This window comes from Agelaius tricolor, unplaced genomic scaffold (assembly GCF_023055355.1).
Source record: "Agelaius tricolor isolate 1412-34295 unplaced genomic scaffold, bAgeTri1.0.p SCAF_3, whole genome shotgun sequence".
Lineage (NCBI taxonomy): Eukaryota > Metazoa > Chordata > Aves > Passeriformes > Icteridae > Agelaius > Agelaius tricolor.
Genome location: NW_027269263.1, coordinates 30097803 through 30241981, shown reverse-complemented (window position 1 = coordinate 30241981; position 144179 = coordinate 30097803). Strand labels below are relative to the sequence as shown.

Genomic DNA, 144179 nt, shown 5'->3' with positions numbered 1-144179 from the left:
AAGGTATTCATAGGCTAGTGGCAGGGGAAGAGAGAAAGGATTTATGTTTAAGTGCATGATAAATAACTTCCTGGTTTTATTGACTTGTTCTGAAAACTGGCCTTTAGAAAGATGGAAAAGATGAGAAAAGTGTAAAAAACTTAGTTTAAGGTCACCTTATCAAAATTAAAATAGGTCTACAGTATGCATACAAATGATTTGTACATATAACGATGTTTTGGCAGAAAATTAAGGGTTAAGACATCCAGGCTTAATAAAGATAGTCTTCTATTTAAAACAATATAAATAACCTTGCAGAATTATCAAGCAAAATATTTATACAGCATGATTTTAAGAGAAAAGGAGGATGCAAATGCATTATTCAGATTAGCAGATATACAATCAATCCGGCAAATCAGCAGGAGACCTAAGAAAAATTCTGTTCTATTTATAGCAAGGGCTCCAGAGCAGGCTCTGCTGTTTTATATGAAGCAGCAAAATTACAACTGCAGAACAAGCACTTTGTGGATCTATGGCACTTGGCAGGAGGTAGAAACTGGTCCAAGGCCAAAGAAATAATACCAAAGGTGCTGCTGTTGGGAAAAAAAGGGTAAAAGCAAAACGCACTAATTTACAAAAAGTGAGAAACCACGGGTAACCTCTGAAATGTAATTTTACCCAAAGCATAGAGAAGGAAGTTGTGATGGAAATGAAGTTAAAATGATAAAATGAGCCGGTATGGGACTGGTTTGTGGGTAAAGCAACAGAAAACCAAACAGACATGCAGCAAATTTTTCAGCAGCAAGTAAATAAAATCCTCATGGGCAAGTAGTCAGAGTATTTTCCATCAGCAGTGAATTGCTGATATTCTGTATAGAGATGAAGGATGCTAATCTATATAATTCTGGTTTCCAGGTGCTGTTTTGTCTGAAATAATGTGATAATAAAATGGGAGGCTGCTGGCTGAGCTGAAAGCAAGTCTGAAATTGTAGAGGTCACAGCCTACATGCGTACAGAAAAGGTTGTTCCTGATGCCACTAGACCTCACAGTTTAAGAGTGGGTCAGAAATAGCACAAAATAATTACATTAACATGGTACCATCTCAGCTTCCAATAATAAATGTTTCCAGTGCAGAAGAAACCATATAAACCTGTCCTCTATCCTTCCCAAATGGGGTTAAGAGATATTTAAAATTTATTTCTTTCTGGGAATCTAGAAATGCAGCTCAGATATGAGTTCTCATATTCTTGTTGCCACTGCCTCTTTCTGGTGGGTCCCAAATACAGAGGGCATAGGTTAAAACTGCAAAGGAAAAAGATGTTCTGTTAGGATATCCAATTCAGCATTGCAGAATGCTGAAGGTATCAGTGCATTAGGTGGTATTAGTCTGAGTGTTTAAGGGAGCAACTCTCCAACAACTGTTACTGCACTGAGGATTTCTGTGACACCCCAAAAATATTGCTGAGGAGATTTTTAGGTTAAAAAAAAGAAATCACTTTTGACCAGAAAGTTTATTTTGCAACTAGACACAGCTTCTTTTTATGGATTTCTTTCTCATTTACTGAAAAACAAGTAGAATTCTTAGGAATGTGGTTTTATTTTTAGGTTTCCTAAGATGCAAAAATAGAATTTCTAAATTCCAGTGAACTACACCCAGAAAGAGTTATTTTTTGTCTGTCAGCCCAGAAAAAATGTGGCTGATCATATGATGTCTACTCCCATCAGCCAGCTGAAATATGCACAGAATTTTGCAAACCTAGCTTTCTCAAGTTATTTCAAAGTATTTGGTTTTATTCTCTCCTTAGATAAGGAGTTTGTGTGGCTCTGGTGCTAGAGACAATCAGTACTATGGCTCCACTAGGAAATCCTAATCCTGACAAATCAGTGCCTATTACTTGTTTTGTTTTGGTTTTTTTGTGAAAGCCTAATCAGTCAAGTAAAAAATGTGGAGATAAATTTACATTGTACTAACATCAAAAAGGTAAATGACTTTCAAGTCTTATCATCAATATTAGTACAGAAAGTAGATCCCTGATTTTTTTCCCAAGAGTAGCCTTGGCTCCCCAGGTCACAGTTTAAAACTCTGGATCAGACAATGAGTTTTACTGGTTTTACCTAAACCTCAAAAGGGAAATAACACATGTTATGCCTTAGGTTTCAAGGAGGAGTGGAATGTCTCTATCATGTACATCCCTTTTAAAACTACACAGACCTTCATGGCAGAAAATTGAATTTTTTTCCCTTCTTTTTTTCCCTTTCTTTTTTTCTTTTTAAATGAATGAATGTTTTTATTTCTTGTGCATTTCCTGCAGTTGAACAGAAGGGAAGTAAGCTTCCTGACCTAAGAAACTTACTGCTCTTTTCTTCACACAAACATTTCTGGTGTGTAGCTGACATGTGTGCATGCTAGGCAATTCTGTCAGCTGAGCATACGCTATGCAGTTTAGACATAATATGAGTCTGGTCCAATTTGAAACACAATCTGCATGCAAGACATGGATTTCTGACAGGATTTGTAGCTCTGCTTCAAAAATACCCCTTAGGGTATGAGCTTCATTTGAAGATCTCTTTGAAGTATTGACTTAATAGAACTAAATACTTGTCTAAATATATGAATTTGCTTTAAAAGCTTGCTGAATTTATGCCTTTAATGAATAAAAGACTTGAACATCTGGGAAGAAGTTATAAATTGCAAGTGCATGGTGTGCAAGGAATGATCAAAAATACAGTGAAGAAAACATGAAGCTGTTTGCACACAGGTGCAATAAAAAACTTAGATGATCAATGAGAGGTGTAATTTTGTAAATCATTGATAGTAAATTCTGAACTTGATATGGCACTACATGAAGAACCACAGTTCCAGATTCAGAGTAAGCCATGTAGTCTGGTACCCTGGTGATCTTGTGACTTGTTTTATGTTGAGAGGGGTTTGTGTCTGTGCCATCCAATGAGACAGAACACAAAGCAGGCTCCACTGCTGTTGTCCATCCTAGGACAGCCTTTGTCATTCTTCTACACCTAACTCTGTGTGCCCATTTTTGCGTGTTCCTCCATGTACAGTACATGTCTGTCCTAGAGATTCTGCTGATTTGTTTTTAAGGTACACCTAGTTATTTCCAGCTTCCAGAAAAAAAATAGAGGAAAAAAAATTCAGCATTTTAACGATGATGGATGCATTTTTAAGTATCTCACACTAACTGCATAGTGTTTCCTGCTCTATCATATTTTTATGTATCTTAAGCTTTTATTGTGTTAAAACAATTTCACTACAGTCGCCTTCATAAGTTATTTTTAGTTTTTTCAGTTGTAGATTTTGGATGATCAACTGAAACTACTGCTTTGGCAATTCAGACTTTTGGCTGTTATCAGAATTCACATACCTGTGAAGAAAATGAATGGTCCAGTGCTGTGTATCTTGCCTTCTACCATAATGCCTGAACTGAGAACTGTTTTTATTTATGCAATTAATTATTTAACCTATTTGTGCAATTCTGGAAGAAATACTCTCTGCTGGCATGTTTTTCTGTCACACTTTAAAAGAACAAACTCATGTAATTTCTTCTCATAGATTTCATTTTAAATTTCACTTCTTCAAAGAATAGCTTCATTTAGAAAATCTGACTCTAGAAAATGGTTTTTGAATCAAGCACTGTCTATATGACATGTGTCTCTGCTTTTTATTACAGTGAAATCAAGAGCAAGACAGGCAGTTGTAAGAGAACAAATTCTCACTGACATGACTTTCTGTTAGTATAGACTTGTGCAGTTTGACCTTAACCATAATGGGAAACCTTTTCAAAGATAATTATTTCTGTTGGTAGACCTTAAACTTCAAGATGTTCCAGGGTGAATTGTAGTATGGAATGTCAAATCACTGAAATCCAAAAGCTGCATATCAAAGGTATTTTAGTGGCTTTTTAAAATCTATTGTCCTTTTTGACAACTATGCTAATTTTGAAAATCTGGTGAATGTGTAACCTTTCAGGCCAAAATCCCAGCTTCTTACCTTCAACCACTTGTTGTCTTTTTGCTGGTTAATGTGGTGCTGTGGAAAACAGTTATCACCCAAAGGAAAAACATCTCAGTAACTACTGAAGTAACTTTAATCACTCTTCTTTGATACTTAGTCCATAATGGCACTTTTGAGAGCTTTTATTATTTCATTAAAAAGATTAAATATTTTAGCGAGGAGTTCATCATCACAAATTCCCCACTGACTTACATTTACCTACAGATTTGCATGATATTAGTCTCTTTCTGCATGTATCATTTCTTTGTGGTGTGAGAAACATTTATAAGATGTTTAATTTCCATTACAACTTAATAGTTTATTTGATGTTAATCTACAAATTGATCTTGGAAACATTTTGTTATGCTCTTTCTTCTTTTCATTATCACTATAGAGAGGGATTTTTCTTCGTTTATTCTTCCTAGAAACTAGTATTTTTGTGAACCAAGTACTTAGAAATGGGAATTGATGCAGTATTTCACTATCATTACTTTCAGTATTTTCTTCAGATTTTTCCTGCTGTTATCCGTTTCATTTGCTTCCTAGTTACATGTTTTTCATTTTGGGTGTGGGGGATTTTGGTGGTTATTTTGTTTTGGTTTGGTTTGGTTTTGGTTTTGTTTGTTTGTTTGGTTGTTGTTTTTGTTGTTTTTCCTATAATTCCATGTATCTTCACCTAAACAGTGCAATTCCCTGATAATCTGCTGCTCTTATTGCAGCATCTGTGATGCTATTGTGTTGGAGAGATTGGTCAGTTTAATATTGATCTTTTATGTTGAAACCAACTTTCATGTATTCTTCAATTGGAGTCAAAATTATTACTGTACATTCCTACATATAAGTTTTTGCTATCAATCTTTTTTTGTTGATGTTTTATAATTGATCTTCAGTTGAACCACACACGATTTATGCTAATTCATATTTCAGGTCTTCTGTACTCTATGAAATGGGTATGCACATTCTTCAAAACTGAACATAAAAGGTCTATTTTTCCCAGGTAATCAAACATAAAATACCTGGTTTCCCAGGTATTTTGAGGATTTCCAAATTATTTGAGATATTTGTCTGTGGGAATACCATTCTGCTGGTTGTGCCCTGGTAAGGGACAGAAGTTAGTGCTTTTTCAGTGCTGTACTGTGAGAGAAAAGGCCACAGAAACTGTGCTTTCTAACCACATATCAAAGAGCAGGATACTGTTATCTGGGGTTCATAAGCAATTATGATTCTGATTGTAATAAAATTTTAGTTTACAAGTGTACACTATGGAAGTATTATTTGGAGTTTTTTGACTGCTGTTTGATTCACAGACTGTGGTTGTATCTGCAGTGCTGAGAGCAGCATGGGCTGAGACTCCTGTTTGCCCTGAATGAGGGAGATGTTGGACATTGTCTAGCCATAGTCTGAGGGATCAGCACTGGCTCTGTGAACTTGCTAAAGAACAGAGCAGAACTGCCTGTGGACAGCTGTGACATTTCAGTGGCTGGAGTAGAGTTATATTTCTATACCAGGCTACAGTTCACAATAAGCAACAGCCTCTACCTGTTGTAGGTCTCTTCTTTCTGAGTTCTAGTACTGTCTTTCAATCATTACTATATAATTTTATCATTTTAATTTCTGGTTTAGGGATTTTTAGGGATTCTTTAAATGATGATATTCCTTTATTACAAGAGCTTCAAAGTTGTATGCATTCAATATTTTTCTTTGTTGTATGTATTCTTTTATTTTTCCTTTTTTCTTAGCAGCTTGCTAACACCACAGAAATAATCTGCACAGACATTTCTCTTACCCCTTCCCTTCCTTTCTCCTAGCAGAAATTCAAACTCTGGTAGGGTCCCCAAGGCTTACTGTCATGAAGTAGTGCAAGATTGCAGAAATAGAAGGGTAAAAAAAAATTTATTATTTAATATTAGTTTTCTCTCCTCAAAAACCTCTTTCTAGCTAACAGTGTTATCAACATAAATGACCAAGAAGTTGCCAAGGCAACAGCTGGAATAGCCAAAGTCCTTAAATTAGAAAATAACTGAGAGTGTTTTCTAGCAATGCTATAGCAATTCATGATTCTCACATTTTCCTCTTGAAAGGGACCAAATTGTACCAATGCTACCAAAAATGTGATTATGATCAGGTAATTGACTGAATGAAGCACAGCAGAGGCAATGTACTTTCACAGTGAAATGTATGAGTATAAAGAAAGAAAGGCTACATATATTTTTTATTAAAAAAAAAAATCAATCTATCATGACTTTGTTTTTCCTAACTTAAATCACCTCTGAATAATTAGACAATTAAAAGTAAATCATTTCAGAGGGTATTCCTCACAAACAACACTATACATTTGGCGTTTCCAAAATATCATTTTCCTGGGAGCTTTGAAAACCATATCATTTTGAAAAAGCTGCTAGTGCATAAAAAATATGATGGTCATTTATTCAAGATACAATGCCTTTCCTGTTGCTTATATTACTGTTTCATTTAGGAGCTGTTGTCATAGGCTGGAGCTTTCCTGTGTTGGAAGGAACATCACCATGGAAGCAGGAGGAACCCAAGCTCCTACTCTCTTTTTTACTGTTTGTTTCAGCAATGTGCATTTCTATAGCACCTATTAAATCATAGATCTAGAACCCTATAAGATTTATTTTGAGCAGAAACTGAAGTTGAATGTTATAGTGTGTTTGAATGATAATTGTTTCCCCTGGATGCTCTGCCATGCCCAGCTCACACAAGGCTGCTTCCATTCATCCCTATCAAATTGCTAGGTTAACAGAACTTTTGAAAATTTAGATCATGTTGTTTAGAAATTCACTATTTTTAGATTATATGGGGTGCCAACTGTGCTACCAGCATGACCACCATTGGTAGATTAGTTTTGCAAATCTGGAAAACAATGCATTGCTGTGGAATATATATCCTTTCCCTGGCTGCACATGTGAATTTGAATTGATTCGTAGCCTAAAATTTTGATATTTCACTCCTGTAGATTACCCACCAGCAGTGAAACTATGGGATTGCTTCAAAGTGAAATTCTAAATAAACCAAAGGACAATAATGTCACATCCATCTGCTGCATGACAATTTCTTCCACAACAAAACTAATGTCAGAGTGAGTCTGTGGGACTTCTTCCTGAATTTGGTGATACATAAACTGCCCTGGATTAAAATCTTATTTTTCTGAAGTATATAATTAAATGAAGTATATGTGCAAAATACATGATAATGCAGTTAGTTATCAAGGGGTTATTTGTTTCCTCTTCCAGAAGGAGAAGAGACATAACTGCTTTTTCCCAAACAGAGCCCTCAGCATGTTGGTTACACTAATTTTCAGTGCTGATCTGTAAACAAAAGATTGTCACCTGGACTATGAAAGTTCCACTGTTTCAAAGTTTTTTCAAGTAGAATTGCCTCAAATTTAGCAAAATTAAAATATTTTAAATAAAGACATGAAAATTTCCTATAATTGTATTTTATTATTTAAATCTAATCCTTAAAATTGCTTGCTTTTGGAGTAAAGAGTTGCCTTTTTTTACTGACAGAATTAGTGTACCCAAACTTCTAACTGAGAATTTCTCCAAGGCAACCCTACCATATCTTGAATAAATAATATTTTGAGGTAATCCTGTTACTTAAAATTATCTAGCTCAAGCAAAGTTAGCAAAATAAAATACAGGCTATTTTTAGCATTCAGAACATACTGTATTATCATAGTTGTATAGAAAAGCAGAGATGAAAACAAAGACAAATATATTCACATAATTATCACAATTCACTATCTTTAATTGACTCTTGGTGGATACATTAAAAATATCTTTTTCCCCCTCATTCATCCTACTTTCCTTTTTCTTCCAAAAAGAATACCCAGGGTTTAATTTCTTTTCAGTACCTGCTTCCCCTTTTGCCTGATAACTGTAACTGTTAGAAACAATTTCCTCTTCCAATCTTTGAAGTCCAAATCCCTCACCTTTGCCTCTGGCACTGATTTGGACCAGAGAAGAATGTTTCACTGACCTGTATCAACCAGACAACTCAATCAGGCATGATGTAAGCATACCAATTGATAACTGCCTGCTCTTGATAGACCAGACCACAGTGAAGCACTTTGGGATAGTGGACCCTTAACCTTTAATGAACTCCAGCACCATTTCCATCACTTGAGAAGTTGGACCAAAACTTGAACAAAACAATTGCATTTAAATAAATACCATTTATTCTTAAGTTTTATATCGTAATATTTATATAAAAACAGCATATTAACTGTGCATTAAATTTTAATACTACAGAATTGTTCCCACTTTGTGACTCCTGGGGTGTCTTAATAAAATTTGTTTTCCCTGGGGGAGAAAAAAGGCTTTTAGCCAAAGGAATTGCTAAAATCAAATTGGTGTACTCTAAAAGATGCCAAAGTAGGCAGTTAAAATGATTAAAATGGATTAAAATGGCTTTTAATGGTGTTTTTTCCCTTCAAATAAATAAGCCAACTCTTTTTCCTAATCTGAGTAATCTCTGTTCATGAAGTGATTAAAACTGTTGACTAAGTCTTACCTCCTAATAGCAAGCATAGTAATTTTTGACCATGAAGATTTGGGGTGGGTTTAACACATATTTGGTATTGTTGGAGAATAGAAAACACCTTAAACTAAATGTTTGCTTGAAATGAAAGCAAACAGTGCTGTCCTGCCTCCAGTCCAACCTTTCATGGTTCTGTCTTTGCTTATCAAAGACATTCATTTTCCTTCCAATTGCTACTTGATGATGTAAATTATTTAAGTACCTGTTCAATCATTTCTATTCAGTACAACTGACTGATTTAAGTATTTATTCAGTTAAAACATAATTATCACAGCAGAGACAAAAAAATTGCTCTAAAAGAAATGAAATCATTGATGTGAGGACCTGCAGAGTTTGACAATATATGAATGATAATACAAAGGTGCATTTTCTGAAGAAGGACCCAAAAAGAAAGTTATATCTTTCAATCCTGTTTAGCCCCTCTGAATATGAGCATATTTTAACATCTCACATAGACAAGTAAGTAATTGATAAGAGCCAGCAGTTACAATTGATTTAAACTGGTAAAGGAATGTTACAGTTGAGATAGTTTATTGTTGTCCATAAAAGCTATGTTCTACTTGGATCATATTTCTGTAAAATAAGCCCATATTTTTCTGATGGGTGTGTCTGGTATGGTTTCAGCCTGCTGGGGACAGTTTGCAAAAATGAAAGCAAGAAGTTACCAACCTGATAGAGGAGACCTTGAATTTGGTGCTTTGTGTGATAGTTACAGTGGGAAGCCTTTAACATATTTGTCAAATTCCCACTTGTTTAAACCCTAGTAAGTGGTAGGGCATAAAGGAATGTTGGAAAAGTGGGTGGCTAGCTGCTCTGTAAGTTTTACCCGGTAAAAAATAAAAAACAATAAAACATTCAATTTTCTTTCACTGAAGGAAAAAAGAAGTAGTGTGCAATATGTAATGTATTAATGGATTAATAAACACTTCCTTAGTTGCCTTTACCTATAAATAGTTCCCAGGCACATTAATACATGAAAGTATGAATTTTTTTTTCAAAGTTTTTTCTAAGTGCAAAGTTAAGCAACAATTACCGAAGAAGAATTTGGAGATACACTGATTTAAAAATGAGCAAAGTTCACCAAAATACAGGTTATCATCATAGTTGTCAGAAGCTGAGGCTAACGTGATGACAATATGAAGTAGGAAGTGTACAAAGTAGTGTACCAACATCAGAAACTACAAACCAGTAACAAAGAATTGAATCAGGGCTGCCTTTAAGCATTAATTCTAAGGGTCAGATTAAACCATACCAGTGACAAGGCACCCATCACACTGACACTTCCTTGGGTGCAGAGAGGACTCTCCAGCACCCCTCCAGTAATAGCAGACTCACTGCACGCACAGTGGAGAGTCCTTGGTGTCTTGGCAAAATTCCGCTTGATGCCAGGAATTTCCAAGAGGCTGAGCTGATCCTGACCTACTCATATTTCTACTCATACTTCCCCTTGATTTCTCATCTTTAATGTCAGTTTTTCCATGGTGGATTATTATTGTTTTGAATGAAGTCAGTGATCAGAAGGAATTAATTAGGAAAGTTTTTTAGTCCAAGCAAAGAAGGAAGATGTGCCAATATCCTCATGTGTTGAAATTCATTATTCCCTAAAACTATTAGAACTTCCAAAAAACTCTTGTGACAAGTTTCCTGTGAAATTAAATTTCAGTAAAAAAATAGGAAAAATCTCAGCAGTTTATATATTTGTTTAGTTCTGACAGTGCATTGCAATTTTTATCTAAAAAAATCCTGATTTAATATTTTGAAGGGATGTAGGCTTTACTGCAAAAATTGTTGTTTCCCTGCTGTGAAATGTTATGGCAATTCATTCTGGTTTAGAAGAAGAAAAAGGTCATAAACTGCAATTTCTCTGCAACAAATTTGTTAAATGAAACTAATAGAAAATAAGTACAATTAGCTAAAAGCTTTAAATCAAATTCCAGACCTTGGCAGACATCCCATTACCCAAAAACAAGTGCTGAACTGAGAAGAATTCATTACAAAATCTGACAAGGACCTCAAACTGGTAGCTAAAACATGACCAATAATAATTTGGTATCAATCCCACAGTCACTCAAAGGAAAAAAAAAGTACTTATTACAAATCAATAAAATATAAGACCTTGCTTTTCTTTAGCTTTTATTCTTTACACTCTCATGCTGTAATGGCTCACTGCTTAAGCAATGTCACAGGAATGGAATGACAATTGTTTTTGATAATAATCCCTAATTTCTTTTGCAGCATCTCCGTGTATAAAGGGTGGTTACACATAACTTTTTATTTCATGTATTTTTGTCTGTGTACATATGAAGTATGTACATATGTGAAGTGGTTTTAATTTTAAAAACTCTTATGAAAAAGTCGATTATAGTGTTCTAGTCGTCTAATAAAAAAAAAGAAACTGACATTTTGAAAGATGCAAGAGCTAAAGATAGAGAAATTCCTTCAAGTCCCAGTGGAATAGGTTAATATGGCAGCTGGCATAGGCTGGGCTTGGTCAGTCAAGTTGGATATTGGAGCAGCCAAGTTATAAAACCAGAGGAGCCGCATGCAGGTGCATGGAGCCACAGATGCTTGGGGCATGCTGCAGGTGCCCATGGTGGCAACAGCCTGTGCATGAGCAGGGGCTGTGGCTTTGTGAGTTGGTGCAGAACTGGGCATCTGCTCTTCCAGCCCACCATGGATGGTCTCTGGTGTCATTCATGACAGAGGAAAAATGGAGAAGCCCAGCAGAGGTGCAGGGAAAAACACAGAAGGGAAGGGAAGCCAGCTACAAAAAGCAGATGAAGAGGAAAGTTCTTTTTAAAACTTGTAAGTTGATTTGGAGGCAGGGCTGATTTTGTAGTAATATGGAAACAAAGAACAAAAGCCTTGAATTTATTACAAAAGAGAGTTTTCAAAGTGACAGCTTGAGCTAAGTATAGTGTAGTGAGAATGGGGCAGGTCACCCTAGAGAGGGATTCAACAGGCATATATCCTGCTCAAAGAGTAACCAGCATGGGGTCCCTTGGCTAGGGGTGGACAGTGAGAATACAGCAAGTTTTGACAGAGTGTTAACAAGATTAGAAATGAAACAGAGGGAAAAGAACAGAGAAGCAGACTTTCCATAATAAGACAAATGTACTTGATCTGTGGGTAAATATATAGCACACAGGGTATGGATGTCCTTCCTCCCAGCCATATCATGGAACACAGGTGAGGTGGCTGGAGTGATAAAAGACAAATCAAGGAAAGATGTTGGAAAGGCAATAGGAGGTGTTTTTCAGGTTCAATTTCACGTTGGTCAAAGAAATGTCCATTTTTCAGATTTGAAAATGTGAGTGTTTTAGACATTATTTTACTAGCTTTTTTTAATGTTTAGTGGGTGGGCCATTGCTAGGCTAAAAAAAATGCAAGAAAGATAATATGCAGTGTTATCAGAAATAACACTGATCATACAGAAGGCTCAAATATTAAGATTAAATATTAAATATTAATGAGCAAAGCACCTCAGTGAGTTACAGAAGTCTCTTTAAATGGCTCTCAACCCTAGGACTCAGCTGTATATGATCCAGTGCCTAGGCTGCTACAACACATTATTTGTTCTCTCCTACTCAGGAAGCTCTTATGAAGGTAAAAGAAAGTATGTGAGCTAAACCATGAAAAACGAAAAACGGAAAACACACAGGGTATTAGAAAACGGAGAATATTTAGAAAGCAACAGGACAGAGGAGAGGTGAAGCTCAAGGAGCAACCAGAAATAAACCTTTCCTTCTTTCTGGCAGTAGTCTGGTGAGGAAAGGCTCTACTACTGCTTCAATGAAATGGGAGTGAATATATATAAATGCTTAGCCTAGTAGCTTGTTAGTCTTTGTTTCCCTAGTGTATGCAATAGCTGATAAATAATGGCTTTCTCTTAAATTTCATATAGCCAGCTTCTCTCTGTGCAAGGTAAAAATCCAATGAAAGTGACCCAGAGAGAAGGTTACATCTGAATTGGTGTTTGAGCTCAAACAATAAAAATTCAGTATGGGATCTGTATTACCAGTGACTCAACTAGGAGAGCAGCACTGACTGGGATCTGCTGAAAGAGATACAGAAGCAGGAAACACAACTGTAATGTGAGACTTTAATTACTCTCTGACAGACTAGACAAATGTCATACCCGGATGTGAAGCAGAGAAATTTTAGATAAGATCAGTGGCTCCGGGAAGAAATAGAGAGACAGCTGACTGGGGAGCCTGCAGTAGGAAATGGAACACTGGGCTGGGTTGTGAGTAATGCACAGGTTTGTTCCAAAGTGTTCCCAGCAAAGGACATCTCTGTGGCACTGCCATTGGGAAATGGCATTTGGAAATACACAAAATAATGATAATATTAAAGCCCAACAGTCAATTAAATTGGAATGAACATAAAACTCAGCATGTTTTGATAGGACCTGTTAGGGACTGTTTCCACTGTCATTGCCTTCTCCACCGAGAAGACCTCCATGGGGTGAAGCCAGACTTGTGAGCACACAGAGAGACTCAGCTAGTCTCCAGCCAGCAAAGGTCTTACCATGGGCTTTTCTGAAGGAGGGTCAGGTACATAATCAGGGTGTCCTGTGCTTCAGGGAGTGTATGGACTGCACAACTCGTTGATTCTGGAAAATATTTCCCCTGATAAAGTGCAGGAGAATGCATTTAACCCAATATGAAACTAGTCAGATAAGAGCAAAGGGAAAACCTGATTATCCTTTATGTTCAATGGAAGCTTGTTGTCTATAGAAAACAAAATGAAGGAAAAAACCACAAACAAACAAACAACAGCAACAACCACCAAATCAAAAACTGAAGAGAGTAATCTCTAAAAGCAAAATTTCAAAAGGTCAAGAGTGATTGTTCTCAAGCAGGTTTTCATCAGACAGTTCTGTGTTACAAAGGAGAGCCAATGTTTCATTTCCACTCTAAGGCAGGGCCTCTGGTTTCCTCTCCTTCATTCCTTGCCAGCCCCTGTTGGGCAGCCAGAGCACTGAGCAGCACCAGGCATGGCCCTGCTGAAGGCAGCTGGCTGAGCTCTGAGCATGGCTCAGAGCATGGCTCTCCCCTCCTAACCACGAGGGACAGCAGAAGGCCGAGATAAGAAGAAAGGATGAAGTAATGAAAGGTGTCTGGAGAGGTTTTAAAGAAGCACCTCAATGTCAGTTTGCTGTATTAATCCAAACATTTGTGAATGTAGTTCTAACACAATATGGGCTTAGGCATACTTTTTTTTTTTTTTGCTGGATGGATATTACTTACTACAGTTTAATTTTATATAACATCTTTCAGGTCTCTAAATAATTTCTAGTAATAAATAACAGGGGAAAAGCAAAAAAAAAAATATAAGTATAGAGAAGAAAGAATTTGGGTGGGTGAGTAGGCAGAGAAATGAAAGATACATTTTTCAACTGAAATTTGAAAATTGAGTTGATGAGGCAGAGATACAGAGAAATGCTTTCTGCAGTGTATTTGTATTACAGGAAGATATATAAAAAGATACATAAAAAGAGCAACGTGACAGCTATCATGCTTTCGAGGCAGTCAGCTGTCTGACTGTGCTCACATGGGAATCTGTACCCTTTGGAAGCTGAAAGAAAATCTATGTGAAGTTGCATAAAGTTTTGCAATGTAATCTGTCCTGCATCATCTCTGTTTGCTTTTCTTGTACTTGTGTTTCAAAATGACATCCATCATCACAAACCACAGATATTTCTAGTTAGATTTTAATTTTCTCTTGATTGCATAATTCCCTTTTTTTGGTTGACCACAAGCTGTTATGTCACACAGCCAAGTAGAAATTTTGTAGAGAAATCATGTCTGAATTGATGCTAAGGATTTGTAGTAATAACCAGATATTCAGTGCCATACTTTGGCAAAGATTATATGCTAATATTATCCATTTCCAATCACTTCATGCACAGCCACTCATTTATTCAGGAACTACTTGACAATTTTAAGCTCCTTTATGCTGTGTGTTTTACATCTGGGTAGCTGTCGCTGAATCTTCTATTCAGTTGCTGGAAAATGAGGCCAAGCCTTTCCCCAGATTTCTGCTCACTCCTAATTATTTGAAGGCCTATCAAGTACTGTTAAAAACACCTTGTCTTTAAAGCTTCAGTTTTGAGCACACTGTATTGAACAAGTCTCTGGTTTTTTACTGTGTAAGAAACCTGACATATTTCTGAGCTCTGATACAAAGTCAATAAATGGGGGCAAGGCAGGGTGCCAGGCTGGAGCTCTGTGTGGGCTGTTCTTGATCACAAACTGGTACAAAGCCCATCACTTCATGGCAGGGCAGTGCTACAGCTGCTTTTCTCTCCAATACACTGTGACAAGCTGGTTGCCAAGCAGGTGGCAGGTAAGGCAAGCAGCAATACCTCATGTGGAAGGAGGGAATTGGAGATAGGCTCTGTGCCTTGAATTTAGAAGATCTTGATGTAGAACATGTATATGAAGATGCCAGAGGAGCTGGTGTGGGAATCTCACATGCAGGAAATGAGACCAGGCAGACTTGCATTCAAATTTGTTCTGAATATTTCAGGACTCATCTGATTTTCAGGATTTCACTCCTAAGAGTCTTGAAATGTATTCCACTGTCAACTCCTCATTAATAACTTTCTATTAAGTCTTGTGTATTTAATTTCCTGATGGAAATCTTCTACATTCAGATGTGGATCTGCAGCTCACCCCAGACATGCACCTTTAATCCTTCTTCATGGTATTGATGTGCTGACTTAACTTTCTGTGCAAGTTAGCCAGCAGAATATTTACTCAGGTCCTGGGCTGGTTTTGCAATTCATGCTGATCTCTGTACTGTAGCAGCATTGCTGTTCCTGTACCTGGGCTTCCTAGTTTCTGTCTAGCATACATATACCTACCTCCCAAATTATATTCTTTTTTTGCAATTTACAGTGACACATCTTTCATGATCCTTCCTCTTTTTTTTTCTTTCCTAGTTTTCAAGGCAGTTTGCAAAGGATATCTGGTGTTGTCACTTCTACTTTATCTGTTAGGAAACTGAGGCCAGGAGCAAATGCCTGTAGTCATCTGGCAAGCCACTGGCTGAACCAGAAACAGCACCCAGAAATCTTGCTTGCACTCCCAACCCTGGTCTTCTGGTCCATGTTGCCTCCCACACAGATGAAGAACTACTCTTCCACAAAAATTAAAGGCTAAATAATCCATAACAGCTCTAAAGTTGTGTTCCAAATATTCACCTACCAATAAAATAAATGAATGACGTGCCCAAGTGGTGTGTAATATGTATAATTCACAGTTTTATTCCCTATTTCAGTATAGCAAAAACGATGACAACAAATCAAAAATAAGCAAATATTTTCCTTTATTGCAGAGAGGCTTAATAAAATCTGGAGCGTGAACACAATGTTTCATATGTAACTGATCATAAAATTCTGTAAACAGAATCTGTATTACAGAAGAAAATACAGCAGTTTGTCACAGAATGAAAAACACATATCCTGAAAAAAATGTATATACCTCCAAAATGATATACCTGAGCTACTCTTGCTATCAATGTTCACCTGTGATTCAAGAAAATAAAATTGTGTATTTGAAAAAAAGAAGCAGATCTGTCTTACAGGATTTTAGCTTAAGGTTCATTGTTTTTTCTACAAAATCTCACACAGCTCAAGGCATTGTAAGAAGTTGCTTTTTCAATACTATTTTTGGTACTTCTGATTTAAAAAATAAATCACAGAACTTTGACTACAGCTTCTATTTCATAAGATGCAAAATAGTATTTACTTGTCATCAAAACACTGCACTTGCATTGAAAGGAATCAACACTTTAAATCAGTATTATTTAGTTCTTTTTCAAAAGCATTTCTGTTGACTTTTAATGATTTATGTGAAAAATAAATATTCTGAAATTAATTTTTTTTATTCAATATATAGTACCAACCAGGATAGGCAGCATGCTATCCAGCTTAGCAGTAACAACTTTGGAGGGATCAACCACCAACACACAGGATCATTTCCCATGCAGGCCTGGTTTACACCTGATTTTGTGGGGCAAGAGATGAACAAAGTATTTCCTTCCCTTGAGGGAAGAAATATATATCTCTTGGAAGAAAAATATATCTCTTGCCAAAGAGCTTTCCCTGAGCAGTATACACATAAGTGTAGTGAGAAACAGTTCCCATGATGAGCTATTATGATGGATCAAAAGGAGCTGCACAGACAGTAAAATGGCAATTGAAGTTTTTTCAGTGGTGCCTCATGTATTTGCACTTCATAACAGAAACTACAAACATGAAGTGACGCACAGAAGTGCAGTGAAATGTCTAAAATATGCACTGACGTTTTAAGAATATGCCCACAGAATATTAAATAAAGGCCAAGTTCGTGCTGCTGCTGAGTAGAACTAACTTCTGTTCTGCTTTAGAAGCCATGAAGGTCCTGAAAGCACACACACCAGTGAAGGTCCTGAAGCACACACACCAATGAAATGATGATTCCTGCAGAGAAATATGGAACCTTTTAAAACATGCCAGAAGTTCAGTTTTGAGAAATGGTGTCTAATTTTTAATAGCAACCTTTCTTATCACTTATTAAACTGCATGTAGCAGTGCAGTGGAAATGCTGCTGGTGGATGAGTGTGGAAACTTCAAATTCCTTCATTGCTAAAGCTGAGATCTTCATCTACAATCCCACCTTTCTTTCCTGCTTTGACCATTCCTTGCCAGTTTCAGTGTCACTCATCTGAAATTGTAGCAGTAGGTCTGTACCAGTGTTTGATTGTCCTTGGTCCCTTCCATCTCTCCATTAGACAATCATCCCTTAGAGCACCTTCAGCTGCCATTTCTCCATGGCTGGATTTGCTCTTATGGTTGAAGTGAAGCTCTACTTCTCATTCTATTTATATATTTTTCTGAATTCACTTCTATTTTTGTAGATTCATGTCAGCCTAGAAACATTGTTTCCCACTTGACGATGACTATTTAGAGCAGTAACCAGAGAATTCTTGGGCAGGAATTTGCCAATACCAGTTAGTGCTATCCAAAACCTTCCCTTGCCACAGCTCAGCAGCTGGAATGGGACAGGGACCGCTCTCAGTTGGCCACAGGCAGTTTGCAAGCCATTCACTAGCATGGACCCTGTGCTAGTATGCAGCCACTGAGTCTAATACCTGTGTTGACAACAGAATAATCCCTCAAGAAATTATTTCCAGTTATACCTTCTGATTTTTTTAACTAATTTAATTTTTTGTCAGATTGCACAGCTTGATATTTCTTTCTATACAGCCTGTGTCATCTACAAGTGCAGAGAAATTAGCAACTTCAGAAGTACATTCCAGACCCCATCATCTTTACTTGCATCCTTTTTCTCTTGCATTTCTTACATTCATTGCTGCTTCATTTCATTCTTTCTCTGTTTTCCATGGATTTTTGTACTAGTCAATTTTTTATATCTCTTCCATCAGTCTTTTTTGCCTCTTGTCTCCCCTGGCGTGACCTCTCATCCCACACTGTAGATTTTTGGCCTGGATTCCTGGCTAGGAATATGTTTCATAGTAAAGACTCACTCTTCTCCCTGCTCTGAGATAATTAAGATCTTATTTGCCTTCTTCCACTCCTTGCTACTGCCTTCCATCAGCTTGATTGCAGAGTTTCCATTTCCTTTGGATGATTTCCCTTTGCTGTTTTATTAATTTTCTTTCTTTTTGCTGAAGTACTGCAGTAATAGAATCTCCTGTCTCAGTAAGTTACTTCTCACAACTATTGTTTCTTCCCTTTCTTCTCCTGTTATTCCACAGTTGCTGTGAACTGGGTCTGCAGATGCATGGATTTAGGCATTACAAGCTGGGCCCTGGATCAGCTGGAACAGTGACTTCCACTTTGGCTATTGAATCTCCTGCTGCACCCTATGCCAGCTGTGGCTGGTACCTCATTTGCCCACTCAAAAGCTGGCTGGTAACTGAGCTGCCCTGCTCAATTTCAGCTTCAAAAAAGACTGGATGCATATCTGTGGTTTCAAACCTGTAAGGATTTTCATATAAATAAAAACGTCAGAGAGGCCGGAAAGAACTATTGGATGATTTATGCAAATCTGGTTTGTGGTCAAGGCTTACAGACCTTCCAGAAATGCCACTAAAGAGTGAAAATAACATATTCTGGACTCCATAGTGCAGACTCTTCTCTTATTTAGCCTGTATTGAACCTAATGTTAATATTTGACTATGCTATAGAGAGACATCTGATATGGTTTTAAAAACAAAAGAAGGTAAGAAGTCATATCTCCTCCAGTATACTTTAAACCTTGTGTTGCTTATACTATATACAGGTATACAGATGACAAGTCTTTCTGTTGCAATATCACAATGTACGAGTTCACAGTACCCTATTTGTGAAGGCTTAATTCACAATGAACAATGACAAAGAGCTGGAGCAGTTGAAGTACAAAGAGATGCATATAGAGCTGGGTCTTTTCATCCTTGGCAAGAGAAGGGTAAAGGAGACCTCACTGCTGTCTTTTGTTGCTTGATGGTAGGGTGAAAAGCAGACAGAGTGAAATTCTTCTCAAAGATAGAATAGTGGTAAGATAAGAGGTAAAACATACAAGTTGCAACATGTGAAAGTCTTTGTTGATCAAATAAGTGTGTTTTGAACATCTGTCATATGTCTGAGCCAGATGTATTATAAACATACAGCCACTGAGGAATCCTGTAGAGTTTTTCTTCCACCAGTTATAAGATAGAATTCCATACAGACAGAAGGTCTCCATGTTTATATATCAGTGCATATATATATATATATGTATATACCAACATTTTCACTATAGAGACAAGACTCTTCCAGAAAGGTTTTGAGCTGGGAAAAAAAATTGCTTGCAAGCTCTCCATATTCCATGCATAGCTTGGAGTCATAGAATCATTAGCATTGGAAAAGACCTCTAAGATTACTGAGTCCAGCCATTAACACAGCACTGCCAGGTCCAAACTAAATCATGTCCATAGGCACCACAGTCATACCCAGAGGACAGGTTTCTTTTGAGGGTCACAAGTTGTCCATAATTCATCAAAAGTCATAAAATTACGTAAATTCACTAAAGATATCCTTCACTAGACATCAATCAAGAAAAATCAGTGAGAGATTTGTCCATCATTCAGAGCTGTGTCAATTGTTTTTCAGTTTCACTCATGAAAAGTGGATGAGAAGCCCCACATATGGTTCAAACCCCAGCAGCAAGGCCAAGGTGGAGCCCCATTTTGCCCTGGGTAGGAACACATCACAGATCTCACTGTCAAGACTGAGAAAGATGTATATCAGTTTTCATTTATGCCCTTAGCCCCTGACTGTTTTGTTTGTTGGCATGATCCCTTCCAAAATCAAGAGTCCAGGAGTTATTATAGGACAGCACTGAGAGGCCATCCAGTGTTGGACAGGTCTCTCAGGTGTAGTTTTGCGGCTCCTTTTGTAGGAACTTCTTAAATTATGGCACGGCCCTTAATATGGGATTTGCAAACATTGGGAAGGAAAATTGCACTGCATGTCCAGCAAAATGTATCTCAGTTACCTCATTCAGAGGATGGGAGTGGAGAACGCAAGCAAAAAAATGTTTCTTTCCAGTCCTGCTATTTAATCTTTTAGCTATTTTTCCTGTAATATGCTTTCTGTTACATATATAAACTAGAAAAATATATAGCTAAGAGTTGAATGTAGAGATAAACGCATCACTAGCTCAATCTGTCCTAAAAGGAAATTGCATATTTTTCCTGGTTCTCCACAGAATTGGAAGTCTATCTGTGAAGTAACTAAGCGGATTCATAAAGAACATACCAGAATTCTAAGCTCAAGAAATACTCAGATGCTGAAATATCTAAAAAAAAATTTAAATATACAGAAACCAAGTTCTGTAAAAATGAAACAAAATGCAGTAAATGAAGAATGGCTTTTTCTAGATGTTTCACTAGGTTTACCATGCCCTTAAAAAGAAGTCTCTTTTTTCCCACCTTCAGTATGGTGAGGGATAGTGTGAACTCTCATCATGATTTCCCAAACTAGCTTCTTCAGGTCTGTAATGGGGTAAATACACCACATCCCTAGGGAAAGAATGCTAGGATTATGCTGCTCCTCCACAAAATTACTCAGCTGTCTGGCATTATTATAGACATCTGCAAAAGAGTACATCTGGTCTTGCTGAAGGGAATTCAGACTATTGCAAGTCTCTTTTAATAGAATAAACATCATTTAAATGAAAAAGTGCACATAAGTCAAAAAATGAGCTCTGTCTCTTCCATACTGTAATCCCACACCACAGTGAGTGAAATACTGATTATTAGGACCTGATGTGGACAAACAAGAGATCCATAAAGCAGAATCAGTAATTGGCTTAGGGCCAATATTCAGCACCCAGGTAGGAACACTGTCTTGGTAATAAGTGGTTGAGACTTTACTGAAGCTGATGTGCTATCTGGGCAAAGTCTGCTGCATTGTTACAAATTTCTCCTGTTCAAACCCAAGGGGAATGGGAACCAGTGTATGGATGCCAGTATGTTGACAATGTAAAGCTAACACATGTGAAATTGGAAAATTGCATTGCTCTTTAGTAAAAAGCAGCCTAGAAGTGGTACAGCAGAGTGTGGCAAAATCCATAACAGTTGTATGAGGTATAGACTGCCTTGGGAAGCTAATTTAGTTTTAATATGAGCCACAGACATCTGTCAAGCCAGTAACATTGGAAACAGATGCAAGCTCTAAAAAATCCACTATAGGATGAAGAGCTGGCTTACATGACATAACTCCAAATGCACAGAATGAAAAGAAAAAGGTAACCAGATAAACTAAACAGATGGATTAGGAACAAGGAAAATTCTTGCTTCCTGGCAGCTGAGAAAAGCATAAGCTTGAGGAAAAGAAGATAAAATGGAAAACAAAATTCAATGGGAAGTAAGGCTTTTCATTAACACCAAGAGTATTTCTCCTCCAGCAGAAATATTAAGGCAAACCTTACACAAAAGTGTGTTTTTTAAGATTTTTTTTTAAATTGGTACTCTGGTGAGGTTCAGAATAATATAGGTCTGTAAAACACATACAGTATCCTGAAGCTTTTTTCTTATACTCAGGTGAAAAAATAGACAAAATATTTAATGGAATAGGGTGGCTTAGGAACCACATCCAAAGGGTGTATTAAAAATCCCCTATCTGGAGCTCCTTGTGTCTAATTTACTAAACTTCCATCCCATGCTGATTGTGTTTACTTCTATAGATTCATGTGAGCAGAGATTTTTCTTAAAGTCTTTCAGAGAAAATAGAATATCTGTCTCCATGTTCTGAATGGACCATGAAATTTCTTTCATTTCTTCTATGTTTTACTTCTAAATAAGTTATGAACCAGACATACAAAGACAAACTCCAGGACATAGTATTCAATTTTAAAAAGGTTCAATTTTACTAATTTGTTTCAAAAGCTAGAGCTGGAAGCCAAAGCCTGTGTAACACCATGAATTCAGGGGACATGAAAGTTGCATGATATATCCTCATTTTTTTTAATCCTGACCCTAAGTATGCTAAAGCGTCATTCTTGCACACATTCTTAGTTTGTTTACTTTGAAGTTGCCTGCTAGTCTTTCAGTCACTGGTTTATGTGCATGAAACCTTGCCTGTTTATTCCAGTTGTCTAAGCTAATAATAGGTATGGCTTTTCCCCTTTGCATTTTGGAACTTTTAAGTGTTTTATTCTCTACTCCTAATAACCTTCTTTTAAGATAGGGTTCCACATGTAAGAGTTATATTCATCAACAGGAATTCATGTTAGAAATTTTGGGACTACTAGGGTACTACTGTACAGCAATAATTCTCTTGAATTGCAGAGGAATGCACTATTAAAGCATGAAGTTCTTGCTTCTATCACTGACTGCTCCTGAAAGGTTTTACAATTGCACATTTGTATGGACATCTGCACTGGGATGCCACCCTATAGCATTGCTGCCTTGAGCTCCTAAAAACCCAAGGCATTTTGACAGAAAAACTGTCAGTTGTTTTCTACAATGCAATTTATAAATGTTAGTGAAATAAAAGCAATTTTTTTTTCCATATACCTAAAACCTTTAAACTGGAATCTCCATGTTCTTTAAGAACATTCTTTTGGGTCTGTAACTTTAAATTTTTGAAGACAAACCAAAAAAATCATACGGTGTACCACAGAGAATATTCTCTGTTAAAACTAAATTAAGATTGAAAGTGCATTTTTGTAATTAATAGGTTAAAGAATATGACAGATATGTTGTAACTACATGAAAGGTAGCATTAGGAAATCCCAAATCTCGGAAGTAAAATTACTCTTAAGTGCACAGTTGTTACTTACTCTGACATGGATTAACATCAGCATGGGGAAAATATTTCTAAAGTATTTCATTAAATTAATTTAATCTATTTCATAACTATCTACAACACACATGAATAATTGATTAAAGATATTATATGCTGTCATTACATGGAATATTTATGGAACTCAGATGCTTTATCAAGAATTGATTTAATTTCTTCCTTGCATAAATGTTGGTTTTAGATTTAGAATTACATTTATTAAGAACTTTTAACAGAATACAGATGATGGAGATTGGTGCTCAGTGCCAGAACCAGAGGCCATGGGCACAAAATGAGCCATGAGAGGTTCCCTCTAAACACCAGGAAACATGAGAGGTTCCCTCTAAACATCAGGAAAAGCTGGCACATACTGCCCAGAGAAGTTGTACAGTCTCAACCCTTGTAGATAGTCAAAAGCCATCTGAACATGGTCCGGGGCAACTGGTCCTAGATGGCCCTAACTGAGCAGGGGGGACTGGATCAGATGCATTCCAGAGGTTTTTTTCCCAACCTCAACCAGTCACTGTGACAGTAACTGTGACTTTTAGAATTCAGTTCAGTTCTGGTCATTGTAACTCAGAAATAATAATCATTGAAATTTAAAAAAAGAAGGAAAAATAACAACAGTGATGGAGAAATTCTAGATGCAAGAGTTAAAATGACTCTACCATTTAAACCAGAGTGAAAACATACATGAAGAAAGTGGAAATTGGTTTATTATTTACATTTTCATATACTGCAGGAACTGAGTTCTCTGGCATCAATTTATATGATGTAGAGGACATTGCTCCCTGAAGTATAAGTTCAGGCTCAGGACATCTACTGCACCTGTAGCCTTAAGTAAACCAAATAACAAGACAGCAAAAAACCCAGATGAGCTGTGCAGATGCTCCTTTCCTTCATATCACTTTGGTGTCTTGTACCATACTGCTATTTATGTAAATTTTGTCTTTCAAGCATTAAAACTAATTGTATCTAAATGTTTGATCTAAAGTGGTGTTAGTGACATTGGATTGTTCTGGTTACCTGCCCCTGCAGTGTTAATTTAGGACACAGCACAGCAAGAATTAAGGATAAACCCAGTATTTTAGCTCTAGGAACTGTAGGATGGCATCTTTCCAAAACCTCTATGCTCTTCCTATGGTTACACAACAGCTGGTATACCTGAGTTGCCCATATTACCTGACTGCTGATTAATTTCAGTCTTTGTCACAGTCTAAAGATATGCAGGTACCCAAGGGTACTCTGCTAAGAGTCAAATGCCACCTTAGCATCCAGCCACTTGATTGCATTTCTTTAATAAAATATGCAAAACTTGGGTTATGTATAGAATAATCCATGGAGGAGTAAAACTGATAACATTTTGTCTCCAGTCTGAAGATGGACCTGGGCTTGACTAAGTGCTGGATGAAAGAATATGTGGGAATTGTCCATTAAATCATTGTAAAAATACTTAAGAAGGCCCTAAAGTGTGGAAATCATTGGGGTAGAGTAAGTGTGGTGTACAATGAAATATGCAGCAGCTGAAGTAAATTGACAGAAAAACACCAGTGGAGAAGGTACCACTATCCACGAGAAAATTTCTTTTCCTTCAGATAATTAGAATTAGAAAAAATGATGAATAAATTTTCTCAAAATCATTCCACCATCTTTAAAAATAAGCAATCTCTAAAGAGAGATCCTGAAAAAAAAAAAAGTATAAAATAAATAAGACTATAATTCTCGTATATCATCAACCATATAGGTGATGTATTTTTTTTTTAATCAGAATAATTTCAATTTACAAATTCACTATATGGTTCATTGCATATTCTCTGTCTACATCTTACTGATATGACAATTTCACTTGCAAGTTAACAAATAAAAGAGAATTTCCTGAGAATCTACAGAATGGAAAGCTCTCTTGAGATACAAACATTTGAAACACTTGGCTAAATGTATTTTTTCATTTAAAGTGTGCCTGTATGTTTTGACCTTTAACTGACTGACGCTTAAATATTGAATTAAAAACATAAATGACAAAATTTTCTCAGCTCAGTACAGTGGACACAGACAAGAAGGATTGGGATTTTTATTTCCACATACCAGAGTACAACTCAGCATCACTGACAAGATCCTCATCTGACCTCAGAGAGAAAAATGGTGTCTTTTAACTGAAAATATGTAGGTAGAATAATTACATAAATATTGGTAAGTCTGACTCATTGTTTCCTTTCCAAGTTTGTTTTTTATATGAGTTTTATAATCTGCTTTATGTAACCATCTTTAGGCCCCCCAGCCTGAGTTTATTTGTACTTCACCCAGCGTTCTGTAGGGACTCATGGCTAGCAGCTCCTCAATGTGAAAATGGAGAGCAGTCCTGGGTGCCAAATGCACTTTCCTTTCCTGTCTGGATTGAAGGAGTCATGCTTCCTCCTCTTCTTCTGGCTTAACAAGGCGTTTTTCTTTTGATGTGAGACTTTGCACGAGGAGGCTCAACAACCTTACCCTGCCTGGTCCACCTGCTGGTTATGGCACTTTATCAGAAATGGAAAATAAGGATCCAAATTCCTGAAGCTTAGAAGTTATAAAATCTAAACTTCCTTCTAGTGCATGCTGCTGCAGCCTCTAGAGCACAGTAATTACAGACAAGAAGTAAAAAGAATGAGATGAGCCCATTTGCTGGTCCTTCCCACGAGACTCATGTGCTACTCATATTTGCAGAACTGCAGTTTTCTGACTCCCAGGCCTTGTTTACTGGGTTAACAAAGCCAGAGAAAAGATGCCCAAGGGCTCTGGAGATGTAAATTTGGCCCAAAATGGAGCAGGGGAAGAGGGGGGATGAAAAGGGCACGTAAGACCCCTACCAGGAGAAGTGTCCACCTTGCACCCAGAAAAACCCTGCCCCCAGCTGTGTGCCCAGTGAGAACTGGGGAGAGAAGGACAGGGAGGAAAGCAAGCTCAGCACCCTCCTCCCTTCCACCCCATTAATATCAGGATATTTTTGTGCCCACAGCTGTGTTGCTATACTTGCACTGCCTTGTGTTGAGTCTAGGGAGAGGCACATCTCCTAGGATGTGGGAAATTTGTCATGTAGGATTAGCAGAAGCATCAAAACCTTAAGTGTCCTGATTCGGAAAATGACAAAGATTAATTTACTTGGTTTTGGAAAAGAAGAGTGAATCAAATTGCGCAGTTATAATTTTTGGTAAAATTCTTTAGATGAGACCTTAGCTCTGAACCTTACTCCTTTATACGAATTTATCTTTGGAGTTAAGGATGATTCTTGTGAGTCTGTATGGATATTAAATGATTCTGTGTCATCTTCCAAATGTCACCTTTATGCCTTCCTTATTATTTTCCACTTACTCAGAAAGTCCATTATGTGCTTAAATATCACATCAGTAAAGATTTGTATAAGAGTACATGCATCATTAAGTATAAAAAGAACAATTGTGAAAAAGTGTATTATTATATCCAAATTCTGTTTTACAGTACCATGAAGTACACACCATTACAAATTGTGGGTTCTCAGCCTGTTGTCTAAATATAAATTGCCATCATATTGGTTACAAACCACAACCCAGTAATTCAAGAATACAGACATTTTGGGAGGGAAGTAAATTGATAAGTAGTGTACACATAATTTGATATTTAAAGTCTCAAGCACATATGAATGTATAAGCACAGGTTATAAACTTGTTAATGTAAGGAGCACTCATGGGTATCCTTAGTACTCATAGTCATGCTATTAGATTTCTAAATTAAGGACCTAGGTGATTGTTTTCATTAAAAAAGTGCTTGTGTGCAGCTGTCACCCCACTCCCTTCATAAATCTGTCTTGGATTATTTATAGGTTTCCAGCTTTTTAATTCTGCCATAGTAATTGTCATATAGTTATCAAGACTGTAGGTCTCAGGAAAATGAATAACCTTGGAGGAAAGTCCCCACGAACCTTAAACATTCAACCACTGATTAGAAGATTTGATATATGCAGGAAAAAAGGCAGTAAATGGAGTGTAATGAGAATTATGCCACATACAATACAAGTATTTATGAATACAAGTATACAGATTATGATCATGCATATACGTTCATAGAGGCATATATACAAATATGTATGGATGTTTATATGTACATTCATACATTCTTGCTTTCTGTGAGTTATAAGGTTCATGTACTATTCATGCAAAAATATAACTGTCATTCTAAAAGAGAAAGTACTGGATTTAGTGATATAATGAACTGTTTTTATTGCACATTCTTGCATTTAACTATACAGAGCTCTTTTAATGGCAAGAAGGAAAACATCTATCTGTGGAAGAGGGTGAAAACTGTTACTACAGTGAAAGAACCACAGTGTAAAAGGAATCTCTCATTTTCTGTATGATGACATCCTTTGTCTTCCGTTGAACCAACCTTCAGTTCATGGTTGACCCATTTTTGACAGAATTTCACATCACAGAATATCTGAAATGGCTACAGCCCTGAAAGGCATTTTAACTGTAAAATCTGCATCACGAGGCATTTCTACAGTGCTATAAAAATAAGAAAGAATGTAGGCGAGCAGCATGAAGACTAATGTTTGTCATTTATCTGCAAGACATACCTTGCAGAATTCAGCATCGTGAATTTCACAAATGTTTCATTTCTGTCAGAGAGAGGAATAGGTTTTCTACCACAACTAGGACCACTTTTATATTTTACATGTAAACATGATTGGAAAAAACATTCTGAAGAGTAATTCATTGCACTGAAGTGCAGCTAAGAGCTTTAAAACATCCCATTATGCTTTTTTCAAGGTCAATATTCATTGTTATCTTGCAGAAAATGCTAAATTCAACATAAGATTCTGGTCAAGGTTTTGTTCTTCTGAATGTATTCCAGCATTTGCTTTACACAAATGCTGTACCAAGTGCAAGCAACCTGTCAAACAAGGAGCATCACACAGGAATAAGCAGGCCTTTCATTTTCTGCATAGTTGTACCGCTTCTGCAGTTTGCTTACCTGTCTTTAGTTCAGCCAGGTTCCCTTTTAGACTTCTCTCTAAAGCAAATTGGCTCAACTCCAGGTTTTCTGTTAAGGATGTTTTAATATGTTATTTCTTCAAGCTGGATTTTACTTTTTTATTATTAAAACAAGAACAGGCACTGGAGCATTTAATAGTCTATCCTCTATTTACAAACCTTTCAACCTGTATTACCCGTTTCTGGAAGATAGCAAAAACATGGATTCTTGATACTAATAAAAATTTCATATCACTGTTAGTTTGATGTTAAAAAAGCCTTTCTTTACTCTGTTTCTCTTTTTAACTGGATTAGTCCTGGCTGGGTAACTAATTCAAAAATATCTTTGAAGTGTGACTATAATATTGCCTCATATTAGTTAAATATTTTAAATATCTAAAAGTGACTCAAAACATTAATCCTATAATACATTCACTTCTGTGATCTTTTAATGTTAGAAGCTGATGTGTTTAATCCCTGTGAACCAAACTGAGCAATTATCCAAAGCTTTGCTTGTACTTTTTGCAAATCATAAAAATAGATTTAATGTAAACATGGGGCAACTTCTGATTTTTGTTACTAATTACTCATTATGTTAATAAGAAACGCTTGAGAAGTAGCCCAGCTCCTCCACCCCCAACTTATACTTGAAAGCAAGGAACAAAATTTTAATTTCATAAATTATTTGAAACCATTTGTAGTTTTTGCTTCCCAAACTGAAGTGTGAATTGACAATATTCTGATTCAAATGAATCATTCCTTATAGCTGCCAGTAGTTTGAAGTATGTTTAAGCAAACAGAGTTTAATCAAACACATTGAGGTAAAGGCTAAGACCAGAATGCTTATGATTAAATAAGATAAAATTCTGTATGTTTTCAGTCTGGAGGGAAAAATAAAGAGATCGTTTTTTGCAAATACACTTTGCTTTAGTGACACAAAATGCATTTCAGTTTCTGAAGGTGTTCAGAGATCTTTATTCAAAATATCAGTTCTACCTCTCAGAAAAGACGCTGTTTATTCATGAAGAGCTTAGCCTAGGACTGTAAACTATAACTGTCTTTAACAAATGCTTGTGACCAGTTTTTCTAAGTTGTGTCAGTTGGCACTTTGGAAGACATGGTGACGACAGCTGTGCGAAGGCTTTTGGCCAGACACAGTCTATACCTGAAGGAGTGTGACTGCTATACAATTTTCTTAGCCTGTCCTGAGCTGTTGCCATTTGATATACCCACTCATTTAGCAGCCTGTCAGCAAATCTGCCTAAAACACCAGAATCCTGCAAGTCCTGGGTAAAAAAAATAAGCCCCTGTCCCTGTGCTTTCTGGTTTGAAGGCTAAGATCTCTCAGTTTTTGTCTGGTGATTGAAAGAGTGAAACTAATGGTATAATCTTCTCATTCTTTTAGAATTTTTAAAATGCATGTCAGAGGGAAACCAAGCAAAAGCTATCCAGTCACTTAAAACAAATGCTGACAGTTTTGTGTCAGTTCTGTACCCTAATAAAACTACTGCAGATGCAGAACGCAATGCAAAATAAATATTAACTCTAATTTAATGGCATAACTTTCTGAGTAAGCATTGAATTTTGGATGACATCTATTCCCATCTAACTTTATTGGACTTCTGAATTTCTTTATAAAATGCTAACATGGAATTAATCTTCCATAATGATAATAATCTGAAAGCATAATTATTAGAAACCATGGTATATCTAGCTTTTCCAGTTTCCTACATAGTAAGTGGAGAGGAATAAGCACTTTTCAGGAACAATTCATCCGGTCCTAAGATATATAAGGCGTTACCCTCTGTCTTTCTGCTTCACTGCAGCATTTTTTTCCTATTTTACAAACTACTGGAAAACTAATTGAAACAGTTTTGGCTTGATGAAGCATGAGCATCTTCCAATATGTTTTGAAATTCTGTTTTAATAGTCATATACCTATTATTTGTATTAAAGGCAATAAAATTTGAAATCATCTTGAGAGATCCATTGGTGATGTCTTTGAGAATGACCCAGAAGAGTATTCTTGAAAAGATTACATTTTGCTGTATGTCACATTAGCATACAAAATGAAAGATTCATCACACTAATGGAGATGGTCCAATGGAGAATGCATTTAGCTAATCATAATTCAGGAATCTAATTGCTTATGGGCACATGAGTGAAAGTGGAAGAGTTGGTAATGCAAATAGTCTTCGGGTGATGGGATGACTTGTCTAATGTTAAATGACTGGAAATTTACCTTTACAGATCAAGAACAAGGTCTAAAACCAGAGGAATAATGGCATTAGCAACTTTGAAATAATATTTTCAACCTAAGTTCTGTTACCACAGTACTTTAAATACTGCAGCAAAAACCTTGCCTGTGGTGTGAATAGGTTTGTGTGTGCCTGTTAATGTGTGGATTCCCCCTATATTCATCTTTCAAGACCAGCCATCTTTTTTGTGGGAGAGAAGAAGAGCACCTCTCCTGCAATTCATGGATCCCCTTCTTTGGCTACTATCATCTACACACAAAGTAAAATTTTTCCATAACTTATTTAAAAAAAAAAAAATTCTTCCTGCTGCAAACTCTTCTGATATTACATTAAAAATGGCAGTAGTGATGGGAATTTATTTTACTTCTATACAATTAAAAAACCCAGAAAATTTGACAAGAGTGAAAACCACAACTAACAGCTTCCGATATAGCTCTTATTTCATTTCAAAGCAGTTTAAGTCCTATTCATGCTAAAATTTTCTTACCATGCCAGCAGAAATAGCTGAAGGGACTGCTCCAACACAGCTGAAATAAATACTAATGGAAATTATGGAAGTCCTCTAATCTGTAAAGATCTGAAGTAATTTGCTTGTAAGTTCAATAGTGATTGACATTTTCAAGTACAGATTTACTTTTAATTAACATTGGTGAAATATTCAGGACCTTATTACTATGTCAGGGGAATATTCTCTGAAAGGGTACTGGAGCTATCTGGAAGCCATGAGCAGATAAAGCCTTACCAAATTAACCAGTTCCAGCCATTCCTTCCTCCTATTAACCCAACAATATTCCATTAAGTACTGACATAGGAGACAGAGTAATATGGAGATACATTCCCGGTACCATCTCATTAATACTTTTTTACTTAACTTCTAAAACAATTTAGTGATTCATTTTTTTCAATACATTCATCTTTTTCAAGGTACATGTAATTTTCATATTATACATGATGTATGTAGGTATGTATGTAAAGACTATACAATTTGACACATGAATAAAGTTTAATTATTGATTTCATATTAAACATGTTCTGTAAAATAAAGGAAATATTATTCTGAAATATGAATCCTGCATGAAATAGAAATCATTAAATATTTGAGGTCTCAGGAAGCAATTTTTTTGGTTAGTGCCAAAATTCACAGAGGCATAATAGGGTTCTTTACCCTTCTCAGCATTTCCAGGTAGACCCTGGGGAACTTCATAGCAGAATGGATAGGAAATATAAGTGTGAAGTTTCACAGTGCCACTGAGAAGTGGAAGCCCTAAAAACCTGATGGTTACAATTCACATTTTAGCACTTTGGCCTTGTCCCATCTAGAAGACTTCCAGTTCAGGGAAATGTTAGCAGTATGTTAAAGACAATTGCTCCCCAGAGACAGATATTACAATCCTCTTTCAAAATGGTCCAATTTTCTGATCTTACTGTATTTAAATGAAAAATCCTTATTACAATAATAAAATTACGGATTTCTGTAAGATCCTTCACCTTGTCTATCTTCAGTAAGACATAATAAGTTTCATTTCATGCTTTAAGTGCCTATTTTGATTTAGATTATTTTATTATTATTTGGAAAATATTCAGATAAAATTAAATGTGTTTAGGATCATTTATTTAATGTCTTTTTCCACATGGAATAATCTTTTTGGATACAGAAACCAAAGACAATAATTTCCTATTTTTTTATAATACATATCAACACATAAAACAGGTAATATCCTATTATAAGGAATAACAACAGATTTTTTAAAGTCATATATTTGTTGTTTCTATTTTTAGACGTTGTGTAGGGCAAAACAGTAAGTTTATTAAGTAGATTATTGTAAGTATGTACAAGCACAACTAACACCACAATGCATTGGCAAATATACAGTTGTGCACACTGGTAAGTTATACAGCACCTTTATTCTGAAGTTTGCCCCTCAGTGCCCCTACTGACATGAAAAGAAACCTTTTATTATTAAAAGGCATAAAATAATCTTTTAACCTGACGTGTTTGGAAGCTAAATATGCCATCAATAGTACAAGGAATTACAAATACACATCTCTAGATATGCTTCTGAGCTTGCATTCTGCTGTGATTCATATAATGACTCCTTCCTAATTTTGAAGTTATACATGCATAGGGTATGTGTGCACACATATGTGCATGATACATGTGTAAATGAAATTGTAGACCAAGCAAATACATGCAATATCTTTTAAAGGGAACCTCAGATTAATCATTTCAGGATCTGAATGTCCATCATTTTCTAAACTTGGAAACCCTGCCAATAGTCTAAAGTTACCAAGAAGGACTGCAAAGCACTGACAGTGAAGCTGGTAGGACGATACCCTAAACTGTACATTGTGACAGCCAAGGGACCTGAAGATGTCTGCCATGGGACAGGGAATTTGTCTTTTTAAACAATTAAGTTACAATGAAAACCAGAGAATAACAAACTATCTGTCGCGCTATTTTTTATCATCATTTGCTCTCCCTGATGAGAGCCTTCTAATGGATTTTTTTGTCCCATGAAAAGCCTGATTTCACCGTTTTTCCCAGAATATGTATTTGCTCCTTGAATTAATAATTTCTGGAGTTCCTATACATAAGATGAAGAGGAAAATGTAGGTAATATTATAATGAGAAACTGTTTTCAGAGTTTATAAAAGACAGATTTAGTATTTTATAACTACAGTTTTATTTTCAAAGTCAATTTCTGTACAAGAAAAAGTCTTTTGTCTTTTGAAAATCTCTTCCTAAATTTTCTAAATCTTAATCTTTACAACTTTTATGCAGCAAGACATATATTCAGTTAAAAATATGCCAAAGATAAGACTTTAGGTATGTCTGAATTCAGTGCAATTGCATATCAATTTTATTGATAGCACTGGAATACAGGTTGAGCTGCAAAACTGCTAAGGAGATAGTACATTTATTGACAATTTATTTTGTGAGCTTCTGATGGGCTGTGAAGGATGAATATTTCCAGTCTGTTGACAAAACCACTATGTCTGATGCTGGAAAGTAAATAGAATATAGGAGTTTTAGTTACAAATATGCAGTCAGGTAGACCAAGACTTACTGTCTAAGTCTATTATGGGGAGGAAATAGCATCATCTATTTGCCAACAGTTGGGTTTATGTTGTTCTGCATCTCTTCCTGTCCTTACTGTGCTGCCTACTCGTCATATTTCAGTATTATAATATAATTATTTTCAGTATTATAATATACACAAGGCACCTTGGATTAACTATAACAATATACACAATATAGTCCTCCTTGCTTTCATCACAGTTACACACAAGTTTTTATAAATTGATGCAATCTGAATCTAAAGACTTAGCAAAGATTCACATTGTGTTATTTTGACTATGCTGCTTGGGGGCAAATTATGTGCTTAGAATTATACACTGTAACCTGTTCAAAGTGTCTGAGTTGGGGATTGCATTGTTTTCAACTAAGTCTATTTAAAAACAAGCTAGCTCAAAGACCTTGTGCATGGGTCACCTTAAAATCCCAAATTCCTGTATAAAGTATCAACCTATTTCTTCATTCCAAGCACACACCAGTTTCCTTGCACATCAAAAGAAGTAAGATTGATTGGAATCTAACATGGTGTTGCTACACTTGCTTTCAAAAATGTGATGCAGGCTGTAGCTGAAAAAAATATTTCCCTGTCCTCTCCATTGTACACTAAGCACAAACCAGATTCATCAAATGCCCTCAAATTTTTCTTTTATTTTTCTTTACAGGATATAGCTCATCTGAAATCACATCTGAGAGTCCCTCAGGGTTATTTTTCATTCTCTGAAGTCTGACATTTTACCTCTGTGTGATGCACCACACCCAGTTATGTCCTTGTGCGAACTGACCGATGTGACCAGGCAGAATTATCAGGGCAATGACCAGTGAGCCTGGAAAGTCTAAATACAAAACTAGTGCAAACATCACCCTAATTTCCTGAGGATGTAAACAGTTGCAAGAAGCAATATAATAGTTTTAATAATTTAATCTATAGCTTTAACCAAATTTTTTCCTTCTAAATAGCAAGAAAACAACTTCTGTTGAATTACATATTTAGTATCCATGATAATAGGTTAAACAATCATTGATTATCTCTCCTTAATGAAGAATTATTGCATACATTCTAGATTTTGCAATGGGTCCTGGAAAATCTCATTCAGACCCAATGTTATAAAAATATACCTTTCCAAGCTTAAATGAGAATTGTACAGACTGTATTATAATGATTTACAGAATGACACAATGATTCACTGAAAAACAAAGTGTTATGTGTTTGACATGAATCTCTTCATGTACACTGAATATCCATACTTCTATGTATATTAGAAAATATGTATTAGAAAATTGGACAGCCATGCTGCCATGAAGCACTGCTTTGAAAAAGAAAATGCAACATGTAATAAAAATTTTAAAAAATTTAAAAGCTACCTCTACCCTGAATTAGACAGCTCTGAAAGTTTCCTTACTCACTCCTAAATTTTTCTTTCCACATACACAGACATCCCCACACCACAAGATGAATACAAAGCTTTTATGCAACAACTAGGAGAGCTTAGAGAGATATTTTTGAAAGCACAAAAGAGAATAAGGCCTAAACACAAAGGTTCATATTCCACCACAATTTTAAGGCATTTTTGACCCTTCCTACCTGCCATGTCTGTTTTAAGATGCTGCTCTCTCAGACCCCCCTGCACAAGAGTTTCAGGGGCTGGGCTCTCAACTAAGTCAGGCTCAACTTTAAATCAAACCAGAGAATTTATAAACTTTATAGCATATAAAAAGAAAAATCCTAATTTCCCTTGGTTATATTTTGGCCTTGGAAATGAATTACTGGAAAGCAGGGGGAGTACTGAAATTATTTTAGACAGTGCTGTCACTGAAAAATCGCATGTAGAACTACATTACTGTACTCAAAAGCTGACATGCACAGCTAAGGACCCACCCTTAGGGACGTCTGGGCAGCTAGAAGCAAAACTTTGCAAAGTGCCACTAGGAATCCACTGATGTTTTCAGGTTATTAAGTACCTTTACAAAAATCTGCCTTCTTTTGGTAATGGAAGTATGTGACACTCAAGAATTTAAGTCTTGGTGTAACCAAGAAGTAGTCAGACATCTCCTGTCTATTTCAGATGGTTTTAGATCAGCATTGCATTTCCTGGCAAAGTTTGACTTTGATGGCTAGCTTGAAGTTCTACCCTCATATTATGGAGTCAACCTTTGTTCCATAGAAGCTGGCATATGTTAGACTTGTACCGAAAATTTGTGTCTCTGTTAAAAGTACAGCATACATATTGAATATTCCCTATATTTGTGCTCAGTTCACTGTTCAGTTACAATGAAAGTAAAAATTGCCAATATAAAATATATCTCTATTTCTGCAACAAAGCCCTTCTTTCAAAATTGTATTTGCAATAAGCTTGAAATACACAGTTTTACACTAATCCTTCAAACATGGATATGTTTACTGATGCACAAAATTAATAAAATATTGTCACTTGCACTGAGTATAGTAAACATAATATCCGGAATTTAAAGAAAAGACACATCAGGTGGTCTCATAGTATCTTGATCAGTTTGAAATTTACGTAGGAAGTGTAGTATTTTTTAGTTTAGCAAGATCAACAGAAGAGAGAAAAACACAAGTTCTGCTGGGCTTTTCATGTTAGACATAAAGCTGTGAAGCTGTACTTGAACCTGATGAGGTGAGATTTTGGTTGTCACGCTGACTGTGCTGGACACACTAGGGAAAAGTCTGATCATCCTGTATCTACAGTGCTCATTTTGGCCATTTCCTATGCAATGTGAAGGTTTCTGGAAGAGTAATCTTTCAGGAATACCTGCTCCACAGTTCTGTGTGACGTGTCCCTTACGCCCCACTGACATTTATATGGTGTCCAGCTTGTTAAGAACTGCATCATCCTCCATCAGCTGCTCTGTCATTACGGAGGATGTCAGTCCCTGGGTCACCAATTACAGATGTGCACAACATCCTCACATCCCTGTGATGAGCAGGGACTGTCTCCAAATTCCCTGCCACCTCTCTGAGTGGCTGGTGCAGCACAGCATTGTTTGATGCCTGCCCTGGGATTGGAGTGGAACAAGAGAGAAACAGGAGTGATCCATAGTCTCAAGAGCACACTGGGACAGTGAAGGACCCAGTGAAGTGTCAATCTCTGGTCTGCTCCTCATGCATAGACATGGCTCCTGGAGCACTGGAGAGCCCAGCAGTCTTCCAGAAGGCATGGGACAAACAGGTCTGCTTGGGCCACAATGAGTTACAAAGTGCCACAGGATTGAGAGAAAGAAGTCTGCCGTCATCACAGCTATAAGATTTTGCCTGTCTTCTGTGGAGGATTATAAATCTGTGTGAAATAAAGCATGTTCTCTGCTGACTGACATAAGTAATTGAACTACATTGAAAAGGCACTGTACTGTTAGTCAGAAAAATTATACTGGCTCCTATGTTTAGACAAGAATGTTTAATCATGAAATATATTTCTGTGTGGTCGTCCATTATTGATGTCAAAAATGAATGCCTGAAGTTAAACAATCCCTTCTTCTATATGACAACTTTGAACTACTTAGTTTCTCTGGTTAAGAAAACTAATGGGGCAGTCATATTTTCTGGAAAAATCCCATCACCCAGGATTTCTTCTCCTGGGAAGCTGAGAAGCCTCAGAGAAAAAGGAAGACAATAATTATCTGATTTGCTTCTCCCATGTTTTGCTGCTTTGGAATGTGTCTGGAGATTGTTTACCAACAGGTGATTGTTTCATTGGTTTCATGTGAATTGTTTTGACTTATTGGCCAATTATGGCCAAGCTGTGTCGGGGCTCTGGAGAGAGTCACGCATTTTCATTATTATCTTTTTAGCCTTCTGTAAGTATCCTTTCTGTATTCTTTTGTATAGTTTAGTTTAGTATTCTTTAATATAATATAGTATCATAAAATAATAAATTAGCCTTCTAAGAACATGGAGTCAGATTCATCATTCCTTCCTGCCACGGGGGACCCCGCAAATACAATATACAAACATCAAATTCATCAACATCCTTGTAATACAAACTGTGTTAATTATCTGCTGGCACTATATTAGAAACTATTTCTCTTTATAGTGCTACACTAAAAAGAGTCAATCTTGTGTTATACTTTATCCAGTTCTATTAAAAATTATCTTCCTAATCTTCTAGAAGTCAATTGATTTCTGCAGTGATGAAGTTTATGAGTTCGGTTAATTTTCAGAACTCTTAATCCACATACTTACCTACATGGTAATTTCAAATGTTATGAGATACCAGATATATGTCTTGAAATCTTGAATTCTGGGCTAGGAGATATTTAAGGAAAAAATGTTTGATTGAACTCGCTAGAGAATTTCTGACTCAGCAGAATTTGAGAATATAATAGAATACATGGAATAAGAAGATTATTTTTTAAATTATTCTTTTTGAATATTTGAATTTGCTTTGTGCTTTGAATAGATATGCTTTCCTCCACCCTCGCTGTTTGGTTTAGCATGTGACCCAATATATAGTATTATATATTTCAGCATATATGTAGAAACCCCTTTACATGTTCAGTTTAAAACATTCAGTCATGTATGAATATAAAAAATTTCCATGATCTCCCCCAAAACATATTATGTCTTTTTCGGGCAAAAATAAAGAAAAGCTTTTCAGTGGCATTTTTCTGTCTCTCTACTTTTGTATTAAAATTGTTTATACAATATTATTTTATATTTACCCTTGGTCTGATCTCATATAATTTTCAAACAAATTCCTTTGTTGTTAGGAATAGCATTGTAGTCATCATTTAAGAGACAACATTGCAAGTTTCCATGTGATAATGTTCTTGCTTAATGGGTTGCAGAAGCAATACAATACAATAAATTTATTATGAGAATTTTGGGAGTAGAACACAGAGTTTCCTAAATAACTCCATTAGCTGGAGCCAGCACTGTGTCTTTGCAATATTCAATCAATGTAGACTTCCTCTCACTGTTTCCTCTTTTCAATCAGTATAATTGATAAAACTAGCCTTTTAACTTGATAAGCTCTTCTTTATCTGCTGTGTATTTTGTACCCTTGCAGTTCTTCTAAGCAATTAAAATCAGAAATAACTAAATATATAGGCAGCAATTGGAATATGCACCTAAGCATTTCAGACAGGTTAATCTGAAAATCTTTCTTATCTGTGGTGCCTTCTTCTCTATTTTTCTTTGGAGAAAGAAAATTTAGAAATCTTTATAATAAAGAAATCTTTAGTCTCACCTGCATCTGCTCACCCAAGAGGGCTAAACTGGTTTGGGGTGTTTGTCACTGTATTTCTTTAGCTTTCATCCCTAGTAGGTGCAGGAATAGAATAGAATAGAATAGAATAGAATAGAATAGAATAGAATAGAATAGAATAGAATAGAATAGAATCATCCTGAGTTGGAAGGACCCCTCAGGAGCATCAAGTCCACTCCTGGCCCAGGACATCCTCGAGAGTCACACATGCGCCCAAGAGCATTGTTCAAATGCTTTTTGAGCTCTGTCAGGCTTGGTGCTGTGACCATTTCCCATGGAAGCCCGTGGTAGTGCTCAGCCACCCTCTCAGTGAAGAATCTTCCTCCATAGAGATGGATTTTCCAGGTTTTTTTACCTAGGAAGACCTGAATTTTAATCTATCAATCACTAAATATTACCTTAGTCTTCTGTACTTGCAGCTTAATATATTTCAGCTACTTTTTTCCTTCTTGAAGAAAAGAGAATTCTGCCTCTTCTAGTTTAGCCATAGCAATGTCTCTTACACTGCTAGAGTTTAATGTGGCTGTATACAACATGTCTACAGGCAAGAGCATCTATCACATTTAAAAAAAACTCTCCCACACAAAAAAAAACCAGCTTAGGCAAACCAAATTTATTCTTAAGATTCACCAGATCCTAAGACATGTTCCTTAAAACTAACTGATGGTTATCAGGTGGTGGTGTACTTTTGTCTTACTTGCAATAGAAAAAACATAGATAGGCAAGGTGGGCTGAAACCCCGACTTTTTAGATGGCTGAAATTACATGTAGTCCTCCTTCACATCTGTTCAAAGATATAAATCCAAAGTGTACTGTAGCTAATGCACTTTCAGCTGTGAAAAGTACCTACACAGCAGGGGATTTGAAAGAAAAAAATCCCAGACATTCACTTCATAGGGTTCAGCACAGGCTCAGGAATCCATTGAAATAGGAATTACTTCATCCAGTGTCATTTAAGCCTGCAATACTTCAGAATTAAACAGTATTGGATCAAGTAAAATTTTATATTTATAGATTCAGTGGACTTCATCCAGACTCTTCATCTGTCAAAATACCTAAAACCTGCAAATGAGGTTTGGGATGCCTGTCTCGGACTTCAGTGCTGGTTTATTAGTGCTGAATCCTACCTTTTGACTGGTTTCCATTTTAGGTAATCCCTTCTTTTCCTTTTTAGGGGTTGACCCTTAGTCAAATTAATAGTAATTTTCTGCTAACTAGCACACCAGCTTCATTAACTCAGCTGGAATTAATGCAATCTCTCAGTTACTTAACCTGGGCCTTCTCTTGCTAGCTCAAAAGTAAAATTTGTTTAACTAACTGTATTTGTTTTAACATATAACAAATCATATAAGAAAACGTTTCCTGCAGCCTAAAATTATGCAAGCAAATAGAAGGGGTTTTTAAGAGATTAATATTGAAAATCTATCACACAAAAGTGCAATTCCACAAGTAATGGAAAAGTGGAAAAGATGAGATAATTTTCAAGTGCCAGCAAGGGCTGCAAGAGAAAATGCATGAAGGCTGAAGAGGATAGATTAAAAAAACGCATTGCAACTAATATATTGATTAAGTTAAGAAGTCAGAATTAGAAAGTACAAATGTTTCAAATAAGAGTTACTACTTTAAGTTTCTTGGAAACCAATACAGAAGGATAAATAATGAATATGGTTAAGATAAGTATCAGAGCAAATTATTTGGTGCCTGTGTGAAAGGAAGGAGACTCCCATGTCTTAGTCACTGTTCTGAGTGCTGGAGTCTTCGTGGTGCAGACCTATTTGCTGCTTGTCACATTTGCTCTTTGGTTGCTGTGAGATTAACCCACAATTTACTTTTGCCTTTAAATTCTATTTTGGTTCAACTACTGCATTTCTCATTGTATTTCTTGATATTTTTCAAAGGATTCTAATTATATCCACACATCTCTATGTATTTTTTTTCTGAGGTTGCTACATCTCATGGCAAAGTATTGTTTACATTGTGCTCTATTTTGGTAGCTATTTCATGCAGGCAGTTCCAATTCTTTCAAATTGTTCTGAAGCTGAATCTTCTGATCCTGCTGTCAGCTAGTATATGTGGCCATGTTTCCTCTGACTTTGATGGGTTATAGCAATTTCCAGCAGCTGACAGCAGCAACTTTTTTATACCAAAAAATACTGTTGATTTGTAAGAGAATCAAAAATCCCCAGTGCTTACAAAATTGCATTATCCTTCTGAAAGTAATACACTGCTCACTAAAATAGTCTTTTTATCTATTCATGAACAAGTAAAGACAAAATGACTAACTAGAAGGTGTAGTTTTCATCTGTTTTTAATAGTACAAAAATATTTTCAAAGTAAGCATAAAGAACCTTTGAGTGGATTGTTCTGTTTAGCTTTTAACAATAGTATGTGGCCAGAATTATTGTCTAGCCTACTTAATAGCCTGATTTTTTTCCTAATCTGTTGCAATTTTTAATGATCAACTGCACTGGTAACAGGAGGTGTATGTAACATAAATATTAGTCATGAAAACATCAGCCCATTAATTTCTTATTCTGATGTCTTCTGTAACCCAGCATATTAAACATCACATGTCAATTCACACTTTCAATTGGGTTGGAGTACTTAAGTATAGATTATATTTTCTTTTTTAAGGACAACTTCAGTAGCTGTTACAAAGCAAAAAGGCAACACTTAAAAAATACATGACTGAAAAAGAGCATCTGGTTTTAAAAAATGCAGAATATCATTTGTATACCATGTCATATTTTTAAGTGTGTATTGGATTTGTGTGGCAAGGCTTTGCTAGTACAAGGGCAACAGGGGTGGCTTCTGTGAGAAGATGCCAGAAGCCTCCCCCATGTCCCACAGAGCCAATTCCAGACAGCCTCTGGATGGAATCACTGCTGACCAAGGTCGAGCCATCAGCAATGGTGGCAGCAATTTATTTCCAAATTGGCTTTCAAAAGTTAAAATAATTAAACTGAAATATTTCTAAATTTCAAAATCACAAATAAAGTATATGTAAGAAGTTTTAATATTTTTTAAACTTTTTGTTCCATAGAAAATTCTATAATTTTCTTAGGCAGTAAATCCTTGTTCTGATCCACTTCTATATTCAAATACTGATTACCTATGAACCTATGATTGTACTACATAGAATAACCTAAGCATGTTCATCTTTTTATTGCAGGGATAACATGCTTAAAAGTAGATAAGCAGGGTTATAACTCCTGAAAGATAGCTATGTAAAAATTTATGCTCTTCTTCCCCTGGGAAAGCGACTACTACAGCTGCTGGTTTCTGTTATTAAGTATTGCAGGAAACCATGGCCTGGTTGGAATCAAAGGGATAAGGTGAGGGGGGATAAGGTGCAGGGACTGGTTCTGCATAGTTCCTTGTTTGGCTGGCTGCCCTTTGCACAGCTGTGGGAACTCAGCACATCCCTCCGGATGTCCAGAGTTGCTGAGAACCCTGTTGGGGGGCTCTGAGACCCTGGCATGCTGCCCAGAACACCTGGCGGCTTGAGTTTGGTCCTTCCAGCGAATTGCCAGCTTGGCATGGGGATGTGAAAGCCACACAGGTTTGAATGATGTAATAACAGGGTGTTCACAGGGTGAAAATGTAGATTTTAGGATTTTTGGTATAGGGGTTATGGGGACAAGATGGAGGAATCAGGGCGTGTCTAGTCCTTCTTTCTTTTTCTTGTTCTCCATTTTCTGCTGTGATGTTGACACTTGGGGATTGGTTTAGAGTAGAAATGCACTGTCTAACATAGGTGATAGGTATTGGGAATTAAAAGTAAATATGATATATGTAGTTTGTAGTATAAAAAGACAACACTGCCTTGGGGGCAGTCGGAGTGCTTGTGGCCGCCTTTCTGAGCAGACCTCAGCTGGGAAGAAAGAAAATTTTGTAGATAAGAAATAATAAACAACCTGAAGACTGAAAAAGTGAAGAGTCCAGACTCATTCTTCAGAGCACAGGCTGCCACAGAACCACCCCACGCATCTCGGGGCAGAGGACAGACAGCCGAGCCGAGACACAGCTATCTCCTCCAGCACTGGTTTTCATGCCTTCTTGTGCTCTCTCTGACACTCCTGCTGTGCTGCCTAACCACCACCACCTTGCTCCTCTTATTCTCTTTTTAAACCACTGCTAGAGGTAGACTCTCAGGCCATTCTGTGCTCCATGAGTTGTTCCAGAGATGGGGGTACCTGCTCCACTGTCTGCTGGCACAAGCCCTGATTGTCTCTGTTGTATGATCTTGCTGGGTATCTCAGGATTATCATTACTAGTAGTAATATTATTGTCCTGCCAACCAGTCCTCCCTCCCCTCCCTGCTCACTACTTGCTGAAACTGAAATTATTTCAATTTCAGAGGATGTGGAAAAACTGTTTTTAACCTTTGAGAAACATCCTGGTTTAATAGATCCTGGTTTAACAGCCTTAATAGATGCAACTTTTCCTGGCAAAAGCAGTTAAGTAATATTTGAGTGTGCTGGGTTTTAACCTTTTTTTTTTTTCTGTGCAAGTTCATTACCAGTGAATGTTACCCAGACAGAGCAATAGCTTCTGCTTAGCTTTCATTAATTTCCTGTGGCTTAAGCAGCTTAGTTGTGGAGCAGTAAGCTGTACAACTACACTGGTGCCTTCAGGCTAAGTGTGCTCATTCTTTGCCAAGTTTCCATCTCCTCTGTGTGATGCCATGCCTTGGTGGCACAAGTGTGACTGCCATCAGGTCTGTGGTAGAATCAAACTCTTGCTGATAATGATTTAAATTTACTCAGTTCCTTGAAGCTGTGCATGTTGAGGAGTGTCTCTACAATGTACAAGAGCTGTGTAAGAACAAACCATTCTCTTCTCAAGATATGGTGCTGATGCTTTCCTGTGTCTCAAACAGCAATAACGTGGCAGTGCCTCAAAGACAGACAGCAATCAGCTCATTCACAGCTCCACTTGCTCTGCTCAGAAATGGGTATGTGTTTAGGAATCTACGAGTTCCAAATCTTCTCCACCTTTCAGTCTTCCTCCCCTGAGCATGTCCTTAATCAGCAGAACACAAGCCAAGTTATGGCACAAATTTAGATAGAAAAAATTGAAAAGGAACTTGAGAAATTTTTAATGTTTACAAGCAACAGTTAAAATAACAAATAGATCATATATCATCTAGAAGCAAAGGGTTATTTTAAGCAAAATCCCTGGTTAAATTAGTATTGAACTTTATTATGACAGGTATTATATTTTGGAATTTAACAAACCCAAAGTGAAAGGTTTCTTTCAACCTGGGCAACTGAGATTTAACAATGAGATAAACAGGCTACATTCTGTCTAGCTATGAATGATTTGACATCTAAATATTCCTCATTTTATTCTAATTGGAGCACTGTAAACAAACTACTTTAGTAAAATCAAACTTGCTGCATATTGCTGCATATTGAGAAAAATCTTTGTGGCTAATGAACTAAATCAAAACAAATAAATACAATTCATTGAATTTTTAGTACAAAAAAATCTTACGATAGGCATTTGGTTTTGACAGCCTATTTTAACTGTGTAATTTGTTACTATTAACAGATAAAAAAGTTATATATGGCCATCAGACAAATGTTTTCTCTTTCAGCTGTTAAACAAATAGGTCTGTCTTTCCTTTGTGTCTCATTAAAATGGTAGAAGGTATTTATCTGTCTTTAACGTGCATGTTTATATGCATTATTGCTAATTAATAGCATTAAGTGTCTGAGCAGTAGAGAGTGCAAAGTAAACAGAACTCTAAAAACACTAAATTGAACACATCCAAGCAGAATGAAAATAACACATTGAAGCTGTTCTTCATCAGCTGTAAAATTTTTTTTGAGTCCTGGGGGTATAAACTTGTACGACTGTGTTCCAATGTAATGGTCTTAGTGGCTTGCTTAGAATGCTACATTAGGAAGAAGAGAGCAGTATGCCCTCTCTTCAGAGGTGAAACTCTGGAATGAGTGATCCCAGGTGGGTTAGTGATAAGGAGCTACCAAATGAGTTCCAAGGGCTAAATTCAATGTCAAAATATAAAGCATCAATTGACACCTGTCTGTACTCAAAAGCAGAAGGACCACAGCTATTAGCTGTACTTCATGTTCATAGCAAAAGACATTTTACAGCAATAACAAAGAGAAAAAATTAAAAAGAATATTTAGTGCTGTAGAAAAACAACCCCTTCAATAGAATGTAAAGTATTATTGAGGAGCCAATTTTCATTTCAGTTCTTGCTCTAGATTTAAAGAATTATAAAAAACATTAATCTTCAACCTCAACCTTATGATTTTGAATATTTAATTTAGATGTATGTATCTTTGCAATTTCTTCAGCTTACATATACCTAAGTGCACAGTTAATTTTATGCCTTTGAGTTTAGAAAAATAAAAACCAAGGCTCTCAAGACAATTAGCTCTCTCCTTCCTTCAAGATACTTCGACATGAAATTCTATATTAAATGTAGCTATTGTCTACAAGAGAGTGATCAGCACAAAGTCCCAGGAATTTCTGGTTCTTTCACTGTAAAAACAAAGAAATATTACCTCAAATAAATTGATTGTGACTGCCCTGGCAAAGTATGGATATCAAAGAACTAGTGATAAAAAAATCACAATGCAGCAAATATTAAAACTTGTTTAATGCATTTGCTTTGTGAATTTTCAATGACAGCATTACTTTCAAAATTAATTGTGAATTCTGAGACTTTGCAGCTTGGATGCACACACAAAAATTGCCTATTTGAAAACAGCTAAAATAATTTAAGCCCTTTCCTTCCCTTTTACAACTTCCACTAAAATATTTTAGTATATCTACTTCAAGTTCTCCAGTTAGGATGTTTTAGCAAATATTATCAAAGCTGACTATTTCAAGGGGTTCAGCAGCTTCTGTCTTTGTCAGTATAACTTTTAAAAGCCAGTGTGTGTACTTTAAGAGCCAGATAATTCAAAAAGCATAAAAGGCTTTAAACCAAATGCCAGATACAATCGTTAGAACAGCTCCTTCCAGAGAAGTTGTGCTTAGTAGCAATGTAACCAGGGCTTTGTGTCTTAGAGAGCATGTTGATTTTTGATTTCAGTAGCAATATGTTCTCAAGTTAAGTCATCAGTACAACTTTTTATTTCTTGTTAATTATGTATTTGTCTGTGAGAACCAGGTTTCCACTCAGACAATATAATTTGGAGTGTATCTATTGCTCAGCAGGAGCATTTCTGTCTCTCATAAAGCATTGTTTAGGTGCACAAAGTGCTGGGGCTTTCCCTGTGGACCAATGTCTATCACATGGCAACATCTGCTAAGGAATATGCTGCAAAGCTGTCTTCATATTTTTCCTCTCTTCCTCAAGATATACTTGTCCACTTCTTGGAAATGAGTCCAACATCTTCACATTCAGTGTTACACACAAAATAAACAGTTAAAAACTGCAAACAGGTAACTGGCAGGCATTTTGTACAATGCTCTCACTCATTTAATAGAAATAGAGGCAGTACTGAATATAAATTCTCTATTATTTGCAAGTACATATTTTAGAAGATTTTTACAAGTACGGATAACCATAACGGAGCCTCTTAAAAGTTCTAGTACTACTAAGTCCAACATTGGATGTTCAAGTATTAACAACTTGGTGAAAAGTCTTTGGTACCTAGAAAATGTCTTTAACTTGTAAAATGTGGAAAATCAGACTTTAAACCAACCAACAAAAAAATATATCCCCCAACAGTGTAATTAGTTTAATCTTGTTTATTGGCTTAGGGTTTTTTCATATTGAGCAGCCCTCAACACAGTTACAATAGTGGATGTTACCCTTTTATCATCCTTAAACATAGCTGGTTGATCTCATTTCTTGAATTTTCAATGTAGATTTACTCCTTAGAACTCAGTCTCTTTCTCCTGTGCACCAGTTGCTTAATTCCAGTTTCCTCAAGGGACATTTTTGTGATATACACACATTTATTGGAGCAAAAAGAGTTCTGATTTCAGTGCTTGCTATTAAAAGACAGATTTGTCTGTAATTGGTTATGAAATTCAAAGAAACATTCCTATCCATGTACTGAAAACTAATTGTTGACAGGAAAATCATTAGTTTGGGTTTGGCATTTAAAATAAACATTTCAGAATTTTGAATCTTTCAGTGGTTACATGAGCTTGCATGTGACACAGGAAGCTAATTGTTTTACTGTGGTATCTGCTGCATGAATTAATACAGTAACAAATGTATTCATGGGCTTTTACCTATCAAAACAGAATTAAGTTGACAGTGAGATCTTGGTGCCAATGAGTCACTTTTGTCTATGGCCACATTCAAGAGTCAGGCTTAGTGCACAAGAACAGGAGCTTGTATTTTTGCATAAAGAAACACTTAACCCACTATTGAACAGGTTTACATCCCCTTCAGGTAGCCCCTGGGAAGAATGCTGCCTCTGGCAGTTATCTGTTCATGAATGACTGTAATCTAACCCTGCTTGTATGGCAGGCACATTCCAGGCACAGCATGGCTCATCATCCTGTTGAGGAAGTTATAGAAATATCACATATATAAATGATAAAATGTGTAGTGCAAGTGTACAGAGCTGTGAGAAAACTGTAAAGCAAGAAAAATACAACAGCTCCCACCCTACCCCCCCAAAACATAGATTGATCCACTTAATCAGTAACTTTTTCATTATTTTCCTGGAATTTCATTCATTTAAAAAAATATTTGTGTAAAAGCTAATAATCAAGAATCAGTAACTAGAATTCTAAAACAATCTTCACTGGAGAACAATAAACACTGAAATACTTTAGTAAACTGTTAACCTTTTTATTGTTAAGAACCAATATTAAAATTTCTAATAATTACAAAGCAGTCACCAGCAGCAACAGCCAAGAAAGAAAATCAAAGCAGAAGAATCCTTTTGAGAGCTAAATATTTTCAAGGAACCACTCAAAATACAAATGGGAAGAAAACAGTGTCAGTATGCAATACATGTTTGCTACCAAGGTAGATGGAATAAAAATCATATGAGACAATCATCCAGAAACTGACAGGACTAATTCCAAGGAAAAGACTGCAGTGTGATCCTTCAGCTGTTAAGGAATGCTTTGATTACAACTTTATGTAGAAGCTGTTACATTTCATTGCACCATATGGCACTAAGGTGGAGTACAACATATGGAAATCCTGTCAGGCAAAGAGGAATGTTAGAGCAGGAATAATAAGTGTATGGTAGCACTGTGAATGCCTCTTTGTAAGGAATCATTTTGGGTCTCTTGCTGTCCATGCCAATGAGTACACAGGTTTTAGCACTGCTCTTACATTTAATGGATTTTTTTTTTTGTACATCTGTCAAGTCCCAGGTTCTTGTGGCACTCACCTCAGGCCATTCAATATCACTGCTCTGGAGACACTGATGGAAGGTTGCTTAATGGGGATATTTTGTCTTCCTTTCCCCCTATCTTATTTTTTCCCTTTCTTCACTTTCTTTCCACTAGTAGCAGCTGCCTTTCCTGCAATACCCTTTTTCTAGTCCCTACCCCCACACTCACATAGGCACTGAAGATTTGAAGCATTTCAAGCAAACATGTTTTAATGAATGTATTGTACATGTGATAATGCTCAATATCTGTAATGTTATACTTTAAAAAAAATTATCTTTCAAAGTGAACTGGTTAGATATTTTGCAGGTCTTCTCTATGCAGTCACTGTACAAATAAAATTGATGTTTATTTTAAAATTACACCTGCACATATTGAAATCTTCACAAAGACTGTTGTTTTAATACCATGAACATGAATTTTATTGATGAAAACTGAAGCACTTAAACTGAAGAATGGTTAATACTGTCAGATTGGAGATATTGGATAGAATATGTGATATATATTTGGGTACAGTCCTTGCAGCTATCTTTATTGCAATGGAACATCATACAGCTGAAAAATCCCAGTTAGCAGGATAGGGAACCTGTGGAAGGTAAAAGTTCTTTTCCTGTGAATCAGCATTCTCTGTTGAAGGCAGTGTAATAAATAAACAAATTATTTATATTACAATGGCATCCAAAAGCCAAAAGTCCATCCACAACTAACAAATCTTCAGCTCCTGCTGAAGGATTTAATCATGCCCACTCAGACAAAGGATGAAATATGGGAAAATTATATAACATATAAGCAAAGTGTCAGTAGTGTCAAATGGGATATATTTGCTCAATTCTCATAATTGTCAAACTTCTTTAAATGCAGTTTGAACAAGAAAACAAAGAAAAATAGGAAGAATTAGGAAGTAAGGAAAAATATGTTGAAAAAGAACAAGTTTGATAAAACTCAGAAAATTTTAGCATAAAATAATCAGGTCATATTTATGCTAATAAATCAAAAAAATGTGCTACTGGGCTTATTTTGGCACTAGAATTATGCCCCTGATTCATTTGAACATCTAAGCAGCAGAAATGGGGGATAAAATAGAGAAACCTGAGTAACAGAAAGAAGGAGAGGAGAGGAGAGGAGAGGAGAGGAGAGGAGAGAATATAGCAGGAACCAACAGCAGGTAGTGAGGGAAACAGCCAATTATGGATCACTGGTGCTGATAAATATTGCTTTTTGTTTTGTCTTCTTTAAAAGCAAAACATGTACGCGGGGCAATTCCTGCCCAGGTTTTTAATTGTAAAACTATCCATAGGTGGCAGAGTTCATATTTTTCCTGTGTAAGATTTACAGAAACAAGATTTCAAAGCCTATTTCAGCAGCCCAACCTAGTCATTTTTACAGTTTGGAGATTAGCCAGTTCCTAAGATTGAGCACTATATGTAGGGATTACCTCAGCCATGTTGACATGCAGCCAGCAATGTTGGTAAGGAGCCACTTCATTACTGCAAAATATTTTTAAGATGGGGAAGAGAATAAATCTTTTTGCCAGCTCCATAATAAAACAATGAGAGGGGAAAATATCCAGGATTTATCAATAATTTGAACACCTACAGTTTCCAAAAGCATTCAGAGAGGTCTTTTTCAGGACTAGGGGAAAATGTGTACACACAGCAGCCATCAGTATGACTGCCACACAGGTATATATAGGAAAACTTCTTTTGAATAGAGGAAGCAAGAGCACTGATAGCAAGGACTTTGCCATATCTCAAGTTGTAAAGCAAGAACTCAAAATCCATGATAGCTTTTTATTGTTCTATCATCAGACTCCTCATCTTTCTTTTCTTTCAGTGTACAAATTAATTAGATCAAAAGCAGTTCAGTTATGTCAACTCAGGCTACAATTACAATTCCCATTTCTATGAAAAGATTTGAGCTTCTGACTGACAATTATTAAAAAAAAAAAAAAGGCAATTAGTTCATGGAGTATTAGTAATTGGGGAATGGAAAGAAGTGACACAGCTACAGCCCAAGAGAATGTTTATTTGCTCTCAGATCTCTGATGGGTTGCATTAGAATCTGGAGGTAACCTCCAAAGAGTGATTACTCCTGGCTTTCCAAAGCTGGTGTGTTAGCTTTGCCTGGCTGGGTTCTGGCCAACCATCTGTCAACAGAGCATGCCTTGTTTAGCCTAGCAAAACAAAAGCTGAGAGAGATATAGTCACTCTCTATAAACACTTGGGGGATAAAAAAGGGAAAGGAATAAGAGCTTTAATATTTAATCTAAGGGATGATGTTGGCATAAAAACAAGTAGAAGCAAACTGGCCATGAATAAATTTTGGTTGGAATTTAGATGGCCTTTCAGCAGAAGTACCGTTGTGAAATAGCCTTTCTACAGCTGTAATTGGAGTTATGAAGCTTCAGGATTTTCAAACTTGGAGTCTTCTCTGTTTACAAAGAGAATTTTATTATATTGTCTCCAAAAAAACCTAAGTAAAATTATGCCTGCACTGTACCAAAATATTCACCACTAATCATTACTCCCATTTATACTGCCACAAAAGAGTTGGCTTTGCAAATATCTGAATATTTGTTTCATAAGACCATTAAATGGATGCCTTTCTGAAAATACAGCTTAGACCAGCTCATAATCTATTTTTTAGTACAAATTCTGGGGCACAGCTTAGGCAAACTAAAATGACTTTGGTTCCAAGTATGGACTGTGTCAGGTAAGTGGCACTGCAGCTCTCCTTGCATAATTGGTGATGCCCTCACAAGTTAAACAGCACCTTTAGTACAAACCCTATGGTGCTTTAAAGGATCTTCTATACTATGTGACCAGAAGATATGCAATTTAATTAAAAATTATGACTATGAGGGACTGGAGGGAAGATGTACATCCCATTAATTTTTTAGGTAAATCCAAATTCAGCTAGACAAAACCTTGATCTAACACAACAGGTAAATTCATGATAGAATACATCTGCAAATAAGATAAAAAGCCAGAGCATAATTTCCTAATCTGTTTTATAACATACTTGGAATCTCTACCTTCAATTATCAGCCTCCTTGAAAAGCTACTCTGGTTGTTCTTTCTTCATCTCAGAGAAAATGATAAAAGATGCAGACCTAAATCTTGCTTGTTCTTGGCTCTGAGCTAGAGGAGGGGGAAGGAAGTTTTACAATAAGCATGAAAGTCTGAAACAGTTCAAATATTTGGGGTGCTCTGAATAAAATATGTTTGTGTCAAGAGAGGCTGAGCAATTCAGATGTACATAATGAATAATTATTTGTTATACGTTTCTGTGACCTTTTATATAGAAATAATTTTCATGCATTAACTGCATATGAAAAACCCTTTCATATATTTTTTATTTACTCAGTATGGAGGCAGTATGGAAGAACAGAAGACTTGTAGGTTTCCTGAAATTAAAAAATAAGTGTTCTTCATTTGCTTAAACAGGGATTTTCACATATCCTTTGCAATTTCTTGCTATGATCCTGAAAAGGCATTTTCATAGAAAACTTTGCAGCTCACTAAACTTCTCTTACTTAACTTATTGTGACAACCATCCTGTAACACACCATCTCCTGTACACATTACACTGTTCTTGAAGGAGACAGCAAACACCAGTTTGGCACTGATGTAGACAGCCCTGAATGCAGAGAGAAAATGATGGCCAGCACTTCCTGGAATGACCTTACCTCTTACTGGAAATCTGTAATAGCTCTTCAGAACTTCAGTTTAAAGCAATGTTTCCCTCTAGTTATCAAATCAGATATCTTCTAGAAAAGTCTCCACCTGCTCTATTACTACTGTTTACTTTTTCAGCTGACAGGCAAAACTTACATTGCTGACAGGAGTTAAAACTCAAGTTAGAACTGCTAGAAAAAAGGTAAGAGTTAGAGTAGGACCAAAGCACCTTCAGATATGAGTAACTCAATCCTGTGTTACTGTTACTTACCACACTTAAGATTTGCTGTTGGTCTTTATCAGTGGGTCCAAAAAAGGCTCTAATTCAGTTCTGTTGACCTCATAGGAGCTAAAGGATTTGGAAACTGAGTTCAGTGATGACTTCATACTTGAAAATAAATGAACTTGAACTTACCTATACATTTTCTATTTGGAAATGCAATGGAAATCACTTTTATTTGAGTTAATGAACATGCAGCTATTTGAACTCATTATTAAAATTTAAAATATCAGATAGAAAACAGGTGCTTAATGGAGTTAAAGGTGTTCCGTGGAGTCAGTTGAAAATATCTGACATTTCAAAGTGACTGATGAAAAGGTCGAAGTAATCTTTAGCACTGTTGTGTGAATCCAACTTTTCCCTATCTTTGGATCTTACTAAGATGCTCCCACTTTCCATGATGGTGAGATGCTGCTGACAGTCCAAGCTTTGGAGAACACACTCTTTGCTAATGATTACTCTTTTCTTTTTTGTTTGCACAGTTATAATGGAATGAAAAAAAATATGCGGACATGGGATAAAATGTAGTAAAAGGTCTTTACTTTTTTTCCCAGAAATTATGTATTATAAAATAACCCAGACACAGCAGTGGGAACATGTGGCTCTGACTAGAGATGATAGCTAACACTGCTGTCAGGTGCTGGGGGGCTGAGCCCTGGCTCAGAGCCCTGCCCATCCGGCACCGGGTCCCCTGGGATCCCCATCCCTGCACCTGCTCTGGCTGCTCCCTGGCAGCTGTGTCCTCCCTCTAACCCAAACTGCACAGGAGAACCAGGAAAATTTACTGCTTGGCAGGTCTTTTTAAAATGGAGGAGATATTTTATAAAGTCACTAAATAGTTAAGGTAGTTTTTGTTTCACATCCCATTTAATCCATATGTACAAGCTATAGACACGCAAGAAACTGGAAGGGACAAATGCTGTTGCTCAGCAACAAGAAACTGGCAGAGGCTCAAATACTCCACGTTTCCAGCAGACAATGGCTCTCTGAGCTCACAATCAATAGCATTTGATGCAAAGGAAATGCCCAGTTTATCACACTTGCCATCTAATAACACCTCAAGTGTATTTGTGGCTGGCATACATAAAAACATATCTGAACTCCAGCTGTTTGAATAATGTATTGAAAAATTCACCCTTTTTTTGCTTGAAAGCAGGTTACAACAAATGAGTTTGTTATTTGTAGGTATTCAGTGAATAATTTATGGAAACAAATGTCACTCTATAGGTTATTCAAGAGATTCAGTTTAACTATTCATGAGCCAGGCTGTTCAAAGACGACTCAAGTCCATCATAAAATCTGATTTATGCTTCTCCATTTGTTCAACAGTCCCTTCCTTTGTGGTTCTTTATATATCACCTTGGTTTCATGCATACACAAATAAGTCTCATTTTTTTTTTCTTCTGCTACACCTATCCTTTTCCTGTTTCTTTACTCCCCTTCAGTCCTTTTATCCTTCAAGTTTTCTCTTGGCCTTTCCATAATTTCTCCTCCCCTCTTTGGGGGCTACAATTATCTGCTTAGAAGATGAATTTTTTTAGCCCACCCCTCTATGCAGCAAGCTGCTCCCTTGAGGCAGTTTCTGTCTTGGCACCAGGCAGAGGCAGGCGTGGCCCCACAAGCCACGACAAAGGTGGGGCTGGGAGCAGCACCAGCAGACAGGAGCTGTGGAGCTCAGTAAAGTACTGGTGCTATGCTGGGGTACAGCACACAAAGAGACTGCCAAGAATCTGAATTTCCTGGTGTTGAAAAACTATGGTGATGAGCACTTCATCACAAAATGAGTTTTACTGTACTTCATTCTTCTAATAGAAATTTAGGCATCGTGTGCTTAATGCTTCTCATTGAGCTATGGCGACACTGTTTCTCCTGCCTTAGACATCTGTCTTAAAGCAGGATGGCTCCATCCCTAGCACTACTGATTTTCTTTATAGGATATAGATGATTCCTAAACAATCAACTTAAACAAGGTGCCTAAACTTAAGAAATTCAAAGTTGGGTGAGATTAATCCTCTCCAATTTTCAGAATGGCACCAACAGTCCATAGAAATTAATTATTTACTCCTTCATGTCTCATACTAGTACTGGGGTGAGAGTGTACATTTTAGAAAAAAAAAAAAACAACAAACCTTGAATTCAAAATGTTAATTAGCAATTAATCAGAATCACAGGTATTGAAAAATATAATACATATATATAAGATAGATATGCATAAGGGGCTAAGAATTCTGTGACCAGTTCTCCTGGAAACTTACAGTGGTGGAGAACAAGCATTTGTAAAACATTTCAGTCATTAAATTTAGCTTCCTTGTCATGTCTGAGATATGCTGAGATTGACAAAATATATTTATGTATATATGTTTAATTTAATTTCATTCCAGAATAATGGAAACAGTTATGCCAATGAAAGGAGAAACACAGGAGAGTAGAAGCAGCCTAGCCTTGTGGGGATTATATTTTGATGTTGTGCATGAAATTGTCCTAACAAACATGTTAGTGTTTAAAAATCCCTTTGCTCCTTTTATCTCTAAAAAAATACAAGATTTCCATGCCATCCAACTTTTGGCTATTAAATTATTGATAATGGTGATATTACTATTCTGTAAAAAAGATCTATAACTGCTCATATATCAAACACATTCTGGTTTGTGGATAGACAGGTTGCCTAAGGTAAAAGAATATCTTTTAAAATTTGCTACCTTCATAAATAGTCTGAAAAATGCAAATTATATAAAGGATGTAAACTAAGATAGCACTTCTCAGTCTTCATTCTTCTTGTTTCCTTGCTTTTATAATGAAAAAACCCACATTCATATGCAAGACTAGAGAATATTTTTGTTTCCTTTTATTGAAGCAAAATTATGTGTCTTGAAAAATGTCATTGTTTGCTACAAGTGTCTTGGAATTTTGATCCTGTAGCTCTGAAGATATAACCTCAAAGACACTAGGTTACAAAAACAGCTATAAAATGAACCCTGTGAGGTTATTTTTATTTGTTTTCTGGAATGTGTGTCCTTACAGGCTTTTAAAGTCCTATTTTCTGGTTTTTATCTATTTCTATAAAGACAGAATGTTTAATAGAGAATACAAACAGAAAACTTGCATCTGAAGCTCTTACTTACCAACAAAAATCCAGGGGATGGTTCTGGAAAAGCAATGTGATTAAATGAGGAGACTTTGAAAGGCATGATTTAGGGGAAGCAGATCAGGGATGCTCAGTATTTGTTTACAAAGTTTCCCGTCACCAATAAAACACAATAAGTACTTGCAGAATCAATAAGAAAAGATAAACCAGAGTTAGGATTTGAGTTGATGCTCAGCATTTCAGGTGCAAAGTAGCTCTGATTTGGCTGCTGCCCTGATGATCTAAAATATTAACTTCTTAATAGAAGTTGATCTAGTTGATTACTGAAGTAACATGCTCATGTTAATGAACCTTAAGGGCTCAGGATTTTTCTCAGAAGCCAGTAATGAAGACTATAAATATAAACTGGCTTTATATTGACCCAGAGGCTTTTACAGGACTGATCCCACAAGACAGTTCTTTTCAACAAAATACTTGCTTGATTTTGTTCAGGTAATTAATGTTGTAGGAGACGGTGGATTTTTTGGTTTGGTTTTGGTTTCGTTTTTTTATTTTTGTTGTGGGGTTTTTTTAAAGGTTTTTGTGCACTAACCTTGGGGAAATAACAGTTGAAGAATATTCTAGTCCTAGAATACCTGTCATTAACCTTTAGAAAGACATTAATTCCCAAAGGTGGAAATGCCCAAGAATGTAGGACAATAACTCCTGGTCACTTGGATCAAATTCTGTTCCTACTGCTTTTATTGGTGAAGTTGGCCTAACTAACTTACTGACATTTTAATATTCATCCATAGGGTATTAACAAGCATTAGCATGCTGGAGCTATGCCCATAAATATTCAGATATTCTTCAATAAAACTCCATACTGTTCCGTCATTTGTTTCAAAGTATTTACAAATAATTACCTGTGTTGAGGAGCATTAACAACTCCAGGAGTTACAGAAAAATTACAGGAGACATCATCAGCTTCTTTCATTCAATTTTTCATAACTTTGGTTTCCATGACAACAAAGGAGGCAATTCCTCAAATTCAGCAGCTCATTATTTGAGACAGTTTGCTGTTTTCTCTGGAGAGGACAGACACTTTTTTTTTTTTTTGTAAAGTCTCTTGTATGAAATTCATAATTCAGTGGATGAAATCTGAAGGAAAAAGTAATTGAAGTGAAGCCTCTCCTTGGGTACCTGGTATATCTTGTGAAGAACACTTACTGAGACTTATATTGGTTCTTCCTCCACTCCCAACTCACTGACTTATGTTACCAATATAGCAATATAACTCTCTTGATTTTCTGAGACAAAATTTGACATAATTTGAACTCTCACTAAGAAAAAAATACTTATAAGGTGAGGAAGGGATTGTTTTCACCCTTTTCTTTCACCCTTAAACACAGCATCCAGAACTCTGCAGTTCCCCAGTAAGTGGATGAAAGAACTGTTGATCTTAGCCATGTATGAACTCTCACTATGTTAGGAAATACCTCTTGAAAATGCAACTAAGCAAGATCCCATGTTCTGCTACTAATTTTTTTAAGACTTGTTTATTTTTATATGTTATGTTTGAGAAATCCACCTATAGAAAAGCAGTTTGCTGAAGAAGGCACAAATCAGGCTTTCTATAAATGTACAGGCATTATGAAAAGGTTTCTTTACCAAGGACCTAGCTCTATCACTAGAAAAATATCCTTTTAGAAAGGGTACTGGTGTAGGGAAGAATATGGTATGCATATTTTTCACTAGTTCTCTAAATGATCCACATGCAGGCAAGGCAAGAGGAAATATAAACCAACATGAACATTTAAACCATGAAATGTAAGCAGAAAATCCTTTAAGAAGAAGCATTTCTTGCTGTTATCCCCATTTAAAGTACAATACTATAATATATGACTATCCAGTTTCAGTGTTTGGGTCCAAATTCTTCTATGGGTTTTAAAAGGTCACACTAGCATTGGTCCTGATGGAATCAGATCTTGTAGGAAATTGTGATTTTCTTCACAGTCTCAGCATATCATTACTGAGCAGTGTTTTATGGCATGAAGTTAGGTTTCTTCTGACAACTTCAGAAATGTTGAAAGCCAGACACTGTTGTTAAGCAGTAAACATGTTGCTTGCAATGTTGACTGCATTTTCTAATTTAGCAGAAATCTCAAAAGAGATTAGCTGCATAGAATTTCAGGTCTGTCAAATCTGTATTCATCCACAACTTGTGTTTCCTGGTACTATACAAGGTTCTTGGAATCCAGAAGTTTTAACTAGACAACAGAAAAAAAAATTCAAGAGCTTTACCACAGAGAAAGTATCTCAAATATCTTAGAGTGGCACAGCAAAGTCTTTCAACAACAACCAAACTACCAGAACCAAACCAAACCAACAAAACTAACAAAAAAACTCCAAAAATTTAGTAGAGTGAAATGGTGCATGCAAATGGCAGAAGGGTCATAAGTAAAGCAGCAGCAAAGGAATGCATGAGGGAACTGACTCTTACCCTTCATCAAGAAAAAGTCCCAAAATGATAATGCTTATCTGCAAGCAATCCCTAAATTCCCAGCTGATTTTGTGATGTGGCAAAGGACTCCAGTTCTGCTTCTATGGAATCACTACATTAAGAAAATAAATTAATCTTAAGAAAAGATTAATTTAAATGGGATCCATCAGGAAGAAAGACTTCTGTTCAAAAGATGCAACTAAAGATTTGATATACTGCTGTAACTTTCTTTTCCCTTGTTTCTGAGTGTGATCTGTAGCTGCTCTTTTCAATGCTCCACTGTTTCTAGTTTGACTTCAGCATCCAGACCCCAGTCATAAATAGGATTTTCCAACAGTTAGGAAAGCTTTATAGCTTGTGATCCACACACTCATAATGTTCCATGAACTACATGTAGCGAGCTAACAAAATATTTCTCAAGAAACCCAAAGGCCATATATTGTCCTGCAGCAATCTGTTTGCCTGTTTTGGTTTTTTGTTTTTTTTTTTCCAAACTGTTCAATGCCATCATTGGAAAATTTCTTGCAGTCCACAACTGGACACAGTGACACACACCTCACACTCCAGCATAATGCAACTGCAGGCTGTAGCAGGATTGTGGGCAGTAAAAATGGATTACATTACAGTGTATAAATAACCTAGAAATATCATTATCTTTGACTGAACTTACACTTCATTTTACACTAGCATGAAATCCACTGATGAATTTAAATCCATGAAGTAAAATTGGTAAGTACAGAAGGACTGAGCTTCCTTTGTAGAAGTGTGCAGTGTGTTTTTAGAACTGAGTTTTGTAAATGTTTTATTGACCTAGTGGTTGAATGGAGAAACACATGTTTATTCAGACTACACATTTGTTAACACTGCTTTGAAATGACAGTTTGGCTTTCTCTCAAGAAAATGTTGTTTGGGATACGCAAAGGAAATCTTGAATGATACGATTTCTGTTAAGATTGTTCCTTTTCTTTTGTAAAGGATACAGAAAGTTTCATTCATCTCCCTTTAAAGTGAACTGAGGGCATCAAAACTAGGAGTTTCTGAAATGCCCTGAAATGCCCTCTCTGTGCTTCATGAAAGCTGCAGGTTCTATAGAATGTTTTCCTGAGCCATTGTCAACTCACCAAACAGTTTTGCCTTTCAAAGACATGACCCTGGGTGCACATCTGAGGTGATGCATTTGTTTCTCGACACCAGAGGGAAGGTGACTTATGCTTGTTACAGGATGAAATAATCACTGTGCATTGTTACATGGTGTTTTCAAGCAGAAGTCTCTAGCTGTAGCTATTTTAAAAGCAGCTGTGTAATGAGAAATCAGCAGTTCCCCATTAATTAACTGCATTTTTCTCTGAGTTCATAAAAATCTGTGTGTTCCCTATTACAGAGACAGCCAGGTCTTGAGGCACTGTGTTTGTGTTACCATCTTCATATGCTAGCAAAAAGAAATAAAACATGTTCATCTGAAGGTCTAGTGAGCTTGCTTTTACAGCTTAAAAATTACTGACACAGCAAATAAAGGGCTGTGGTCCACAAGATCTATCAAGTGTTGCAGTCAGATCTTTGAACTCCATCATTTCAAGAAATGAAAGACTAGAATGGGAGCAAAAAAGGTTAGCAAAAGAAACAGAGGTTGAAAACACAAGGTGGAAATCTGATTGCCTTCAAAAGATCAAAATTTTATTTCAAGAAGCAATTAAATAAAATGAAGTTAATACAAGCTGCTTCACTTATGACTAATCATCACACTTAAATACATGCCTCCTTTTTAAATATTAAAGTATCTGGATAATTTTAGTAGCACTGTTACAGCTATTACTTCTATGATTTTATGACAGAAATTTGATTCTCTTTTAATGAAACAAATTTTTTAAATATCTGATGTTTTCTTATTAGAATAGCTCTAGTGAGTTTAAAAACAATTGAATTATTTGTTGCTACTTTATTTTCATATAGTTGCTATGGTATGTTAAGATACAATGTGTCAGCATCTGGATATGTTAACATATGTTAAGATACAATGTTAACATATGTTAACATATCAATATGCTGAGTCCACAGGGCATTGCTACCCAGTATGGCTTTTACTTTGAGATCTACCCCTCATGAGCCATGGCCTCATCCTACACTGAGATTTTGCCTTACAGACTCTTCTTTTGATTCATGTAACTGCAAGGAAGAACTCTGGTAGAAGATCCAACAGTGGAGATTGGATCCAGAGAGTTGAGGGGTTTATGTGGGTTTTTTTGTCATTTGTTTGTTTGGTTTTGGTTTTTGTTTGTTTTGTTTTTTTATTTGTTTTTGGTTGGTTTGCTGGTTTTGGGTTTTTTTAGAGCTCAGGCTGCACACCAGTAAATTGCAAAGCAAAAATTGTAATTGAGATCTGTTTCAAATGTGTCTGTTTCATTCATTTCTTCCACACTGAAAAAAGACAGAGGCCAAGAAAGCAAGATTTGCTGACTTGAAGAGGAATATAAAAGAAAGCTGTCCAATTCAGAAGAGATGCTTTGTTTTAAGGCTCTCTGGAGAAAATACTGTGTGAAGCTCTATGGAAAGGGCTATTAACAGGAAAAGTGTTGGAAAAAAATGTTCACGTTCATTCTTTTTTACTTTGGAAGACAGTGAAACCCCAAAACAAGAAGCATAATCAAGGTAGTGGCTTGGAATGCATACTCTATTCACTCCAGAGAGCTACCAGAAACATCCCACAAAATTATTCATTTTCTGTTCCCCAGGGGCTGGACTTCATTTGACAGTTACTTTTGCTCTGAGACAGGCTAAGAAAAGCTCCTCATGTGATGGTGAGTGTAAAAAAGTAGCATCTTCAGACTTGAACATCAGTTTTCCTGACTTCCAGTAGAACAGTTGCAGGCTCTGACAAATCCAAATGAAGAAATCTTACTCCAATTTTCAGATACTGAAATAATGTGACCAGTGTAGAGGAAAAGTACCTAGATATTACTAGCATCAAGTACTGCAAGAAAAATAACAACAGCCTTCAAAATAGATGGGCAAAGAAGGATCATGTGCTTCTGAAGTATGGCTCCAACTGTATCATGGTTTTCTTAGTATCTGTTTTAAAACTGTATTTTATGCCTTTGTGTAAAGAATGTGATTACTTCCCTGGAACTGATCATTCTTAAAACAAACTGGTTTATGGATCCAGGGTAAAAACCAGATAGTGGAAAGTATGCAGCAATGCTGAGTATGTAAAATCTTGACATTTTAAGCATGTACATGCATGTGTATATACGTACACACATATGAGTGTGGGCATGAGCACAGAAAACTAGTGTTTTTATTAGTCTCACACTGCAGGTCAAAACTGCAGAGATGTTGAAGACTGTGGAAGAGATAACGTTACAGATAATACTAAAATATTCATATTCTTTTTATGAAGGTACAGAATGAAGAATAAAAAAATCATTACTACCTACTACTTCTCAATCATCCTCCAATTTAAAAGGTTTTGATAGAAGAATCAGAATGTAAATACGTTGTATCTGATCTTATTGCACCATAAGTGGAAGTAAATGTGCATAATGTGCAGGCTGAATTGTGCTTCCATAAAGCACTGGATAAATGGTGATGAATAAATGATATAAAAGAGCAGAGCCACTTTTCTGCCCCACTCGCTCCTGATGCCCACTCGTGCACTGGTTCTGCTGGATACTGCTCAAAGAGAAAAGGATTCTCTGCACCACACAGGAGAGAGTGGTGCCAAGCCAGCATCATTCCTGTTATATTCACACCTTAATATTAGCAGATGTTTAGCAGGGAGTGATTTACAGAAAGGAGCTGAGATGTCAGCTACTGTCCCTGTTCTGACTGACATGACCCTTGAAGCTTCACGTGACGGACGCTACACGGGCTGCCTGGGTGTGCCCTTCTCACCCTGCCTCGCTCCAGCTCTGCATGAATTGCTGCTTTACTACCTCAGGTACGACTCTAGCCTACAGATTCCAACCACAATTATTACCCAGCACAATTCTCCTGAGCAGGCATCAAAGAAATCTCAATCTGTAGAATTCAAATTCAATGGTCTGTCAGGACTGTGTTTCCAAAAGCCATCTGGAACAAAACCTAACATTTAACAAGCACTTATCGTTACACAAAACATTCCCTGTTGTACATACACTGTTGTTGTTAGAATACTGCTAGAGCTCCAGCAAACAAAGTAATCCCTTCAGTTATGCTTTTACCCAGGAATTTTTTCACAGCATGTGAGTAATTGTACTGAGGTGTTTGTCAATCATATTATGTAAACAAGCTCTTGGTGATTATTTCACTTGGAAAACATCCATTTACCCATAAAACTCACAAGAAAAATCAAATCTGTAAGTTGCCACAACTTGTATATATTGCACATTTAGTCTCAGGAGAATAACAGTCAAGATAAAATCTGCATAAATGCACAAGGGTACTTTCTCTTGTAAATTTTTGGATTGGCTTAGTTCCTCATAAATCTACAAGACAAAAGTATCCAAAGTCATAAAGAAGCTGTCTAGCTATTTTACAACCTTATATTGTAATAACATTGTATTATTTGCTGGAATAAAGAGATGCCTGAATTGAAGTGCATGCCAGGGTCAGTAGTTTTTTCAAGTATTATTCCCCAGTATGTAATTTGTAAATAACAACTATAATTGAAATATAATTGAGGCATGGTCACTGGAACTGAGCTACAAAAATTTATAATTCTGTGAGATAACTCATCATCTGTCAGAGTGAAGGATAAGACCAAATATTCCTGATCTGAATGAAGTTATTTTGAAAATAATTATATAAGATTTTAAGAATAATCTTGGTACAGCTGATACCATTGAGTATAAAATCTTCAGTGAAAGGCTTCTTTTTTTCCCCTTAGAATCTATGCATACAAGATGATATAGATTATTTTAGAAAACAGGATAAAATACTTGTGAAAATATTCTTGTACTTCAGGACTGTTAGGCATTACAAATATAACAGCTAATGCTATTTTTATATGGAGTATCTCTGCCTCTTTATGATGCTCATTTTTTGAATAATACTAAATGAGCTGAATTTATGCACATAAATTAGTACTTCTACATTTTCATTTTTATTACATATATACATCACAGGGTTGCACAGATTAATAAAAAAATCCTTTTTATGTTCAACAGAGCAGAAACAAAGAAGGATAGCGAAATGAATATCAATAAAAAATTGTAGAAAGTCAATAGAGGAAATTAAAGGATAACAAGGGAACTCTATAGCTGACAGTAAGGAAAATAAAACTAACTTAAGCTCTATTTAGGACAGACGGAATCCTAACAATTCTATTTCAGCAAAAACTGATTAAAAATCATAAATGGCCTAAATTTTCAATAAATATTTCTACTTGCTACTTGGGGAAAAAGGAAAATGGGATACAAATTGTGTATTTACCATTTAAAAAATATTATTTAACAGGTTACAAGATGGCTAAGAACTTACTGGATGACTGCACTCAGAGGGTCATGGGTTGCTGGTTGGAGATAGTGAAAAGTGGAATAACAGAAGGGTCTGTCCTGTCTTGTCTGACCTATTTATTAGCAACCTGGGCACAAAAGTGGGGCTACCAATTGCCATGCTCAAAGGCAAAGGCAGGACTTGGATTCAGACCTAGGCAGGCCAGAGGAACAGGTAAATAGGGGCAAGGACAAAGGGGAGTCCTAGACTTGGGTTGGAAGGACCTGGCACCACGTCACATGATGCACTCCTGAACTTTAGGGCATCCTGGCCTGGGTGTAAACACTGCTTCCATGACCAAGTGCTTTTGTACTTTACACTGTATTGTGAAAAGCAACAGAGCCAGTAATGCTGGAATCCAATTCTGCAGAGGATGGAACTCCCACCCATCTTTCCTTGGGTCAGTGCATAGGCTGAAACCTTCATTCTGAAACCCCATCTGAAGGCTGCCCTCACTCTCCCCAGTGGACTGGTCATCCAAGACTCAGTAGAGTAACACAGTAGAGATATGACACAGTAGAGTAACCTGGGCTCAGACTGACACTAAAGTGCTGTGAGAAGGTCTGTAAAGTGACAGAAGAGACAAAAGTCTCATCGAAGGGTAGTAATATTGATACAGTATCAATAGTAACTCAAAGATACAAGAGAGAAAATACCAGGATGCAAATATGAAAAGGCCCAATGGGAAAACAGGGAGGTTAGTTGGGATGGTCTCTTTAGTTTGGAATGAGTTGTGAAGCATTGGGTCAAACTGGCAGTGTTGTCAGTGTTGATGCTGCTGGTGGCAGACAGCATACTGAAGGGGTGAGGATATATGGTGGTGTCCAACCCTTCCTCCTTCTGAATGATTCCAGACTGTCTGCCAAGGTTTTTCACATCAGAGGTGGTGGGCACACTGTTGTTTAGGCTAACAGCTCAATCCTAGCATCTCTTTTATGTTAAATAATAAATTTTTGCTGTTTTACTTTACAGGTGCATCTATCCTGACTTCAGGATGTCTTCATGCCTGGCTGAAGATGCCCAAGTGAACCAGCCCAAAAGGGAGCATAACAGCATTGCAGCTGCACAGCATCACATGGGTTGACCTTGGGGCACTGACTTGTCTCACAGATGGGTCAGTATTTGCCAAGACTCCACTTAGTAATTGCAATTCCTCTGGAGACTCTCCGCAAGCATTTCCCAGGAACAAGGAGCACAGAATAGGCATCTATAGACAAAATTACAAAGCCTGACCTTGTGGTACTTGTGCCTCCCCTAACTAGAACTGACTATGTGGATATTAGTCAAAACTCTAGCTAGATCTCATTTCACTTTGTTTTTCCTTCCCACACAGTTCTGCCGAAAAGACTTGATACAAAGTTGCTTTGAGAGACATCAACAGAGGAACAGTCAATGACAGATGTCATCACCATTACGGCTGACAGACAGAGGTCCTGGGCTGAAACTGTGTCCAAGACCCAGAAAAGCAGATTAGGCAGAGATTATCAAATCCCAGAACCTCAGAGTGCTCCATTAACAATCCGTGTATATACATGTAATGGATGTCAATAACCAGCTTTTGGCCCTTTGTGGCATTCACATTCTCTGAACATGAGTCCTTTGCCCAGGGTTTTTTCTCCTGGAAAGCTGAAAGGCAGAGAGAGGCCACAGAAAAAAGAAAAACAATTCTTATTGCATTTGCTTCTCCTGTGTTGTGCTCATGTGGAATGTGTTTGGAGATTGCTTACCCAAGGTGATTGCTTGATTGGACTCTGGTGTGAGTTGTTTTCACTCATTGGCCAATTAGGGCCAAGCTGTGTCAGGACTCTGGAAAGAGTCATGAGTTTTCATTATTATCTTTTTAGCATTCAGTAAGTATCTTTTCTGTATTCTTTAGTATAGTATAGTATAGCATTCTTTAACATAATATGGTATAATAAAGTAATAAATTAGCCTTCTGATAAGATGGAGTCCTCCTCATCATTCTCTCCCCTTGCCAGGGTTGCCTGAATTTACAATAGCCCTTTACTCCCAGTTCTGTCTACAAGGTCACAGACTCCCCTGAAGCAACACCTCCAGCAGAATCACTGCAGGGGGGTGCAGGCACATCCCCTGTGGCATTTTGGATTGGCCTCCTAAAGCAGGGGCTCACGTGGCTAAAAGTATTTGAGCTGCCTGTGACACTGCAGCCACCAAAATGCTCAGCCACAGCTGTCAGCACCTGCAGGAGAAAGTTGAGCCCAGGGAAGCTGTGGAATTGTGATTAGTTTCTGCTGTAAGAAGGGTTTTTTGCTGATACTACTACCAGGGCAGCAAGTGGGAAATGAGGGATTGTGGCAAAGACTCTTAGCTTTGGATAAGAGTATAATGCAGTAGAAAACAAGGTGCTGTGCAACGCACAATGGCTTGTAGAACAGTTAGCCTTGCTCAGCTTTCGTGCCCCTATCAAGAGAAAAATATTGATAAACTGGCAATTCGCTCTGAGAAGAGTCCAAAAATTACTGAAGCAGATTCTATACTGCAAGACTTCAGGGCTCCATCTAAGTATTTCAGGAAGGATAAATACATAATACATATGCAACTATTACAATATTGTTTGTGTAACTGGCAGGATATGACCAAAATTTTAGGAAACAGCATAAAATTAAAACTAAGGGATACATCTGAGCAATTCAAGAAAGTTTTCCATTGATTCTGTAATGCAGACACAATTCTAAATTATAATCACAAAATTTTAAGGAAGATGCGCACAATTTCAAATAGCTAGCAAGTTTTAAAGACTTCATTAAGCAGGGCTGCTGGGTTTTGTTCTTAATGTCCCTTCCTTTTTTTACATTTTTTAATCTACAAATTCCTGTCTCCTGATGAAATTTAGCTCCATGCCTCCACCCAGTGGGCTTTTCTTAACCAAGAACAAAAGGAGACCCTAAAAAGTGCATGCACACACTGTACAGCACCAGCAGCAACATTGGTGGTGTGAATTATTTCTTTCCATCTTTTCTGTAGAGTGGATCAGCTGAAATTTAGACAGGTATTTGATATTTCCTTCTGCAGCTAGATAACCACAATTTGTGAGATCTTTAAAAACATTTTAATATTGCTTCCATCATACGTTTGCCATTGCATAGAAACAGTAATTGGGAAGCATCCAAATCCAGTTGTCACCAGACAAAAACTTAAATTTCAGAGTGGGGTTTTTTAATCTAAAAATCTGAAATTAGTTTTAATTTTTAAAATAAATGAGAAGCAGATTACAACACTGGCTTGTGATTATAAATAACCCTTTACTTTGTAGTATTTCTTTTCCATACGTAAACTAAGGAAAAGTATTTTCTATATTTTTTTCTTTCCAAATGAGATTATTTATTGACTTGCAATGGCACCTCTGCCTTAAACTGGAAGAACTATCCTGGATATATATCCTAAAGAGCTTATAACAAAATTAGTTCTGTAGATGTCAACTTCTTGGTTAAATTACATATGGTAATTCAGATATATGCACTGGTTTTGTAAAACTGTGGTTCATATAAACTGAATAGTGTTTACACTAAGAAACACATGGTTGTTACCAGTTCTCCAGTTGTCTTTTCTTTCCATTCCTTTCTTTTCTGTCAGGCCTCCTACTAAACTATGGTGTAAACTATACATTAAAAAATATAAACTTAAGAGGAAGTGCACATTTAATATATCCTGGAAGAAAACACAGTTTAAGGAAATGCCTTTATGCCAAGCCATGAAGAAGAACAAGATCCCTTCCTTCATTCCAGACTGAGAAATAAAAAATACAATTTTATGATCCCCCACCACTTTAATGACAACATCTTCCTTACTTCTAATACCAAATCCACTCCAGAATAAACCTCTTTCCCATACAATAGCTCTACTACTCTCTGCAAAGATCTGTTTACAATTTACTAATACTACCATAGAACTGAAACTAAAAGACAATTAAATCAAAAGATAATGAAAAGCTTTTCAGCCTGCAGCTGTTAACAGATAAGAAAATCTGAAATCTTCAGTACAAATTAGATTTTGGTGGAGTAGGAATAATAGCCCAAACATATTAGATAATGATTCAAACTGCAAAGAAGTCATAGACTAATCTTCTGTTCTTGCATTTCTTATACCATAGGTCAAAGAATCATTTCTATATCAAGTGCATAATTTTCTAGGAGACTGCACTGTTTTGAGAGATACCTAATACAAACTGACAGACAAAGATGCTTTGAGCTAGTCTTGCTTTTTGGAAGGGGGAGTGTATTGGTTTTTTTGTTGCATAATGTTGTGGATTTTTTACAGCTGCTAAAGGTCTGAGATAGCTTAATTTCACATTTGCCAAATGACATTCTAGGGAAATGGAAAGAGTCTTACCTACACATTACAGTTTCAGGTAAAGTTCACTTCTGATCTGTTTTCTCCCCTTTCCTTGGTTTTCAGTTACAAGCTTTTCCTTCAATAGTTAATATCCAAACTTCACCATAACAATGTTTTTGGTTTGTGAATCCAAATCCAAGGAAGATAACTATCTTTTTTAAAAGACTTTACAATACAACCCAAGAATCTTCAGAAAGTTAAAAATATTTTAAAATTGTCCTAGTGTCAAAATTATGACTATATTTTACTTTTGTAGAATACCTGTACCTTTCAGAATCAAGGAATTTGGAAAACACTATTCATTTGGATTTTATACAGAGAATGAAATGTAGGCCCATCTTCTAATCAAAATCCTTAGGCTTTCTTCAGTTGTGAGTGCTGAAGGTATAAACAATATTCAGAATTTACTTGTGTCGTGGTTTGAAAGGAAGTAAGTTTTCTGGGGTATGCTGTGGTCACACCAATGTGTGCTCAGATTTGAATATTGGCACCTGGTGTGGCCACTGGGCACATGGATCTGCCTCTGAGAACACAGGGGTTAAAAGCAGAGCACTCCCGGGGGAAGCTCTCTTGGGTTCTGGTGAGGAAAGAGTTCGGGTCTCTCCGCCATCCAGCTGCGGGCTGGGCCGGAGAGGGGAGCCATGCGGCCGGGTGAGGTAGGCCGGGGCTTGGACAGAGATGGGAGGTAAAGAGGCCCCCAAGGATGGAAAGGTGGGAGAAGCACCAGGAGGCATCGGGCAGCCCCCCCAGGAGAGAGAGAGAGAGAGTACAGGAGTACAGCCTGTGCTTGGGACTGTGCTACCTTGAAACTTGATAACGTGCAGCACAGCCGAGAAGGACAAGGGGGTGGGGGAAGGAGTGCAGCGAGAAGGTGTCCGGCCCTGTGGGAGTTCCTAAGAAGGCAGGCAAGTGTGCAGGTCTGGGCAAGCGAAAGATGTCAGGAGAGTAGAGAAGAATCTTAGGTGGGAAGAGATGATGGAGTGGCCTTAGCTGGACTCTTCTTGTTATAGCCATGGACAGAGCCATGTTCCTTGTGACACAGAGACTGCATCCAGGGGGAGGCAATGGCTCAGAGCCAAGAGAGTTCAGTGTTGAGACCCCTCAGCCCCAGGGGGTGAAATCTGAGGGGGACTGTGCTCTTTTTGGAACGGGACAAAGCATCCTTAAAAGGACGACCCTAGAAGCAGCTCTGGTCCATGTGCAGTGGTGAGAGCACTGGACATGGAAGGAAGATGTCACCATGGCAGATGTTCTCCGGGCAGTGCCACGAGTGACATGGAAACACATGAGGCTTCAGCTGTGTTTCTAGGGGAAGCCTATGGCACAAGAGGGACTCCTTTCCTCTTGATGAACTGAGAATTGATTGTCTGAAGGGTGGTGATGGACCGAGAGGTGGTGATTTTGGGGATAGATGTATTGGAAATTTGGTGGGGGGAGGAGGAAATGTTTTTGGAAAGTTTTCATTTTCCCTGTGTGTTTCTTGTTAATTAAGAGTTGTAGTTTAGTTAATAAAGTTTTCGTTATTTCTAAGTGGGGGCCTGCTTTGCTTATTCCTGGTCACATCTCACAGCAGACACCAGGGAGCATATATTTTCATGGGGGCACTGGCATTGTGCCAGTGTCAAACCACGACAACTTGGAATTAAAAACTTGGGTGAAAAATTTCTTTCGGTGTAGAAATATTTCCTAATATTCAGTCTAAACCTGGTGCAACTTGAGACACGATTTCCTCTTGTCCTGTCACTTGGTACCTCGGAGAAGAGGCTGACCTCCCTCTGGCTACAGTCTCCTTTCAGGCAGTTTTAGAGAGGGATAAGGTCTCTCCTGAAAGAGTGTCAAAGGTCTTGCTAAAGTTCAAGTAGTTAACATCCACACTTTCCCTTATCCACTAAGCACATCACCTTAACACAGAGATGAGGCTGGTCAAGCAGCACCTGCTTCTCCTACTCCCATGCTGGCTGTGCCTTATCTCCTGGTTGTCCTGCACCTGATGTGTGATGGCAGTCAGGGTGATCTGCTCCGTGACCTTCCCTGGCATTGAGGTCAAACTGTGAGACCTGTAGTTCCTCAGATCCTCTTCTGGTTCTTCTTAAAAAAAAAAAAAAAAAAAAAAAAAAAAAGGAAAAAAAAAAGGAAAAAAAAAAAAGGAAAAAAAAAAGGAAAAAAAAAAGGAAAAAAAAAAGGAAAAAAAAAAGGAAAAAAAAAAGGAAAAAAGAAAACTACTCTGCCAGAAATTAATAAGGCTTAGGTTGCAACTTCAGGGAAAAAACTAACAAGCTGTCAGAGAAACAATGAGGTAGCTTTTTATTTTTCATTTTTGTTTCTCTTTAGGTGATTAACATCAAGAATGTGTTTAAGCCCCACTGACTGACAGTGCAGCCCATTCCTAGGTGTGTTTCTTCTGAACAGATACAGCAAGTGAGGGTGTGGGCTGGAAGAGCTGCCCTGCCCCCACTCATGCAGTGAAAATTGGATAACTTGCTCTAATCCATAGTATGATACAGAAGTGGAAGGTGTTCCTGCGTGTGTTGTTACCTGTGTTTGGTACTCTTTCTGCATTACCAAAGAAAATATTTGTTAAACACAAAACATTTCTAAGTTTTGGCATGATTTATTGCTCCTAGTACAAAGGCAATTTATGAGCATACCTCCACTGCCTTTGGAGCAGATTACTGTATGGATCAAGGAACAGCAGCTCATACACTTGAACATTTCAGCAACTGAAATTACCACAAAATGATATCTATATATAGAAGATTGGTTTTAAAATAACATTGACAACAGTAATCACTACCACCTGGACAATAAGGCACCGTTTTAAAATAAGAAGTGATCATAACATACTGCCTGAAAATCAGACCAGTGTTTACAGGTACGTATGTGAAGATATGGGTGTGTAAATTATATCCACAAAGTGGGATCCTCAACTACAGTTTCTCAACTGACAAATGTTGTGTTTTCTCAACTGGGTGATGGCAAGATATTAAAAAAAGACACAAATGTAGAGATAACCTCTCTTTTCAGGAAAATACATAAATCCAGTCTTGATAATATTGATCCAAATTGCTATTAATTAAAAGCTACATAGAAGAAAACAAATTTCATGACAAAGCTGTACACAAAAGGTAGAACAATCCACATGTTACAAGTTACAAAGCAGCTCTACGAATGGGACAAAATTATTTTACCAAGATTTTTATATCCAAACCACTTCTGAACCTTCGACAAGTTTTATTCTTTGTGGAGAATGAGAAATAAAACTAGCCATCCAAGTATAGTATATGTACTTTGTTTTCATATGCCCAACCTACCGAAGAGCACACAAAACATGCTCCTAAATCTGGCCGTTCTTGAGATATCAAACACGTCACATACATCATTTTAATCCTCCCAAGTGAGTGCAATTTTAGTAGTCACAATTGCAGGAAGTATTAGATTCATGGTCAGATGGTGCTACAGCCTATCATTTTGAATTCAAGATGTCACACAGCTAATAGAATTAAGTTTAGAAATACAGACCATTTATTTCAAGGTACCAAGTCCCTTTCACTCTCAGCATAGAATATATATTTTCAGGATGAATATGTCATTACTGGACTGATGAGATAAATAAAGGCAATAACAAAAGTAATAGGGAAACAAAAAGACATTATTTATTAAATGTAATAAAATAAAATGTCCACAGCTAACTTAAATATATGCAGGGGTTATGTATTTTGCTGTATTTTCTGAAGAAGAAATTCTACTTGTAAATTTAGATTTGGCTGTCCTTTTTTTGTCTTCTTACTCAGTATTTTAAAAGCTTCCATTTTCTTTTTCTTGTACAACCGTTGAGCTTCTTCTCTTTGTTGTTTTCTTTTTTCTGCTTCCTGAAATTAAATAAATATGTAATATTATGAAACAATTACAAACCCTCTGGACTGTGAAGCTATTTATAAGCAATAAAGTTCATTTTTGTATAGGTACTGGCAATTAGGTATTGTACTGCCAATAGAAACGCCATTTCTCTAAAGCTGAATCAGGATGTTCTTGCAGCACATACTGCAATCAGAACAAATTATACAGCCTCAAGCTTCAAGAGAAGAACCAAGCTTTCTTTAGCAGAACATCCTACAATAAGGCTTGCTGCTGCAATGTATACTACTTCCTTTCTGTAAAATGTGCTCCTTGAATACTCTCTTTAAATGACAAACTGGCAAAAAATTGCCCACTTTCTCCTCTTGAGTGCAAGAAAGAAAAAAGTGATGCAGCAGCTGCCATGTGAATATCTTTCCAAACCAGACATGCTAGGATACAGGACACCTCTGCACGGGACAGGCTGATAGGATATGGGACCTATCAGGACCATGTGTTGGGCAGGTTTGTGATACTAGGACAGCTTTATCTAGGGGAAATTAATCCAGACCAAACTACTAGTGACCTGCTCTCTTTAAAGCAACACAGACTCTGCCTTTACTTTTCAAAGAGATGGAATGAAAACACAAACCTTAATCAAATTTTTACCTGTAAAACCTTTCACAAAGCACACATGCAACCAAACTACTAATGGAGCATTAAGTATATATGGGTGGACTATTAACACTATAATCACCACACGGATAATCACCACAATGTTACATTCAGATTTTATCCAACATCTCACACCCCCTTCTCCAGCATTGTAATTTTACTCAGTAATTTGGGCAAACATCCACAAGCCAGATAAACAGCTTACTTCACTCATATCATGTCGTACCAAAATATGCAAGATATCACAAATCAGACTGAAAGACTGCTTCAGTTCATTTGGATAATTTCTTCTCATACAGTTTATTCTTTGAGATGCAATGCCATGCTGATCCCATAGACAAGCATTTCTGCATAATGCCTGAACAGATGATAATATATGGATCATATTTTTGTTTTCCACAGCATAGATGGCTTTAGTGATGTACAAAAACTAGTAAGAATTGCTCTCTGATATAAAATTTACAGGATATAATTCAAGGAAAGATTTCTAAACAGAAATCTAAGAAGCCTCAGGAAAAAAACTCCAAACATTCAAATAAATATGCATATGCAAAAATATGCACAGATAAACTCTCGTAGATAACCTCTTCAGAATCCTTGACTTATTTTACCATAATGACTAAGACAATTTATTCCCTCTTTTTTAAAAAAAACAGAGCAGCATCAGCTCTAACTTACCTGTAATTCACTTTCTATCTAATAATTTTTCTGTTGTTCAGCATATTCTTGAAAACAACATCCAAGTTAAGCTACCAACCAAATGCTTACTTCAAAGCAAGAACATTCATCTTACTGTCTAGTTGCTATTTACTTTCATATTTTTTCTGATCTTTACTAAATACTAGCTTTTTTTTCATCATGTTCCACCTAAGTACTCCACCTAAATGATTACTGTTATTGAGGCACTTAGCTCATGTTTTGCCTAACTTTCTTTAACAAAAATAAAAATGCCAACACCTGCACTCAGGCAACTCCTATGTGCTGCTCAAAAAGAACTCCCTACAGTCTTGCTGGGGTTATGCTTATTCCCATCTTCTCTAAATAAGCTGGTCATAAAATTAATTTGACACCATCTGTAGCTAATACACAAAAAAGCAGCCATCAGCTGAATAATCATGTAACTCACCCAGAATCACAGATCAGCTTGCATAAAACTAAATATAGCTGAAAAAGCAGTATCTTTTATACAGCTATATATTCAATATTTATACAGTAGCTACTGAAATTTAGCATGTCATGAGGAAGTTACACAACTTACACAATGCTACACTGTGTGCCATTTTACAGCACAACGAACAGTGTCCTGGGAGAGAAAAAAACTAAATAAGGACCACTCAAATTAATAATTCAAGTGAGCTGATTGAAAATGATGATATTACAATATGTCCTGTAATAATTCCAATAAAATAATTCCAATTAAATTCAAATGAAGGGAATGACTAAAAATTTTAACTGTGAATACTATTAAATTTAATTGTTTCACTGTTGGTCAAAGTTCATAAAAAAGTAAAATGAAGACTGCATTACGATAATGCCATAAGAAACAGGATGGGTATTTCATTTTTCATCATAAGATGATGGTATTGCTATTACTTCCCCTTCTACAAAATTTAAGAGGTCTAATATAATCCACTGGGGTATGCAGATCAAGCTCTAAGCTTTTTTTCATGTACCAACTGACATAATAAAATCCTGCTACGGGCAACTGCAAGATGAAAATAGTAAGAACAAAGAGAATGATCCTTTGAACACCCACGTGCCTGAATACCACTGTCAAGTTGAAAAAGACTGAAAGAGTGAGTTCCAATACCTCCTATGGTCTTCCCTGGGTTCAGATGGAAGACAGGGAGGTGGGAATGGTATTAATCTGGATTTTGTTTAACATCAAGTAAGAACTCTGTTTAAGATTTACCTCTTTCTTTCTAGCACGCTCAGCCTTTATTTTCTCATAGTCTTCTTTTGCCTTCTGATTGGATGTTTTATTTTTAAAATTCTCTTGAGTCCCAACTGACCTGGGGGAAAAAGTACACCTTCTTGAGACACTGAGTACCATCAAGCAGACATAACCACAGCAGAATCACAGCACAGTCTTCCACTGCTTTTTGCACATTCAGGGAAGTTAACTACAAATACACATTTCAGAACACTCATCCTTCTACATTGAATGGATTCTTTGCACTACTCTTACATGATACCAACACCATGCCAGGCCATACACGAGCAGTCAGCAAGAAAACATAACAAAGTGAACTTCTTCAATGCCAAATGTACCAAAGACCAGAGTGCACACAACTGTTAGTAATGCAGACACCTTATCTGCTGTATCTTCACACGGATGATGTTTCCTTAAGCCTAAAGACTGCGTAAAACAGTTTTCCCCATCATTCAAGCTCCTCAGAGCTAGAAAACTTGAACATACTAGCTTAGAGCTGCATTCACTCTTTCTAATTCCAAGACATGGAAGCAAGTGCAGAGAGATGAGAATATTCATTTAGAAATATCACTCTCTTATGGAAAAACAATGAAAAATTTTTCCTTTATTCTCACCTCCATCTGCTGGCAATACTGTGCAATGGCGCCTCACTGTCTCAAGTACCAAACTGTTATACTGCCATTTATTTTTCTAACAAGCAGGAAATCACATTTAAGACATAACAGCATTTTTAGTAAAGTAAATCACCCCACTAAAGTCCATGTGAACTTTTAAGATCTAAAATATTTCTTTAGTGATGGAAAAAACTACTTTTTTTAAAGATATGCTTTGAAAACTTACTCGGCTGCTTTATTAAGCTTTTCTTCTGATGACACTGAATCATCTGGAGTCCTGCGCCGCTTCTTAAGCTTTGCTTCCTCTGCAAGGTAAAGATGTTTCAAGTGCTCTGGATAGGTATCTGTAAACTGATCATCCTGCTGGGAATGCACTTGTCTTCTCTTTTTCAGCAATTTCCTGTACTGCCGTTCAATCTTTTGTTTCCTCCGAAATGCAAATCCTCTTCCTGAAAGCACAAGGAAAAGGCAGTTAAACACACCTGCACTAAAACAGCACCAAACCTTTCAGCTGTTTGAATGGCAGGACCCTTGCCATCTGTCTTCTTCCCAAACTGAAAAAAAGCCACAATTTCAATAAGGACCAGTCATAAGTTCAAGGAAAGAAGCACTATGATTAGGTCGTTCCCTACTGCAGCATTGCAGCTTGCACAGATTTACTGAAAATGACTGCCCAAACCCCGGGAGAGCACTGCAAACACTGCTGCTTAATGCCCACTCACCACTGCACCTTTGCCAATGCTTTCTGAATCCAGTGAAAAGATGTATTACCATTTCACTTCACTCCTACTTTTGACAGCTTCTAAAGCAATATGAAAATAGATTCTAAAATAAGCTGCTAAAGGCAGTCTCAAGAAAACAGTAGGAATAACTCTGGCAGCAGCAGCAGAAGCGTGCAGCAACTGTGACACAGGAAAAAAAGTCACTAAATCGTCCTATCACTCTATATTAATAATCCACTACATCTTTCCACTTAAATAGTATTTATTGCTACTACTTTCTCTCTATACGTCTAGGAAGAGCTTTTCTACAACGACATCATAGAATCATTTCTGCTTAAAGGAAAGCTCAGACATTGGTTGTTTCAGGCTCGACCATTAAAGAAAACTTATCAAAGTTGAAGATGCCTTTTTTCCTCATGCCTTATTTTTTATTGCACTACTCTTAAGATCTACTGACTTTCAAAATATTCACCAACAAAACAGTTTCGAAAGGGAAGTCAAATTAGCCCCAACTTTTCCTTTTATTCTTTCTCCAAAGCTGCCACTTCAGCAAAGTGCTGCTTAAGGCCATGCTCTTTTTCCTATTCATTTTTACATCTGCATAACTACCTATCAATAACTGCATAACTACCCATCTGAACCTTTCCTCAAACATGCTTCTTTTTAAATGTACGCTTGTCTATGGAAAAAACTCAAAGCGAGTCCTAAACTCGCCACACTTCCCAGGGGCTGCAATCCGAGCCCCGGGAGCTCCAGCTCACACAGGCCGCCACAGGCTGCCCCAGCCAGCCCTGCAGCCCCCAGCCCCAAGTCCACGGCCACGAACACCGGGGGCGAGGTGGGGCTGCGGGCTCCACCAGCCCAAACCCTCCGCCAGCCGGGATGCTCGGGTCGAGCCAGCTCGCAGCTGGGCCAGGGACTCGGGCCTCCTTCGGCGCTCCCTCCGGCACATCGGCGGCCCAGACTCACCCTCCTGGACGCTGCCGACAACGCTGCGCAGCAGGACGGGCCTCCACCGCCGCTTTCGGCCGGGCCCGCGGGGCGCCGCGCCCGCCTTGGCCGCCGCCGCCGCTGACGACCCAGGCCCATCGCGCTTCGCCGCCGCCATCGCGCTTCTGGCGCCGCGCACTGTGATGACGTCACCGAGCCGCGCCGCGGCGCTGACGGGCCGCGCGCGGGGCCATGTCGCGGCCGTCGCGCGCGCTCCCGGCCCAGCCGCCCCCGGCGGCGGCGGCGCGGGCGCTCCGGCGCGTGGCGCGGTTCGTGGGGCGCGCGCTGCCGCTGTGCCGCGCGCACACCGTGGAGTTCTTCACGCGCGGGCTCTGGGAGCGCCACGTGGCGCCGCGCCCCGACGCCGTGCTCGAGGCGCTGCGCGCGGCCGGGCCGCTAGCGCGCCCCCTGGCGGCGGGCTCGGGCACCGCGGCGGCTCCGTGCGGTGAGTGGGGCCGGCGGGCGTGGGGAGCGGGGGCGCTCGGCCGTGCCGGGGAACGGGACGCGGTCGGACCCGCCCCGCTTCAGAAAGGCCGCAGCCGGCCCGGGAATTCCACTGCCGGGGCTCGCGGTAATGCCGCTCGTGACGGTCCCATCAATCTCATCCTGTTCATTTGGAAAGGGAACTCCAAACTGTCGGATTCCTTCACTCTGACTGAGCCCTGAGGAGCACAATTAAAATGAAAAAAAACCCAAATCAAACAAATCGTACAAGAAACCTCCACGAGTGGAAAGATGTAACATTGAAAGTTAAAAGAGTGTTGGAACTGGAGATGCAGAGGACAGCTGGAAAAGGCTTAAACACCGCTTTCCTGTGTGTCTGTAATAGTGTCTGGCACGGGAAGGCAGCTGCTTTATTTCTGACGAGATCTGTTTAAGAAGCACTTCATATTTTTAATGATTTTCACGAAAGTGAAGAGGAAGCCAGCTAGGCTGCTGTGTTGCTGAATGTGCTGCAGTCCAAGTAGGAGGGGAAAGTAGCAGTAATGTTGCTTCAGGCAGGGCACAGAAATGAAGATAAAGCATCTGAAAGCTGTGGTGTTTGGGGGACTGAGCCCAAGCAGAGAGCTCACTTTCAAATCCAAGGTGAAATCTCTGACAAAGCACTTAGCTGAGAAAAGCCAGTGTCGTGCCAAAGCATATGGAGTGTAGATAGCTGTCACATTGCATTAGCTCTGAAATGCTACGGTAAATAAATGGCACTCGAGGCAGGAAAGTGTGTGCAGTGTGAGAGGAGGCTCCACAGAAAGTAGCATGTGCTTTTTGGCACAGAAAACAAGCTAAGATAATGATTTGGACTCAGAAAGAGATTGAAGAACTGTGAATTGCTACATCACTAGCAACATTTCTCTGTTGGATCTGAAGACCTCTCAAAATATTAACTGTAAGGCTCATTTTTAAAGGGTTGAATTATTTGGGAAAAATCTCACAGAGTTTATTTGTATATGGAAAAGACACTGGATTATGAATTACCTTGAAGAGCCAGATGGAAACAAGACAGTGGTCTGGTCAGCCAGCAGAAGTGTTGGGAAGCAGCAAGGACAGGCTTAATGTTCTTGACAGGTAATGTCAGAGTCAGAACTGATTCAGAGCAATAGGACATAAAATTGAATGTAAATAGAGGAACAAAACTAATCAGATGCAATCATCTTAAAGAAAACAGTAAAGGAAAATTACTCTGCTCTAACTTGTTTCTATGGGAAAGTCCATGGAATGATTGAAACACCAAAGTGGTGGCCTGTAGAGTAGCATGAGAATCAGGAGGGCAGAGTATTGTTTTGTAGAATTCAAAATTGGATAATAATTTAATAATCTGCATTCAACATGCATGTTACAGAATCTGATGCAGAGATTACTGTAACAGAAAGACAATTTATGTCTAAAATATGGCACATCTTTTGAAGAGTATGAAGCTTTTATGCTGTGGCTAAAGTACAGCATTTCTTCTTTGGTTTCTGCAGGAATTGTTTCTGCTAATTAAAATAAAAAAGAAAGAATTGCCCCTTTTTTCTGACTTTAACATTCCAGTATGCTAGTTAACACAATGCACTGTAGCAGAGTGGGCATATACTTGCTGATTTGTTGGTTCATGCTTTACTCATTTGACTGCATGGTATCTGTCCATCCAGTCATATGATGAAAATACTTCATAATAGAATATGAGTTTTTCAGTGAAGATACCTGCAAGCATCTACTTACATTTGCAAATTGATGCACTGCTAGCCTGTATTAAAATTAGGAGGGAGAGAGAGACGTGTAGTATCATAGCTTATTCGAGTGCATTAGTACAACTCAATAACATTAGGGATCAGAAACTGACCATCTTGAAACCCAACATGAACAGAAATTACTCTTCTTGTTCAAAGTAATTTCCTTTTAATGACCATGTGAAGGATAGAACTCTTGTTTTCACTTGTACCCTGCAGAAAAATGTAAGATCGCTTTTTAGGTTCAGAAACTGGTTTGAATACATCAAAAAGCTGACACTTGCCATATTGCATTTTGCTAATCACGTCATTGCTGTAAATCGGACCCAGGTACAGACAAATCTGTGTTTAAGTATTTTCATAATTTACTGCAAATTACTGTTTGTACTGTGATTCCAACTTTGGGGCATGTATTTCTTTCCTCTCAAGATTTGTTTGCAAATGTATACACTAACTGGTTTAAACACAAGCTAGATTTTCTCTCGTGAGCATCCAGAGTACAAATGTGTCCAAAAACCTAACATTTTTTATATTCATAAATAATGCCAAGTTCACCAACTGCCATTCTGTAGCTTGAAGTTAGGCTTCAGATGCCTTAATGCAGTTGGTTCCTGTTTTTTTAGTTATCAAGCTGGGACAAAAATTTAAGTTAGGTGAGTGTTATTATGGGTGATTTATATGAGCGTCTGCTAGTTCTGTCATGTTCTTCCACCAGATAACCAAGTTAAGGAGTGTTATAGAACATAGGCATTGCTGCATTGGATTTCAGTTAAGTGAGATTTGTAAGAACAGTAATTATATTTTATGTCAGCTGCCGAAAAAGTGAAAGCACATCTATTTTCTTATCTTTCTGTAATAAATCTTACAGAAGAGACATTGTAAAGCAAAGTTGCCCCTTATTCCTGAAAGCTGCGGTCTTTATTTCTCATCTCTAATATCCTGTTACAATCTTACCCTTCATGAAGACTACACTAACTAAAATTTGTTCAGACAAGGAAGCTGTTTATGGAGAAAGGTGGCTTTCTTTTTAGATTTTGTAACAGAGAGGAGTAAGAAGTGCTGTGCAGACAATGAAACCATGTTAATATTTATGCTTTCTTAGATACAAAATTTGTTTGCTGTGCTTGTGCCTTTGTAGTGTCATATAATGAAAATTAACATGGTTTGGGACTGATTTCAGTGGACTGTAATATATGCATGACCTTTCATTGTGGTCATGCAAGGAAATTAAGAGCATTCAAGCTGAGGTCAATCAAAACAGCTGTATCCATTGTCATGCCAGATTCAGGAAAGCCACTGTGCTAGGTATGTACTTCCTCATAATCTACCTATGACACAAAAGACAAACCAGGAGACTTTTTGCAAATTTTTGTAATTGTCTGATTGCTGGACTGGGTGCCGTTTATATATTGAAAAGAATTTCAAATATATAAAAATCATTAGCAAAACTATGTAGAATTCACAAATAGTTTTAGGTAAAATAGAGAGGAATTAGACAATTCAAAACAATCTCAGAATTAATAAATTATTCATACTAATATGTTTCCCTTAAAAATAGATGTACATTTTTGAAACTCAGTAGTAAGCAATACCAAAATGAGGTATTTCATCATCTAACAAATCCAACAAAATGTGTAGAAATCCAGTTCTACACATGGGAATCTAACTTTTATTCCGACCAACACCTGGTTGGAATAAAAATGAATTTAATTCTCCCAGTATTCATCAGTTACAAAGCAACTTGGGAAGTACCTGAATTGAGTGATTGTAAATCCAAACATTTCATATACTAAGCAACTGCATTCCTTTAAAAAAATCTAGCAGCATATATTGGCAGGTTGGGCTGACTAGGACGTGTATAATGAGCAAGTCTGTAAACAGAAGAGAAGTGATAATGTTGACTGAATTAGCTTGTCATTTATACTGAAGTAGGTCTGCTGAAACAACAGATTTTGTCACATTTACACTGATTCAACTAAGAGCAAAATTTGACCTCAGTTCTGGAGGGGGAATGCAGCTGAAGAAAAATAATGAGTTTTCCCACTTAGGGAAGCAAGATAAATGGCCAGTTGTGTGTGATACTAAGTATTTATTACCTGTAGTTCTCTGTCAGCAGTATTAGAGAGCTGTTAAGCACTGCTTACAAAAATCTTTTCCTTTTGTTTTATGTGCAGATGATGACATCTTTTCCAGTGCATTTTGTGAAAACTCTGAGAAGCTTATCAATGTACATTTGTTTGCCCTGGCTGCTAAGCATTATTCTTTGTCCAACCTTGGAGTGTGCACCCCATTAGAAGATGTGCTTGAAGCACTGAAAGGAGACAGTGAAGGAGCAACAGGTATATTTTCATTTGTATTTTAATGTTTACTTATTCACTATAGGACTATACAAGAGGTTTGGTTTTGGAGGGTAGTTTGTTGTTTGAGGATCTTTTCCTACATGATCCTCACTTCCATTTTCATTTGTTCTTGGATAGTTTCTTTATTGTCTCTGTTTACGAAATGGATTCTCTTGCTAAAATTTCAGCATTTGGTGTCTATAGACCTCATCATGGGATTCAGTTTTAAAGGGGATGGGACAGAGAAGAGGGCACATCACTATATGAGATACCTTGTTAATTCTCTTTTTTTGTCTTGTCCCCAAGTGGCAAGAATCATAGTTTCTACTCATGCTTGTCTCAGAAGTATCACCCTAAAATATGGCAAATATATGATGTCTTAGAAAAAAAGATTTTATTAATTCTGTATTTTTGGGACTATTACCAATTATATGTGATAAAAGAAGAGTAATTTCATTTTCTGTAGTTAAAGAAATTGAATTAAAAGACTCTTAAATTGGCATCAAGTTGGACACTGGGAATCTTACCCTGCTTATAATTTTTGAATCAGATGATAAACTGACATTTGTCCTTATTTGGACTGCTGTCATTTCACTGCAGATGTGCTATTCATGGAGTCCTCAGCCTCTCTACATTTTGAAATTTCTCATTAGTTTTTAAGAGACAGACTGGGCAGCTCTCTGCCTTTGCCTTCTAGTGCCTTTTATCTCTGGCATGCATTAAAACTCATGACATTTCTTATCCTTAGTGATAGCACCACTGTACAAATGTTGTGCATCTCTCCCATTTTCTACAGTGGCCTCTTTCCAATTTAGCCATTTTTCATGGTTGGCTCCTCAGGTTGTTTTAGAAGTACTGGAATGCCATTGCTGAGGTACTCCTAATGATTTGTAGTGCTCTCCTCTTCCTTTCTGGCTTCTTTCCTTATGCCCTTAGTTCATCAGAAACCCTTTTTTCTTCCTTGACAACTGTATGCTTCTTTTCTTTCCCACTAGCTTTTTCATTATTTTCATTTTTACTATATCTCATTCTCCATGTTCCTCTTAATTTTCTGTAATTCTCTAGTTCTACCTTCTTGTATTTGAGTTCATACCTGGATTAACTTTTTTCGCCAAAACTTTGAGGATTCTTTCATTTTCTTGTCATGCAGAATGGACCATTCAGATATTCCTTCGTGAATAAGGGAGTTGCTTAATATTTTGATTTCTGTGTTGCAGAAGTGATGCTTGGTTGGGTTACCGGGGCCTGGGCTTGTATTTTTGCAGTACTTCTGAGCTGTACTTCTTGGGAAAAATAAAATGTGTTCCAAATGTGTACAATAGAATTATAATTCAGAACCTTTGTGCTGAATTGGCAGTAAATGTCAGTTACATTAACTTAATTGAAGTTCCTGGTAATCATTTGGCAGAGGCAAAATACCAACTAAGGGATTCATAGTGTGGAAGTTGCCAAATGAAAGTTGAGATCATTGAGGTATTTTAGATATTTTGAACTAATTTCTGTATTTCAGAAGATATGTTTGTTCCCTGACATGCCAAAGCTTGCAAGTTGAAAGAAATGGAAGTCTGAGAAAACTGGCAACTTTATGATGGTGTTGCTTATATTCTGAAAAATATGCATCAAGATAATTCTGTTTATGTTTCAGATGTTTTTAGTTTATTTTCTTCCTCTAAGACAAACAGACTTTTGAGCCTATTCCCACAGTTTGCATACTTATATAGTTCTCTAGCTCCTTTGCAATCTTACTGTAGATATAGTGCTATCCTTCCTGGTAATAACTGGGAAGCACAAATATTTTAAGCATGTTGTGGACACAGCTACTCAGAATGGAGTTCTGAGTCTGAAGGGTATTCCCTTTGCTTCATAACCACCCACAAGAGAGGGCTGGATTGAGAGTACTCCACCTTTGCAGTGTGTTCAGGGCCATGGTAATAATCATGCCATGCAGTGAATACTAATGAATCCATCTTTAAATTCCATGTGCTGGAATATCACTCTCCTCAGGACGGGTTTTTTTGAGTATATGGTTAGTCCAGTTCCTCACTCTGGATCATGGATTTAGATCATCGTAGTAAACTTCTGTATAGATGGTGTTTTGTGGTGTGGACTATGGATTTATACGTCTGTATCTGGTGTATCTGAATTTCCACACGTCTCTGCGGTATAAAACCCCTGCACCCTGCCACAGGAGATCTTAAAAACATCTGTGTTAGCTGTATATAAAAACAGTCTCTCCTCAATTTGCTCAGCTTCACAATTAAGATGCAGCTGTAAACAGCACTACAGAGTTAAAGCAGTGCTTCAAATGGAATACAGGTACTCATGCTAGAGATTCCCAGTGGAAATGAGCAGCATTTCATTACCAACTAAAACTGGTAACACGAAGCTTTCTGTTACTCTATCATATCCAAGCTGCTTCTGTAAAGCATTTGAAACCACACTATCTTTTTTTCATCACAAAGGGAGATGGTTCTCTAAATTTCTGGGTTTTGAAATTAGTATTTGTTCTGCCTGCATCAGTTGTATACATAATAAGGAAATGTACATGTATAATGTACATGTGTAATTTTGTGAGAGCAGAAAGAATTTACACAGTTTGAGTCAAACTAATATTTTTTTTTTTTAATTCAAATTTTCAGTTGTTCAGGCAATATAGAACAGTCCCTAGATACATTTGTTTGCATTAGTTTGTAATATGTGCTTGTTTTTCAGAATAATGAAAAACCTATCAGAATTTTGCATAAAAAGCAGGGAAAAAAATTATTTTAAAAACCATAATTTTCTCCAAAATATATAGTTTTCCCTGAGCTGAAATATAAACAGTATGTTATCCTGCAGAAAGTAGGGAAAGAAGTCAAAAAGTGCTTAAGAAGCTTTCGTAGCTAAGGTGATAAATAAACTATATATGTAGATATAAACAAATTATGCCTTTTCTATCTGAAACCTCAGCTTTTGTAAGTTAGGTGATTGTTCTGGATTTCTACCATGTTTGAAATGCTTAATTTGGATTAAGTACTCTCTGACAGTACTTCACCTAGCATTACCCCATTCAGTCTTTTGAGTTCATAATAGACAAAAAAGTAAAGGTGAAGTGTGTGGTCATTGTCCAAAGTGACAGTGCTGCTTTGGAGAAAAAACAACTTTTATTTCTGTCAAGAAGTTAAATGTCTGTTTCTTCTCATTCCAATTCTGCTTCTTTTTCTGATGAACCTATCCAGACACACAAATATTCAAACATAAACAAAAAGAGAGACTTCTTTTCTTTTTAAATTATTTTTCCTGTCTATTTTTCTTTAACCTGATATGTTACAAATTAAGAGCTCTTTACGATGCTGTATAGACCTTAACAATTTTAAAGTTAAGGAAATTCTTCAATGAGATGACAAACACTTGTTTCTGCTATTTGTATTGTTTAAGTCTTTTAGTCTATTTTTCCTTTTGTCAGTTCATAGAGTCTATATTAGATTTTAAGTATTGTCATAACAGTTTATTATAAAAACCCCAGATGTTTAAGAAATAGGCAGATCCCTTGGGGTTTGGGAAAAATAGAGAAAACACTGGGTTTCTTATGAGCTCAGTTCAATTCCCCACTCTCTTTTAAAGAAGTAACACACTTGGTTCTGCTCCCAGCATGATCTGATCAAGAAATGAGCATGGTTTTTGCCTAATGATCAGTGTCTGGACAGATGAATACATACTGTGCATAAAGCAGAAAATGGGAAAGTATATTAATCTGCCCAGTCATGTAGAAAAGTCCTGTTTTCTAGGAGCATGCTCATCACTAATGATCCAGTTTCTTCTACCATCACTCAGACTTACCATCAATTTAACTAGATCCAAGTGTACTGCAGCATTGGAGCCCTAAGAGAAACATGTGGGTTTTTCCCAGGGAAGTGACTTCTGAGCTCCTGCTTTGGCTGGGTGGCGCAGAGGTTCTCAAGGGAGTGCTTGGTGTTCTCCACAAGCAGTTAACCCATGATGGAGGTTGACTCCATCTCATTAACACATTCTCCATCAACACTGAAATGAGTGATTTTCTGCCATAAAGGTGTAACAGTTCTATAACCAATCCAGAGGGTAAATAAAGAAAAGGAAAGTTCATCTTCCTCTGAATTTTCCTAGGATCGCTCATAGCTTTTAGTAGAGATATCTCCCTCTTGATACTGTCAGCAAATCTGCAGCATTAACAGGCTGTGTGCAATGTGATTATTTATTGTCCCTGCCCTTATATTTCATTTATGGAAAAGTAAATGTGATAAATGAGACAAAAATAGATATTTTTCAATGAAAAGGAAGAAATAGTACCGTTTTATAGTTGTAGCCACTGTCTAATACCTGGTCAGGTATTAAATATGCCACATCTTAAAAACACCTGAGTTTTACACGGTGTTGAATGTTTCTAATTCATCCATAGTTCAGAAATTTACTCTTGTAATAATTTAGTGAGTTTTTAATTAAAAATTACTACCCTGAAAATATATAAACAGTGAAGTCTATAGTAGCTTTTTTTTTTCCTGATTGATCAAGAATCCTTATTATTACAGGTTGTGTTAATGCATATTTATTTTCCTAATCTGATACAGGTATCAAACCAGATGAGTTTATGAATAATAAGAAATCACATGAAGTGCAGGTGATGTCAGAGCTAGTAGACAGCATAGCAAATTATTGTGGGATAAAGCAGGTAAGAAAGCATTTCTTACTTTGTGTTACCAGGCACCTTCTGAGTTATTCTCCTTTTTTTGTGCAAATACACCACTTTGACTTTTTGTCGCTGCTGTTCTTATTTTTCCTGTACCAAATTGGAGCTAAAGAAGAGCTGTTGGAGCCAAACTGAAGGACAATTTTGTTTACAAATGTATTGTTCCAAAGGAACTGCCTTTCAGTGACTCATAATCACTCATAAGTAATTTTAAAAAGTTAAGATCATCCTCTATGTGTTGAGCAGCTAAAAACTGTTCTGCTTTTTGGACCAGTACTGCCTTGTTTGTCAGTATTATATTGCTGGCAGTATTGCACATGTGTCAGTAGGAGAGCTGCCTTATGTCATGCACACAAGGGTGTCACGCAGAGACCAAGGCTGAATACCTTGAGAAATTTTGAAAGCTCCTCTTATTCTGACACAAGATTTAAATAATTTCCTATCGTTTAATGCTGTTCACCTCTGTTTAACATGGATTGAGATCTATAAATTGGAAAGCTAGTTATGATGTTTTTAGTTTGAAGAGAGACCAAATTAAGCAGAGATTTATGTGAGTGTGTATGAAATACATTTGGTAGAACATGTATGAGGCCTGGACACCCAACACCATTATCACCAAGCAGTTACTGCCTGAGTTGGCTGTTACGTACATCACATGCTAGGTTTGTGTTTGGGTGATGAAGAACTGCATGATTCCTTTCTCAAATTTGATTGTAGCTTAAACCTTTTTTTAATATACATGTAATTATGACTGCACATTACACTAGGATCATTGTTTCAGTAAAACCTTATAGAGGTTTATTTATGGATCTGTTGACAAAACACGAGCCCCTCAGCAATACTTGACATTTTTGAGTAGTATGTTTCATATTTTGTTAGACAAAGTGCACCAAAACCATTTCCTCAGTTTACATACATAGGCTTTTTTGTAAGCTTTTTTAGTGGTAAACCTTATGTTAAATTCCATACTTTAGGCCTGTGTTGTGGTAAGGCTAAATTTTTCAGGTGAGCTGAGTTCGTTTATTCATTTTAATCTCTGTAATGCTGGTAACTGGCCAATGTAGCTTCATCCTTGCTTTAAACTGGAGGTGACATGGGACTCTCAACAGACATTTGTTTTCTTTCTACATCTGAGCTGCACTTGCTTTCCATGCAAGGAGCTGTAATTGTAAATGGAGACTTATTTCCTCCAGGCTAATATTCATTCCCACAAAGATTTGTGGAGAACGAACTATATTTGTTTAAAACCAAAGGTTAATAAGGTACCTGCCCAGATTTTATAATGAGGGTATTTTCTCTGAGTATTCTTTGAGTATAGTTTTAAATGAATGTACCTGCAGCATCCCAGGTTGCTGTTGCTCCCACCACAGGGAAAACCCCAAAACTTGGATTCAGCTCTGAATTGCTGAAGCTGAACTTTGGTTAGGAGGTTATTTGGCTCAGACTGAATTTAATTTAGATAAGTAAATGATGCTGTACTCTTGCTAGATTTGGGTCAGGCCTTTGTGGCATCCTTGGAAACAGAGATCAAAATTCTCAGTTCCTGACCATCTGTTTTGTGAGGAACAGCTGATGAAGACAAAGTTTTAGGCAGTATTCTTACACCTGGGATTGTCAAGTAAATAGAGAGCTTTAATTAAGGCCAAACATTTCAGGGTGAGACGCAATCAGTTTGTGAGCATCTGCAATCACTTACAGCCATGGAAGGCGGGCTCTCCTGCAGCCCTTGAAGAGCCACCACAGTGACAAGTGTGGGTGCCCTCCACAGCCCCAAAGTGGGGGTGCTCTGTAGAGAACAGAAATACATCAGCAGCACACTTGTGGATGTTTTGTATTCTCTCATGAGAATTTTTTTTGCCTTGTTTACCTTTTGTTTCAGGCAAATATTAGTTGTTCAGTCCTTTCACGTACTGGAAAAGCTGTAGGAGGGTATACTTTCCTTACAGTGCAATAGTAAGTGGTCTCTGCATTTGCTGGAAAGTGGTGTTTCATATAGAGTTTTCATTTAGATTTAAATAGTTCCTGTGAGATTCAGGATTGAAAGGAAAGCAAAAACCCTGTTCAGAAAGTAAAAAAGTAAAGCCATCTTAATAACTTAACCAAAGTTTCGATGTAGCTGGTTACTAATAAAATCACAAACCAGTCCTTACTAAGTATTTGTCAATATGCTGCAGTTTCATCCAGGGATTAATACTTTTATCAGGTGGCTTGGAGTATCTCTATACATGGGGTTATTTTCTGTTTACTTTTTAAAAAAATTATAACATTAAATGAAAAATATTATTGCAGTGTATCACTAAATATGAAATGCTGACTGCTCTATAATAACTTTTTTCCATTTTAGTCATGCACTATAAGAATATTTATTTGTGCAAATTTACAAATCTCTAATATATGAGAAGAGCTTTCCTGTTACTTTGGAAAATAAAGAAAAGCCTCCTTCTTAGTCTTTAAAAAGCAACTCCTTTTGTTTTTGTTTTCTTTCAACTTAAAAAAAAAGTTGCAATTATAAATTTTTAGGAGTTTTTCCTTATTGAATTTTTTCTCTCCTTCTTGCAAAACAAAATAATGTAGCATTTAATTAAAAAATCTAGAACCATGAAAACACACCACATGTTTTACAACAGCACATGTCCTCATGGTGTTTCTTTCAGATATTACAGATCACTGACAGCTTGGAAAATGCCCTCCGTTTCACCTCCATACCCACGTTGTATAATGGGTGGTAGAGGATATTGCTCTCTGTTGGTATTTTATAATGTACAATAGTGAATAGCAAAATAAGAATAAAAGCAAAAATTTTATTACCACTTTAATCACTTCTAGGTTTATGATTTTAATTTAAACATTAAAGCAAAATACCTAAAGGGCTTTTTTTTCCAGTACTTTGCTGACCCTTTTAAGCACTGTTCCTATCATATAAGTGGAACTTTATTTTTTATGAAATTCTTGATTAAACTCTGAAAAGAAGCCAGTGTTGACTCCTCTTTGCTTAAGCACACATTTGTTTTATTTAATGTATTGGTCAAAGTTTTCCTTGGAAATTGCAGCATGTGCAGCAAGACTTGGAGTGTATAATGTAAGGATGATTTAATTCTGCATTCAGCATCCATTACATTTGTGATTTGGTGCTGGGAAATGTTGGAATGCTTGATTATGCCAGAAACTGTGTTTAAACATAGGACCCAACTCACTGTGGACAAGACCTTTGGAGTTTATTATATCATGGAAATTTCATTTTAAAGGTTCATGCTTGACAGATATGCTATGGATTGCTTATTACCTTTCCCCGTGTAATCAATGGAAGGTAAAGCAGGGACTAATTTAATTCAATTTGTTTGTTTAGCCCAAGATCATTGCTTGCTATTTTTAGTCAACTTTTCCTTTTGTTTCTAAATCCCAGTGCTAATTTAACAATGTGTTACTATTTTCTATTTACTTGAGAAACTTTCCCTGAGCTGCAGCTGGTCTCTACAGCCACTAGGGGTCACACTTAGGAATCATTCACTACCCCCCTCTTGGGTCCAAAAGCTGCTTTTTACGGAAAAAATTCAAAACTTGAAGTGGAGGTGTGCATATTCTACACAATTGTAATAGCTGTTAAACAAAAGGGTGGGTAAAATTATTCCTTCAACACTTCTCTTTCATTTCAAATGACAGAAACACAGAATGGGTCTGGTTGCAAGGGAGCACCGTGGGTCACGTGGTCCAACCTTCCTGCTCAAGCAGGGTCATCCTAGAGCACGTGGCACAGGATGGTGCCCAGATTATTCCTTAATATCTTAATATTCCAGTGCTCAGTCATCTGCACAGTAAAGAAGTTCTTCCTCATATTCAGGTGGAATTTCCTGTGCATCTGTTCCCACCTGTTGCCTCTTGTCCTATTGCTTGGCACCACCAAGAAGAGCCTGAAAACATCCTCTGACACACTCCCTTCACATACTTATACTCTCAGCTGTCTCCCTTCAAAACTGAACAGGCCCAGCTCCCTCAGCCTTTCCTCATAAGAGAGGTGCTCCAGTCCCCTCATGATCTTTGTTGCCCTCTGCTTGATGTGCTCCAGGAGCTCCAGGTCTCTCCTGTGCTGAGGTGCCCAGAACCGGGCACGGTGCTCCAGGTGTGGCCTCACTGGGGCTCAGTGGAGCAGAATATTGGTGATGAATGTGACAAATAAATAACATTTTAAAAAGTATGCCTAGGTTATATAGATTCCATTTCATTTAATTCATTCCTGTACAGATTTATTTTAAAAAAATTTTATGGTTGAAGCTTGTCTAGATTGCAAATATTAATCAATATTGCATGATGACTACCCATGAGAATGCCACGTGCTATATGAATAAGCAATTTTTACCTAATAGTATTCTCCACTGTTTTGCATAGTCCTTAGTGATATTGTCTCAATTTTTTCTTTCTAATTCTTAATAATTCTTTCTAATTTGGATGTCCAAATCTTTTTTATTACGATAACAAAGAAACCTTTCTTTCTCATTGAGTAAGAATATTGAATATTTTTACAATTTTTACCTAATAGTATTCTCCACTATTTTGCATAGTCCTTAGTGACATTGTCTCAATTTTTTCTTTCTAATTCCATGGATGTCCAACTCTTTTTTATTACAATAATGAATAAATCTTTCTTTCTCATTGAGTAAGAATATTGCTGTATTGAATATTTTTACCTGGTAAAAAAACTATGCAATTGAGTTTAAAATGTATGCATGTAGTGTATGCTGCAATTTAGGTTTAACAGTAGCAGTGTAAGATTTCTTATGAGCATGTGACGGACCAAGGACAAAACATAGATGTTCTTGAATCAAATACTTCCTCGAACTTCTACAAAGAAGTCATTATATCTAGTCAATATTATTTTTTAGTAGATAACTGGACAGAAGTGAATGTTATAATTTTCTTTCCTTAGAGAAGTGTCACTCTGCCAAATCTTATAAAATATTGTGTTATGTATTTATTACATATTAAAACATACATTATATAAAGCTGTGATTATGTACTGAAAGGTCTCAGGTTACTCTTGCTTTTGCTAACACTTTGTAAGGGTATTTCCCTCCTGAGTTTCATCAGTCACTGAACTAGCACCATATCAGCTGTAATACAAATTAAACTGGTACCTATCACTCCTTCCTCCAGAACGGGCAGTGGAAAGTACATGTGGATTATGAGCCCCTTTGTTTATTAGAAAAGCATCCTCATGTTAAACAAAACTGTATGGGTTGTTTTCACAGAATTGGAAAGCAGAATAAACAAGCATTCTGACATAAAAGAGTATCAATATCACCCATCTTTAGGTCAGATCTGAAGGGATTAAATTAAGCACTGAAACTAAAGATGCTTTTTGCTGTACACCCACTGGTTGTAGGCTCCTCAGTGTGGAAATTAGGTGCCTAAAGCTGAATACTGTGAACTGTGTATTTGCTAACTCTGACCCAGTTCAGCAAGGGCAGGTGGAATTGATGGTGGTTTATGGTTATTTTTTTTGGCAGAAGAAAAGTCTCTGTCAAAAAATGTACTGAAATTCTTTACAAGAAGCAGGGCATGTGAATTGCGCAAACATTGCAATGTCTATTTTCTGGAGCACATCAGTTAAGACTTAATTCTGTGTTTTAAAGTCAGAATGTGGACCAACAAAGCAAAAGAACTAAGTGCATTGAGAAGTATGATGCTAATAAGGTAACTATTCAATCCATGCTTAAATTTTTAGGGAATAATTTTGCACTTAAAGTGTGCCTTGTTGCTCATTAATATAGCAATTTTCTTTTCCTTTATTTTTTCTCCATTATCTAGGTGATTGATATAGGTTCTGGGAAAGGCTACCTGAGTTCATTTTTGTCCATGCAATATAACTTAAAGGTTTATGGCATTGACTCCTCAAGCTCCAACACAAATGGTGCTCATGAAAGAAATAGAAAATTGAAGAAACACTGGAGAGCATATCAGAGTCGAGGAAAAGAAAACCTCAAAAGCCAGAGTTTGGAAATGGCAAATGACAGGCCAGTGGAACATGAACTTAATTGTAAAACAATCAATGAAGAGCTCTCAAATAATGCCAGTAGTCTTCAAAATCAGGGCCAAGTGATTATCCAAGATTTAGTTCCTTCTTGTGGTTTCACAGAAATGGCTACACTTGAAACCAACACAGAAACTGAAGCTGATTTAGGGACTGGGACACAGTCTCATGAGACCAAACTTTCTGAAGAGGTTCTTGCTGTTCTAAATGTTCTTCCTGTTGATGCTGTAGAAGATTTTTCTTCATCTCATTGTAACTGTGGGGAACTCTGTGAAGAGGAAAAAGTACAAAGAAAAATGACATCTCTCAAGACTAAAGCAAGAAAGTCAAGTGAATCGAACCTGTATCTTCCATTGACCTCTTGCATCACTGCAGAAACAGAACTCAGTGACATCATAACAGATCTGGAGGTTATTTTACTCTAAATATTTACTGTATTTAGATTGTCTGTTGTCTTTATATTGCCATTTTAATGTGTACATGTTTTCTGAGTGTACATAGAGTACTATCTCTGGTGTAAATGAATATTCTGGCCCAATAATGGTTTTTAACCAGATAGCAGAAGTATGTCTATCATATAAAGATTGTATTTATATTTTGATATATGTGTTGGGATGTTTTTGAATCAGTCTTTAGAATTTATGAGGTAGATAATAATCAGCTAAGATAGATAATAAGTTAACAGCATATTCAATTATTTTACAATTGTCATTACAGAGAAAATCTAATTATTATGAATTTATTATTTTTTACCACATAGATGCATATATTAAGCATTCGAGTTTCAATTTTCCTGAAAGTTACTTTTTCAAGTTACATATTTTTATACCTTCACTCACACTAGGAAGGCATAGGAGAATTTATTGTGTATAGTATTCAAGATGAAGATTTTGTAAAGAATTATTTTATTTTGACTTTTTAGAATTACTTTTCTTTCATTTAGTAATTTACTAGCTGGCAGGGTTTGTGTCTACACAAATAAGCCCAAGTTCAGCTGCCAGTGGCACAAGTCTAGAAACTCTGAGGTTGTATGTTTAGTTTTTATGCCTGAACTAACATGCATTGATTGAGTAGATGCATTCAGTCTTTTATTGAATGATAAAAACTTCTCTGTGTTCAGTAGTGACCAAGCTATTTTATTCCAGGGTATAATAATCTCTGATTCAAGACCATTAGTTTGTGCTAATAGCCCTGTAATTTGAGCTATAAATGCTGCTGAGTATGTGAGAACATGTGGAGCAAACTCATGTCTGTCTGCGAAAGACGCCCTTGAGCAGCAGGGTTTGTTGATGAAGCATATGCCTATACATTTGCACAGCTGGATTGTGCATCCTCTTAGTGTGTAATTTGTACAATACTGAAGGTGGAAGAAATCCTATATCACTGCCTTTTTGATATAAAAAAATACTGTCATGGAACATGAAAGAGGAAAGCAGAAGTTTTCCTGTTTCAGACATGAATCCACTGTGTAATACAGCTGGGTGAGATAATCAGATAAAATCAGAATGGTTATAGAATGGTATCTCAATTGAGTGACTCTGGCCTAATTTCTTGTTGATAACCTGGAAAAGTGACAGCTCTGGGTAGACTTTATAGCACATTCCATTATAGTACCTAAATGGGACCTTACAAGAAGGCTGGAGAGATAATTTTAAAAGGGCATGTAATGATATAACAAGCCTTAAGATGAAGGAGGATAGATTTAGATCAGGTAGATACTAAAAGGAAATTTTTTACTGTAGGGGTGATGAGACACTGGAAAAAAATTGCCCAAAGAAGTTGTGTATACCACTAGAAGTGTTGAAGGCTGGGTTGGATGAGGCTTTGAGCAACCTGGTCTTGTGGGGCAGGGGGGTTGGAACTAGGTGATTCTAAGGTCCTTTCCAACCCTAATGACTTTTTGATTCTGTGAGTAATAAATATGTCTGTAATTCAAAGCAACACCGTGTTTGCCATGTGGATCCCAACCGATAATGTCAGAAGGGAAATATCTTGTTATGAATGGTTAGAAGAGAGAGAATTTTCATGGAGAAATGGAGGCAAAAGCAAAGGAAAAAAGGAAAGTAGGAAATAGAATGGACAGAAGAGCGGAGCATCTGAAGCTGAAGTTCTTACTTTGTGCTGTGAAGGAGAATGCCCATTTGTTGTTCAATAGTAGCAGACATACAGAGAAACTTCAGTGATGGTGTTTGGAAAATGACAAAGCTGCTCTTCACCTTAAACCTGTATTTAGGAAGTTGCTTTGATTTCAACAACTTAAACTAGCAGAAATGCCTTAGATAGGTCCAGCCAGATTTACAGCAAGAAATCTTTACTAAGAAAAGTAGCAGTGGTACTAATAACATGAACAGGAAACCTAAGAAAGACTAGAGAAAATGGTCTGTGATCAGTAAACATGTAGATATTCCCTTCCCTGCAGCTATGTTACTCATAGTCTTGAACTTCTGCATCATGGCCAGTTTTCACCATATTTTCTTAGCATTGAAGAGCTTTGATTAGCGTTGAAAAATTCTAGAATAGAACAGCAGGAGTCCTCGTGGAGTTGGGTATTTCTAACTTACAGCTCACTATTTGCACCACATTTGGGTTTTGGAGTTTGTTTTTATTTGTGCTCTATCAGTTGATGAAGGAGATGATTTATTGTTGCCTTTTTTTTTTTCTTTTTCTTCTTAGGACTGTATGATGGTGGGTCTACATACATGTGGAGATCTTGCTGCAAATACTCTACGAATTTTTACTGCCAAGCCTGAAATCAAAGCCGTTTGCAGTGTGGGCTGCTGCTACCATCTGCTGTCAGAACAGTTTGAAAACCAAGAAGGTAATTTGGAGCTTAACATGTGGCTGCCAGTTTGCATGTTAAGAGTATTATACCTTTTAATTAATAACCTCCTTGTGTTTGTTCCTTTCCAGTGGCTTATTTAGTACTGGTTTTATTTGGTTTATGAGGGTCATTCACTCCCAGATGCATTGTTGCTTTTCCATTATGCCAAAGTTCCTAATATTTTTACTGAGATTAGGGACATAAGTGCATAGTGTTTTTATATGGTTATAACTACAGCTGGTTTTATTTCATTAACTCAATTATAAATGTACAGACTCTTTTAGTCCAGTATGTTTCCATCCTTTTGAAATATTTTGTACCACATTTTGTCCTTGGCTATCTGTGTGCAACATCCAATTATGTTAATTTGTACATATGAAACAATGAGCAGAGTTAAGATTTTGTAATGTAAGGTAATACTCAACAAAACAGTCATCTGGGTACTGTGCCAGTCTTTGCCCATCATAAAACAGTACATATATAAGAGTTTTTCTTGGGAAGATAACATGAAAATTATTTGTGGATTCAGAATATAGGCATATTTTCTTACAAATGGGAAGGAGGGGGTTTCATTTTTGAGAGAAAGTTGGTATTTTTACTTGAAATTGTGTATAATGAAAAATACTTAAGGAACTGGCTTTCTTGAGACAAGTGGCACGTAGCTGATATGTCTAAATGACCATCTACTGACATGCTACAACCTGATCATCATATCAATAAATCTGAAAAAGGCATGGCTTGGGAAAATTTACTTCAGCTCTTTCAGGGAACTTCACAGACACAAAGGCATGTGAGACTCAGCTATTGCTCTTAAGGAGTTAGCTGCTTAAGTAGTCACAAGCACAGCTCCACACTGACCATGACACATGCTAGCTCTTTCTTGCTTTAATAATCTTTTCATGTTGTTTTTAATTAACTCTGCAACTCTTTTAAGAGTTTTTTTCAGTGTATTAGTCCTAGTAATTTCAAAATACTCCAGCTCACTCCGAAAGCAAAGAAAATACAATTGAAATTTCTATGCTACAAAAAAGCAGTTAGAGAAAAAATACACAATTACTTTTACATCAGAGTTTTAAGACATTAAAAACTTTTCAGGTGCTTCTCATTAAGTCTGAGTGTCTGAAACATTTGGTTCTTTCTTATTGCAAAGAGGACACGGCTTCCTGTGCTGGCTATATAGGATTACTTTTTTGCAGACCAGTGCATAAACTCAGACACCCCCAAAGGATCAGGCATGATAACCTTTTCAAAGTTCAAACAAACAGATATATGTACATGGTTAGAAGAGATACTGCAGTTTCATAGCAGTATGAAAATGAAGTCAAATTGCATGTTGAATTGATTTTACTCTGCTTGAAGGACAAAATTATTCTCAAAGGAGAACATTTGGACAGAACAAAAGGAAATGACAGTATACTTTTTTTGGGAAAGAATATATATATTGTCTTAATAATGCTCAAAATAATTTATTTTTTTTTTACTATTACTATGAGAGTGCATATTCTAAAGTGTATAATGCTGTTGTATTCCCCTACTAAGTCATCCACCATATGGCTTGTTCTTGTATGTGCAGTGGAGGGCTAAGAGAACAAGGTCTGACAATATCTAAGATTTAAGATTTCTTCAAATGGAAAATGGGAAAGAATTCAGACTGTATTTTGTGTCTGCATTTCCTGTGCATGGACTTCAAACTGACAAAGCATTCTGGAGGATGCTAGGGGACTCTGTCTCTTATCAGATGGTATTGGTCCAACAATTCAAGCAGTAAAAGAGCTCCTCTTGTAGCTGTCAGAAGCAAGTGGATTTTAATACTGCTTCCAGAATGGGCCAAATATAGCATTTAAATAGCAAGTAACCAGATCATGGCACCAGATCATGGCAGATCAAAGCAGGGCCAGCTTAGATCGTTTCAGTCAGGGTCGTATTTTGAATATCTCCAAGGACAGTGATACAGTAGCCCATTTCAATGTTTGCCCTCACCATAAATTTCTTTCCTTCATATCCATTCAGACTTTGTAGTTATTGTGCATTATCTATTGTCTTTTTCATTTTGCACTGCCAAGAATAGTCCAGCTTAATCCTTTTTGTTGTCTTTCCTTTAGGAAAACAGCAGTTAGATCCCTTCTTGGCTGCAGCCCTTTAGTGCTTTTGCCACCAATAAATTCATTTCAGTCATTATACTGGGCTGAAGAGCCCAGAGGAGCACTCCAGATACTCTCACAAGTGCTAAAAAGGGAGAATAATCACATCCCTTAATCTGCAGGCTTCACTGTCAAGCTTCAGATTACTATTGATTTTCTACCTATTTTTGAATGCACCTGTCTGAGTCATATCTTTCAATTTTGTCTATAAAGATACGAAGGAAACTTTGCTGAAAGACTTCATAAAATCAAGATAAACTATGACTCTGCTGTCCCCTAATTCATGGAGCCAGTCACTGCCTCACAGAAGGCAGTAGTTTGTCAGTGCCTGATGAATTCCTGCCAGCTAGTGTCAACCTTCTTCATGGGCCTGGACATGGTTTCCAGGAAAAAGTGCTCCATAAACTTGTTGAGACTATCTGAGCTTATTTAGGTGAAGATGAGTGTGGTTTTCACCTGTTTCCTGTAATCAGGATGGACATGACCTGGCAAAGATGATAGAGTATGGTTTTCATGGGGCACCGGTGAGTTATGTGGGCCTGCAATGCATCCCATGTGGCCACATGGAGATTTTGTGTATTTCTGGTTGGCCTGTGTGGTACCTCAGCCAGTATGATCTCTGCTGTAGATACTCCTTTGCTTGCCCAGGCTCTGACACTGAACTCAGGAAAGCTACTGGCTACTCTAGGCCATCAGTCAGAGGTGGCAGACACATGTAGATGCTTTGTGTGGAGAGACTAGTTTGAATATTAGCAAGCAGGTTTAGAGCTACATCTCTGCAGTGACAGATCTTCCTAGAAGCAAAGAGAATTGGGCAGAACTTGCTGCAACACAGGAAATTACTTACTCATTGGAAATCAGTCCAGTAAGGAAGGGCTTGGCTACGAGCACACAGTGGGAAGTTCTGTTACAAAGCATTCTACAGTTATTTTATCTTGACTGAGTAGCCTCAAAGTTTTTCAAAATCCGTTTTTAAAATGTCATTTGTTCTCTTTAAAAACTTTTTTTATTTTCTTGAGGTGTGCACCATTAAAGTCAAGGTTGTGGCAAGTCCACCTCAAAGCTCTTGCCCCCAAAGTAGCACATTTTCAATCTTTGCTGTGTCTTTAATGTAAACTCAAAGGGCTGTGCTTGTAAGCACAGTTGAAGCAGAGGAGCCAGCTCACAGAGGAGCTGCAATGGACTTCTGGTTGCCATAAATTGGTATGGCTGGACAGTATGTTCTTTGGCACTTAAGATTTAATACCAAGATCAGTCTTGATGAGGCCAATGAAAAATTACTTTTTCAGTTCATATTACAGTTTATATTAACTGGAATTAACTGGTATTCATGGGAATAAAATTTACCTGTTATGATGCCTAATGTAGTGTTTATAAGTCTGAAGTGTTGACAAAATATCAACAAAATGTTATTATGGTGTTTTTGTTGGGCTGCTGAATTACCTTGCTTATCACAAGTTTGGGATTTTTTTTTTTGTTTGTTTCTGAGATGACTTCAGTGAATAATGCGTTACATTTCTCACATACTCTAAAAATAGTACAGATATTGCAAGATTGGCTGATTCAGTTTGGTGTTGAACCTGCTGTGAATACTTTGTGAGCATTTCTGATGAAAGTAGGTGCCAGCAGTCACAATCGTGAATAATAATGCAATCAGTATATAGTGCCCTTCTATGTGTCTCTAAATAAGCTGAATTCATCTGGAAATTTTTGTAATGGGACCACGTTTCCAATTATGCTGGGAATAATTTTGAACTGTTAAGATCATGAAAGTCTTTGCTTTGATTCATTAGCAGCTGAAACAACCAAGAGGTGCTGTGTAACATCAAATTTCAACTCAATTTTAAAAAGTTGAAGCCAGTGTCTTTTAACACCTGTCTTTAAATTTCACTGCTGTTATAAGCAGTGTGAAATTCTAAGTTTCAGTTAATAAGGAATAATATGACAAGTCTTGGAAAATTCTAAGTAGTTTTACTTTGGCTCTCTCTAAGGAGAATTGTCTGTTTATATAGAGATTCTTGTATGGATAAAATATACATAGCCATTAGTATAATTGATTCCTTTGGGGGTTTTCTTCTCTGTTACTGCATTGGGTAGTCAATTACATCAGAGTAGAAAGGATTTTACTATTTATCAGAGACATTTTACATAAACCTATTTACATAGTGAGCCATTATGTCAGTTTTTCTGGGAAAAAAATCTGTTTGCTAATGATTTTTAGGCTAAAACAAACTCTGTGTCTCTGTTCAGGAGATATTCTTAGGATTTTTGGGAGCTGTTTTATCTTACATTCAGCTAACATGTTTTTGGAGCAATGTATCAGCTGGTCTATGATTATCCCTAAACAGAGAAGAACTGAAAATTTAACATATTTTAGAAAAGATTTTACTTTCCTTGAAAAGGAATTTGGGTTTCTGTGTTCTGGTTCTCTTCTTTCCATCCTCCATATCACCAAATACATCAATACCAGTCTAGAAACCAGTGAAATTCTTCAGTATTATATCCTTTCTTTTGAGGAAAATACACATGAATGTTGCTTTTGCTTTGGAGCTACTGTTAAGACCCACCACAGAGATGGGGTAACTGAGATTCCCTTTCATATATCCCTTGGGGTGGAATAGAGTGAAACAAATGACAGGTTTATATATAAAGTGTGTGTGTGTGTGTGTGTGTGTGTGTGTGTGTGTGTGTGTGTAGGTATATTTTAGAACAATTGGGTTGCAATAGAAATGTAGCCATTTTGGTTGTTATCTATAGTAATATGACATTATAAAAGCATGAAAATATCACTGAAGAAAAAATATGAGGAAAAGAAAGAAATTATTAGAGTAGCTAGCAGAGAGGAAAGATATCATCACCCATCATTTTTGTACTTCAGGAGCACTTAGCACTTCAGATGTCCATTGGTTGAAGTGACAGTCACAGTCTTGATCTGTCAGGGGTGGGGCAAGAAACAAACACTTCAAGGCTCAGGTTCAGGTGGAAATGCCCAGGTACCTCCCCTGTGGGGGGAAGTTTTAATACTTTGGATCATGTGCAGTCCTCAGCACATGTGGTCACAGCACCAAGCCTGACAGAGTTCCAGAAGTGTTTGGGCAGTGCTCTCAGGCACATAGTGTGATCCTTGGGGATGGTGCTAAGAGGTGATCTTGATGATCCTTTGGGTCCCTTCCAACTCAGCATATTCTTTGATTCTGCAATTTGAAATAAGAGATAGGTGTAGTTGTATAGATGCTTTCAGTGATAGCTGTCTGATAGAAGCTCTTTTGAGGTTGGCTTAAGTACGACAAAACATAAACTCCATATTGTGTAAGGATTTCCAAAGTCAGGTCACTGCTGGGTAGAGGAGTTCTAAAGCCCTCCAGGAAGCTGTGGAAAGTAGCTTCTTAATAAGGCACTCTGAAAGAAGTCAGCAAAGCTTTTGCAGAATAAACTTTGACTATTAAAAGCTATTGAAAATAATTAAGGGAACCAAAAGGGTTGCAAAGGGTAGTCAAAATTCACATACAGAATTTTATTAGACTTGTGAAACATGGGAAAGCCTTGAGTAAGGTGGATTCAGAGGACAAATACTATGAAACTGAATTTTCTAAAGGATTACTTGCTTAAAGATAATGGCTTGGTATCACTCTGTTCCACTCAAATTTAAAAGATTACTCACTGTTTCAGGGTATTAGAGTACAGATGATTTATGTGTAGGTATATTTTCAAAGATATTCCACAGCCAATGTCTTAAAATAGCTACCACTGATACCATGGCAACACAGGAAAACACTTCCAAGCAACAGATCAAAAAGCTTAATTTCCTTCTCAAGGCATTTTTAGATATTGCTGCATAGGGAACCTTTCCATGTATTTGTGACCCAGCTAACTAGTCACTAAACCCAAGATGTTTTCTATAAAAATTGATTTTGAAAAAAATATGAAACTTGAAAAAATACTAACAAGGTAAGCTTTACAAATGTTAAATGAAAGTATTACCTATTGAAGTTATTATGGTATTTTTCATTAATTAGTGTAGCAAGAATATATTAAAACCTGAAACCATCTTACATTTGTACTTTTCTCAGTGTGTACAAAGTATGAGGTTAGAATTGAGAATGCCAAAGTTTTAATGCACATAATTAAAACATACTGTAGGTTTAGGTGTTGGAAATTATTTTGGTGACAGCTGATTCTGTTTCCTGGAATTAGAGAGCATTTTTCTTCCCCACTGTCCTCTGCTTTCCCCAGCAAAATCCTGCTTAGTCAGGGCACTTTTTTTGAAAAATACAAACTCAAGGAACAGTGAATTACATGGCCAAGGAAGATTTAATCTTTTCCATGAAGGAAAAAGGCAGTTTAGTAGTTATCTATTTTTTTGGGAATAACAGAAGTAGACTGAAAATCTACAATGTTGTGGAAGAGGCTATGGAGGATCTGAAAAAGGTTATTTGTGTTTTAGTACAACTTTGATGAAGTTCACAATATATACAAAGACACAAAGTAGGGTGTATGTGAAAAAAACTGAGGATAATAAAGATTAATTTCCACTGAAAAATCTCAGACAAAAAAATGCCATTTTAATCCATTGAATTACATAATCAGCCAAAAGCAGCAATTAGGTTTAGGGTTGGGATTCAGAGATTCTGACAAAGCTTACAGCTCCAGGGTCACCAGGGCTGCCAAGGGGAACACAATGCTGCACCAACATTGCTGTCTCCACAGCTTTCTGATCTGGCTCATCCCATGGAGCTGAAGTCAGGCTCATTTTTTCCAGTAACATTAAAGCTTGTTGGTCCTGTTGTTTTATAATGACCATATTTTACTGTAAAGCTTTGTGAAGTAAAATTTGAATATTAGCACACTAAAAATTGCAGTATTATTCTTAGAAATGAAAATCGATGGAGGGACTAATATTAAAGGTATTGGAGAAGCTTGTCCCATTCTCTTGAACTTCCTTGTCATCATTTGTGCACATACAGAGTTGGCAAACGTGAAAAGGATTTTATGTAAAAAAGGATTTTCATAGAAGTAATTCTGTCTGATTGGCTACTCTGTACTGAATTATAACATGGTTGCTTCATGCATTGTTGGACACTTGAGCTGTTTCCTGTGAAATGTTCCATGGAATACTTAAAATATACTTAAAATGTTTCTTGAATATTTTTTGAGATTTATACAGTTTAGAACTGCTGTTGTGTTAGATAGAAGCACAATATAGTGAGCTATATAGTATTAAGTATATCTGAAATAATTGCAGGCATTAAAAAAACCCAGTTTTTTAAAATATAGCTTGTAAATATATGAACTTTATAGCATGTTAATCCTAAAAATTTTTAAAGTGTGCTTGAGAGCAGACTGGATGTGAAAAAATAAGTAGAACTTAAAGCAATATTGTAGATGCGTGGTCAACTTTTGATATATGTGAAAAAATTATTTCTAACTTGAAGCATTAGTTTCCCTCTCTTTTTCTCCTACTTTACAGTTTCAGTAATTTAAATGAAGATGATGTTTTGACTGATAATCTTTTCCAAAGACTATCTGAATTATGCATTAATACAGTGCACTGATACTGAGATTGTAGCTGACAGGGTAGTAACTTTAACTTGAATGAATGATTAGTTTGCCTGGAGGACACGGTATAAATTGGAAGAGATTTGCTTGAAAAGATCAAGGATTTAATCTTTCTAACTCAGTTTGCAAATTATTATTTTGAAATATTTTAACAATGATATTAGAAAGACATACAATAGGAACCATGTCAGTCATTGTTTTCTTGCACTCAATAAGTTCTTACTGACATCCCTGCAGTAGAAATATCCATGTATTCCATGTACTCCATAATTAGACTTGAAGTTCATTAATATTTTAGAGCTTGTCATGAGGCACTTAAAAATTCTTACTACATTTCTAGTGCTGAAACCACTTGCAATCTGTTGGGTCAAATTTCATCATTATTTCTAAAAAGTCTTCTTTCTCCTTCTGTTAATCATGCTAATAATTAAAATCCTATTCTAAATCATGATTCTCAAACCAATATTCAGCCCCTAAGAGCCTCTGGCATCCCTCAGGGTTAAAAGGAGAGCAAAGTGTGAGGTTGCCTGCAGAGGTTTCTTGCCTGCTTGCTGTACTCTCTAATGGTCAGCTGAGACTGGGCACTTCTGCCAGAAAGCCAAAGGCTTTCCCTCCCTCCCATGAGTTGGGGGGGGGGGTTCTTTATAGTTGTTTTTTTTTCTTTGCTTAACTTTTATGGAGTGAATTTTACTTATATATCTCGACTGTTGGTAAATTTTTTGCTGTCCCCTCTTTTCAACCCCATTATATGATTTATTCTGAAATATGCCCCAGTCCCCTTCCTGTGCTAAAAAGCCAGGATCTCAGCCAGTTTGTGGGGTTTTTTTTAAAGAAAGCTCTAAATCTTATTCACTGTTCTAAAAATCAGCTGACAATGTGTTAATGAAAACTCTAAACATTTAGAGTTTGTGTACATTTAGACGTGACTATTAAGAACATCTATAAAGTAATCTCTGTACCAGTTTTCCCACATTTGCATTAGGGTTAAACATGAATAATTGTCTTGTTATTCAAAATACAAATGATACTGAAACTGAGCACAGATTGTGATGCAAATGCTTCTTGGCGTTTTGAAGAAACAGCAAGAGCCTTTGCAGCTGCTCTTTTCTGGAAAACAAACATTCTGCCTTACAGCAGAATGTTGTTTCAGAACTAGAATAAACAAATACATATTGTTCTGTGTGATGTTTGAAAGATGTTTGGGATAGAATAAGAAGACAATGAGAAGTGGGACTGAAGCCCTGCTGCATGGAATGACTGCTTGGCCTACATCTTGTGATTCATGGCATGGTGTAGGTTACCATGAGTGTCTGCAGACTTTTCTCTTGTCCCTGTGACTTTTTTTTCAGTGGATTTTTGTAAAGGGCACTCACTTAAAATTGTTTTGGAAAATGTGAAATTATCAGCAATTCAGCATAAACCAAAAACAGCTGTTACAGGGAAAACATGTTTTTTGTAGCACCACCACAAGTTTTGGTATTGGATGAGAGCAGTTAAGTGTTTCTACTACATTACCTACTGTTCATCTTGCTCAATCCATTGTGTAGTCTGTAAGAGGAAAAGCTGTGCCTTTGTTTTTTTCCTCCATATTGCAGAATGCCATGACCAAGTCTGGGGATTTCCCATGTGTCAGTACTTGAAGGATGAAGGCTGGTGCTGTGGTCGCAATGCTAGGATGTCAGCATGCTTGGTATGATTCCCCTTCCTTTCTTTTTCAACTGAGAGCTTTGTCCAGATGTTACAGGATTCATTGTTTTTGGCTTCTGATCCTGAAGCCATGACTTTAATCCAAGAATCTACAGGATAACATCATTAATGTTGTAAGCATGATGAATTATATCTAAAAAATATAGTATTGACCTTCCAGCTTTATAAATTTTATACTTGCTGGAGGCATGAAAAAATGAGTATTGATAGAAATGTATTTTAAGGGTGGACAGAAAGGCCAAAACTTTGCTGAAACCTAAACAAGGTAACCCCTCAGGATTATAGTTCTTGGCCAAGGACTTAGGGAGAAACAAGGTAATTTTAGAAGGATTGCAATCAGTAACTCCCTCAATGCCTTCATGATTCATAATATTGAATGTTCTAGCTGTTTAAAACCTGAACAACCCTGCCTATTCCAAAAACTAGAGGAGCTCTAAAAATCCATGTAGTTTAAGAGTCTGGAAACTTCTTTTTAACATTGCACCAAGAGAAGAAGTACTTTTAAAGACTTAGCCTCATCAAGATAGGATGATGAGCTGTTGTCTAATATGAAAAAACAGGTAGGTACTGAAAATTTTGACCACTGTCAGAATACCACTATTCCTTCCCTCTATTAATTTTTAATTTATGGTATTCAGATAAATCACATCAGTTTCTAGCTAAGCTCTGCTGCTAGGTCTGTACCTCCATTACAGAGTATTGACTAAAGACTCAGTGTGGACTAATGTATTGAGGTTATGTAAACTTGAACTACCATGATAATTAAATGCTGTCAGGAGAAAATACAGGAGGACAGTTGTTTAGGACCCATAAGGCTTAAATGTGTTACCCTTGGCAAAGTAAAGGAAAAGAATTGTTCATTTTAGAGATGTAGCTGTAAAACTCAGCAGAAGTGCTTTCTAAAGGGATTTGCCTTTTCTCTTTTTCTTGTCAGTGTCATACAATACCGGTCCTTCCTCAGCTGACACATTAGTTGTTTCCTATTCCATTTCTTTTGGAAAGAAAAAGGCTGGGCTGTTTTTCAGCAGTGGTAGGAAGATAAATTTTAAAAGCAAATGGCCCCCAAGAGGGTACTGATCTTCCTATATATATCTATTTTAGATTTCTCACAAATCACAGAAGTTTGGCAATTAAAAACTTTTTGTTTGAATATTCACAAAAGGCAAAGAGTTCTCCTGTGTAACTAGATACTTCTCCTGTTATGTTTGTAGTTGTCCATATGCATTTTTCATGACTAGGATTTTCCTTGCCATGTAGAATGTACAAGGGAGCCAGCATAGAGCCACTAAGCACCCACATTTCTTGGGCTAATGGCTGGTTAGCAGAAAGTCTGCTGAGCAATGACACTCAGAGTTCAAATAGGTTGAATTACCAAGGGCCAGAGGTGTTGGGCAAGAGTTCCAGCTTCAGAGCCTTACAATAATATATCTTGGAAGCCATATCCATCTCCTCAGCAGCAGCAGATGGATGCTGTAGTAAGAGCTTATGCAGCAGAAGGCAAACCTGATAGTTGGCCAAAGCCATGAATGGAGGAGCTGCAGCTATGTGGACTTTGTTTGAAGAGCAGTGTGAAATACCAGATCAGTTCTACCACAAGGAGAAGGAAGTGTGGGTGATTGTGTAACAGGCAGTCTTATTTACTGTAGTGAAGTTTGGGAATAAAGGTGATAATAATCTGTAAATGATGAGGCATTTTTGGTTTGCTACCTAATTTGATGTAGCATCAGATAATCAGATACTGAGGTTTTGTCTTCATTTCTGCTATGATCTTTAAAACTCTGATGAAAATTTTGTGGGCACACTATCTTTTCAACTGTGAAGGAGTATTACATGCTTCTAAATATTTGTTGTTCTTTATCACTATGCATGATAAAAACCATGTAGTCTCACATCTACATCAGCATTTATAGTACGAAGACTCTAGTGAAAAATAATGCACAGTATTTTAAACTGCAGTCTCTCTGAAGTTACTTATTTGCCTGTATATCAGCAGTCTGAGTAGTAGTGATTAAAACTAATATTATCCATTGAACTAGTATTTACTTTTAAATAATTAAATATGCAAAATGTATTACTTGTACTTCAGTAGAAATATATTCAAGAAAAATGCATTTGCTTTTAGCACTTTCACAGAAAGTAATCCTCTGAAACTCTTGTACAATAGAAAGAAAAACAAGCAAATTTTCCATGTATATATTTCCACACAGTTGGATGTCATTGCTTCTCTATAAATAAACCAAAATAACAGGAGTAGCTGCTTATGAGTGCCTAAAGGTATTAACACTTTAAAGTGTACAAGCTCATGTTATGTCACACCATTAATCTTTTTAAATGTCATCTCCTCTGACTTTTATACAATGTGTTTATAAAATGTTATGATAAAGAATAAACATATCAGCAATTTAATTCCTTGACTCTTAAAGGCTTTGGAGAGAGTTGCAGTTGGCCAAATGGTAAGTAATACTGTTTATTTTAGCCATTCTAAGATAAAATGTGTTTTTTTCCCCTTGAATGTTCTTAATCCATGGCCTTTTTTTGAACTTCTGCATATCTGGAATCTGAAATACTGGCCCACACTATGTCAAATCCTGATAGATAGCATGTGTCATCACAAAATCACATTTTTATTGCTGTGCTTGTACTTAGTGAATCTGTTTTCTTTTTACAATTAAGAGTCTGAGAAAAAAAAGCACAGCTTAAAATTTAAGGCATCAAACTACCCTTCCTAACTTCCTTTGCTATCTGTCAGCTAATGCATAAATTCAGTGCAAATGTCCTTCTTATATTCCTGGTTTGGATCACTCTATCCCAATGTTTTATCAACTAATGTAAAAATAGACATTGTTATGACAAAAGCTTGAACCTGTTAGAAACAGCATCATTCTCATTTTTAATCCCTGTATATTTTTTGTCTGTGAATATTTTGATTAATTTTTGTGCAAGTTATCCTTAAGGGATGGTGGGCACCAACTGTCCAAGTATTTAAAAGGCCAGGCTGAAAGACTTCTTTTCATATTCAATAAGCCCACTGGCCCTAGCAGTCTTTTTCTGTGTATTTTTAATTGGCAATCATTAACTGGTTTTATGCAAACATATTTTCCATAGACAAATGTATGAAATTCTTAGTATTATTTTTTTTAGCATAGTACTTTCTACATGGTTCAGGCTACAGTCTGATTGCAGATCATTCAGCTAGGTAATTACTCCTTTTGTCTTCAAAACAACTTAGATAATTGTTGTTTATTTTGCATATTAGAATTCAGATCATGAACAGTGCATTTTCCTCTGTTGTCTTTCTTTCCATCAAGAGAGTCTGGGTTTGTTTTTTCTTTTTTTTCTTTCTTGCATTTATGGTTATGCTAGAATCTGACTTAAAAACATCATTTTAACTGGATGCAAGAACATTAGTAAATTATCCTCTTAAATCTGGTATGACCGATCATAAAGTATATAACTCAATAAATAGTTAGGGAAGCCAATACTGGTTTTGTTACTCTGATCCTAATTTCAGTGCCAATTTTAAATCCTTGCTGTTGTAAAACTTTTTGCAGCTGCCTACAGAATCATTGTTTTATCGAGCTGTTCTTCAGGTTATTATAGAAGAAATTTATGGTGTCACCAAAAGGTAGGAAGCTCTGAATTCACAGAATACCAACCAAAGATTGATCTGATTCTCTTCCACCTCTGTGTTGTAGAGAAAGTATGTTTTGGAAAGCAGAAGGACATAGGAATCAGTCTTATCAGGTTGTATATACACATTGGTATTAAAATGCAAGGTAGATTTGCTTGTCCTCAATCCACATCACAAATGTATTGCCCTTCCTTTATCTGTAGCTGAAATAGGCCCCCTTTGGTACTGGGTACACAGGTAAAGCACATCTTCACCTGAGAATACTCAGCAAATGCCCTGAAAGTCAGCGCAGTCCTGGGCTACCCTGTCATGCAGAAGTCCTGGCAGCTTTGATACTGCAGATGGGAAAAGGCATTTCTGTTTGTCCTGAGTAAAACTGCTGACAGCTTGATGGCCATCATGGCTCTAAAGAGCTACTCACTGCCTGTGCCTACACTGGCAAATGCTGCTTCCTTGTAGGAATGGGATTTGGAGAGCTGCTGCTGAGGATCTGACATCTACATTATACTCTTCTGTGGTTGCAGTTGGATGAGATTTTATCTTGTTCTGTGGGATGTATGCCTGTTAGCACTTGGACCACATCCAGAAGCACACCTTCCAGTTTAATTTAGTTTGAAAATAACCCATTTTTTGAGCTCTGATACTATTTCACGGTGTGAGCCAAGGCATAAGAGGTGGGAAAAACCAGAAAATTCACTTCAGAAGTATACTCCTGATCTAAAATAAGTGCTAATGCAAATACTCTTAAAACTTTTGCTGGATGTAGAGTCAGTCAGACAGCTTACCCTTCAGAAGGTCAAATTCCTGAAAGAAGAAATGCTTCTTTATTTTAAAATTGCATACAATATCACACAAAAAGTCATGGCTGCTGAATTGCAGAGAAAAGAAAAACTGTGAGGTAGATTTTTCAATTTTTGAAGGAAGTATAATTTGGAGGAAATAATTAAGATCATATGTCTGTAATGGCTACCTTGGAAAGACCTGTCTCACCCCCATGTTTTGGGTTTTTCTCTGAGCAAGATGTTAAATGCCCATCTTTCTAGGAATGATGCAACAACATAATTATTAACTGATTCTCAGTCTGCATCAGCCTAAATGTTTAGGTGCATTTGAATATTAAATATGACAGCAAAAATTCTTTTCAATGAATGAGGGTCCTTGACAGCTAAACAGCATTAGAACTGCCACTGAGTGAAATCTTTTGAAATCTTTCTGTTGACTTCAGATGTTTGTTCTGAGTTTTAGGTAAGGAGATAGGTTTTACTAAGAATAAAGAGGGAGAAAAGTAAGATACTAAGATACTTCTGTTCAGTTTTTCACTGGGAGGGTGCAGGGAGAGGGTATTTCTTGTTAAGTTATTCAGTAGCTGAAAATTCTGTACCTGAATATTAAAATCCTACTCTAGAAGAGAAATGTTAGGCTCAGTCAAGAAAGTGAATTCAGACTTAAAAAAAAAACTTTTGTATGTTTTTTCTCCAAGATATTTTAAGCACAGAGAAGAGAGCAAATATGAGTGATCTGCTAGGATTCATTCTTCCTATATGTTTTTTTAAGTTTTTGTGAATTATTTTAGCGTATTTTTTGAAACAAGACACATTTTCATCTGTCCTGAAATGCAAGCTATTGAGTTGTGAACAGGACAGAATTCTGGCATCATTTAGTGCTATAAAAATTGAAAGGATAAGAACACCAGGTAACAAGCAAAAGTCACATTTTTTCAATTCAGTGGTTGCTGTTAAATAAATTACAGCAGGATCATGGTAGATTATGGAAATAATTTAGAAGTATAGAAGGAAATGTGTCATTGGAAATAATAATTTTGTCATTCATATAAGGAAATTAAAAAATGTTAGTGAAGAAATTAAAAAGAAACGTCAACTCTCTCAGAGTTTTTGGTAAAATAATAACTGTATTATAACCATAATACAATTACACCGTTGCTGTGTCTAGAAGTTACTTCAAGTATTAGCTAGATTGTTTTAAGTGGAAGGGGGAAAAAGGAAAGTTGTTACTAACTTGGCAGTAGTAGCCATCCAACTGATTTATTTCTCCTGTTAAAAATATCTGAATTTTGTTGTTGGATGTATAAAAGCCTACACCTCAGTACTGTATTTGCAGTGATCGACATGTTGGAAAAACCTTCTCCAAATCATCCTCCTTCATAGATTATGTCAGACGGTCTCTGAAAAAGCTGGAACTGGATGATTCAAAGGTGAGTCACTAGTGACTATATGAAGTTGTTATATCTATATAATTTCTTAAGTCAGCACCACAATGCAGTGTTTGAGCCATTGAGTTGATTTATGTCATATATTGCTGTGTGAACATTATATTTGAAGACTTAATACCTTTAAATTAGTAAATGTTAAGGAAACAGATGAAGATTTTAAATCACTTTGTTAAAGAAAAAGAAGTAAATATAAAGTAGAGATTTAAAATAATTTTGAGGTTTTATTTATGTTCTTGAGTATCTTGTCTTATTCTTAGTCCTACAACTGCTCAATTGGTCAACAGATGGCAACATAGCATTAGGCATGGAATATGACTGTGTGAAGATCGCAACCATGTTGTGAGAACAAGTTGTGCAAAGGAGACACTAGAGAGTACTAGACAGATTGTTAACAAATTAAGTACAATCAAAGGAAAAGTGGGAGTGGCAAGAATGTAAAATATTTAAGTGTTGTTGCAGTCTCTGGTAATGTTTAAAACCTGTAGTCAAAATGTCAAATCACTTAAAATCTGCCAGGCACATCAAAGCATGAGCTAGGAGAAACAGGCAAAACCAAATAAGCGATTAAATTCAAATGACATTGGAATCATCCTGACAGCATTAAGAAAAGGACTTATGCCTGAAGTGTGCTGTATTTTAAAAGGATTATATTTAATTCTGTAGTTAGCAAATCACAACTAGAGAGTGTAGTTACCTGTTTGCTTTTCTGTATGAATAGGTACTAACAAGATGCGTTCACCCCAGCTAGAAATAAAATTATGTCTTTCTTCATGTGTGTACAGTCACCCAAAAGCAATAGTGGACTGTTTGTGTAATAATCAGTTCACAAGATCATTGACTGAACTCTGCTAATGCAGATTTGTTCACTGTTTTTTTTAAAACCAGTAAGCATAGAAAGTTTGTGTCAAGAGGTCTGATTTTAGATATGTTGCCTTTTGCTAAGAAGGGTCTGGACAAATGCAGGTTGCCCTGAGACAAAGATGTCTGTCAACACTACTGCAAGCTGCACATTTATGTGGTTGCTAAAGACCTGATTCAAATAAATGCTTGCTTTTGCTCATGTTTCTCCTCATTTTATGTGCAGCTGGCTGCATACTGAAGACTGGATTTTATGCTGATGTAAACAATATTATTTTTTATTTCCCAGCTATATTGAAATCTGCAGCAGCACAAAACCAGTGCTATTTTGATACTACTGAGAGGAAAGTTGTTACTGCTCCCTTAACACTGGTTCTGACCCTGCAGTTTTCATGGTGGAGTCAGCACTGTATCTACACAATATTGGAGAATGTGTTAAATGCCTCTCTTCAGAAAAAAAAAATACTTACATAGCTAGAAATGTGATGAAGCCTAAACATTTGCTCTGAAAGACAACAAAATCAAAGAGAAATTTATGTGGAATTTGGGTTTTTAGCTCTATTTAGAAATGAACAAAAGAGCAGCTGTACTGCACAGACCAAATGTGTACTTTGTCTCTGGCAGTGGACAAAAACCAATGCATTGGGAAGAATATAGGGTGGGAGCAAGCATATATGAAGCACACTTCCAAAATAATCAAAAATGTCCTTGTCATTCACCAAAAAAAAAAAAAAGGGACATAATAATTTTCTTAATGCATAAATATATTTAGGTTGTATTTAAAAAGCAACTAAAACTTAGTCACATTGTGTAATACAACCAGAGAACTATGAGAAAAAATTGTTTCCATATGGGTCTCTGTTTCACATGTGCAAAGATATTTTCTAAAATACAGAAGTCAAGAAACTGTGAGTCTCCAGTCTTTTACTAGGCTTTTCAGAATATTAAACAGAATTTCATCTCTGTATGATAATAAAAGTACTGGAAAGGAAAATAGAGGAGTAGAGGCACTGTTTTTAGGAGTCCCTGCCAGGGTTTGGTAGCTTGTCATGTATGGTAAAATCTTGCATGGTTTTTATCACTGAAGCTGAATCTGTACTGTGGGATGTAAACACTCTTCTAAACTTAATGGTTCATGATAAGCCTCACAGCTGCTTCCTTTATACACACCAATACCTCTGTTTCTGATCAAAAGGTAGCCCTGGGGCAATCCAGTCATTTTCCAGTGTGGACAGTTGTGGAGGCAGGATAAAGAGTGCAAGTATATAGAACACCTAACCTGCCTTGATACACATTTTTGTAAGTGTGTGCCTTTTGCTAAATATTACAGTGGTGAAGACTCACCAGGTATAATTATCCAAATACTAAGGTTTTTTTGGCTGTTGATTTTAAGTAAAGATAAGTTCTTGAATCCTGCCAATAATTCATGTGAAGAAACCCCTCTGTGTCTTTCCTTTGTGAAATAGATATGAAGTTTTTGCTTATGTGAAGCAAGAATTAGACTTTTTATGAAAAAAGTCTCAGTCAGAAATGAGTTAGAGTGAGACAACATAGTAAAACAGTTTCTCCACCAAAAAAAAAAAAAATAGGCATTTATCAATAACCTAGCACCATTCATTGTTAAGAATTACTGTTCAAGGGCTGAAGTTTCCTATTAAGTGAGCCAAAATAATTTCCTACTTTCCATGGTGTTTCTTTTTTAGTGTGGGAGAGCCTGTCAATTAAACATGTAGATGCAAATGAAATCCTTTTTTCTGACTTGGTACAGAACCATTCCCTTCACACATCACTGCAGTAGTAAAAATGAGGTTTAAACCATGACTACTGAATTTCTGACAAAACAATCTCATTCTGTGAGGGCAGGGAAAGGTCTTGTAGTGTGAGCATGATGCTTCACAGGTATGGTTATATTGCTTATAGCATCAGAATTAATGGACTTGCTCTCTGGACCATGGATCATAAAATGATGTTAATGATCATCTAGTTCCAACCGCCCTGCTGTGGGCAGGGACACCTTTCACTAGGCCAGGTTGCTGAAAGCCCCATCCAGCCTGGCTTTGAACATTGCCAGAGATGGGGCATCCACTGCTTCTCTGCACAACTTGTGCCATGTCTCACCACCCCCATAGTGAGAATTTCTTCCTTATGTAATCTAAACCTATCCTCATTCATTTTAAGGCATTTCTCCTTGTCCTGTCACTACATGCCTTTGTGAAAAGTCCCTCTCCACCTCTCTTGTAGGTCCCCTTTAGGTGCTTTAAGGTCTCCTTGGAGCCTTCATTTCTCCAGGCTGCACAGCCCCAACACTCTTAGCCTGCTGGCCACAACTCTTTTAGTGCAGCCGTTCTGCGAATTCCTTATCCACCCAGCGGTCTCCAGTTTAGACACGAGGATGTCATGTGGGATAATGGGAAATGTTTTGCACAAGTCCAGGTAATGATGTCAATTGCTCTTTCCTTATCTACAAATGCTGTAACCACTTCATAGAAGGCCACCAGATTTGAAGGCACAATTTGCTATCAATGACCATGTTGGTGTCACCAATCACCTCTTTATTTTCTTTGTGTCATAGCACAGTTTTCAGGAGGATCTGATGCATGATCTTAGGCATCAAGGTGAGACTGACTGATCTGTAGTTACCCGGGCCTTCAGTTTTTTTCCTTTTTGAAAATGAATTATGGATTATGTTCCCCTTTTTCCATGGGAAAAGGGGAACATAATCCATACTAGGCTGACATGACTTCTCAAATATGCTGGATAGTGTCTTAGCAACTTCTGCCAGTTCCTTCAGGGCCTACAGATGTATCTCATCAGGTCCTATGGACTTGTGCATCTTCAGGCTCCTAAGATGTTCTTGAGCCTGATCTTCTCCTACAGTGAGCAGTTCTTCATCCGTCCCTGCCTTTGTATTCTGAAGCTCAGGTGGGGTGGCTGAAACACTTGCTGGTGAAGACTCAGTCAAAAAAAATTTGTTATCTCAGCATTCTCCATAAGCTGTGCAACCAGTCTCCTGTTCTGGAGAGTGTGCACATGTACCTATAAAAGCTTTACTTGTTGCTCTTGATGTCAGTCAAGTTTAATTCTATGAGAGCTTTATCTTTCCTAACCTGATCCCTTGGTGCTTGGACAATATCTCTGTGTTCTTCCCCAGCTACTTGCTCTTGCTTCCACTCTTGATAGCCTTCCCTTTTGTTGTTTAGTTTGGCTAGAAGATCATTGTTCCTCCCTGCTGCCCTCATGGTATTTTTGCCTTACTTCCTCTTTAAGCTTGGAGTATTAACCAGATTTAATGGGCCTCTTTTCCCTCCAGGGCTTTATGCCATGGTACTCTGTCAAGCTGATCCCAGCAGTTTGGCCTCCTGAAGTCCAGGATGTTTAGTTTACTGTGTGCTCTTCTTGCTGCCCCAAGGACCTTGAATTCCACCATTTCATGGTCACTGCAGTTAGGGCTTCCCCTTAAGCTTCACATTCCCCACCAGGCATTCCTTATTGGTGAGAATTGAGAGCATTGGCTCCCCATTCCTTCTATGGGAAGGAAATACTCATCAATGCATTCCAGGAACCTCCTGGGTTGCTTATGCCCTGCTGTGTTGTCCCTCCAGCAGATACTGGTGTGGTTGAAGTGCCCCCTGAGGACAAGGGCTTGTGAAAGTGGGGCCGCTCCTTTCTGCTTGTAGAGGGCCATATCTAGGGATGCCTGCACAGGGCTGCAGTAATTGGATACATACCAAAGCAGTATTTTGTTCCTGATTGTTTCCTTTGTCATAGTTCACTCTGTTCCTACAGATTCTGTGTTGTACAGACAGAGCATTAAGGGTCACATAGATTTTGGAGACATTCTTTCTATCCCAAGATTTCTTTTTCCTTTTGTTCACTGTTTTACCTAATTAATGTAAATGGGGAACTCTCTTTTGGGAGAATGGAGCATTCATCCCTGTCCTCTCTCCTAGAGTAGCTGGCCCCTCTGATACTTCTTAGCCTTTTTGCTTTGAAGCTGCAAGAGCAATTCCTTCCTCTTCAGCTCAGAACACGTTTCAGCTGTTTGTATCTGCTTTGCAAATGCATTTAAAATGAAGCCTCTTTATTAACAGATCTGATTGATGCTTAAGGCAATAAGTGCTACAAATAGCATTGCCAAGGCAAAAAGTCCTCATATAAGTATTTATGTATTTCTAGAGTTTTTAAGAAAGAAAACTCAAAACTCCTTAGGTTTCCTGGTGTCCTGTTCTTACTGGGGTAGATTAGCAAAAGATCTTTCAAGGGGACTAGCTTAATTTGATTAAATGGAGAAAGTACTTACAAAGCTAAGGCCTGGATATGTGTCTGACAGCCTTTGGAATCTATTGACTTGGTGCTTTTGCAAACTCCAGACTTTTCAATTTTGAGTGTTAAAGCTGGTAGACAATACTGAAATAAGAATTTGTGCAAAAATACTTTTTTTTCCCCACTAATTGCTTACTTTTTATCAGACAAGTTTGGGGTTTTTTTACATTTGATGAGTGGATATGAGTTACTCTTAGCTTATTACAGACTGTCCTTGACTTGTAAATTCTCCTCAGCAGTGACTCGTGGAATATCATGAAATGCAGTTTGCAAGTGAAGGGAGATAACATGAAGCTTACTGTGTGGCTTAATTTTCTCTTGCTTTAAAAAATGTTGGAAAGCCACTTACTTAAGACTGGGAAACTGTCAGTAGTGGAATTGTGTAATACATTAAGACATGAACTAACCTGAATATATGCATCTGTACTAACAAGATCTGTAACTAACAAGAATTTTTGCAAGAAATGGGGAAGAGAGGGACTTTTAGCCTAAGATTTCTTATTATCTTAGGGTCTATGCCACAGCCAGTATCAGTGTGGATATCTTGAAATGACAGTGAATATCTGAAACTTTCTGGTCTTTGCTAAGAATATTTGTAATTTGGTATGTTTTATTGTGTTCAGCCATTGGGCAAACACGGAGCCAAAGCCAAAACAATGCTCTCCACTTTCCCCTGAATCCTGAAAGAGCAATTAACTGAGACAGTCAAAGCAGTCAAAAAATGAAAGTACTACATGGATTTACACACTTAATGCATTTTGCAATTGTTGAAGAGTTGACTTTCTTCACTGTTTTCTTGGACAGAAGGAATTCCATCTCACAGACTTCCTGTGTCCTTTGTTAGTTGGGGAAGTACTAAATGACGGCTCAGGTAACACTTGCATAGCACTCTATAAAGTGTAATGCTGTTTTTAAGCATAACTGTTTTTCACATAGACAAAATATTATCCCGGTTATGGCACTATAGCATTTTACTCTGACAAGGAGTCCTAATAGATGTGACTTGTATCTCAATTAGGTATAATTATAAATAATATAGATTCCATTCATTTGAAGTGCATTTTAAACAAAGTTCTAAATAAACTTAGGTCTTTCAGTAATTTCATTATCCATTTTACATTGTTTTACAATATGTAACATTAAATTATTTTTAACTACCTTAGTCATGGAAAAGTTATACAATTTCCTGTTAGGTATGTTCTCCCAAATGTTTTGAACTGATCTAAGTCACTGCTCTGCTAGAAGGATTGCCTTACAGTTTTCTTGTACTCTCATTAGCGTTCCTGATAGTACTGGTACAAGTAGAGAGAGGAAACATGGAATTGTGCAGTCAGTGCAGGAAGAAGCAGTCCCTTTGAGGTAGCAAAGAGGAATTGCATCTAACAGACTGTGGAATAGCATCCTTAGGCTGTTTCTTCTCTGGAGAACATGTGCAGCATTGGGCAGTAAAAGAGACTTTGATTCAGTGAAAATACTCTTAGTCTAGGAAAGGATACAGAGCTGAAAAAATCCTCTCTAAACAAACATGAAGTGTGGTATCAGTAATTGCCCCACACCTTGTGCCTGAATATCTTCTTTTCAGCCTGTGCTCTATCAGCATGCTTGTGGGACTGCAGTCCAAGGTGGGTGTGCTCAGGTGTGTGGTATCTCACATGCTCTCAGAGCTCTGCTGCTTTCACAACAGATCACTGCATTCACAACAGATCAGTCAGCCCTATGGCTCATGTTTAGTGCCATCTCCACCACACGGTATTTAAGGTATATATGGTATACCTGTATGGTATTGTTACAACTAGGTCACTGGAGACCTTGCCAGGTTGTCCTGCTTGTTCTGGCTGTTGAAGTGACCACATCAATCCACAAAGAAATCAGTTCAAAATAAAGCTTGCACCACCATCACAATGCAAAGAGACAAGGTCCTTTTTTGACAACCTTATAAAGACCAGGAGACATTGTAGCTGTATCGGGGAGGAAATACTGGCCAAAATGAAATGAAGGTCACTTCAGTGTCAGTAACAAAAGCTAGATCTTTGAGTGCAGAGTCATTATTAAGATAAATGTATATATTTGAGTTTTTTCATGTTTATAGTATCAACATCAAAATGTAAGAAAAAAGTTCAACGTATATATATGAAGAAATTTTTTTGATACACAAATGAGTGACAACACAGAGAACAGTTGCTTGGACAACTTCAGTGGCTGAATGGGGCTTGCTTTGCATGTGGAAGTACAATTCTTCAAAAATGCCAAGAGTAAACTACTCCCACTTCACCTTAGAAGGAGAGCTGAAGTTTGTGTTAGGTACAGAAGGCAGGTGGAAAGCTATTGCAGTTTCAGACAAAGCCAATGTTATCTGGATTTTAGTTGTTTCCCAATAAATTCACCACATGGCTAACTACCAGTTACCTGTTTCATGCTCTTCTCTACCAACAGTTTTCAATGGACACTTTCTCTCTTTTCCAGCTGAGCTGTTGCATTGAATTGGTTTGCTCACCAAACTGTTATCTGAGACACAGTTTGGAATAGTACCTAGTCTATCCATGACAGCAGGATGTGTTCAGTCAGAATGTGTGATAGGCAGGGAAGGAGCGGAAAAGCACATACTTGAGTACGGCAGTGTGCAAGAGACATTTTTGACCCACTTTTTATTTGCCAAACATTTCACAGCTTATTTTAATTTGAATGCTTCATCTTGAAAAATGGAGAACTTTAAGGAAGCAAAAGCAGAAAGGTTCCAAGATCACATTTTTCCAAATATAGATCTTTGTATTTTAATTCCAAATAGCCTGTAATTTCAAAAATCCATTATACTAAAACCCTATTAATACTCAGTTGAAATGAAAAGCTTATAGGGCAGAGGTTAAATAAACTATTTTGTTTATTTAATGACCAGTATATTTTAGTTGGTTTGGCTGTTTAGAGGGGAAGAGAAAAACAAAAAGAAGTCTAAAATATTTGCACAGCTTCACAGGAAATAAAATAGCAATAAGACCAAAAAAATTCTTGTTAGTCCACACTAGTACTGCTGGATAAGCTACTCAACCTTGCCTTTGCAGTTGGGAGAATTTATTTTCTAAATTTAAAAAATATGACTGAAATACTACAAAAGTTTTTTCTGATCTCTTGTTTTAAAGCAGAGTTAGAATTATGCATCATTCCTGAAAATAGTATTTGTCAGATCTTCTAAAAGCTTTTTGTGATTGAGACTGACAACCTTGCCAGTCCTTAATTAACCTCTAAGAGAAAATGTTTCTTCATGTTTTTGGCTGACTGGTTTGTTTGGGTTTTTTTTTGTTGCAATCCAAGCCCATTAGTTCTTGCCCTATGTACTACAGACATAGTGAACAAACTGTTCCCTACTTCTTGGTGATAGCCTTGTAAAAACTATTATCCCCACTCTCAATTTTGTCTCATTTAGCCTGATCAGTTCCAGTTCTCTGAGTCTTTCTTCATAGGTCATGTTTTCTAGATCTCTGATCTATTTTCCCTCTCAGGGCTTTTTCAGACAGTTCATTTCTTTCTTTGAAATCTGATGCCCAAAAATGGATGCAATATTCCAGCTAGAGCTTTTCCACTGCCAGAGTTGAAGGATTACTTCCTGCACTTTGCAGGCTGCTCTCCCATACATGTAACAGAATGGTGATTGTTTTTGGGGTTTTTTTTGCAGTAGCAAAACTGTGACTCTCACTCAGCTTATGATCTGCTCTATCTTCCAGACTGTCATTTGGTGCTCCCCATCCTGAACAGCTGATTTTTTCTGCCTGAGCCTAGTCCCTTCTGCTTTTTTGTGCAGCATTTCAAATTTCTTCTCTAAGCAATGCTCCAGTTTCTGAAAGTTATTTTAAGTTCTGGCAATGCCTTCCTGTTGCACATTTGCAGACTTTGCTAATGTGGTTTCTGTTCTATTGTCTGAATTCTTAATGAAAATACTGCATTCCTTAATGGACCTCCAGTCAGCAGGTCATTCCAGTTGCTCACAGACCCATTAGGAACCACTCTCTGGTTATGGCTGTTCAAACAGTCTTGCTGACATTTTGTACTTTATACTGAAGCTTGTTTCCCAAATTTGCTTATAAGATTATTAAGGGAAATGTTATCAAAAATCTTTCTGAAATCAAAATATATGAGAACCAGTTGTTTTTGTCTGTAATGAATCCTTTTACCCTCCTTACGAGTGAAGTAGACTGACTTGTGACTTATTCTTGATGAATTTGTGTTGATTATTACTCATTTGCTCTTCTTTGAGTGGTTTTAAATTCTTCATTTGTTCCATTTTTTCAGTGCATTGCATCTGAACTGTCTGTTCTATAATAAAAGACATATATCTGCTATCTCTCTGACATATTCTCTTTGAGAACCTCTCAGTGACAATGAGTAATAGTTCTGGGTCACTTCAGTCCTTTCTTGGCTGTCCCAGGATAAAGTTTATAATACTCACCTGATTTGAAAACATACATATTTTTTAAATGTTTCCTGGTTTGTTTCCCTATTTTAGACAAAGATTTTACTTCTTTGCAACTGTATTAGCCACATGCTCTCAGATGATTCTTCTAACAAAATGTGCAAAAATTTATTAAGCACACTTCAGTTTTCCTAGTCTTTTGTCATAGAGTCATAGAATCATTTAGGCTGAAAAAGACTTTTAAGAGCAGCAATTCCAACTGTTAACTCAGCACTGTAAGTCCACCACTAAGCCATGTCCCTCAGTGCCATATCTCCATGTCTGTCAGAGCTGTTACTTTTCTGCTAAGTTTGGATTCCCTCATTCCATAGCCATGACAGAACAGCCATCCTGCAAAAATCCCAGTACTGCATCAGGCTCTTCCAGCTCTGCTCTTCCCAGCAGCCTCCATCAGCAATAATGCTGCAATCCTACCTCCCACTTCTTTGGCCAGCTCAAGTGTGTTGTTCAGCGTCCAGGACTGTGGCCTGGCCAGCAGAGCAGACACATTGTGACCTTCAAAAGCCAGGAGATGTGGTGGTCTGGCTGCCCTTTAGAGAACATGCTTTGTGAAGAGCACTCATGGTCACAGCTGCAGCAGCTGCTCTGCTGCACTGGCCAGCAAGGGCTGAAAAGGCTTGGTCAAGTTCATGGACTGTCTGTGTATGAAATTCAGCCCCAAATTGTGGCAATTACAGTCATAGCAGCAGTGCTGGCCACTCTCCACTTCACTGTGTAATTCTCATTTAAGAATGACTGGAGTTTTCTGAATAATGGATATATGTCAGTATTTCATGTCAGTGGAAAATGCTGTGTGAAGAACAGTTACTCTAAATAAGAACTGAGAAACTGCTATTGGAAAATTATTATAAATATTAGCTAAGTGCTAATTTCAAAAATGAAACACAGATTTCATTTTGTAGTGTGACAATATTTAATTCTAAATTTCCCTTGAAAAAGTAACTACAATAACTCTGATATCTCTTTTTTAATCCCTTGCAGCTCCCAGACAGCTGTATAATGGATTACTATGAAAAGTACAAGCACAGAATGAATGAGCTTGAAGCATTTAATATGGTAAAAGTTATGGGATTAATACTAAAACCTTGCATATATATGTGCTAGTCTAGAACAAAGCCCTGTTAAGTTTTATGTGGAGGTGGTGTCTCACACTGTGGTATGCAATCTCAATAAACAAAGCAGTTCCCCCTTCCATACTTTGGAGCGTATCCTATTCCAGAACTATATTAGGTGTAAGTAAAGTAATAAAGTGAACACATGGTAGATTCTTTTTCAAGAGGGACTATTGCACTGGAAAATGGAATGTCAGTCTCCTTTTAAATCTAGACTGGTCTCCATGCAGTTATTTCATAAAAAACTCTTTTTATTGAAATTCATTATTTCCCTCTTTAAAATTGTTCTGCTACTTTTAATATTATTTTCTTGTTGGACAATGTCTGAAAAACAACTAAATAACATAGTTCCCTGACTTTATGGCATTCCATGTACTTTTGATCTTTAATATAATCCGTTTTGAAGATGTCCATCCCATAGGGAGAACTAGCAAGGTGACATTTATACAACAGAACCCCTAAAAAATGATAGACCTTCCTGGAATTGTTGTGAGGAAATATAGCCATTTGGAAGTGTATTGCCTGTCTTTCCCAAAAGGATTATGGCATCTAATCTTTCTTTCAGTTGAAGGTTGTTCTGGCTCCTTGCATAGAAGTTTTGATACTTCTGGATCGTCTTTGCTACCTCAAGGAGCAGGTATTTTTGCATTCTCTTTTATGATACCTAAAGGCTACATCACAGAAATGAGGCTATTTCAGTCAGTTTATTACTGTGCAGATGAAAAGTCTCTGTTGCAGAATTATTATTCTCATCATATTTGCAAAAGTATAAGCATTCATGCCATTTAGTATAAACATATGCCCAGCAGATGTTTTTATTTTCAACAAAGCAGCAACAGTAAAGTTTATGCTCTCTTAATTGTATAGTAATTACTAGTCAATAGATAGTAAAAAATAAATTAATCAAAGATGCATCAAATCTCATTTTATACACCATAATGAGATATTTAATAATTTAAAATTTTTGGAAATGCTAAACAAATATTGTGCTGTTAATACTCAAACTTTCAATTAATGTGCTATGGAACATATAATTCAAAAAATTTTGAATTAGATCCAAAATGTTTATGACTTTCTTTTACTGTTTCTTAATTAAGATCAGTAATGAGAGAGAGTGCACTTTTTCTAACTGTATGGGTCAGCTGAGGTACATTTGACTAACATACAGCCTGGATATATTTTACAAGTATAGATCTGGGATATAATAAGCAAATGCTACTACATTTACTCCACAATGACTTCCATTATTACACTGTTTCTTCTAACACTGATTTGGAGCTTGGCCTGGTTAACTTGAAAGCACTGGTAATACTTTTTCTGCACCAATAAACATTTTTCACACAACTAATAATTTCCTAGGAGGAAATAGTAGCATCTTCCAGCTTCTGTTCTGGGCTATGGTCAAAATAAAATTTTTAAATAAAGTTTAAACTCATTCATATGAATAGCTGTGGTTTTCCTCTATAAACCTTTCATTTTAACAACTCCATTTTATCATAAGTGAAAACTCACTTTATTCTCTGTCATGGTGCACTTGGAAGAACTGAATTGTAGTAAATGTATGCCTTTGTTCTAACTGGTATTTTTACAGAGAGGCAATTCGAAATAGTTAAATAATGATGTATTTTCCCAAATGCCAACTGGTTAAAAATTGCAGAGAAATGTATATGATTTCCAAGGTGGGAGATCAAACTTGCTGTATATACCACTAATTCACCTTTTCTAAATGTAATTTATGCATGGATTTAATCTTGTACTGAATGATTCACAGAATATCTTTAGGAAGAAAAACAAAAGTTATAAAAGCCAAATGCAGGATGATGACCAGATCCAGCCAGCCTGATTCATTTGAAAAGTCAGTTAATTAGCTTCAGTAGTAGAATGTGCAACATAAAATGAGTATGACATGATCCTTAATTTCTTTGCTCTAGTCCAGCCAAAAAGCAAAGCTTTATTGATGAAGCAGGTGGGAAGCTATCACTTGATAGCACCAGAAATAATTAAATTACTTTAAAATTGATCCTGTTATGGGCGTCCTTTTTTCACCACAAACTTTGCCCCATTTTCTTATTATATAAGTGGTTTTCCTGCTTTGCATTAGGATAATTCTATTTATTTTCAATTTTGTATTTCAAAATGTGGACTTATTACAATATTTTAGCTTACAAGTCAAACAAATTTTTATGCACTTCAATCATACGTCATTTTCAGAAAAACATTGCCTGGTCTGGACTTGTGAAGTTATTTGATCCTGTGAAGTCCCCGAGATGCTATGCAGTTATTGCTCTGAAGAACCAGCCTTGTTCTTAAGTGGAAGCAAATTGCAAAGAGATTGGAAATTCTGAACTGATAGTCCTGTTTCCTCCCTTTTATTCTGTTATTTTTTATTGATTCCTCAAGTAAAATGTTTGCTTTTCAGATGCAAAAGAAAAAAGTGCAATGCTTCTTTGAATCTTCAGAAATAAATACCTCCTTTATAAATATGATTGTTTCCTTATGTCATTTATTAACGTTGAACATCTGACTTAATTATAAATGTTACGTTATAAATGTGATTATTATTTTAAATAGCATTTCTATTTCTTCTTTTTAAGGTATTATGCTTGTATATCCTTTCTCTTAATACTTCTAATCTCAAGATAACTTCAATTTTTACCTGTAGCTGGTATCAGCAGTCTCAGACTAGGTAAATTTTTCTTTTCTGGATTCAGATGGTGCAGAGTATAAACAGAAAAAACCCCTGCACTGTAAACAAGAGGCTTATAGGCACACAGTTTGTGGTAATTGGGAGTGGGGCTGGGGCCCAGCCTCATCCCCAGTGGGCTGCAGCTGTGGAAAGCAGGTGAGCAGCATTGAAGGTAATGAGCCATGGAGTGCCCAGGGGCACTGACCAACCACCAAAGGGAACAGAGGGCACACAGGTGCCGTGCATCAACATCAGGGGTATAAAAGGCTGGGCTGAAGGACAAGAAGAGCAGACACTTGCAGCCTTCTGGAGTGATGTCAGTCTGTATGGGCATGTGCCTGAAGCCTTCTGATGGGTTATGGTGCTGCTCTGTATGGGTGAGTGCTTAAAGCCTTCTGAAATTGTATGAGGGTACTCTGTGCATTGTGGCCATCTCAGCTGTGGTGGGTGCTGTGCCATGTGCTGTGGTAGAAGCTCATAGGCTAAGCAGGATCTTTGTACTGCATCTTCTTCTGGTCATCAGGACCAGCTTATTTATAGAGCAGCCTAGAAGAGCCTAAGTAGTGGCTACCTGCAGAGGACAGTTTTATATCAACCCCTTCTTCATTCAGGCATTTTCCTGGCATGCACTTGCTTGCCTGTCACTCTGAAAGTAAAATATGTGCTCTAATCCTGTGGGAGATTTCCCAGTGCTTAAGAATCAGCTGCCCTGCTGGGGTTCAGTCTGTAATCTTGGGGTTGTATTGGAAAGCTATTATCTGGCCCAAATCTGTTGGGTATAAATACTTTGTTACCCAAATGAATTAAAACTTCCCAGGCAGTTTCTTTTTAGCTGTGCTGTGTTCATGAGTGGGAAATTTATTTGTTGATGCATTTATCTCAATGGGTTGCCTAATTAAACTTGCAGATTTTCCATCAATTAAAAAAGAAAAAAGTTTGTTTTCTAAGTCCTAGTGCTTTTATTAGAATTTTCTAGCATGTGTAAAATATAATTAACTACTAGTGCACAGAAAAGGACAACAAATAAATAATAAAATACAGCATTAAAGAAGAAAAAGGGGAGAAAGAAGAAAAGAGGAGGATACACACGGAAGATAAGAATGACAAAAAATATTTTTATATTAATTGTATAGTGACAGTAATGAGACTGAGATGCGGAATGGCTTTTGCACTGATGTGCTTTGTGAAATATTATGAGAGCCTGTGGACATGACCACTCAAGAAAAGAGAAGTAAGGTAATTTTCTAACAAGTCACATCTTTCTTGATGTATTCATTCACTTGGAAGAAATATTTTGGTTTTATGTCTGTCTAAAATCACTGCTATCTGTTTTAGAACTCCAGTCCTGAAGTCCATGGTTCCAGTATGATATTCTGATATTTGTTTGGTCTGAGTATATTCAATCCCTAGAGCTGCTGAAAATCTTCAGTGCCTAAGGAAATTAATAGAAGCTGCTGGTCTGGAGCAGTAGAGCTAAGAGCAAAATGAGGGCTTCCATATATGCTGCCTTTTGTTATACAGAGAGTACTGAGGAACCTAACAAGCTGCTGAATTTTTTTCCCAGGAGAGGAATCAAAAAGAAAGAAAATCTTTTCCTAACCTCTAAGCATCTGGAGGGAAGAAACCAATAATATCTGATATAAAAAGGTACTGCAAAAGTACATGATGTTAAAAAGAAAAAAGTTGAACAAGAATCCTAGAAAAATAGATTTTGTTATATTATGTTCTGCTAAGACACGATGACTAATTGTTATGAAGTGTTACAGTGTTGTCATCCCTATCTTATGTGCTGTTGAAAAAGTATACTTGGGGAAGAAATTGCCTTTTTTCTGTTATGAGTCTGTTCTTTTTCAGACCAAATTCTAAAAACTGGGCATATATGATGTTTAAACAAAGCAAGCATAGTTTTCCACTGAAAACAAGGGCTTGAAAGTACCTTTTTATGGTCCAAAAATATTCATTTGAGCAAGCCCTGTCTGCTTTAATCTGAACACAGCTGAAGTTGCAAAGGGTATACAGACTAGTGTTAATTTTATGTGATGTGTGTAATGCTAGGTAAATTCAAAGTTGAATTTTTATTACTATCTTAAGAGAACATTTGCAACAGTTTAGAGAAAACAAGCACATCTCTAGGATTAGCACTAGTGCTTGTCTACTGTTTTAAAAGAGTCTGAATAAATTTGCATTCCCTCCCCCAGCAGCTTCTCAGGCTCTTTCAGTAATTTTCATGCACTTTGTAGTCTATGCAGGCAAAACCAGGCAATGTGCTTCTTAGAATAATAACTATCAAGAGGTTTATGTGATGAGTTTGGATTCAAGCAAAGTCAGTTGCTGTCTGCTCTCAAAGCTGTTTCAAAGCTCTGGGTGCCTGAATACCTATGAGTTATTGTTTACACTGTGGAAAAATCCCTGACAGTAATCAAGATGAATAAAACCACTTTTCTTCATGGTTATTGCCAGAAGTTCTCCCATAAAGAAAACTGTATCCTAAATATGATGAAGTCTTTTCATCATAGATAGGAAAGAATCTCCATTTTCTTTCAGTGTGACAGACCATTATCTTGCTGTGCTCCCTAAGGAACAGAGGATATACCTGCTTTCCATCAGGTGTTTGCCTGATTCTGTTTGTGGCACAGCAATGCATTCCCTAACAGGTTCAGAGTGTTTTATTCATCTTTCTTAGGGCTGAAACCTGTTCTTAGATGGAGGAATAAGAGTATATGCAGGGTGTGTGTGCAACATTAATATTCTGGAGATCAGTGCAGCCCTGAAATCTCCAAGCCTGTTTTTGTGACAAGCTGTAATTTGGCAGGTGGAGTGGGGTTCCTCAGGGGCTGGTGCTGTTTAACATCCTTGTTGGAGACATGGACAGTGGGACTGAGTGCATCTCAGCAAGTTTGCAGGTGACACCAAGCTCTGTGGTATGGTCAGTGTGCTGGAGGGAAGGGATGCCATCCAGAGGGACATGAACAGGCGTGAGAGATGGGCCTGCAAGAACCTCATGAAGGTCAACAAGGCTGAATGGAAGATCCTGTACCTGGTTTGGGGCAATCCCAAGCACAAACACAGGCTGGGCAGAGAATGGATTTAGATGAGCCCTGAGGAGAAGGACACGGGGGAATGGTCTCAAACTGAAGGGAGGGTAGGTTTAGATTAGATGTTAGGAAAAAATGATGAGGCACTGGAACAGGTTGCCAGAGAAGTTATGGACTCCTCATCCCAGGGAGTGTTCAAGCTCAAGTTGGATAGGACTCTAAGACCTGGTCTAGTAGAGGGTGTCCTTGCCTGTGTCAGGGGGGTTAGAACTAGATGGTCTTCATGGTCCCTTCCAACTCACCCCATTCTGTGATTCTAGGTCTGATTTCTCACTTGTAACATCACATCACAAAAAATTTGTGCTGTTTTAGTTCCTGGGATTTTAGTTTCAAGGGTTTGTTTCTGATTAAATATTAGGTATATTTTATGGTAAGTTATCTTCTTCATTGACATTATTCATTACTGTTAAAGTGCTTAATATCTGTTCAGAGTTAACATACTTTTGCTATGTCTTGATGGACTTAAAATCTTGAGACTCTATGTCCTGTGATGGCATGAAATCTGCACAGGGGAAGCATGCTAAATATATTTGGCTTTGTGGCAGCAATATGTCTTTTAAATGACTGGGGTGCTTATTGGCTTATGTTTACTTCTTTCCTAAAAGCTATCCCAAGTGTGTCTTTATATTGTCAAATATCACTGGTACTAAGGGCAAGTGGTAAAACAGGACCGGCACCAAGCAATGTGTGTTCACCCTGCTTATGTGTGAACTAGCCAACTTAGTGTGGTGCTTCAGGCTTTCCTTTCCCAGGGAAGTAACTGAATACCCATCATTGTAAGCATCTTTAAATCTCTTTATCCCATGCATTTTAGCATTCTCACTGAAATCCCTTCTCCTCCTTCCTGATGTGTAGCCTAGTGCACTGAAAAGAGGAGAATTCGTGCTAGGCTGCGGGCCATGACGAATTTTCAGTATTTGTAAGCAAATCAGAACTGAGGTACAGTTGTCCAGACACTTAAACCAGCCACCTAACCTTTAGAACTGTACTTTAGCTCCCTAAGTTTCTGAAATCCATTCAAAATTTGAATCCCAAAATCCTGCCAGATGGGACCATGGCCTAATTCTCTGGGAATCCAGCTGCGGTTCTCTCCCTATCTGAAATAACCAACTCAGATTGGTGGGTCTATATCCTGTATCTCCAGGCAACTGCTGAATAAGATGGTTTCTTTGAATTTGCTTATCCCTGCTTGTTATCTCTGTCAATGTTGTATTTCAGTGCACTTTGAGATAGACTAAAATCCTTCCGAGATTTAGGATGCCTCAGAGAAGCTACACCACAGTTAGGCTTCTTGTTGCTTTCTGCCTTAAATTAATTCCTGATGATCAGAAAGATTAGTAAGCACCAGACATCCTGAGAGGCATAGGCTATTAAAAATTACTGTGCACAATATCTTCTCTTCACAAGTCTTTCTCAATTCGAGAGCTCAAAAGCATTTTCTTCACAGGAATTCCAGAGCACATTATCATGAAACTCAGACATCTAAGGAAACCCACCAACATAATGAAGATTGACCTCAAACTGCAAAAACATGCTGTTGTTCACCAATCTTCCCAGTATAAACCTACATTCTCTTCAAGGCTGTTTGCAATGTTAGACACTTGTCTCACATTCACAGTGATGCTGTTAATGAAATCACGAGAGAATGACATTCTAGTCTCTGCTTTATGCTAAAAGGCCGCAGAACCCTTAGAATAGGTATGCCAAACATTCAAAGATATCTTCTGATACCATTATTGAAATCCTTTGAACAGCTGTTTTCAGTCAGTTCAGTCTGTTACTTCAGTCACTTCTGACTGTCATCAACAGGTCTACAATGTCCTGTGGTTTATGTTCCACAGGTGGGCCTTGGACCAAGAATACACTTGTCCAAACGGTGAAGTATTTCAACTAATTGCTAGGAGTGGTAGCTATTCCTAGGTTTATTTATGGATTTTAGAGTAAATTTAAGTTGTTTTATCCAAGTGGAATCCTGCTATATACCATAATTTTCTCAGAAATGTGCATTTGAAGTACTCCAGAAAATAGTTTCTAGTTAACGATTAAATGTAGAAGAAATTGAAATTGTACTGTGTGTGTTCTTGGGTAGGAAAACACAGTATATGACAGGCTACATCATGAGGTGCACTGTTGGCCAGAATTTGATAATTCACAAATACAAAATGCATAGACAGGATTACATGGATTTGCAGTTACCATAAAGTGTATTTCTGGTCTTTATAAACCATAGGAAGAAATGTAATTATGTTATTACCTGGAATACAGGAAAACTGGAACTTTCAGTAAGTAAACAGGAGAGTCACATTTTAAACTGCCTTACAATTTAGGAACTTGCTGCAAAAGTGACAATTTTCTGGGGGGCAACCATCTGATATACTGTTTGCCCCAGGAAATCAAGCTGTTTTCTACAAAACACTTATTTTATACCTGTTCTATAATTCAAGTCTATGCTTGTTTTGGTTTTTTTTTTTTGTGTAGTAGTTGATTATTAAATTATCTCTTTTTAGTATTTTGCAATTACATTCACAGTCATTATAAGGACTTTTTATTTCTTCTTGTAGCAAACACATGCTAACAAGATACAATTATTTAATATCTCTAAGTTTAACAAAGACTGTCCAAAAGCAAAATATCACTTCTGAATTTAGCTGCAGTTTATCTGTGGATTAACAAATTCTGCATGTGAAACCTGTAAAACTCTTATGCTTTCATTAGAGAATTCTCAGATTTATATAAGTCTCTTTCTTTCTTTCTTTTTGCATCTTGACCAGTATGAGCTTACTGATGTAGATAAAGATGTTGTCAGGGTAGCTGGTATTGGGTTTCACATGGAATTTATCAGGAAAATCAAGATGCACTAAATCTACTGAGCCAACAAATCAGATTGTTAGACTGAAGCTGAGATGGCCTTAACACACTGTCAACTCTTTCATGACTCACTGATGAAAAGAGCAAAGCTGTCTGCTTACTGAATAACTGGGTAGTGTCTGGCACTGAAGGAGAAAATGCCAAAGCAGAAAGGAGCAGTGATCACCTCTCTTGATTATAGAGACTTTCAGAAACAATAATTAAAATGTACAGTTGTAAATCCATGCTGTTTACTACACCTCCTATTATTAGAGTAATGAATAAAGACTGACAGCAGAAGCAACCATGCTGTTTCTCAACTATAAATCCTAAATTCACTTGTTAGTATTAGAAAGGCTAAAGTCATCAAGAGGACACACAGATGTTAAAAACTGCAAAAAGAGCTGTACATTGCTTGGATAAATGTGCCATTTGCTAAGCTTTTTATACTCTGAGGCATGAGCATCAATTCAAAGAACACAATTCACAAAATACTCAATGAACAGCATATAAAACAAGTTATATCAATTTTAAGTTCTCTGGTGTTTATTGAGACTATAATTAACTAATACAGAAATGCTTTCATTTCACAGAGATTTTAGTTTTAATTTGAGAATCTAAATAATGGTAGAGAGTCTCATAGTAAAAATGCATATCATTAGGATTAAGGTCTAGACAAATTCTTGATTTAGGTAAAAGATGTCTGTCCAAGAATGTAGTGAAGATCTGCATTGTCTTTTGAGTCACTGGCTAATTTCTGTTGATTACCATGGGAGCAGGCTTGGATACAAAAGCATGCTGAAGACAAACAGTGTGGATGATCAAATACCTTTTGTACAAGGACAGTTCCAAATTTACATTTCTGAAGGTGAAGAGATCGTGTATGCTTCCTTTATCCAGACATATTGAAGTTGAACAGTATAGAAATTATTGTGAATGCTGGTTCGTCATTGAAATCTTCCTGATATACTGAGAGAAGGCTTAAATGGCTTTTTGTTCATTTTTTTTTTTAATTTCAGATATGTTTGAATGCATCAAAACTCTCAGGATTTTCTCTTCTCTCACTAGTCCTTAACAATGAGGGCACTGGATACAGTAACAGAGTTAAATGGCACTTTTTGTTCCCAAGAACAACTGAAGTGTCACAGCCTTTGACTGAATCCAATGGTATAATTCTCATGAACACCATTTAACTGATTCTATGAACAAGAAAAATAAGATTTAGCCTTAATTCTTAAAAAAAGCAATACTTGTCACAGTACTTTAACAGAATATTTTCATAGCAAGATTTTACTTTGTATTCACTTTTCATTTTCCCCTATATTTCCTGTCTGTCTTTCTTCTATGCAGGAATTTTATAAAATATTGCAAAACAAGAAATCAAATTTATCTGAGTGATATATTTCACTAGTTAGCCACCTCTACCAGCTCTTCATAGGCAGCACATCTCTCATTCATGAACCATGTGTTAAAGATAGGAATGTTAATTAATAACTGAAGAATTCAATAGAACCTAAAAAATGTTGGCTGTCAGACAAAAATTTTGACTGATTTTTATAATTCCATTTAGGATGTGTTTTAAGCATAGATTTCTATAGAGAACCTTTTTAATAGTGATTTTATGAAAATACTTTACAGCAGGATAATTGACTTGAAAATTATGTAACTGGAGGTAGAATCTCAGTGGAGAATTAAAATACTATTTCAGGTTGTCTGTGGGGAAAATGTGATAAAAATCCTGTTTGTTATGATTTAGCAACAACAGAAAATAATAAAGTATAAAAGGTATCACAATTATTCACTTCTAGTTTACTGAAATATTACAGCTTCATATGTTGCTAATTTACTTGTCTTTGGTGAACTGCACCTAAGATTTTGGAAGAGTAAATCTGGGAACATCCATGTTTTTATGCAGTTTGTCATCAGATGTTAATGTCAGCTTAATTCAGTGCTTTTTAGCTAGGTAAGGTTTGAGACCAGCTTCACATTTTGATTCTCCATCTCAGGAAAGGGAAGATAGACCCACTTTACACCAGGTAAAACTGCTGTATTATTACCTTGTGTCCCAGAGGCCACATATGCCTGTTAGTCTGGGATTCCCCAAATTCATTCTATGCTCTGCAGCATCACCAGTCTGTGGTGCAGTGCTGCCCTGATATGGTTCTACTCCTGTATAGCCCAGGGGAGAAGCATGTGTGTATGCTCTGAGTGTTATCTGCAGTTTTTTGACAGGATAAACAAGAAAGAAGGAAAAAGGTTTATTACTCCTCCCACCCACTGCTTGTGTTTTGCCTTCAGGCACTTTGGGCTGAGTTTCCCCTTGCTGTCTAAGGGTAGCAGTGAACAGCTCACAGAGTTCTTGAGGAACAACCATTGCTCCTGCATAGCTCTTCTGTGTTATTGGGGTATGCTGCCACCAAAGGCTGGATAATTCCCTTTGTGGAAGTCAGCCTGATTTGTACCTGTATGTCCAGTCCTGGCTGAGAGCAGCCTTGCTAATGCAGTGGTGTGGTCAGTGAGGGAACTGCTTTCTGCAGGAAATGGGTGCAGGATTTACTTTCTCTTTTGGGAGTGTCATTGTGCTTTGCACTGCTTTGCAGTGTGGTGGGGTGTGCTGTTCCAGGTTGTTCTGAGCATTTTTTATTGAACTGGAGTTCTTCCCTTAAACGGTGGAATCACAGGCTTGCCATCCAGCATTGCAATACATTTTATCATCCCCAGGTTGCCTAGAGGACATTATTAAAGAGAAACAAAACCAGTTTTGTGTTCAGACCAGTGAATATTTTTATATGTGATAAATCATAAATATCCCCCGTTGTTGGCAGAAGAGCATATACACTACATGCCTTATCACTACAGATGCATTCTGACAATCCTCTTAACAACAAAATGCTCTTCAAAGTGCTTTTCAAAAACTGACCTTCACTCTTTAAACATCTCCTCAGGGCAACTATCATTTCTATTATAAATGTAGTTTTTATATCCAATTACCATGGACTTCTTACCTGGTTTTTTTTTTTTCCTTCAGTTGAGGGATAACAGGGTGTTAGAGAGAAGTACTGTTTTCCAGTTGAAATAAAAGTTTGTAACATATATTTTGGAATAATTAAAATAAGATTTCATACAGATAAGAAATCTGACTTTTTTTTTTTTGTAAATGCTGAAAAGGTCAGTTCCCACTGCAAAGTTTTAAACTTAGAAAGTTACAATGTCAACATACACAGTCAATATAAGCAGTTTGTATGGCTTTCAAAAACAGCAATGTGCTGAGCAACATGAATTCCTGTGCTCTGCATTCCCAAAAAACCTAAGGAAACTATTCTAGACAGACTTTTTTTTTTTACAAAGAATCCCTTATGTTTGTTATGAAATCCAGCTACAGACATATTAATATTTTTAAGGTTTTTTCCTTTTTTTTTATGTGTCTAACCAATGTATCTTCTGTTGAAAGTGGCCTTAGAAATGTTTACACTCAATTTCTGAAAAATTGTGTATTTGTTTATTGGCTTAAAATGCCAAGGTTTTTACCTCTGCAATTGTTGCTAAGTTGCCCTAAAAAGCAGACAGGAAATAAATACTTCCTATAAAAAATAAGGATTCTTCAGTAAACCCTTCCAGAAGAATACTACAAAACATTCTCATTTTTTATCTGAATGTCACTTTTCTTTGTAAAAAGAATATTTTTCATCAAGTGTCTATTTCCTGCACAGAAGCACAGGAAAACATTTAAACAGACTGATTAATTTAATTTTTCACTTGGTTTATGTGAATTCTGTACCTAGATATAAAATACATTACCTACTTATATCTAATTTAAACCCTATTTGAAGAGCTAAAAAGCAGCCTGCAGGATTCCCACCTGATTCTGTCTCTTTGTTCACTGTGATTCCTCCCTGATGTGAATGTACTAACAGATCCTATTTATCTCTCATAATTGTCTTGAAGGATACATTAATTTCTTCAGGGAATAACTTGACCTGCAGATGGTTCACAAATGGTATGTAACAATTATTTTCCGCTGCTTTGCTTTCTGACTGGATAATTTTTGCCATAAAGCAAGATCTGTTTGTGCAGACATTGGTTCATCTGCTTTCTCTCACAACTTCAGTCCAGTCTAGGTCACGAGGCACTGCATTGTGGTACAAATAAGTGGGAGATACCCTCCAGGATCATAAGCTAGCAACAATGGCAAATTAAGTGTTGATTAACAATGGTATATGAATTATGAACTGTATTTCCTGCTACTAAAAGAGTATCTGATCAAAATTAGTGGTTGTTACTACTCAGTGAAGAGCATTTACAAAAGTATCTATGGAACATGTACACCAAATAGGCACAAACAAAGCTAAAGAAATGCATTTTTAAAATAAATTAGGTAGTTAAAGAAAGTAAACATTTCTGAAACATATTTACCCCAGCCTTTTCTGCAAGCTTAATATGGTATGTGTAATATACACATTTAATATTTTTGTTTGTATCATGATCAAATTAAGTATGCTGTGAACCAATACCAGAGAATCGAGGAAGGAAATTCAGACATTTGATGCCAGAAAGAACAGTGCATGATAGCAGACTGAACACTGACAGAAAGGGCCCGAGAAATAGCCAAATACGTAGCAAATCGGACATACCACAGGATGTTTTGGAAACACAGCAACAATGGAAACTTTTTAGACTTTGTTTAGCTAAACCAGAAAACAAAAGCAAGAGTGATTGAATTAATTAATGAAAAGAAATATGTTGACCATTTGGAACATAGCAAATGTAAACCGAAAGAATTGAACAGAATATAAATTAGAATTGTTTCCAGTTAGTGTATCTATTTTTATACATTGTATGCTCAACAGACACAAAATTTTATAAATAATTATCTCTAATGGGAATACTCAAAGCCAGCTTGGTGAGCATTAAAGATGTGAGGCTACATGTTTGACTCAAATATGCTTGAATGTAACAATTTGATTTAGCAAAATTATCATGTGTGTACTGTCACGGTGTATAAATAAACCCCTTGCAGCATTGTGCTTAAATGGCACAGACTGATGCATTTCTGTAATTGATTCTACTGTGTCTAGATCTGTCTTTCACCGTTTTTACAAATATTTCAGGATTTGATGAAAGTTGCAAATTAGACAAAGCCATAATCATGTTTCCATTAAGTTTTATCTTGTTTCTCTGATTTCATTTTCACTTTTGTTTTTTCAGTTCTGGACAAGAAAGTCACCGTACCTTTTTGTATTGTTTTAGCAAGTATTCTCACTGCTGTCTGTTGAATATGAAATGAGGTAATACTGTCATGAAAGGAACGTCTTCCCAATTTCAATCTGTTATGTCAATCATTCAAACAAATCTAAGCATTACATAGTAACCCCAGGAGCTTTTAAATTCCCATTTCCCATTCCCTTATGCAAGCCTGTTTTAATGCTGCAGTGCTCAGTGAAGAAGCAGTGTTGAAAATCCTTGTTGGCTTTTCTTGGAATGGATTTCCTGCCTGGTTTTTTCCTAACCATTCCTGTGATGAATCCAGTGTCTGAGCATGCTGTTTTGTATTTATTTGGCATGGGTGAGTCTTTTTGCATTGTTCTCCTGCACCAACAGTGTGAAATACTTAAGGAGTAGCAGTTTCTGCTCAGATCTGAACAAAGACAGCTTTATGGTATCCTATCGGGCATTTGGAAGCCAGTATTTATTAGTGGTGAGAGCAAAAAGTGTTATTTGTTTAATGCATTTCCTGCTTTCTTAACTGCATGGTTCACCTCCAACACTTCCCACTGTTTGAGTGGGATAGTACTTGTTAAATTGAAGAGATCCTTTGTAGCCACTTCACTCCAAGCATTTCAACGAAAGCTGCCAAATGTGATTTCTTAGGGCTGTACCTTAATGCAAAAAACACTGGCAGGAGGAAGGAAGGGTTGGAGTTCACAAGCTTCCATGTACCAGGAAAGTTAGCTTTACCTTCTGAAGATTTACAGATGAAGTGTTGCATATTAGCAAGTTGTGGAGAAAGACATCTGTGGCAAAATTTTATAACTACTTTTACCAAGGATGCATAAGGATACAAGATTTGACCAGTTGCAAAGATTTCTATTATGTTTTTTGGGAAACAGAGATAAGTGGTTCAATTCCTCAGATCATAGCCTTCCTCCAGTTATGTGGTTACTGAAAGGAGATTTTTTTGAACCTTATGAAAGAGATTCATTATATGTAGTTCTTTGATATTGGCAGTAGTTCTGTGCATGCTCTTCTTCAAGAATTTATTCATTTTCTTGAAATGTTTTTAGGTTTTCCTTTATTAGTATGACAGTTAAACACCAGCCAAATAATCAGCACTCCTACCTGTATTCCTACCAGTCCAGGATATCTTGTATAGCCTAAGAAAAAGTGAATTGATGGTGACAGTTCTCTGTGTCACCTGTATAATCATAACTTCTTCTACTCAGTGAACAATATTAGGAATTTTCATGATCTCTGTACCATTTTTATGGCATGTAGCAAGGACATCAATACGTGTTCTCTTACAAAACAAGTATCAACAATCCAAACTAGTCCTCATACGTTTTTCCCCAGGAAGTTAAATTAAGGGGTTTTTTTTATTAATAAAATGTTCTTTTTATTGTAGCAGGAGAAAAAAAAAAAGGAGGAAAATCAACCAATTTTCGCAATGTATTTTTTACTGTATAAACCAAATTTTGAATGTCAGTATCAAGCCTTCAAGGCATGAACTCTTAAAGCCACCGCCCCACATTAACTGAGGAACGTTATAGTTATCTTAAAAGTAAAATGCCTACATTTGCCAAGAAAATAAGCTTAAGTTTTGTCTGCTAGGTTTCCCTTCTTTCAGATTTCACTCTTGGGTCTATGTAGACATAAACATGTGTCATATGCTTCTCTATTTTTAAAGTCCTACCTGGACTTTAAAAGTCTTACTGGAAAAGAAAACTGAATTCCAAGTGTTGAACTATAGGTTACTTTTGGTGACTGGAATTGGTTCATGTACAGTTTTGGGTTCCATAAGCCCCTCTGTTAACCTTTGACTTACTCCAGTTCAAAGCATTGTCCACACTGTAGATTCCTGAAAATGGAAGTGCTTGACAGAGGCCTATTGTACAGACTCAGTATGGATTGTTTTCTTCTCAAGAAAACTCAGGTTATGTTGTACCGCAGTAATTGCAGAAGGATGACGATGTCACCTTGCCAGGCTTCTGGTAATTTTTCAGTCTTCTAAGCTTGCAGACCTCAGAAATCATTTACCCACAGAATATAAATTTTAGTATTTGCATGTGGATTTAGCTCACAACTGAATGTTTCCTGTTCAAAATTCTTTTTCCTCCAAACACAGGCAGAATACCTGTGAAGGTTCAGAGAAAGTCTTCAGATTTCTCTTCTGAGAATAAGGAAAAGAGATGCTACAGGGCCATGTAACAAGGGATGGAAAAAAATTATTTTTATACTGATGTGTGCTGTAAATCACTGGCTGTCACAGATAATCAGTTTTTCTCTGCTACCACCCCAGGCCTCCTGTGTCTCTATAGGCACAGGGTTCCACATCTCCCATCCCATCTTTTTGTAAGGTTATCTTCCAGCCCTGTTCACTGTAACTCACAGCCTTTCAATGCACACAGTGATAAGCACAAAGCTGGCAGGAAGATGAGCATTAATATGGGATGAATGCTCACTTCAGCCTTTCCAGTTCAGCATTGTGTCTGTATCCTGCTTGCCACTTCACATTCACTCATCTGCATCCTCCCTGATCTCTCACTGAGTCCATTGCTTATGCATCCAAGGGCACTCAGGCTTCACTGCATTAGGATGTTTTTATGTAAAAATGATGACATGGAAGATGTTCTGTTGGCACAGAGCCAGCTCAGCTCTGGCAAAGCTTGATATCCAGTCTAATTGATAGGTGACCTCCACTCACTAGAATTAAAAGAGCTACATGATCCCTAGTGACCCCTTCCAGAGCCATGTCTTTACATCTTTATCCCAGTGTATCATCTTCCATGTGTTTTACTTTCCTTATCAAAGATAGAAATAGCAATTTACACAATGTCAGGTTTCAAATCTTCCCAGTCCTCCAGTCAACCACTGAAGCCTTTTGTGAATTATGAAATAAGGTTAGTACTGGCACTGACAGCAGCATAAAGAATATGTTCATAGGTGCTTCTTCCTAGATTTAATCCTAAGAATATTGAAATCCTTTTCCATGCCTATTTTGCAAATAAGAATGAAGACTAATATAATAAACTGTGTTCTGCAGAACAAAGTGGAAATAGATGCGCTCTTTCTACATGTCATCTTGCTCGCTTTTAGGACAATTACATTCACCTTTTCATGACTGGGCTTCTGAAGTAAAATTGGTTAACCTGCAACATTCTCCCTGTCTACTTTAGAGACTTCATAGAATAAAACTACAATATAAGTTACAGGCATATATTACAGGAATAAAAAAAAATCAGTAGTATTTAAAGAGCACTTTAATACTTGAGTTTTAAAATCAATTTAAATATATACTGACATCCATGAAATGTATATTTAAATTTGCATTCATACCCAAAGCTATTGTGATGATGTGATTCTGGACTCTGAAATATGTAGGCGGGGGAAAAAAATTACAGATTAATGGCAAACTTATAAACTTTATTTTTTTTTCTTTTTTTAATATTAGATCTCAAGAATATTTGATTGTGTATACACCTATATCATTGTGTATCAAGAAAAATACACTGCTACGCATCTTCAGCTTTGACTGAGGCTCTTTTTTGTGAGTTGCTAAACTAGCAGGGAAGTTACAGATTTCACGAACCCTTCAAAAGCTGCAGGGAATGTATTGTGCTCTGCCGGGGCTCACTTTCTCTGTGTGCTGCCAGCTTACAACTCGGGCACTGAGGTCATGCTCTGACTGCACACTGGAGTCAGGTTTAGAGTCTACAGTGCAAGATCAAAAACCACACAGTGTAAAGGGTGCATTAACACCCTGTTGAGTGCTCTTAGTTTTACAGAGCAGTATTTGTATGACTACACCTGATCTCCATCAATATATTACTAGTGATCTGGAAATGCGTCAATCCAGTGTTAATGACTGGGAGATTACAACCCAAAGCAGGCATTTGTCAAGCACTTTGATACTTGTGCTTCCTAATGGATGCAGGATGCTAGAAAGGAAACTAAAAAACACAAACACCAGGATAGACAGAAAAGGCACACTCTGAAACTCACAGAAGTGGAGGAATGCTCTGCTTCATGTTACATGAAATGGTAGAGAGGTGTTCTTAATCACAGAATGAAAAGAGAAAATACAAGACTTTCGGACTTACAGAGGGTTGAAACACCTCAAATTATGGAGGCTAAGTTTCTGTATAGCAAATCACATTGGAAATCTAAAACAGAAGATACTAATAGGGGATCCAGCTTCAAATCTTTAAAAATTTACTTGGATTTTTACCTTGAAGAAGTGAAGGCAGTTTTGACCTAGAAGATGCAAAAGAAGATTAACTGCTGCAATAAGGAAGAAATAAAGTGTGTGGAGATGAAAATCAGCATACATGGAACAGTTCCGTGCATTGCAATAAACAACACAATTCTTGGCCTTCAGAAGAGAATGCAGACACTGTAAGTAATTACACCACATTGTAACAGTTTACTGGTGCCAGGAGAGAATGAAGAAACAGGAATTTTTAGACGTCATTGCATCAGAAGATGAATTAACCGCCAGTCCAAAACAAATGAAGCATTTATCTGTTTTAAGTTGGACACAGGTGCACGAGCCTGTGCAGCAAGAAACCACAATATTATCACTGAAAAAAAGGCCAGAGTTAGTAGAGGGTAACAGTTGGAGTCAGGGTTAAATAGGTGTGATCTTTCACCTATTAAGATAGGCAAAAAGTATGTGGGTAAAAATTATTTGGAAGCTTTGCAATTTCTGAGCCCCCCAAAAAAGTGTTCCTTTTTAAAAATTATCTTCTTGAGAAGAATCATTGTTGAAAGAAACAAAATACTGAGGAAGAGTTTAAGGATGCTTTCCAGTAGATAACATATTTCTCAAAGGAGTACCTGCCAGGTCTGGCAGAACTGGCAGTTCACACTTCCCGCAAAGTTCTGCTTACTGTTAGGGATCCACACAGGATCTCTTAGCTGGCAGAAATAAGCCTGTGAGCAAGACCAGAAGCTTTGTGTGGTGCCAGACATTACCAAAGATTTAGATCTAAAACCTCACAGTTTAATTTGAGCATAAGGAACAGAAGCAAGGGATGAACATGCTAAAGCACGTGGGCAGCCAGCCCCTTGCAAGGGAATGTCAGTCTCCTGTAATTCCCAGAAGCATCTGTAGACCAGAGGAGGAGTCCATGAGGATCAGAGGAGGAGCCTATGCCCACTCAGCCACAGCCAGAGGGTGCCCTTTTGCCCCACCACCAAAGAGCCTGAGCTTAAAAACGGGGTGTTTGAGGCAGCTCTGCAAGAGGCGCATCTGAGAATTGAGTTAGAAATACATAAAGACCCAGGCCTAAGGTGTCAGGATCCTGAGAGCAGAACCTTCTGGATTGCCATGGATACTGAAGAGAAGATGATTTATATGTATGAGAGCAGAAACTTACAACAGCTGTTGTCACAGGACATTACAAGGATATCTCAAACTACGTCCATTTATTGGCCATTCCAGTGAAAAGGGAGAGCTCAGGCCTGGGGAGAAGAAGATCTGCAGAGCTTGTAGCTGTATGTCTACTTACAGTTCTTAAAAAAAGACGGTCTCATCCCTCCTCTCCTATTTGGAACAGGAACATTTGGAATGTTCCATGGCACCACGGTCCTCAGGATCATGGTCCCCTTCTCAGCGCTGCCCCACCCTGCCCATGGCCTGTGACACCATGTGAGCCCCCGAGCCACCATCGTGTGCCCCAGCAGCATCACTGCCCAGCTGCTCACACACTCCTGCCAGCAGCCCATGGCTCAGCCCAGCCCCATCCCCAGGGAGGGCCCAGAGCCCTGGGACAGGCTGTCCTTGGCTGGGACAGTGGGATGGGCCTGGTGCCCTGCTGCACCCAGGAGCCTGCCCCCACTGCACCCCAGCACGCCAAATAGCATCCAAAACCAGGATAAATGACACAGCCCAGCACCTCTCCAGGGCTGCTTAGCAGGAGTTTATCTTGTACCTGTGTTCCTCTAATTTCTGCCTATGAATAGAGACATGATCCCTAGTCTAGTTCTGCTCTGCTGGCATCTTGCAGATAGGTGGGACAATATTTTGAAATTTTTTCTGCATTAACATGATTTTCAGTTTATTTTCAACTGGGTAAAAATAGTGGTAAGGAATTAAAACTTCAAGAAGAACTTTTATAACCAGAGCCATAATCTGTAGGCATTGGTTCATGGCTTGCTGCTCAGCTCAAAATGGTGCAGGAGTGAAAAGAGTTCTCTGCCAGGCTTCTTTAGTGCAAAACCAGAAAAGGAGTTGCTGAATAAAGGATCTCACTGAGAAACTGAAATGCATTTTAGCTGGTATCTGAGTGGCTGGAGTTGAAGTTCCTTTTCCCCAGAGGCAATCCTGTTGGTATCACATCTGAATTTTAGGGACTGAAATTTTAGGCACCCAGGAGATCTGGGTACTACTAATTAGTACCATTAAGGGATGGCAGAATCATGCATCTATATGCATAGTAAACCACCTGCATCTCACCAGTGTGAAAAACTCCACAGACAGGATTTACTTTCCTTAGTCTTTCTTATTATTTATACCTACTCCCTTATTCATTGTAGAATTCCCAAAAAAAAAAGGTCTACAGTTTTTCTTGCAGAAAATTAGCAAGGACTACTGCTGGCTTTTAAAATATGAGTAGCAGGTGTTATTGTGTTATAATCACATAATAACTTAGGCTGGAAGGGACCTCTGAGGGTCAGCCCCAAAGCAGGGCTAACTCCAAAGGCAGCCAAAAGCTAAGATGAAGAAGATGTAGCAGTCTCCGTTTGTCATGAGAGTGGCCAGAACACAGCAGGTGGTGGGGATGCAGTCTAGCCTTCCTCACATCCCTTGGGCTGCTGAGATCACAACTGCAGCAAAAAGAGAAGGAAAAAGGGAGACAATTAAACACCTGTTTCTCCTGGCCATGTTCTGGAGGGATTTCTTGCTTCACCTGCATGTTATGTGGACAGCAGGAATTTCAGATGTGCTCTGAGAACATCTCCCAGACCTGTGCAACAGCCTTGGGCAGGGGCTCCCAATTCCATCCCTCCAGTCCTAAATTAGATGGAGCACCAGGCGCAGACAGCACGGCTTAGCCCTGCCAACAAGAAATACGTGTGCACATGCCAAGAATAGGAGCTACAGATATCAATGTAAAGTCTGTGATGAAAACAAGAGTGCCTACAGAGTTTAAGCAAATCCAAGCTCTGTTAGCAGCTGCACAGAGATTCACAGGGTTATATTTTTGTACATTGGCACTTACACGTGACTTAAATTTCACCTGGAACCATGTCCTTTTCTGGTGTCTGCATGCCACATTGTTTCTGGTTGTAAGAGCACAGCCCTGTGTTTATGCAGGTTTGTCTCTGCAGGTCATTAGCAACACTTGATCATTGCACTTTCCCTTCCAAATTCTATTTTCAAATTATAATTTACAGAATAAGTTCCTGACCTAATATATGTGGAATCACTTTTGTGAATGATGAAAAAAAAGACTGCTTTTTTTTATAAGTGTTAAATTGCTTGAAATTATGTTCTTCATTTCTCTTAATTATTTTATCATTGAAAAAAAAAAAAAGACAGTTTTTATTGGAAAACCACTAGTTAAAGTCTTTCTGCAAAGGAATTGTGCACTGCTTTCTATACCTTTAGCACCTGATTTGTGTGCCCAGAGCACATGCTTCATTAGCCCCTTTCACAAGCTAAGCATCTGCAGCTCCAAATGTAATGCAAATCACTTTTTAATGGTCACATTGACTAGATAGGAAATGCTTTTGTTGGAGCTATGACTTGTAGTTAATTAAGTCAATTAGCATGTGATATAAGCACTTCTGAGAAGACAAAGCTCAAGAATAGCTCTCAAAAAAAGGTGGAAGACTTTCATGCAGATAGAAAGGCTACAGAAGAGAAAGGGAATGAAGCAAGAGGAAGCTTAAAAATAAATTCTTAATGTATTCACTACTTTATCTAGTTTACAGCAGTCTCAGCTGATCTTCTATGAGAAACATATTTGTGGGGCTGAGAATCTACTTACTATGTCCGTGTAAGGATATAAAAACAGACTTTTTACTCAGCAGAGATGATGGGCAATAACATTTCTGCTGAGATCTTGCTTATATCATGAAATTATTTGATTTACCAACTTTTGCACTTTTGACTGCCTTCCAAAATAAGACTTTTCTGCTTAACACCAGAAGAGAGTCTCAGAGTCTGGCAGTGAGGGTAAGGACTGCCCTTTCTTCAGAGTAACAACGAAGAAGTCTCCTGAGCCTTTAAACTGGAAATGTATCCTGTTCCTTCTAGCACTGTTTCTCAAAGAAATGGGTAACAGTGAGATATTTTATAATTTACCCACCCTAGAAATATGCTGTCTATATATGAAGACTTAGGAATAAGTTGCATTGGTCTCTCAGATAGTCTGCTAAATTGGGTCCATATATGATCTGAAACATGCAATGACCAAGAGGTGTAAGTTATGATACATTCTTTTCAGTGTGCATGATACCTGGCTTTCATTTAGTGGGAATTTTCAATGCTTTTGAGAAACCTGCTTTTGCTCAGTGTAAAATAACAAATCTTTTGCAGTCTTTCCTAAAACAGTTTCAACCTTGTTATTGTTTTGCCAGTTGCTTCTTTTATATCCTGGAATGAAACATGATTCTCAAAGAAAAATCTGATTCTGTCAGATAAAGTAGAAGTTCATTAGGATGCTAAACTACTTAATTGCTATTAGTAGTTAATTTTTATGCCCTTCTAACTATATTAATAAGAGAAAAAGTGTCAAATCAGTTGGCAGGATTTTGAACAAAGGAAATGAGCTTTTATGCCTACATTGCATTCTTATGCTTACATTGAAAATTTGCTAACTTCTGTTGCAAAATTTCAAACTACAAAATTGATGGCTATCCAGTGTTCCCTCCACCATGTAATTTTGTTGCATCCTTCCTCTTTTTTTCCCCTCTTTTTCTTCTTTCCACCCTGAATACTGTTTATCTTAATTAATTATAAGCTTGCAATTGGCTTTGTAAGACTGGACCTGACAGTCTCCAACTGATGTAGAATTTCATAGAAATGTATGAGAGATATCTTTTGCAAGAGGGAAGCTTGGACAATTCTAATTGTTCAGTCTTCATCTAAAATTGAAATAGACTCTGCTCTAGTTCTGTCATATATATAAAGGTGCCTTGCAAAGGCACTCCCTTATCAGCTATGTTCCATACTTGCTCCACAGCTTCCTTTCCGTTTTTTCTTATGAAGATGTTAGAATGGCCATCATCATTTGATCCATAATTTTATAGTGCTCACTAGCAATGCCTAAAAGAGTTTCTGTTCCTCACCCTTTGGGTTTAGGAATGGGGTGTTTTGGTTTCTCTAAAAGTAAATAAAAAGGGTGTTTTTTTAGGAACATGTCCTAATCAAAGAGTTATAGTGAAGATGCAAGTCCTCTTGAAAACTCCTACACGGTTTTTATAGAAGAGTTAATTTTCTTTCCTCACAGAATTATCCTTGATCTTATCATTCAGTTCTGCAAAAGAGCAAAATACTTCGACTTACATTGACTTGAATAAAACGGAGGAGACTCAGTGCACTAAAGAATTGTGACCATTATTTGGTAAATCACTGTTGGTCTCTCAAATCTTGCCTATAGACACAGTTAAATTGTATTTAAATGCGTTAAATTCAGTAGCTGACAAGATTCTGTTCATCAGTGTAATTTATTGACATTCTAAGGTACTTTCTATTACCACGCCATCTACTAGATAAAATCTTTTCATTTTTAGAAAGTCTACAAAATACTAAACTGAATCTCTGTTCTTCACTGAAGGATCACAGAGAGCAAATTAGTTTGGATATTTTACTCATGGTGCAATACTGCTTGCAAATCAGGATGCTCAAAAATACTGTACTTCTGGTTGTTATATTACCTTTTGACAACACTACAGTACAATAAAAGATGTTTGAGCATTCTAATGCACTACAGGAAATGACATTAGGAAAAATAATTACTTAATTTAATATCAGTTTCAATTAGAAACAGACTTATACAATTAAGGAGAAAGACGGTCTGGAAGAAAATATTTCAACCTGCTGAGTAGGAAATTAAAATCAGCACAATGTAAAAATCACCAGCAAGATAGTTCATCATATTCAAAGCTAGTAACTTTTTGTAACACTCTTGCACATCCACACTTGAATTTTTGTGCCAGCTGTTCCCATAGTGCTGCAGCTGCACATCCAGCTGAGACGTGCCCTAGGATTTGTGTTGGGCAGCAGTAGGGAGTAGATGTGGACCATCTCTATGAAGTCACTGCTGCTGGTTTTCTCCCTGCACCTCTGCAAGAGGCTGAGCAAGAAGGGGCTCATGGAGGTGACAAAGGTCATCAGCCA

At 37.1% G+C, this 144179-nt stretch overlaps 2 protein-coding genes across 5 annotated transcripts; one reads left to right on the top strand and one right to left on the bottom strand.

The window, feature by feature from the left end:
- Window positions 1-70109: 70109 nt before the first annotated feature.
- CCDC59 (coiled-coil domain containing 59) lies at window positions 70110-76048 on the bottom strand. The gene is made up of 4 exons (XM_071423344.1): window positions 75855-76048; window positions 74390-74612; window positions 73529-73628; window positions 70110-70976 (listed from the first exon to the last, which is right to left on the bottom strand). The coding sequence occupies exons 1-4, from the start codon at window positions 75991-75993 to the stop codon at window positions 70815-70817; spliced, it is 624 nt and encodes a 207-aa protein (XP_071279445.1). The 5' UTR covers window positions 75994-76048; the 3' UTR covers window positions 70110-70814.
- Window positions 76049-76050: 2 nt separating this feature from the next.
- METTL25 (methyltransferase like 25) lies at window positions 76051-122472 on the top strand. Of its 4 annotated transcripts, none has more exons than XM_071423341.1 (12): window positions 76051-76320; window positions 80257-80421; window positions 85005-85105; window positions 90926-91558; window positions 93822-93966; window positions 103262-103356; window positions 105797-105826; window positions 106925-106998; window positions 109123-109216; window positions 119859-119933; window positions 120555-120626; window positions 122201-122472. In XM_071423341.1, the coding sequence occupies exons 1-12, from the start codon at window positions 76068-76070 to the stop codon at window positions 122297-122299; spliced, it is 1836 nt and encodes a 611-aa protein (XP_071279442.1). In that variant the 5' UTR covers window positions 76051-76067; the 3' UTR covers window positions 122300-122472. The 4 variants fall into 4 exon arrangements, 3 of the variants coding, with proteins under 3 accessions (XP_071279442.1, XP_071279443.1, XP_071279444.1); XM_071423343.1 differs by lacking the exon at window positions 76051-76320 and adding an exon at window positions 77079-77438; XR_011678595.1 differs by lacking the exons at window positions 120555-120626; window positions 122201-122472 and adding an exon at window positions 112334-112525.
- The last annotated feature ends 21707 nt before the right edge of the window (window positions 122473-144179 follow it).

Excerpts from the sequence above, each read along its gene's own strand:
- CCDC59 (XM_071423344.1), bottom strand. The coding sequence starts at position 75,993 with ATGGCGGCGGCGAAGCGCGATGGGCCTGGGTCGTCAGCGGCGGCGGCG. Across the intron at positions 74,613-75,854 it reads TGTCGGCAGCGTCCAGGAGG|GAAGAGGATTTGCATTTCGG; the intron begins GTGAGTCTGGGC and ends TTGTGCTTTCAG. Across the intron at positions 73,629-74,389 it reads AAGCTTAATAAAGCAGCCGA|GTCAGTTGGGACTCAAGAGA; the intron begins GTAAGTTTTCAA and ends TTTTTCCCCCAG.
- METTL25 (XM_071423341.1), top strand. The coding sequence starts at position 76,068 with ATGTCGCGGCCGTCGCGCGCGCTCCCGGCCCAGCCGCCCCCGGCGGCG. Across the intron at positions 76,321-80,256 it reads CACCGCGGCGGCTCCGTGCG|ATGATGACATCTTTTCCAGT; the intron begins GTGAGTGGGGCC and ends TTTTATGTGCAG. Across the intron at positions 80,422-85,004 it reads AGACAGTGAAGGAGCAACAG|GTATCAAACCAGATGAGTTT; the intron begins GTATATTTTCAT and ends AATCTGATACAG.